The sequence below is a fragment of the Pecten maximus genome, chromosome 5 (genome assembly GCF_902652985.1).
Source record: "Pecten maximus chromosome 5, xPecMax1.1, whole genome shotgun sequence".
Taxonomy (NCBI): domain Eukaryota; kingdom Metazoa; phylum Mollusca; class Bivalvia; order Pectinida; family Pectinidae; genus Pecten; species Pecten maximus.
Genome location: NC_047019.1, coordinates 11557396 through 11701574, shown reverse-complemented (window position 1 = coordinate 11701574; position 144179 = coordinate 11557396). Strand labels below are relative to the sequence as shown.

General features: G+C 36.0%; 5 protein-coding genes across 6 annotated transcripts; 4 read left to right on the top strand and 1 right to left on the bottom strand.

Annotated features, from left to right (window-relative positions):
- Window positions 1-4069: 4069 nt before the first annotated feature.
- LOC117326809 lies at window positions 4070-21377 on the top strand. Its single transcript, XM_033883531.1, has 7 exons — window positions 4070-4691; window positions 5073-5135; window positions 6131-6298; window positions 8160-8213; window positions 9532-9561; window positions 10755-19128; window positions 19187-21377. Exons 1-6 carry the CDS (start codon window positions 4076-4078, stop codon window positions 17840-17842), a joined length of 8019 nt encoding a protein of 2672 aa, XP_033739422.1. The 5' UTR covers window positions 4070-4075; the 3' UTR covers window positions 17843-19128; window positions 19187-21377.
- Window positions 21378-58596: 37219 nt separating this feature from the next.
- On the top strand, window positions 58597-68372 carry LOC117327156 (interferon-induced helicase C domain-containing protein 1-like). Its single transcript, XM_033884009.1, has 8 exons — window positions 58597-58832; window positions 60056-60218; window positions 61158-61250; window positions 61807-61982; window positions 62781-62985; window positions 63096-63335; window positions 63982-64149; window positions 64534-68372. The coding sequence occupies exons 1-8, from the start codon at window positions 58674-58676 to the stop codon at window positions 65169-65171; spliced, it is 1842 nt and encodes a 613-aa protein (XP_033739900.1). The 5' UTR covers window positions 58597-58673; the 3' UTR covers window positions 65172-68372.
- Window positions 68373-68660: 288 nt separating this feature from the next.
- LOC117327155 lies at window positions 68661-74070 on the top strand. Its single transcript, XM_033884008.1, has 2 exons — window positions 68661-69628; window positions 69960-74070. Exon 2 carries the CDS (start codon window positions 70100-70102, stop codon window positions 71195-71197), a length of 1098 nt encoding a protein of 365 aa, XP_033739899.1. The 5' UTR covers window positions 68661-69628; window positions 69960-70099; the 3' UTR covers window positions 71198-74070.
- An 11532-nt stretch (window positions 74071-85602) lies between these two features.
- On the top strand, window positions 85603-94122 carry LOC117327154. The gene is made up of 3 exons (XM_033884007.1): window positions 85603-85644; window positions 87188-87217; window positions 89002-94122. Exons 2-3 carry the CDS (start codon window positions 87211-87213, stop codon window positions 90729-90731), a joined length of 1737 nt encoding a protein of 578 aa, XP_033739898.1. The 5' UTR covers window positions 85603-85644; window positions 87188-87210; the 3' UTR covers window positions 90732-94122.
- A 2267-nt stretch (window positions 94123-96389) lies between these two features.
- On the bottom strand, window positions 96390-121864 carry LOC117327153 (monocarboxylate transporter 12-like). 2 transcript variants are annotated; one of them, XM_033884006.1, is made up of 6 exons: window positions 121710-121864; window positions 113227-113486; window positions 102158-102301; window positions 98897-99688; window positions 98129-98176; window positions 96390-96656 (listed from the first exon to the last, which is right to left on the bottom strand). In XM_033884006.1, exons 2-6 carry the CDS (start codon window positions 113402-113404, stop codon window positions 96511-96513), a joined length of 1308 nt encoding a protein of 435 aa, XP_033739897.1. In that variant the 5' UTR covers window positions 113405-113486; window positions 121710-121864; the 3' UTR covers window positions 96390-96510. The 2 variants fall into 2 exon arrangements, with proteins under 2 accessions (XP_033739897.1, XP_033739896.1); XM_033884005.1 differs by lacking the exon at window positions 121710-121864 and adding an exon at window positions 113755-113865.
- Window positions 121865-144179: the final 22315 nt, after the last annotated feature.

The following is a 144179-nucleotide window of genomic DNA, read 5'->3' as shown; positions in this document are numbered from 1 at the left end:
CAGTGTGACTGTCGATCAACAGTGAATCCACTCTTCTTGTTCACTATCACTACAAGCTGAATTGCCTGTCGACGATTATTGTTATGTGGTACACATTAACCACCTAAATGTTTGCAAGCTGTTATCGCAACGTCTTTACTGGTTATGCTAGGTAACTTTCGATACAGGGTAACTTTATACAAATATTATATATTGATTTTATATCGGGAAGGTACGTATGTGTTTATGATGTACTCATGTAACAGAAAAAAAAACATTTTATTATCTGTCGCCTGTCATAAATATTGTTGGAGTAATACACCAGTAGAATTAGTAAACTGTTTTTTTATTGTCTTGAGGTTGTTTATAAATTGATTTAAACAGTACTGACTGTTATGAATATTGTTGATCTGTGTGAGTGTATAACGGAAACACTTCCTTGCAGTACAAGTATAATGTCGTTCCAAACATTATCATACAAATCTTGCGTATCAATTCTACGGTCAAGACCATTGGGGTCAAATGTGCTAAAATCGTTTTACGATTTGAATTTAATATGCGTAACTAAGATGACAAGATACCTGATATGGGGCCTCTAGCATGCTTGGATTAATGGCTACCAAGTTTGTTTAAATCAAATGACGCTGACAATTTTTTCAAGTCACAGGATTATATATCTGCTAAAATCTGTAACCAACTTCTCAACAACCAAGAAAGCTAGAACCTCTTCGAAATAATCCAGAAGGCCCAGTCAGCACGTGTGTCATAAAAGTGTCTTCCTTCGTCATTTGTGTTACTATATCGTATGCGCATTAAGTTTTGAATTTTCTGTCGGAATTTTGCTGTGTTGTTGTAATATATGTAATATATGTATCCATATATGTATTTACATTGTGACCCAGGTATTCATATCAGGGGCCGCGGTGGCCGAGTGGTTTGTTTACTGACACTTTATCACTAGCTCTCCACCTCTGGGTTGCGAGTTTGAAACCAACGTGGAGCAGTTGCCAGGTACTGACCGTAGGCCGGTGGTTTTTCTCCATGTACTCTAGCTTTCCTTCACCTCCAAAACCTGGCACGTCCTTAAATGACCCTAGCTGTTGATAGGACGTTAAGCAATACAAACCAAGGTATTCATATCATAATAGACGACTAGTCACTTTGATCATGTCTGGTTAGGCGATCACATGCAGGTCGAGGCCCAGTCACGGAGGAAGTGATATAAATTATCGGGCGATCTATTATCTGGAAAGGAGCCTATCATAAACATTATTTGAGTAGTATTCCCGTAGAAGTAGTAAGTAAACTGATTGATTGCCCATAGGTAGGTCGGTGGTTTTTCTCCAGGTACTCCGGCTTTCCTCCACCTCCAAAACCTGGCACGTCCTTAAATGACCATGGTTGTTAATAGGACGTTAAACAAAACAAACCAAATTGCTCATATAAAGTTTTTGAAAACAAATTAAAGGTTTTTTATTTAATCAGTATTTAACAGTAAAGTAAGACTGTCACGGCATTCCAAACGTGAACTATTTTGTTTGTGTGGTTAAGTTACGGAAATATTTCAGTGCTGTCCAGGTATACTATCGTCCAATACATTTCAACACAAATTCGAGTACTGTTCAAATAAATATATATTGAAGGTCACAGAGGTCAAATATGCATACACAGTTTTGACGACTTCTTCTCAGTAACCGAGATGAAAAGAGACCAGCTTTCCTGAGTTTTCCTTTAATCAATTATCGTTGCGTACTTACATGGGATCTTTAAAAGTTTTCTTTTCATGTCTTGCAGTACGCTTGGATGAAAAGCTACTGTTTTTAATGAATGGTCTTGACCTACTTTCAGTAAGACTTCTCTCAATGACCAAGTGCCCCATATACCCAATATTACGTCTTTAGTATATTGCTAAGGGCTATTGAATTTATTCAGATGAGTGACCTTCAGCATCATTCATAGTATCATAGGTCAAAGATGCTAATATATTTATACAACGATTTTTTCTATACACCAGAGTAATATAAAAGTTATATTCGGTCTGTACCATGTTGGGATGAAGGGCAGCTCTCTTGTTCATATGTACATACATCTACATCAATGGAAGCCACACTTAAGCGTCGTTGAACTCATAAAATCAGTCTTTTCCATAGCGGAATTTGATGCCACTCTGTATTTCATTTTCATCATGACCGGACTACATAATTTTAAAAATAATGACTGATTTTTTAGAATAGCTTATTATGTATCGTTTTTTAATTGGAAATGCCTAGTATGTAATTTTACAGATGAAAAGTAAGAGGGTATGTTTGTGATCCGACAACACTTGACCCATGTACTATGGTTTATAAATTCTTCAATTCAGTTTGAAATTTTCGCCTTCATCTTAAATTCGCCCTATCTTCAAAGGGCGAAAATGGTGACAATGATGCCAAAATGTCTTTATTTGTCTTTATTATATGACTTTTGTTTTCCATTTTATTAATTGATAAATCAACCCAAAATCAGCGCTCTATTTAAACGCATGTTATCACTTTTATTTGAGAAGTACTCGAAGGGCTTTATCATAAATAAGAATGTTAACATAAATATGAATGATCCAAATGAACAATACAGGTATACATTGGCCCCATTTGCATAGTACAGGAATGATAACGTCCATTCAAAAATATTTTTGTTGACGTTGTTATTTGATTTGTGCTTAGCTAGATAAGTTTCACATGTTAGAAGCAGACGTTTCACAATACCAGGGGATTATCATACAGACAATAATGTACTACCAGCTCTTTGTACACCAGTGGAGTTCATAATGGATTTTAGGTTTATGTATTTGTGACTTAACTATTGTAGATGTGTACATACAGGGTAAAATACAAGCCAATTATTCGTCGATTAATGTACTGATTGCCTTAAAGTCCAGAAACTCAAATTGAAAATTCCATACCATCAAAGCATATGTACATGTATTTAGTTATATTTACATTTACACTGCAGCCCCACTATATAACTTTACCAAGCTTACTTGGAAGTTATGAGTCCATAACTTCCAAATCTTTATTATGACGTCATTATTATAGTGACGTCATAATTGTCACGTCGGCGATAACGAAAGATGGCTGTTGAAAAGGCTGTTCCGTCTTTGACGATAATAATTTGTTCATTCATTATCAGAGTAAAATTCCTGGATATAGTCTTTCAAATTCGTTGTCAAATATAAATATAAGCATTGAACTGCTTTCATCTGGAAGTTATGGGCTGATGAATGCCAACTGGAAAAAGGCAAATTCAACATGAAGCGCTAGCGCGCTTCATTAAATTTGCCTTTGTCCAGTTGGCATTCATCAGCCCATAACTTCCAAATGAAAGCAGTTCAATGCTAAAATATAGGAATATAGATAGGAATGTATTTTACATGTTTTGTACATCATATGGTGAGAAATCTATCCTTATGAAGTCATGCGATCAATTCATTGTTAACCCACCGTCAACGCAGATTGTGGGCAGTTCAATTACCTTTTGTCTATTATCCGTCGTTTATTTTCACCAATCCTTCCATATTCAATCCTTGTAGTTGCTATTACTTGAGAAGTCTTGGTAGCATATTTTTCAAACTTGTTACGTAAGCTGTGTTCATTCAAGTTTGAGCACGATGATCAGGAAACAAATATTCCAACAGGCAACCATCATGGATTTTGTAAGTTTCTTAGATGTGATTTGTAATTTCCACTCGGTCCCATAAGCAATTGTTAGTCTGCTAAAAATAAATAAAATATTTGAAAATTTTGAGAGGAGCCGGAATCTCTGACAGGTTTCCGCTTTAAATTTTGACAGTCAAAATTTGTTAATTGTAGTATTTTAATGAACATATCTAGTTACGTGTAAATAATAAATATGTGACTGTTATATATGGCCTGATGAGTTCACAATTTACATTATTTATATTACCTAATCGAATGCCAAGTATCACTATGATTAAAAAAAACAACCCCCCCCCCCCCCCAAAAAAAAAAACAAAAAAACAAACAAAAAATTAATAAATGAATAAAATAACATATGTGTTGATGTTTTCTCTATATGTCAGATTGTCACACTTTCCAAGATGGCCAGCAAGTATTTCTCCAGCACTGAAACTACAAATTTCGCAAGACTGTCTCGACTAGTTGTTGATGTCTGCAGTGATGTCCTCAGAGCTGTGCTGAGGGCTAACATTCCACCACCTGGACTAAACGCCATTCTTCAAAGTCAAAGGGTTCACCTTTGCAGATATTTGGAGCACAGACAACAACAGTCTCTGTACCCACCAGGTGGAGTATATACTGGTACCCTGGAGGATTTGGACTTGACCCTTCTGTACAAACTGATTCGTAACCTCCAGGGTATCAACATTGTGCCTCATGTAAAGGGTTGGGGCAGGAGACCAGACAATATAGACCGGTCACTGGCAGCGAATATTGACCGGTTGAGGATTCAGCGGAATGAGGCCTATGGACACCTTAGGAGAGCATCACTGTCTGATACAGACTTCCATCGTATATGGGGCATCATCCGTCAGTGTATCTCCGAGATAGAACAAGGCTCTCTGACAGGAGACACCTACGTGACGGCAGTTGACAATCTGCTGACTGTGACCATGGACCCTGATACAGAGAATGAGTACATAGGGAAACTGAGGAAACAACAAGACAAGTTTGAGGCCATTGTTGAGGATGTGAAAAGTGAGTTACCTGACTATCACTGGACTTCTTACCGAGACTGATTCTCAGCTGTAATAGATTAATTTATTATGTGCAAAATGCAACACTGTACTTTTAAATATGGCCCCTGACAGTACCTCTGAAACAGTATATGGGAACTGTACATCACTTAATGAACCAAATGAACATCTGTCATATTCACAGAAAATGGTATTGCTAAATCGAATTTGATTTAGTGCTGTCTTGTTTGATTAGGAAGTTAATCTAAGCTAGGATATGTGTTACGTTTCTTATGAAGCCATCATAAACGAATCAACATAATCTGATAAAGCATCATTAAAATTTCACATAAAATGTATTGCTTATTTGAATAAGACCAACATATTGTTATGCTGTTTGTAGGAGCTGTTGTCAATGTTGAATCACATCAGAAATCGATGGCGTTTGACATTGGCTTGCTAAAAGGTAAGCGTTTCAATGTTACAGGGTGAAGTAGGTAAAAAAAAGAAAAAAAGAAAAAAAGAAAAATCATCAGTTCTAGGAGATCAAGGGTTACCATACGTTATATTACGTTATATTAAGTGGCAATCAGGTAAGCGAGTGCCACCTTGCATCTTCATATAAATCACTTTGACATATTTATGAGGTCATGGGGTTTAAATATGTTATTAAATATTGCAAGAATATTTTTTGTCTAGTTATTGTAAGACTTAGGGTTATGGTATTTGGCCAGAATGTACACGGGAAACAGTGCTGTCTTTTAGAAATGGCAATATATTTGCGTTGATGGTGAGTAAATTTTACTTTCTTACAACGCTGCCACTAAGTAACATAAATATCATTAAGAATCAGCAAGTCAAGAGTACTATATGGGAATATTTTGTCATTATTATGATGATTTATTCTTGTATTGTACCCCTGGCCTCTTATTGTTGTTTAAAGTTCTGAATTATACCGTAGGAAATTAATTGGTAAATTTATAAAAATTAACAATTAATTCTCTTATTGTTGTCTTTATCAAAAATATAAAAAACATTTACACTAAATCAACTCCATATATATGATATATTATATTTCTAAACGCAAAACGTAACGTGTACATTATTCCCGGAAGGAAAAGTATAGAAAAAAAATCATTCATCAGACTAATAAAAATCACTCTTTTGTGGACGCCATGCTACATCAGAAATATCTTATCACTGAAGTTTTGAAAAGTTGTTGACTTTTTATTCTGGTGATGGAAGTAATTTAAAAAGAAAAATGTTATAATGCTGCAGTTTTTAACACTGGTGTAAGAATATATAAATTAAAACCTGAGGAATCGCTATGGGGTTAACATTCTCACCAGATAAACCAGATGACATTCTAACCAGATAGATAATATTGCAATTTAAATATTACCATGCATCACAGATAATAAAGAAAATTGGCTGAAGGTAACCATTGTTTATATCGTACAGCCGGACAAGAAACCATGGAAACCGATATCAGTGATGTCACTGCTACACAGGAAACCATAACTACAAGCATCACTGAGGTCATTACCAGACAGGAAACCATGGCAACGGTCATCAATGATGTCTCTGTCAAACAGGAGGAAAATGCAAGGGACTTGCTTTCCATCAAAGGTATTATTTATCATATACGAGACTTAACTGTTTGAGGAGAAAAATTAAAATAAATAAATGATGATGTAATCATAACATGATTTATCATAGAATAAAGAAGATACGCATTGCAAATCAAACCTTTGAAGGTATCTGTCAATCCAGTGTAATAAAGATAGCATGCCACAATACACACCACTTATACAAAGACGTGTAACCTTTATCTGTGTAAAGGTAACATGTCACCATACACACCATATATACACAGACGTGTAACCTTTATCTGTGTAAAGGTAACATGTCACCATACACACCACATATACACATATGTATAACCTTTATCGGTGTAAAGGTAACCTGTCACCATACACACGATACGCATGTGGGTTAATGTTGCGTCCCATTTTTTGTTGCTCATTAGTGTATTCATGTAAAATATACATTGTTGTACATTGTTGCAACTTGTATATTCCGATGACGTCACGTTGTTTACAGATCCCGCGTTGTGTCTGCACTGCCTGACACGAAGGCTTCATTCTGTGTTTTTTAGTGTTTTTGTTAGTTTTCTTATAATTCAATTGATCAGGTATGATAAAACAACCCCAATCAATATGAGGTTTGAATGTAATTTTAAGAAAAAACGGCATGTTGGGCAAAATACTTCAACTTTCACTTTGTCAGTGCATTCGTGATCGCGGCTTCGATCGGCTGTCATGGCAACGACCAGGACGGTGGTTTTACCACAGTGTCGAATTTACAAACTTGCATGTACAGCCGAAAACTTCAAACTATACCTTATGTCTTTGGGAATCATCTGTAAATAATCAATTGAATTAATTACGATCCATTGCATTCGTCTATTAACTTTTGTTCGTTTCTATATGCTGATTCGATACTTAAAACACTGAAGAGTTCCAATATTGGAGAATGAACATTAACACTTGCTCTATAAATCGTCCTAGAGCACCCGACTACCCCAAATCAATACTTATGAAACAGGTAAGAGCGTGAAGGTAATTGTACGAGAACAACGAAAAGTGCTGTACATTCTTACGAATATGACAAACATCGTCAAAATTATTAAAAAAAGGAGTCAATTAATCGGCACTTCGTCAATTAATACCAGTTTATAACGCCGTTATGTAACGGTACGTGAATAAATAGAAGAACGTACAGCACTTTTTCTCGGTTTCTTAGTACGATGAATAAGTATATCATGTTTGTTTGTACGACAAAATACGTTAGTCGGGTGCTCTGGCCATATTTACCGACCAAGTGTTAATGTAGTCCTTCGTGCCGGTCACATGACCACGCGAGAACACGAGGACCGAGGAAAACATCCCGATAAGGACTTTGGACACCTAACATTAAAATCCGATCAAGAAAACAAACAGAACTAACAGGGAAATAATTAAATATTGAATTTATTTTAAAACATAACGATTTTTATTCTTTTTAATTATAAATGCAACATTAACCCACATGCGTATATACACAGACGTGTAACCTTTAGCTGTGTAAAGGTAACATGTCACCATACACACCATATATACACAGACGTGTATCCTTTATCTGTGTAAAGGTAACATGTCACCATACACCATATATACACAGACGTGTATCCTTTATCTGTGTAAAGGTAACATGTCACCATATACACCATATATACACAGACGTGTAACCTTTATCTGGTAATTCACGCAACACTTATGCAGGCAAGTAACATTCAGCTGTCAATTTGCCCTCTCCAAAACATACACACGCACATCCTCATCCTCCTTCCCCAACACATATTTTTCTCTATTGTTTTCCTCCCATCTTTTTGAAACTTTCGTTATTCATAGGCATCATTATCAAGAATAATGATTTTTTTTATATCCAGGTGAAGTCACTAACGTTAGAGATGCATTGAATACCACGACAGCAAGCACAAAAGGTAATATAAACAATGACCCCCTTGTCCCGATTTATAACTGGTGTATCCAGATGCTTTTTTTTTTATCAGAAACCTGATATTGGGTATCTAGCATGCTTGAGTGATCATGAAATGCCATCAAGATGATCTCGACTCTCATTCAAAGTCACAGAAGTTAAAATTAATATGCTTAAAGTTTTAAATACGTCTATTCATAAATGATTTACATTTTCGATTTTTCTTCTATAACAAAGAGGTCTACATACATAATATTGGAATGCTAGGTTAAAGGGTTATCCATAATTTTTATAAGATTCATCAGTTACGATATAGATATGAATTGCAAGGCTTATCTTTACACAAACAGTTAACGTAAAAATGCGTACGAGTGTCTTTACAGCGTAGCTCTGACTGAGTATGAGCGAAACTCATGTTTACCTGTACGTTTGTGTGACGAAATGGTAACTATTTATGTGTTATCGCTCGCCGATTAGATATTTCGTCTATCCGCATGGAGTGTTAAAGTGAATGACATTGACCTTCATTTAACATCATTGGGGTCAAATATGCTAAAATCTTTAAATGACTAAGTAAGAGGCCCAGACACCTATGTATTCACATGCTGAGGTGAAGAGCTATCAAGATTGTTCAAACTGGTGATCTTGAGGTTCATTCAAGGCCACAAGGCTCAAATATGTTACAATATTTTTAATGTTTTTCTCTCCAGAACCAACATACTTTTGAACCTGATATTTGGCCTGAAGCATGCTGGAGTGAACGACCTCAAATGGAAGGTCACATGAATAAAATCTGCAAAGAAATATCAGATGACTTCTGTCTCCTGAAAAGGGCACCTCAATGACACCTTAATTTACCCAATGGGCACTCTGAGATAATGACACCTTAATTTACTAAATGGTCACTCTGAGATCAGTATATCTGACTGTCTGTCAGTGTCTCCCTGATTGCCGTCAAGCATTTTAGATTTTTCACTGACCGGGTTACGATTTGTGGGTACCGTTTTCCTTGTTTGTGTTTCTGTCATGTTTGGCAGATAGGGATTGTTGTTGTTGAATCTTGAGCATATTCTATACTGGTCCGGATTTAACAAGAATGTGTTCCACAATGGACACACTCAGAAAACAACTGCTCGTTCTGTAATACGTAATAGATACTATGCTTCTACCATTATATAAACATGTTATGCATATCATAATTGATTCGGTCGCGAATATTTCCGTTATTGATCCATTCATTACACATGGAATTTTTTTTTTCTTTAAATCCCCCCAAAAAGTGAAACAGTGTTGTACATGTAATTTATTTTCTTGTTTAACAGATATCCATCCTGATCTAGTACCGATGATAGGTGAGTCAATTATATTAGACTTGATGTGGATAAATGCAAAGGATTTCTAAAATACAGGACCACAACAAGATGTATCGTTGATAGATATATAGAGGTTACACAGAGAGTTGTTGTTGTTGAATATGGTGTTTCTTTCACTCAAGTAAGTTATTTTCAAAAGTAAAAAAAAAAAAATAAATAAATAAATAGATAAAAAGTTTAAAAAAAACAACAACAAAAAAACAAACAATTAGCAAGAGTGAAAGAAATACCATATACAAAGCCAACAGTTTGTATGACCTATTTTTACCTTTTTACCACAATTTAAGAGCTATTGCGAGTATGAATTGACCACCGTGTGTTTTATGGCATCAAAGATCATCGTGTCAGCCTATGTTTATACAAAAGTTGCAATAATTTAGTAATAACATCTGAGTTGAATCATACCCACCTATTGTGGTAGAAATGTTTTTCGTTACCACCTCACTTCTTCATTTATCTAAAGATGCGTTATGATAACATGGATTGTCCATTTTACTCTTTTTACCTTTTATAAATCAGAAGATTTAAACTCAATAGTCAGATTTATTTCTGATGTAATTAAATAGAAGATACAAATAAGTTTCTTATCCTGTGATGACTGGAATCATAATAAACACATCAAACATTGTTTAGAATTTTTAGCTGTAGTAGGCGCAATTTTAAATTTAATTATATGAAACATACATTTATATTAGTATTATCATCAAAGTCCCTGATACATTTCACACGTAATAAACCCCAGTATTCTGGTACTATTTTGTAGCAGACTTTTTAAAATAATACTTGACTTTCGGGTCATTATTTCAGTTTTAAAAATTGTTAATAAAACAAAATGAAGGAAATACTGATATAATATATACATAGCTTACATAGAGATACCACAGTTGTATTTGAAATCCAAAGAAATTTGGCTGTTGTATTGGTTCGACATCCAGTCTTAAATTCAGCACCACTAGAGTTTCTGTCACAAATGTCCATTATCTCCCCTTCCTTATCCTTCTACGCAGGGGCGCTAAATTTAGACTCCCAAACACCCAACTAAAGATTTCATAATTAGAAATAACACATTTCTTTAATCTATTACAGTATAGAAATCCTTATATATTTGTTGTCAATCTATTCAGCACCTTTTTTTAGCATTAATAGTTTTCGTGTTTATTTATTTCATGAAGAAAGGGCTAAATGCAGAATAAAACAAGAAAAAGCGGAGAAAAAATTCTTCGAAACCCAAGCTTTTCGTGATGCTCAAGGCAAGCTTCAAAAGAACAGAGTTTTAGTAATCAAGGGGAACACGGGAGACGGCAAAACTTCTACCGCCATTCAACTCCTTCACTGGCTGATAGAGGAGCAGCCATGCAGACAACCCCTTCAGCTTCATAATATCAAGAAATTAGATTTATTGGCTCCAAACTCTCATCTGATTACTTTCATTGATGATATTTTTGGTGAAAAAGATGTAGGTAGAAATGATGTACAAGCGTGGAACAAAAGAATCGCAGACGTAAAAACACTTTTTGTTGATGAACATATCCACCCCAATTTTCTCCTCATTACAATTCGCAATGAAATATATAATGCTTTAGAGAAGTGTTCGTTCGGAGACGTTTTCTGCAAAGACAACATCATTGATCTGAGCTCAGACGAGTACAATATTGGAAAAGAAAAACGTGAACTTTTAGAGATGTATAAGCCAGAATATAGCTCTTTTTCATGGACAGAGGAAGAAAAGGACACAATTGTAACTTGTGCACCAAATATTGGATTCCCACAATGTTGTCAGCTTTTCTATAATTCTGTTGAATTGCAAAAAAGACGAGTTGATTTTTTTGAGAAACCGTTTCAGTTTTTGATTGAGACATTGTCAAAACTACCCGAATGTTCTGCCATTTTGTTTCTCTTTCTCAATAATGGGATGATAATGGCAAAAGACCTAGACCCAAATGGTGATAAAGTGAACAAAACACTGTTAGAGCAGGCATTTAAAATTGATTCAATTGGTGGTAAACAAAGAACAACAATTGATTATGAGGAAAAAGTAGAATTTGTAAAAGAAAGTTTAAACAAATTATCAGGATTTTTGGTAAGGAAAGGGAAAGACTGGTTTGGAGATGAAGTATACAAATTTGATCACGATTCTATATCTGTCACGGTAGCTCTGTTATATGGAGGCAAAACACCAATTGGCTACATAGAGAATTGTCCCAGAAAATTTCTTAGTTATTTAACAACCTCCAAAACATCATCAAACATGGTTGTCCTATCATCTGATAACTATACATTTTTGTGTGAACGTCTACTTCGAGAAATCGAGAGTGTGGAATGGAATTATGATACTGGTATTGCTAATCTGGATGTATGGAAAGATAGTGCATTTGTCGAAGAATTTGACAGATTAATGACTAAAAGAGAAGTCAACAAACTTGTTGTTTTAAATAGGGCATGTTTCATTGGTGCTAAAGAATGTGTTTTATATCTTCTGGGTGAAGGAGTCGAACCTGACGAGAATACGCCATGGTGGTCATTGATAGGAGGTGAGGAAGATGGTAGAGAAGATGTGGATGCACTAAAGAAAGTTATTAGATATTTGAATGATGATATAAAACTTGACCTATTGAACGAAGCTTGTGATTCTGGTTCAGTAGAATGTGCTTTATGTCTTCTGGACGAGGGAGTCAAACCAGACAAGGGAACAAATTGCTGGTCATTGATTACAAGAGGAGATGAGTATAGTCAGGTAGATGCCGATAGTACGGATGATTGGGATGTATTTAAAAACGTTGTTGAATACTTGAATGACGAGAGAAAACTTTACTTGTTAGATAAAGCATGTTGTTCTGGTTCGGTAGAACATGCTTTGTACCTTTTATGTGAGGGAGCCAAACCTGAGAAGGACACAGCATGGTGGTCACTGATTACAAGAGGAACTGCAGTTAGTAAAGGTGACACTGAAGTACTTAGGGAAGTTTTTATTTATTTAGATGATGCAATGAAACTTGATTTGTTTACTGCTGCATGTTGCACTGGTTCAGTAGAATGTGCTTTATATCTTCTGTGTGAGGGAGTCAAACCTGTAAACAACACATTATGGTGGTCATTGATTGCAAGAGGTTTCCAGCGCGGTACGGGTGATGTGACTATACTTCAGAAAGTTGTTACTCACTTGAACGATGAGATAAAACTTTACTTGTTTCATGAAGCATGTTATACTGGTTCACGAAAATGTGCTTTATATCTTCTGAGTGCGGGAGTCAGACCTGACAAGGACGCATTGTGGTCGTTGCTAAAAGAATGTAAATTCCGTGGTGAGAGAGATGTAGATGTACTTCAGAAAGTTTTTATATACCTGCATGTAGAGATAAAACGTGACTTGTTAAATGAAGCATGTCGTTCTGGTTTAGTAGAATGTGCATTATATCTCCTGTGTGAGGGAGTTAAACTTGAGATGGGTACAACGTCGTGGTCATTGATCACAATAGGGAATAAACATAAAAAGGGGAATGTGGATGTACTAAGGAAAGTTGTTAAATACTTGAATGATGAGATGAAACTTGATTTGTTTACTGCTGCATGTCGTTCTGGTTCAGTAGAATGTGCGATATACCTTCTGTGTGAAGGAGTCAAACCTGTGAACTACACACTGTGGTGGTCATTGATTACAAGTGGTAAATGGCGTAGTAAGGGAGATGTGAGTATACTAAAGGAAGTTATTATACACATGAACGATGAGATCAAACTTGACTTGTTTCATAAAACATGCTATAGTGGTTCAGAAGAATGTTCTTTATATCTTCTCAGTGCAGGAGTCAAACCTGACAAGTGCGCATTGTGGTCTTTGCTAACAAGATGTAAATGGCGAGGCAAGAGAGATGTTGATGTACTACAGAATGTTTTTATGTACTTGAATGATGAGATAAAACGTAGCTTTTTGAATAAAGCTTGTGAATCTGGTTCAGAAGAATGTGCTTTATATCTTCTATGTGAGGGAGTTAAACCTGACAAGGACACACCATGGTGGTCATTGATAACCAAAGGTGTTGAGGATGGTGAGGCAGATTTGGATGTACTTCAGAAAGTGGTTGTATATTTGAATGATGAGATAAAACTTGATCTATTTAATGTTGCATGTTGTGCTGGTTCAGTAGAATGCGCTTTATTCCTGCTGGTTAAGGGAGTCAAACCTGACAAGGACACAGATTGGTGGTCATTGGTTACAAGATTTGAATGGCGGTGTAAGGGAGATGTGGATGTTCTTAAGAAAGTTGTTATATACTTGAATGGTGAGATAAAACTTAATTTGTTTAATAGTGCATGTCGTACTGGTTCAGAAGAATGTGCTTTGTATCTTCTGTATGAGGGAGTCAAACCTGACAAGGACACACAGTGGTGGTCATTGATTACAAGTGGTGAACGGAGTAGTAAAGGAGATGTGAGTATACTTAAGAAAGTGATTACACACTTGAATGATGAGATGAAAATCGACTTGGTAAATATTGCATGTCGTTCTGGTTCAGAAGAATGTGCTTTATATCTTATGTGTGATGGATTCAAACCTGACATGGACACATTGTGGTCGTTGATTACAGCAAGTAGATGTCGTGGAAGAAAAGAAGTTGATGTACTTAAAACAGTTATTACACACTTGAATGATGCTATGAAACGCAACTTGTTGAATAAAGCATGTGATTCTGGTTCAGAAGAATGTGCTTTATATCTTCTATGTGAAGGTGTCAAGCCTACCATGGACACGCAATTATGGTGCTTGTTTGCAAAATGGCGTGGTAAGGGGGATGTGAGGATACTTCAGAAACTCGTTAGATACATGAATGATGAGATAAAACTTGACTTATTAGATAATGCATGTGAGTCTGGATCTGAAGACTGTGCTTTGTACCTTTTGTTTGAGGGAGTCAATCCTGATATGTACACACCTTTGTGGTCACTGATTACAGACGGTGATGTGAATAGTATAGGAAATGTCGATATCCTGAAGAAAGTTGTTGTATACTTAAATGATGAGATGAAACTTCTGTTGTACAATAAAGCATGTCGTTCTGGTTCAGTAGAATGTGCTTTATATCTTCTGCGTGAGGGAGTCACACCTGACGAGAACACAGATTGGTGGTCATTGATAACAAAAGGCGAAAGGAGTGGTAAAGGACATGTAGACGTACTAAAGAAAGTTGTGATACACTTGAGCGATGATATCAAACTTGATTTGATTAATAAGGCTTGTCATTCTGGTGCAGTAAACTGTGCTTTATATCTTCTGTGTCTGGTAGTCAAACCTGACCAAAACACAGATTGGTGGTCATTGATTACACGAGGTGTAAGTTGTGATAAGGGTGATGTAGATGTGCTCAAAGAGATTCATGTATACCTCAATGGTGAGATGGAACTTGACTTGTTAAATCAAGCATGTCGCTTGGGTTCAGAAGATTGTGCTTTATATCTTCTGTATAAGGGAGTCAAACCTGACCAAAACACAGATTGGTGGTCATTGATTACACGAGGTGTAAGTTGTGATCAGGGAGATGTAGATGTGCTCAAGGAGATACATGTATACCTCAATGGTGAGATGGAACTTGACTTGTTAAATCAAGCATGTCGATTTGGTTTAGAAGAGTGTGCTTTATATCTTCTGTGTAAGGGAGTCAAACCTGACAAGAATACTCCTTTGTGGTCATTGATAACAAAAGGTGATGAGAATGGTGAGGGAGATGTGGATGTACTTAAGGATATCATTATATACCTGAAAAATGAGATGAAAAATGACTTGTTTAATCAAGCATGTCGTTCTGGGTCAGAAGAATGTGCTTTATATCTTCTGAGTGAGGGAGTCAAACCTGACAATCATACACCATGGTGGTCATTGATTACAAGAGGTGAAAGGTATAGTAGAGGTGATGTGGATTTACTGAAGGAAATCAATTCATACCTTGACGAGGTGATGAAACGTAATTTGTTTAATGATGCATGTCGTTCCATTTCAACAGATTGCGCTTTATATCTTCTGAATGGGGGAGTCAAACCTGACAAGGACACACCATGGTGGTCATTGATTACAAGGGGTGATGAGGATGACGGTGTAGATGTTGGTGTACTTGAGAAAGTTGTTATATATCTAAGTGATGAGATCAAACTTGACTTGCTTCATAAAGCATGTTGGCACGGTTCAGATGAATGCGTTTTTTATCTACTTTGTGTAGGAGTTCAGCCTGATAAGTACACACCGTGGTGGTCATTGATTACAGGAGGTGGTATATATAGTGAAGGAGATGTGGATGTACTGAAGGAAATTATATTATACTTGGATGATGATATCAAACTTTACTTATTAGATAAAGCATGTCGTTCTGGTTCTGAAGAATGTGTATTATATCTCCTTTGTAAAGGAGTCCAACCCGACAAGGACACCCCATTGTGGTCATTGATTATAAGGGGTGATGAGGATTATGAGGGAGATGTTGGTGTACTTGAGGAAGTTGTCAAATATCTAAGTGATGAGATTAAACTTGAGTTGTTTAATAAAGCATGTTGGCATGGCTCTAAAGAATGTAGTTTGTATCTGCTTTCTGCTGGAGTTCAGCCTGATAAGTACACATCATGGTGGTCATTGATTACAGGAGGTGTAAGAGAAAGTGAGGGAGATGTGAATGTTCTTAAGGAAATTATCATATACCTCAAGGATAAGACAAAACTTTACTTATTAAATAAAGCATGTCGTTCGGGTTCAGTAGAATGTGCTTTATTTCTACTGCATGAAGGAGTTAATCCCGATAAGAACACCCCTTTGTGGCCATTTATTACAGGCGGTGAAGAGGATGGTGTGGCAGACATCGATGTACTTCAAGAAATTGTTACATACTTGAATGATGAGATGAAATTAGACTTGTTAAATGAAGCATGTTGGCATGGATCAAAAGAATGTGTTTTTTATCTTCTCGGTGTTGGAGTCCAACCTGATAAGTGTACACCATGGTGGTCATTGATGTCAGGAGATGTAAGCGATGGCGAGGGAGACGTCAATGTACTTAAGGAAATTATTTTATATCTGGATGATCAGATGAAACATGACTTGTTAAATGAAGCATGTGATTCTGGTTCAGAGGAATGTGCATTATATCTTTTGACTGAGGGAGTCAAACCTGACAAATACACATCATGGTGGTCGTTGGTTACAAGAGGTGAATGGAGTGGCAAGGGGGATGTTAATGTACTTAAGAAGGTTATTATATACCTAAATGATGGGATGAAACTTATCTTGTTGAATAAATCGTGTAACTCTGGTTCAGTTACATGTTCTTTATTTCTCCTGTTTGAGGGAGTCAAACCTGACAAGGACACTCCATGGTGGTCACTAATTACAAGAGGTAATGAGTTACGTGGTAAGGGAGATGTGGATGTACTAAAGGAAGTCATTATCTACTTGAATGACAAGGTAAAACGTCGCTTGTTGAATAAAGCATGCCACTCTGGTTCAGAAGAATGTGCTTTATATCTTCTGTGTGAGGCAGTCGAACCTGAAAAGGACACACCATGGTGGTCTTTGATTACAAGAGGTAATGCAATATGTGGTAAGGGGGATGTTGATGTACTTAATAAAGTTGTTATATACATGAATGATGAGATAAAACGTAGATTGTTAAACCAAGCATGTGCTTCTGGTTCAGAAAATTGTGCCTTATATCTTCTGTATGAGGGAGTCGAACCTGACGCGCATACATACTTTCATGCGGTAAGGAGAGGGAGCGTGAATGTGCTACGAAAACTTATACAGTGGGGCATCCCTCCTACAGCGAGATATGAGGACAATAACAATGCCTTACATGAGGCATGTGGGTGGAGGAGTGAGGAAATGGTGACTTTATTGTGTGACAACTATCCCAACTTGGTAAAAGATACCAATGACTTGGGACAAACCCCGCTTCATTTCGTGGCAGAGATAGGAAGTTTGTCTATGTTCCAGGTTGTAGAAAGAACCATACTTAAATCCTTGTGCAGAGTTGAGGACGAACAACATAAGTGTGAGACAGAAGATGGTCGTGTGGTACATAGGAGTTGTGTGTGCAGTCAGTACATGTCTCAGTTAGTGGATGTGAACGAGCATACAGTATTACATTGGAGTTTAAGATTAGGAAACAGGGATACTTTTATGTATGTATGTGAGTCCTACCCAGCACTAGCAACGGCTGTAGATAAGGATCAAGTAGACTGTGCTACATACGCGATGTATGAAAGAACACATGGATACAGTTTTTAATTGTATGATATTTTACCAGCTGTAGATGTGGACGGTAGCTAGGTATACATCATAATGTAGACACTGAGTGTGGAAACCATGTGAAACAACACAGGGAATCATTATAACTTAGGTATGACATCACACCAACACGAGACAGGGATGGGGATCTTTTTAAGACTTGGTAAGGAAAAGACAGCGGAAGAGACAAAGTGGCCCGTGTGGCTAAATGAGAATTTTAGCAACCCTACCATTTGTCGTAGTAAACATTCACAAATAATCAATAAAAATAATCTTAAACAATCATGTAAAATTCCAGGTGATCATAAATTGTTTTATTGAGGAAAACCCTATCAATGCTGTGAGTTTACTTAACCGATCTACTTCTAGCTTCGCGCCGACGGATGGCCTCTAGGATGTGATCGGAATATATGTGATCGGTTTCTATATCACTGACAAAATATGGTTAGGACTTGAAAAGAAATGTAGGGCCAGGTTTTAAACAAAGAAATATTTAGGTGATATTTATTGTTTATAAACTGTTTGGAAATATTCCAAACCATGTGGTTTATTGAATAACATTTTTAGGACATTTTTTGGTACATAATTACACCTTCTGCACCAGACTCAAACTAAACATATTGTTGTAATGTACAGTGATTTATTGTACAGTAAATTCCACATCAATCAAAATTGTTGAATTTTCTAGAAGCCACTTGTACCAAGATGTACCAAGTCATTCTTACCCGAGAATTAAATTACAATACTATATATTAGTGTCTGTTCCAACAGATTTTTTTTTTATTTCGCAATGAATCCTGTTGCAATCTTTTGACAAACAATGTCTTAAGATTTAATTCCATGAGAGGATGTCAAACGAACACGTTGATATTTCTATATTTCGGAAATGATCAAGTGCTTTGCTTCATAAAGGTAATGCCTGTAAATGATTTATACATTGGTCTACATTGTATTTTTGAACATGTCTCAAGGTCTAGGTCTTTTAAATACCGAGGATTTAATTTGCTCTTATATATATCTCATATTCTTTTGATATGGAACTGACAATGATATGACATATGAGATGTTTTGATCCTATGTATATGTCTATATATTACACTGGAACTAGGTCCATTAGATGTTGGAGATTTGTTGATTCTATGACCTATATATTACACTGGAACTAGGTCCATTAGATGTTGGAGATTTGTTGATTCTATGACCTATATATTACACTGTGACTAGGTCCATTAGATGTTGGAGAGTTGTTGCTCCTATGTATATGTCTATATATTACACTGGACTAGGTCCATTAGATGTTGGAGATTTGTTGATTCTATGACCTATATATTACACTGGAACTAGGTCCATTAGATGTTGGAGATTTGTTGATTCTATGACCTATATATTACACTGGGACTTGGTCCATTAGATGTTGGATATTTGTTGATTCTAAGACCTATATATTACACTGTGACTAGGTCCATTAGATGTTGGAGATTTGTTGATCCTATGACCTATATATTACACTGTGACTAGGTCCATTAGATGTTGGAGATTTGTTGATCCTATGTATATGACTATATATTACACTGTGACTATGTCCATTAGATGTTGGATATTTGTTGATTCTATGACCTATATATTACACTGTGACTAGGTCCATTAGATGTTTGAGATTTGTTGATCCTATGACCTATATATTACACTGTGACTAGGTCCATTAGATGTTGGAGATTTGTTGATCCTATGTATATGACCTATATATTACACTGTGACTTGGCCCATTAGATATTGGATATTTGTTGATCCTATGACCTATATATTACACTGGGAATAGGCCCATTAGATATTGGAGATTTGTTGACCCTATGTATATGACCTATATATTACACTGTGACTATGTCCATTAGATATTGGAGATTTGTTGACCCTATGTATATGACCTATATATTACACTGTCACTAGGTCCATTAGATGTTGGAGATTTGTTGATCCTATGTATATGTCTATATATTACACTTTGACTAGGTCCATTAGATGCTGGAGATTTGATGATCCTTGTATATGTCTATATATTACACTGGGACTAAGATCTGATATGAGTGGCTATGTCATATGAGATTTTTTATACGAGTTTGATTATTTTAGGCGAGTGGCATATCAAAATATTGAACGAATTTGATAAATTTCATAAGCCATTGTCACGAGTGTAAGATTCTTTCAATTTTCGTATATTTATCATGACGTCATATATTTATTTTGATGTACCATGACGTCACAATAGTATAGTTAAACATGCGTCGATATTTATGACAAGGTCGTATGACATGGTAAAACAGGCAAGTCATGTGATATTTGTTGTTTAAATATACATGTTGTTAAAAGAACATTACTTATGGACTTGTAGGTAATTCAGTCTGAAGACACCTTAGCATATAGGCAATTGTTATTTATATTTCCTAACAACATCATGATAAAAATTAGAAAATTCTTCTGCACTTTTGATGGTTAAACACCATAACTGACGTCCCAATTTTAAAGTAAATTTACCAAACATTATATAATTGACTGATGAAGAAACACGTAAAATGATTGATAAATTAGTTAGTGAATCAGGTTAAGGCCTGTTTGATCAGGAAAGATTATGTTACAATTTTTACAAATTATCCAAGTTTTTTGTATGTTTTCCAAAAGTACACAGCGTTCTATAACAAATGAGGCTATTAAAGTTAAAAAAAAAATGAAGATTATTTTGATTTTAGTTATACCATTTAACCTTCCTTCTAGATCGGTTACTATTGTAAGTGATAATAATAGGTTAGAGGAGCGGCTTTGTGATTTAGCTGTGTTTAAAAAAACAGCATTATCCTACTGAGCCAGGGAAAAGGGACTTTTAACATTCCATGTCGCAGGCCAAAGGAAAACAGAAAATTTTAACCTTTGTTTTTACATACAATCCAAACAATTTTAATATTTTTCCAGTCATTAAAAGTTGCAAGGATTCTGATTTGATTCTGAACAGCAAATTCCATTTATCTAAATGCAGTAAACCTAGATGTGGTACATGTAAAAGTATTGTAGAATGTTCAATTTGTTTAATCTTTTAAAAGGATTTAAATTTCAAATAAAAGTGCATATGAATTGTACATCTGGAAATGTTATCTATGCTGTGATATATGATTTTATGGTTTGTGTATAACGATTCACTGTAACTGACTTGTCTTATTATGTGAAAACGAGACATGTGTATCATTATAGAATGAGACATAATTAACATGTAATAAGGATTGTATCAGGTGTAGTTATAATACACGTGTCGGTGGTATCCATTGTTCCAGCTCTCCAGAATTATATATAATTAACATGTAATAAGGATTGTATTAGGTGTAGTTATAATACACCTGTAGGTGATATCCATTGTTTCAGCTCTCCGTTGCCTTACAGGAATGAAGCCCTGACCAGGTTTGTTTCTGCAGTACATGGGAAATTCATAATAAATTTGTTGAAAAGGGAATGAAGTACTGTCTGAGTTCTGTCTGAATGTGTCTCTCCAATACAAGGAATATTTATAATAAATATATATGAAAGTAATAAATATCATATCTGTCCCCGTTTATTTGTCTCCCCAGTTCTGGGTTATTTGTGATAAGTATATACCTATCTATTTGGAGAGGACCGTCCATTGTATACAAATTTTGGGTAAAGACAAAAGAAAACCGACAAAATATCGAAGCCATAACTCAAAAACAAAATCGATTAATCGAGGACAAAAAATGAACAAAAATACATTTAAGGATTGATTGTCAATTTTGTTGCTTGCATGGACTGATGAAGGGAAGTGAGCCTCGTGCAAATGAAGTGAACTGCGAAGCAGTTTCTGTACCATTTGCACGAGGTTCACTTCCCTTCATCAGTCCTTGCAAGCAACGAACTGGAAAATCCATATTTTTTACGTTAACCAAATTAAAAACTTCGCCGCTAGATTGCACTTTTTACATTGTTATACTTATCGTGCATGTGTGCACAGTAGTGGAACAGCAGACAGTCAGCTATTCTCGTGGCAAAGGCGACACAAAATATAGTCCCATACACGTTTAGATTATTACGATGCTGATACACATAAAGACGATATTTTCAAGGCAAAATATTCATTCATAACAAATATCTATAATATTGTATCATAAAAACATAGCAATACCCATATAAATACGAATTTAAAGTGCAGCGCTGAAAGTATAGTATGTGTGTGTGATTTGGTTCCTCGAGACACAGGGACTCGGTTAAAAAATGAGCACAAGGTTAAGGTGACGACAGTTCAGTGAAATATCGCAACATTAAAAAAAACAGTGTTTATATACTCTCTAAAGCCTTGAAAAAAATCGATTTTGTAAGGTTTTATAATTTGAATGAAGGTTAGATGTTTTGTCTTTCGATTATTTATAGATGTCATATGTTACTCAAAGTCTAACGCCGAACCCCTGTGACCGTACGTGATGCAGTCTAATAGACGGGATATTCAGAGCTCGAAAAAAGTGTAACAATGTGGATTTTAGTCGTAGGTTAGCTGATGATTTACATGGTTTTCTTGAAATATAGGATTTCATTGTCGCATTGGCGTTTTCGGATGTAAATTATGATAATAGTAAGTAAAGAAACATTGATTTGAAAATTGGCGGTATTCACGGCCGGAAACTAGTGTCCTCCATATGTTAAGATTGAGTCAAATTAAGACAATAATGTGTCCCTGTGCTCGATATAGCATACTGCTGCTACCAGTCTGTTTGTGTTGTTAAATAGTGTTAAAATTGAGGTTTATTTTCTGTGACCAATAAAATGGTATCAAGCATGTCATTCAAGATACAGCTAACGTTAGACCTACTGCGCTACGTAGGCCATGAGCTCGGTGTTATCGGGAGTGTCAGCGTTCTGTCAGATCCTGTTTTCTAAACTGTTTGCATTATATTTGCATTTTTATTAGCACATACAACGGCTATTCCGCTTGTGTTCATATACGTGTATAACAATGTTACACAATTTACAAAATGAAAGAAGAGCATTCAAGTCTGAGGCGGTATCGATCGCCATTGTAAACTCAGGGAATGTATTCACACGCCCGCAAGAAAGTGATTCGTCTCTCAGAACAGAAGCACGCGACCCAAAATCTTCAACGGGAAATGAAGTGATCTGAGTTCACTATGTTCATTGAGGCGGAGCGAAGTGAACATGTAAATATATCGGAATGGAGACCAATGAAAACGTATCAGGAAAATAAGAATAGGTGCTTCAGAAGAGTTAGCGTCTTCTGCTTCATCAACATACAAATCTAGGTCACGATGACACCCGCCATAGAGATCTAGGTCACGGCGACACCCGTTATATCAATCTAGGTCACGACAACACCCGTCATTCAAATCTAAGTGACGACGACACCCGTCATACAAATCTAGGTTACGACGACACCCGTCATACAAATCTAGGACACAACGACACGCGTCATACAAATCTAGGTCACGACGACACCCGCCATACAAATCTATGTCAAATCAAGTCACAATCTCTATTGAGACTTAGGTGGTAGTCAGTGGAATCACTAAGCATGGCAAACCCTTGAGAAACCGTTAACACATACCGATATACCATTTATGACGCAATTGTGTGATCAATGTGTTAAACAACATTTAGGTAAGCCCAAAATCATTGGTTCAATTTTTCAAAAAAAGGGTTGAACGCCTTAAAAATTAACTCTTGTACGTTAATTATTAACGCTGTTTATACAAGTATAGATAATTTATACAATATAAAACGTCACACTTATGAGACTTGCGATTCGTAATCTACAGCTAAATATAAACTGTTCAATTCAATCATAGATCAACAGTAACTTCATTCGTTTTATAATCAATATATTCCATAATAATTGGTTACCATATTATTGTACTACGAAAGGGTTCTAATTAATCTGATTGATTTTTCTACTAATTCAGAGCAGTATTTGTGCTGGAAATTCCAGTGTATAAAAATAAACACTATATATATAGAAATATGTGTGTGTGACGTAATACACCAAATACCCGATGTAAGGAAACGACGCAAAAGACGAGGAATGTTTGTTTGCTTCGATACAGTCATGGAGTTAAGGTAATTGTCATGGTTTTATCTGTTTTGATGTTGAATCCTGTGTATTTAAGGTTCAAACCTTAGTATAGTACATCAATGCATACCGACAAACCATCAATCCAACAATACAGGCTTACAACCCACCAATACGTACTGACAAAACATCAAAGCATACTGGCAAACCATAAATACATAATGACAAGCTTTTAATACATAATGACAAACCATAAATACATAATGACAAACCATACATACATAATGACAAGCAATAAATACAAAATGACAAACCATAAATACATAATGACAAGCCATAAATACATAATGACAAGCCATAAATACATAATGACAAGCCATAAATACACAATAAACAAGCCATAAATACATAATGACAAGCAATAAATACATAATGACAAGCCATAAATACACAATGACCAGCCAAAAATACATAATAACAAGCAATAAATACATAAACCATAAATGCTAATGACAAACCATAAATACATAATGACAAGCCATAAATACATAATGACAAATCATAAATGCTAATGACAAATCATAACTACATGAAAAACAATAATTACATAATGGCAAACCATACATACATAATGACAAACAATAATTACATAATGACAAGCCATAAATACATAATGACATACCATAAATACATATTAGTATACCTCATACGTGTATCCTGAATCCTGATTAGTCGAAATCGTGTCAGGTGACTAAACACATTTCTTATGTCAATCCGAAATTGTGGAATCATTTTTGATTTGATGGCTGCCGCTATTGAAATATCATGTCACCCTCTGAAATCGTAATGCCACTCTCTCGCCCCGGAACTCTCTTCCGATACGTATACAAAGAGGGTGAATCGGAGTATTCCGAATGCGAAAACAATAATGGCGGCCACAGAACGATATCGTCTGAGCAAGAAATGGCTGCTTTGCTAAAGGAAAACGATTCCAAGAATACTAAGCGTGTCATCAATGATGCCATTGAATTTTTCAGAAATTTCTTAAGCGAAACAGTGAATTTGAAAGCTTCGATGTCCCTACTTTGAAATCTCGACTGTCAGATTTTTATGTCGGTGTAACGTTGAAAAGTGACCCCCGTGGAAAATGGAACCCGGTTGAAAATGGACCCCATCAGGTCTCTCTTTTCCACGTGTAGCCTGTTGAAAACGGAACCCGTTGAAAAGTGAACCATATGTATATGTTGCTCTGAATAACAGCACTGTCATAAGATACGAATCTGTATACAATTTAACAAGCATAGAATATTGATCGATATTGATTAACAATTCGATCTTTGGTGACCCATATAATGACCATTGGTTTATCTTCAAATTGTAATGTGATATACATATATAATGTAAACGATATTGATCAACATTGATAAACAATTTGACCTTTGACCTTTGGTGACCCATATTATGACCTTTGGTACAACTTATCACTATGATAAGATATTGATATGACACGTACACGATATTGATCGACACTGATTAAAAGTTTGACCTGTGACCTTTGGTGACCCATATAATGACCTTTGGTATATCTTCAAACTGAAATATGATATACATGTAAAATGTATACGATATTGATCGACATTGATTGATAATTTGACCTGCGACCTTTGGTGACCCATATAATGACCTTTGGTATATCTTCAAACTGTAATATGATATACATGTAAAATTTTACGATATTAATCGACATTGATTGACAATTTGACCTTTGACCTTTGGTGAACCATATGATGACCTTTGGAATAACTTGTCACTGTTATCAGATAAACATATGTCATGTGCACGATATTGATCGACATTGGTTGATAATTTGATCTGTGACCCTTGGTGATCCATATAATGACCTTTGGTATATCTTCAAACTTAAATATGACATGCATATAAATCACATACGATATTGATCAACATTGATAAACAATATCCTTTGATCTTTGGTGACCTATATTATGACCTTTGGTATAACTTATCACTATGATAAGATATTGATATGACACGTACACGATATTGATCGACACTGACTAACAGTTTGACCTGTGACCTTTGGTGACCCATATGATGACCGTTGGTATATCTTCAAACTGTAATATGATATACATGTAAAATGTATACGATATTGATCGACATTGATTGATAATTTGACCTGTGACCTTTGGAGACCGATATAATGACCTTTGGTATATCTTCAAACTGTTATATGATGTACATGTAAAATTTATACGATGTTCATCGACATTGATTGACAATTTGACCTTTGACCTTTGGTGAACCATATGATGACCATTGGGATAAATTGTCACTGTTATCAGATAAACATATGTCATGTGCACGATATTGATCGACATTATTTGTTAATTTGACCTGTGACCCTTGGTGACCCATATAATGACCTTTGGTACATCTTCAAACTGAAATATGGCATGCATATAAAACACATACGATATTGATCGACATTGATAAACAATTTAACCTTTGACCTTTGGTGACACATATAATGACATTTGGTATAAATTTTAAATATTATAAGCTATTCATAAAACGTATACGATATTGATCGACATGATTTGTTCAACACTGTTTTCGGTAAATTATTTATAAACCGATATGTGAATATCTTATAGCCGTGGTAAGTTATACCAAAGTTTATTAAATGGGTTACCAAAGGTCAAAGTTCAAACTATTAATCAATGTCGACCAATATTTTATACATTTCATATGCATATCATATTACAGTTTGAATATATACCAAAGGTCATTATATGGGTCACCAAAGGTCACAGGTGAAATTCTTGATTAAAGTGGACCAATATTGTATACATTTCATATGCATATCTTATAACGGTGACAAGTTATACCAAAGGTCATTATCTGGGTCACCAAAGTTCAAAGGTTAAATTGTTTATCAATGTCGATCACTATCGTGTACATGTTATATGCATATCTGAAAACATTTATGAAATATAGCGAAGATCATTGTATGGGTAACAAGGGGTCAAAGGTCAATTTATTATTCAATGTCGATCAATATCGTATACATTTCATATGCATATCATTTTAACAGTTTGTATATATACCAAAGGTCATTATATGGGTCACCAAATGTCGTAGATCAAATTCTTAAATAATTTGGACCAATGTCATATACATTTCATATGCATATCTTATAACAGTGATAAGTAATACGAAAGATCATTATCTGGGTCAACAAAGGTTAAAGGTTAATTTTTTATCAATGTCGACAAATATCGTATACATGTCATATGAATATCTTATAACAGTGATGAGTTATAGCAAAGGTCATTATATGGGGCACTAAAGGTCAAAGGTAAAATTATTACTCAATGTCGATCAATATCGTATACATTTCATATGCATACCATATTACAGTTTGAATATATACCAATGGTCATTATAAGGGTCACCAAAGGTCACAGTTTAAATTGTTTATCAATGTTGATTAATATCGTGTACATGTCAAATGAATATCTTATAACAGTGATGAGTTATATCAAAGGTCATTATATGGGTAACCAAGGGTCAATGGTCAATTTGTTAATCAATGTCAATCAATTCGTGTACTTGTATAGGGACATCTTATTTATATTTATAAGTGATTCTAATGGTCATTAACTCGGGAATGTAAAGAAAATTTGATATTTTGTTCTGTTTTCCAAGGCATCCCGGTTCCATTTTCAACGTGGTTCCATTTGCCACAGGGGTCCATTTTCAACGTTACATCGGCATTCAAAAACATGACGGGACGCCCCTGAAACAGTCGTCCATAACAACCCATAAATACATACTGACAAGTCATCAATACATACTGACATACCATCAATACATACTGACAAACCATCAATACATACTGACATACCATCAATACATACTGACAAACCATCAATACATACTGACATACCATCAATTCATACTGACATACCATCAATACATACTGACATACCATAAATATATACTGACAAATGGTAATACATACTAACATACCATCAATACATACTTACAAACCATCAATACATACTGACATACCATCAATACATACTGACATACTATCAATACATACTGACAAATGGTAATACATACTAACATACCATCAATACATACTTACAAACCATCAAAACATACTGACATACCATCAATACATACTGACATACCATCAATACATACTGACATACCATCAATACATACTGACAACCGATAAATACATAATGACATACCATCAATTCATACTGACAAACCATCAATACATACTGACAAACTATCAATACATACTGACCTACAATCAATACATACTGACAAACTATCAATACATACTAACATACCATAAATACATACTGACAAATGGTAATACATACTGACATACCATCAATACATACTTACAAGCCATCAATACATACTGACATACCATCAATACATACTGACATACCATCAATACATACTTACAAACCATCAATACATACTGACATACCATCAATACATACTGACATACCATCAATACATACTGACAAATGGTAATACATACTAACATACCATCAATACATACTTACAAACCATCAAAACATACTGACATACCATCAATACATACTGACATACCATCAATACATACTGACATACCATCAATACATACTGACAACCGATAAATACATAATGACATACCATCAATTCATACTGACAAACCATCAATACATACTTACAAACTATCAATACATACTGACCTACAATCAATACATACTGACAAACCATCAATACATACTAACATACCATAAATACATACTGACAAATGGTAATACATACTGACATACCATCAATACATACTTACAAGCCATCAATACATACTGACATACCATCAATACATACTGACATACCATCAATACATACTGACATACCATCAATTCATACTGACATACCATCAATACATACTGACAAACCATCAATACATACTGACATACCATCAATACATACTGACAAACCATCAATACATACTGACATACCATCAATACATACTGACATACCATCAATACATACCGACCTACAATCAATACATACTGACAAACCATCAATACATACTGACAAACCATCAATACATACTGACATACCATCAATACATACTGACATACCATCAATACATACTGACATACCATCAATACATACTGACAAACCATCAATTCATACTGACATACCATCAATACATACTGACAAACCATCAATACATACTGACATTCCATCAATACATACTGACAAACCATCAATACATACTGACAAACCATCAATACATACTGACAAACCATCAATACATACTGACATACCATCAATACATACTGACATACAGTAAAACTTGGATAAGTCGAAGTCGACGGCACCAAGCAAAATATTCGACTTATCTTTGTCCGTGCTTATAGGGAGACAAACTGTTCGAGTATCATCGGATGTACACCCAACCACTGCAAACAAATGCATTTAACATGATAACAATTATTCGTTTATTCAATACACAAAAGTATTATGCATGGTTACAAAACAAAATAAAATGCATGTAAAATATGATCTTTACCATAGACACGTGATTTACACAGAAAGACGTACACATTAGTTACAAATGATATTCATGAAGTATGAGAATATATATTACTTACATTACTTCTCGTAAAATCCGCCAATTCTGTTCTACAATTACACAATATAAAACAATAAACAGTTCAAGAAAATTTGATTGACAGCGCTTATTTTGTATAAAAGATGAAGGTCGCGATCAGTGTTTATCGGCTGCATGATCGTGTATTACCACGAGCCCTTGCATATAATAAAAAAAATCCTGAATATTATTGTTAGTATTACATCGGTGTATTCAGAATTTACGCATATATAAATAAATCAATGGCAGACAAGTATTTTAAATGTGCATGTTTTGGGATGATACGTAATGTATCGGTTTCTTTTCTTTCGATTTATTTTGCGGCCATGCGTATTGAAGCAGTAAAGAGATTACTGCAGGTCATTATGTTATGGTTTGTAAACTAAAACGTGTAAATGTTAGTGTAAGTTACCTGTGCACCTGTATAAAACAATGGGATGATGTTCGATAGACAACCAGAAACTAACAATAGGCTTTGGTAACATCTATATCGTTACACTCGGTTGTTTAGGTCCAGGTCAGCAAATTTTACCTGAAACAGCATGGCGCTTCGATGTTCGACACGAATATTAAATACATACTGACAAATCGAAAATAAATACTGACAAACCATTAATACATTTTACCATGTGTTTGATAATTTTGATAATTTTGATAAGAATTTGTATTGATTATCTTGCTGTGTTATTCCTGTGACCTGAACTTTATATCATAGAACTTTGCTACATGTTTTGTTTTGTATGTTTGATTTAAAGTATCTAAACAATTTAAGTTATATCTATATATATGTAATATATTGCAATTTTGTTCTTTTGATTGCGTGGTAACAGAGTTTATCCAGTCCAAAAGCAGGATGCCGAAGGCCTCAAAGAAACGGAAGCATGTTGAGCAAGTCAATACAGAGGGACCCAATGAGGAGGTAGTTGGTGGCAGTGACGGAACAGAAGTACAGCAAGAACAAGGTCCAGCTGAAATTGGATCCATCATAATTCCAGGTACCTTAATCCACGAGATTGAGGAGGTGGATAGTATACCCCCAGTGCCCTTGCCAAGCATTAAGTCAACGTATAGATTTGGGGTTACTGAAATAAATATCAACTGTCCGTATTGGGGCAGCTAGGTCGGTCGGTCGGGGGTGGGGTGGGGTGGGGGGTGGGTGGGGGGGTGGTTTGGGGTGGGGGTGGGGGGGTGGGGGGGTGGGGGGAGAGAGAGAGAAATATGACGAGCAATTTCGTTTAAGGAAAGCTAAGGACCCTGTGATAGTAAATTGGCTTGTGTTGATATGGAGCTGTGGTTACTTTGCATGTGAGGTACATATAGTCAAACTCCTATTGTCCAGTCGAGAAATGACAGATGTTTGGATTTCAATTTCAAGGGGTCATGTTTCAAGTCTCCTTGTGGTTATGTACATTCTTGCACAAAATGTGGGGACAGTCATGCAATGATAGTTTATCGGTTCAGTGGGAGTCCAAGGCAGTACAAAGTCCCTCATAGATTTCCTGGCCAACATTTTTCCTGAACTCGTCCTGGTGGTAGTCAGCAATATGTTAATTATACCCGGCAGGGTAACACTCCACAGGGTAACATGTTACAAGGTATGACAACCCATGGCTATGCCTACCAGGCTAATTCACAGTTGGTTGGAAACCAAGGTTTTAGTACAGGGAGCTGGTAAGCCCACGGGACAGGGATTTCAACAGCCATTTCGGGGCAGGGGAAGAGGAGGACGATTTATGGGTGTAATTTGTTTTTAACAAACTTCCAAATATGACTTGGGATCAACATTGGAAACCTTCATATGCATAGAAAAGACATCTCGCAACTTCCCCACCCCAGGATGCTTTTTATTCCCCTGCATAAAATGTAACCCCCCCCCCCTCCTCCCGTATACTTTTTATTCCCCTGCATAAAACGTAACCCCACCAAGACTCTTGAATACATACTGACATACCATCAATATATGCTGATAAACCATGAATGTATACTGACATGCCATCAATATATGCTGATAAACCATGAATACATACTGACATACCATCAATATATGCTGATAAACCATGAATGCATACTGACATGCCATCAATATATGCAGATAAACCATTATTACATACGGACTAATCATTAATATATACTGACCAACCATTAACACATTTTTCTAAACTTTAATACATACTGATGAACAGTTAATACATACTGACTAACTATTAATACATATTGACAATCAATCAATAAATACTGACAAACCATAACTACATACTGACAATTTATTAATACACAAGATAAACCATTAATACACAAAGACAACCCATCAATATATACTGATATACCATCAATGACGTTATTGTATCAACAAGGGGTAAACAACATCTATGTAAGCCCAAAATCACTGGCTCAACTGTTAAGAATAGGGTAGAACGCTTCAATCATAACTATTGTACGTTAATTAATAAGAGGACTTACTATCAATCATTTGTCATCCACAGTTAGATATAAACTGTTCAATGCAATCAAAGATCGACAGTATTTAACTTCATCCGTTTTATACTCAATTTTAGTACTTATTTTCCCTGTAATATATGTTTTCCATAGTATTGATTACCATATTATTGTTCTACAGAAGGTTTGGTTTGGTTTGATTTGTTTAACGTCCTATTAACAGATAATGTCATTTAAGGACGGCATCCCGTGTTTGCGATACGCATGCGTGTGGTGAGTGCGTATGAGTGTTTTGGAAGGCTGCGGTATGTACGTGTCAAGTCTCCCTGTGATAGGCCAGAATTTTTGCCGATTGATAGTGCTACCTCATTGAAGCACACTGCCGAAGAAACCCAGCAGGACACCCCACCCGGTCACATTATACTGACAACGGGCCAATCAGCCGTCCCATTCCCAAAATACTGAGCGCTAAGCTAGAGTAGCAACTACCATTTTAATGACTCTGGTATGTCTCGGTCAGGGGACAGAACCCAAAGCCTTCCGGAGAAAATTGGTTCCAAAGTGCAATATGCTTAACAACAGACCAAGGTGTACCTACATATTAAAATGTTAGAAAGATACCTTCAGTACTTTCTATAAAATAGCGATAACAAACTTCAATTGTCAAAATCCAAGATGGCTACATGTCGGCCATGTTGTTTTCCGTTCGGGGTCCCAAAATGCAGTATCCATAACTACAGACCAAAGGGAAAATACATATGAATTTGAGAAAGATCCCTTCAGTACTTCCTGAGCAATAGCGATAACAAACTTCAATTGTCAAAATCCAAGATAGCTGCCTGTCGGCAATGTTGTTTTCCGTTCGGTCCCCAAAATTTAATATTCATAACCGCAGATCAATGGGAACATACATATGAAATTTTAGAAAGATCCCTTCTGTACTTTCTGAGAAATTGCGATCGCAAACTTCAATTGTCAAAATCCAAGACGGCTGCCTGTCAGTAATGTTGTTTTTCCGATCGGTCCCAAAATGAAATATGCATAACTACAGACCATGGCAATAACAAGAATTGTTTACGGACGGAGAGACGGACGACGGACCACGGACGCAAGGTGATTTGAATAGCCTACTATCTGATGATGGTGAGGTAAAAATAGAGTTTTTACACAATAAGAATCTTATATGAACCACATCTGGGTTTCATACTTTTGTACACCAATGACTACATTCGAGGTGTTCCTAGCTTGTCTTTTGCAATTGATAACTTTATTGTTTTCAAAAGTATGTTTCATTTTTTCACTATTTTTCATATCATTTTCATAAAGATTTATAACAGGTAGTATATTCCAATTATAATGATTATACGTAGTTACAAATGGTATGATATTGGTATCCTTGTTTGAAGCCTATCGGTGTTAACAGAAATTATACGTTTTTCCTTAGCTTGAATTGTTTGGTTTGGTTTGGCTAAAGTCCTATTAAAAGCCAAGGTCATTCAAGGACGGCCTCTCGTGCGTGCGATATGCATGGGTGTGGTGACATATCTTTACAGACTCTCTTTAAAACAACAGACTCTGATCCACAAGTCTGTTATTATTTCTTGCCCTAGCTCATTCCAGGTCTTTCTTGCTATTTTTTTCCCACAATTCTGATATCGATGGATGAATATTTATCTTGAAATCTGTGCGATTTTATTTTATATGTATATATGGGTCAAAGAAGTTATATTGACCTCAAAAGTCCGGGTAAAACTGCATCATTGCAAAAGTTTTTTCTGCAGGATACGAATTACTAGAAATGTTAATATGGGGCAAAAAAGTAATTCTAACAGTGTGGACATACATACTTGATGCATTATCGTCCTTGAAATGATGATGAATATAATTATTGCGTGTATCAAGTTTGGAGAACTCTCAAAATATCATATAAAGAGTCGAATTGGTCCATGTCCCTGACAGCAAAAAATCTCAAGTCTACAAACCAAAATTAACGAGTGCCGAAATATCACTTTGGGATACACTACAGACTGTCGAGTACTGTCGAGAAAAACAACGATGACAGGAGGCGAGATCAAGTAGAGAACAAGCATTTAACGTTCGATCAAAGCTCGAGGGTAGCGGGTTTGTAAGTTGGTAATAAAATATCTTTCCTTTGACCGACGGTTCGTTTCATCCCAGGTAGGGCAATGATCAATAGCAACCACCTGCATGTCCTTCCAACTATGACTAGGTAAATTGAAATGCCTTGCCACAGGGAAGTCGGGTTTGTTTTGCATCACTGAGCAACGGTAGTTGTTGATTCCGATTTTCTGTTTTGTGCTGGTTTCCCCAACATACTGCATTCTGCATTTGTTTTTGCAGGAAAGGAGATATACCATATTTGCTGATGTACATGTCTGTGTTTGTAAAATGTGGAAAACTTCGTTGTTAATTTCGCATTTAAACGTATCTGTAGACTCTGTGTATGGCCAAAGTTTGCACGTGTTTTTGCTGCATGTATTACAAGCGCCAGTTTCTACGACAGAGGCAGAAGGTAACTTGCTGCTTAACAGAAGATCTCGAGAAGGCTGGCTCTGTCCAGAACCCTGACTTTGTCTAATTCTTGATCTAACAAAGTATATTTATATCCTCCAGATTTGAGCTCAAAACATCGTCGTTCGAAGACTGTATCATTGGACACTATCCGTCGGATACGTTAAGCTTGGGAGTAAGGAATGCTTTTCGCTGTGTGTGAGGGATGACAGCTGGAAGGGCGGAAATACTGGTATGTGTCAGTTGGATAGGAGTACAGATCCGAACCGATTTCTCCCTCAACTAAGACAGAACTTGTTTTCTAGAAACGAGTTTGTTTTAGTGGATACCTCTTCCGGCCTACCACAAGGAGACTTAACACGAACATACAGCAGCCTCCCAAAACATGGCGCACGCACGGGAGGCCGTCCTTAATTGACATTAGCTGTTAAACAAAATAAACCAAATCAAGACTACAGGTAGACTCGGGGTGCACTCCAAGTTTATCTGGAGTCCAAACGGGGTGCACTCGGAGGGCAAATGGGTGTAATCTTTAGTCTACACTTAACCGTACTTAGTGCATAAAATTGGACGATATCCAATCTCCCCCAGGAAATTATGAAGTTGGCTGCCATGTCAGGTGTTAAGCATTGATTTATAAGTAGGTAAGTTTCAGCTGTGTAATGTGTAAGTTTCAGCTGTTCATGTGTAATATAGAGAAAATTACCGATTATTGAAAAGATATACAATTAGTCCCTGACCTTTGACTCAGTGACATTGGCCTTTGGAATGCGGATTTGATGTTTGATTTTAATTTTGTTTAAAAATAAAAATGTTCCACCAAGAAAATACACAACATTGACCTTGACCTTTGACCCAGTGGTCTTGACTTGTGGTCAGATTGTTTGGTTAAATTCCGACAAACTTTACTTCAGTATGTCATAACACAATATTGATCAATGAAAAGATATTGCATTGACCCAGACCATGACCTTAACATCGGTAAGTTAAGATGGTGTTTAATTCCTACCCAAGGTTTATAAAAAATGATTTAAATCCGTTCATTTTTTACAGAAAGAAAAAAAAAGATTTTCAAGAATTTGATGTATTTCCCCTATTATGTATATAAACTACATTGGACGTCTGTATTTTCATTTTTCCAATCAATATCTATTCAGGAATATTCTTTGTCTCCATCGATAAGAACAATTCAACAAGGAAGTCAGTGCAACAAATAATCATATTAATGATGACTGAAACAGCCGATAGATATATTCGTATATCACATTTAGCATTATATACCCAGGCACAAGGTATGGCATTTCTCCAACGAGAAACTACCAATACCATTATTTATGAAAAGCCTTTTAACTAACCTGGCATTCTTCCATTGTGCACCATATGATGACAGGTGACATGGAGACGCCTAGAGTAAGGAAGCTAAGTGCAGAATAACAAGGTGTTGTAATGGGGGCAAGTCGGGTACCGTTAAGTAACGTAATACTAACCGACTGATCAAAGCCACACCGCGGATAGCCGTAGGAACTTCATTCGAATTGCGTAGGCAGTAAGTACTGAATAATCCCACTAACTTTACCCCTAGCTGGGGAACCAGGCTCAAAAATGAACATTCTGTCTCCAATTTTCGAGCCTTTCAGAACTTATTAAGAGGTCGATCAGCCTGATATTCATTAAAATTCTCCGAGAGGGCAGGGATAACATCTTCAGTCCATACGTTTTGGTAGCAAAGCTTGTTTTGCCAATTCGTCATCAAGCAATACACTCCACAGTTATATCTCCCTTGGTTTCAAAGTTTCCTTTGGGCTTCCCATGATTTTTTTTCTTGGACATACTTCTACAGCTCAAACAAGAGAACCCCTTGGTTGGCTTCCTACCTTCGTTTTCCGACCACCGCTTCCTACTTAACAGCAGAAACGATACATTCCTCTAACGTATGTGGATGAATGAATGTACCATTTTGTTAAAGTAAAGCAATTGAAGTTATACATTGGTCGACTACCTATAAGCTAACAATCGTAACACACATAGACTGAAGCTATAATCTGATGCTGATTAATCTTTCCTCTGTCGCATGCTCCTAAACTCACATCTTTTAGCAACACTGCGTTTTTTAGGGTTAAATCGTTGATTTAGCACAATACTGTTAATTACCAAGATGATCCATAGTGAGGTAACCTAATAGTTTGAGCTACTCCTCTCAGACTCATGCTAAGCTACTGAGCTGTCTTTGTGTCATCCCGACCATTCTATGCTGCCACTTGATGCTGATCACGGTCAATTTCCACCCCATACCCTCCTCCTTCCACAGTGTACGATACACATTGCGACTAAGGGTAGGCAGTTAAGGCCCAAACCACTAATAAGTCGCTTGCAACTAAACTTCTATGAGCTAGGACTAGCATTACGGATCAAGTTGTATACTCTATACCACACAAATTTCGCAATGGATATGATACGTACAATATGTAGTAACATATTTCACATTTACATTTATCGTTGTCCATTACAGGTAGTTGTCACAAGTAGTTATGGACGAGGCACAGCGAAAATGTCTGAGGCAAAACCACATGCTCTTGTTGGATGAATTAAACCCCTGTGACATCATAGACAACCTTTATCAGGACGGAATTTTGGATAAGGACTATTGTGATGAAATTGAATCGTGCAAAACCAGGAAGGAAAAGTGTCGTTCACTTCTTCTTTTGCTTCCAAGATGTGGTCCATCCGCGTACGGTTTGTTCCTAAAATCATTAAAAAAGGGGAAATACAGCCATTTGGCAAATGCGCTGCGCCTTTCCCTACAAACCAGTGCTGAACCTGTCAAAGCATGTAGACATTTTATTCCAGAATTTGCTGTACAGAAATTAGGGAAACTATTTAAACAGAATTGTTGCTGTATTTTTAAAAATGTGGAGGCGAACGATTTATTAGACTTACATTACCAAGAGCGGGTGTTGGGAGTTGAGGAATATGAACGAATCAAGCGCGGGAAGTCACAGTTGGAAAGATGGGAAAGGTTCATCTCAGAACTTTCGAAGTGCACTTGTAGTCAGGTCACGTCTGTATTCGAAAGATCGTTAGAGAAGAAATATGGATTTATTGCCAATGAATTAAACAAAGCTACACTGCACATGCCACTGGTTCCAAGCCCACCCAGGTCAAGAAATCTAGAGAAGTTATTCAATCACATAAGTACAATGCTCACTCAAGGAAATTTTCAAAATTTTAAAATCTTTGCAACGAATCTCGAGCTAAAGCACAGCGAAGACATGATGTGCATTCTGGATTATTTTTATGCCACTTGTGATCTGAATGTGACTCGGGACATAGAGTCTGCAGAGAGACATGTAAACACAGGCATGCAACGAGTTGCAAGGACAAGTTATCCTAACTACTTTATTATTGAACTGTCCTCAGCACAAATCAGAGTGAACCTCGCTCAACGAAAACCAGTTGAAAATATACTTGACAACGCCATGATGATTATCTCGAGTGATCCTATTCACGGTTCTGGAGCGGCAGCTGGTTGGTTGCTAATGAATTACGTTAAGCATATTTTCAACCAGTTAGCGGCACTGAGCGTACATCATCAAGACTACGCTACTGTATTCAAGTCACTGCAAGACAAAGCCATCAAGATTTGTAAAAAGGCTCTAGATATTTTCCATAGTGACGGTGGAGACGACGGACGTTTTGGACAAGGATTTGCACTTTGTCGTTTAGCAACGCTGCTGTTAAGATGTGGCGAAAACGGCTCAACGATGGACATACAATACCCAGACTCTGAGGATATAGAGTTAGCGGGTAAGCACTTGGAACAGTTAGAAAACTCGAATGTTCCCATACCTAAAATGCCTAAGGTGCACTTTCTTCTCGCCAAGAGTGATCTTCAGTATCGCAAGGATAACCATGCCGGGGCTCTAGTGTACGCAAATGCGGCGCATAAACTCGCAATTGAGATAAACATTAAAGAGTTTATCGCGTATGCTCACAACAGAGTGATTTTCCTTGAAACGTTGCATCGAAGCTCTGGATGCACAGGAGGTGTCACTGAAAGCTGTTGACGAGTCTGCTGTTAGCTACTAGTGAACATCCCTACATGTGGTTGATTGCACGATATGTCCTACGCACATTAATCTTTTTTTGCCATGCGATACAAATCAATAGTGAGTTTGATCACATTGTGTGTTTTGATATTTCATGAAACTAAAAAAAGCTGATTTTACGATAATCGATTAAGCATAATGTAAAACTGACTGACCACCGCGTTCCACAATCATTCAGGATAGCAATATATTATGTTGATTCTAACAAAATTCGTTTGCAACGCGTGTTTTGATTGGATACGGACCATGTTCTAATCGGCGATAGAACCATGGTCAATCGCGTTAAGCCCCGCCCATTGCGATTAAGCCACGCCCCATTTCTAATCGAAACAATATGGCGTCAAGTCGCCTCTTAGCGAACTCCGCAACATTTAGGATTAAATTAAAACATACGCTCAGCAATATTATTAAAGCCGTTTCCAGTGCCGCATCCCTAAATTACACCTACACCAACCATTGTTTTAGGGCTACATCAATAACTGTTTTGTTGCACGCGGGAGTAGAGTCAAGGCCTATTATGAGAATTTCAGGTCACTGTAACGAGTCGTCACTGAAGCATTTTAATACTGACAGTTCGGAGTCGCAAAAAATGGAAATACTCTGACATTCTCCAAGCTAGAGCTGGTGTTAATCAGAAACCATCATCCCCGATTCAACGTCCTGAACAAACGTTCACCAACAACCCCATTCACAATCAGCTGGTTCTTCAGACCCAAGAACAAAATAAACAACCTTGCCCTCAGCCGTCTGACGTCACTCAACAAAGTCAACTTACCTTTCATCAGATTCAGAACTCTCAAAAATTCACAGGACAATTTGCAAATCATAATTCAACTGTCAATATCTATCATTATTATAGTTGAAATGTATCTGTTAAGAAATAATGCTCTATATTCACCAAAAGTTACTGTTCTAACAATTTTTGTATTTCTAGGTCCGTTATTTGTTAAAAATGTCAGAGGTACGGTAGGGCTACGCTTATAACCACGTAGCAAACACATGAACAGAAAGTATTGTACAGTACCAAATGGAATGTATTTTGTTGAATTAATTGAACAAATATAGTAAATATTGTTTTTACCGTCATTTATAATTTTGATTGAAACGTTTGTTGTGAAACAGCATTGTATTTTACGTACGGTTCCGAGGATTCCGGGTAATTATCCTCCGGAAGGCCCCCTGACTTTATATTACCTATGTTTTAGCCCTCAGTTATCGGTTAGACCTCAAAGCAAAACGGACGTTTATTCTTGTCGTTGCTGTGCTGTCTGGTATTATCGTCACTCATACAGATACGATAACTCACTCCTGCCATGTTACACCACTCGATTTCACAACACGTTCATTCCGTCCGTTTGTAGGCATCTAACGTTAGATCTTACCAAGTAAAATCCGAAATGAAATGGAACAAATGCACTAACCTTCACGTAACGGTTTGGCCTATAGAAACACATCAACACTGATTTTGTCGAAACGCACATATCGCTACGCATACAGAGTAAATCCAAATATGTCGTTAAATCTTCGGTAACAGGACTTTCACAACAATCCTAATACACCGCTTCGTCAACATACAGATCGAACTCTCGCGATTATGGGCGTGGCCAAATGACCGACTTTGAAAGCTTCTTTCCGATTGGTCAGTCCGGTATAGTATGACACGTTACTAGCGGAGGTCACATAGTACTTTACAGCGTATTTGTGGCAATGTAAAACAATGTTTGTATGTATATTTGACAGTAAACGTGTTAGAATGGGGATAATACGTTGTTTCTATCGGTCTCGAGTTCAAACCAAATTCCATGTTCTAATCGCCAGTATAGCCACTCAAAACAACGTACTGTCCCCTTATTAAATACAAAACTTATGTGGAATGGATGTACTAATGGATATTCCTTAGTTTGTATAGGTAAGTTGAGTATTTGGTTCAGTGTTAAAACTATATTACTTTTGAAAAAAATCAGTGCTGTATGTTTGTGATTTGTCTTTCTTAACTATTTGTTATATAGTAATATGTATGATGCGTGGGCAACGATTTCGGACTATAAAATAAAATAATAGTCCGGATTAGTTTTCGCACTGGATATTTCTATTTAGAGTCCCCTACTTCATGTTGATCTTCGCCGTGCATTCTCCTCCTGCTGACAAGGGCCCAGATTCTAATAAAATATATACTTTGCAATGTGCTAATCTTGTGAAACAAGTTAGAATGGAACGTTTTCTTTCTGTTACCAAATGCCAATTAATCCAGAATTAAGCAAAGCTATAGATTAAATCACTGCTGCAGTAATATCTAATTGCGAATGGATTTATGAAAGGTAAGGGTCTTTGGAAACCTTTTCTGTGTGATTTCGCATATCTTGAAAAAAGAAAGTAAGGGTAAAATAACGTAATTACAGTACTGTTTACCTCATCATAATCATGATACTCTTGGGGTTATTATTGATAGTGATATACAATTTGTGTTAAACGACCAACTGTTCCTAGAAAATTAATGTAAATCATAGACATGCCTGAAATGATGCTGAGACGATCCTGACTAACTGTTGTTATTCTCTGATCAGTCCATTAGCGCATTTTGAACTTCTGCTCCAGTTCGACTGGTGTCATTGAGATAAAAAATGGTACTGTGTTCAGAAGGGAGAGCCATTTTGTATCATGACTTCACAAACATGATACGACATGTACGAATCATCTCCCCTCTTTCATCTCCTTTGTTAACACGTGATATCTCCGATGAAGGTCTTATTGGACACTTGAAAAAACATAACAATTGAATGGATATGGATGCCTAAAAGATATTATACACTAGTTTTTATGTTTGGACTTATTAAGCCTTGCAATTTTCGGGATCAATATGTCACAATTAATAACCTTTATAAAAACACCACTAATTTATAATTAGGGCTCAAGTCGGCAACTTTGTTCTCTCATTCATGACCATTTTAACACTGGGTTTGCTGGATTAGCTTGATGTTTCCACTCAGTTTATATATTTATATAATATGAAATCGTGTCTCTCTTCATTTTTTCTCAAATGTGCATATAATATGTACATATAAGCACGATGCGTGTGTGTTTGTTTGTGAGTGTTTTCCTTTTTAATATGAGTGTCAGATATTAAAATTATGGATGTGCTTAATCTTAAAATGAAATTAAGATTATTATATATACATAATTATCAGAAGACGATTTTTATTGTGTGAAACATTATTAATGATTATAATAATGTCTTGTGTGTAATATTTAGATATGCTGGTTATAATGATTGTCTATATATTGATACAATGATGATGGTGATGATGGTGTTGATGATGATCATGGTGATCGTCATTTTAGTGGATTTCAAATGCAAATACAACCTTATTACACATGCGGAGTTACGTTAGTATTCATACATGTTTTTACAAGCCAAACTAATATTCAATGTAAAATTTATCAATCGACTGATTCACATTTAGCGCTCAAACTTATCCAACTAATGTATCTTGGCACTCCATTGGGATGGTAGACGTGTTATCATTTCATTATCATCATATTATCTTTATCATCAATTATTGCTTATATGATATTAGTTATATGACACAACCAATATTATATTTAAGAGCATGACCTTTCGATGACCATCCTGTCACCTTCTTCAGGCTAATGGCCAACGTGAAGCGCCCTCGCACTTTTTTTATCCGAGATGACAAAAGATTCAATCTACTCTGAAGGATGTTTCGTCTTATCATGATCTTATTTTCACCAAGTTCGGACACTACATAAGACAGTGATTGTACTTTTCACATTGGTCATAAGTCTAATGGAGGTGACAGTGTAGTTATTGAAACGTCACGCTCTTAAATATCGTATTGGTTTTGTCATATAACTTCTATCATATTTACTTTACTAACCTAAATACAATGCTCCAGAATAAATTATTGCCCATCATAAAAATAAAATGTCAAGGTCAAATGACCAAATTCTGAATCTCGGTGATGGTGGAGCTATATTATTCTAACATCAGAGGTTATGTGTTACAATTCAGGTTTCTGTAACTCATGCGCAAGCTTGATGCTACTTTAATGTCACTTGTATAATTTGAATTGGTTCAAATACACTATTGTTTACATTCAGCAATATACTAATGAGGGTCACATAATGTATGTACTATACACTCGAGTCTAAATGGTTCGCTATACAGACCATTCTTACTCTTTCCTTATATTTAAAGCCTAAGAATATTCGTACCATGACCTAAATCGTTTATATCTTTTTTGTTGGTTATTTTATTTCTCTGGTTTTTTTTAAACATTTGGACGTTTTCACTTATAAAAATACCACCATGAACAATATACAATGGTAGTGATATTTTAACTGTCAAATGTTATTGTTCATTCCTCGATATTAACGGCATTTTTTAAGTGTGTAAGAACGTTATATATGTGCGATCAGCTACAGAGTGACATAGATAGAGTGTATGAATGGTGTAAGTTGTGGCAAATGGAAGTCAATGTGAAGAAGTGCTGCCAGGTCGTTTTTTGCAAATAAAAAGAAGTCTATAGATTTTAATTACAGTATCAATGGGGAGATCCTAGAAAATGAAACGTATGTGAAAGATCTTGGTATATGGTTGACCTCTACGATGTGTGAAAGATCTTGGTATATGGTTGACCTCTACGATGTGTGAAAGATCTTGGTATATGGTTGACCTCTACGATGTGTTTTATCACACACATTAGATATACTGTTACCAAGTCCATGCGAATGCTCGGTTTTATGAAACGTACATGTAAACATTTTCCTCAGTATCTTTTCTTATCCACCGGATCAAAGCTGTTCAGCGCACGTTTTTGAAATCATTATGTTTAAGGCACATGTCGATTTTAGTTCAATGTCTTATGCTAAAAATTGTCAGTATTTTAATCTTCCAAGCCTGGAAAGTAGGCGAGCATTTTTAGACTGTTTTTCTTTTAAAATGTGTAAATAGTGTATTTGACAGTCCTTATTTAGTGGAGCAAATATGTCATTTAGGCTAGGACATGGTCGTAATCTACGATCATCTCGTTCCGTTCAGTTTTACTGTCAGAGAAGTCGCATAAATGTTAGAAAGTATAGTATTTTAGACAGGGTCCAATGTAATTTTAACTCTTTTGAGCTTGTTCCAGACTGTGATATGTTTTATTTGCTATGTTCAAAGAACGACTAAAGAATACTGTTTTCCACTAGCTAAATATCTTGTATATATAAGTGTGTGTTACACCAATAACTGACTGTGATATTTTATACTCATGTGTATTTGTTATCCATTTTGAAAGTGGGCCCCCGGCTGTGTAGAATCGGAAAAAGATAAATATTTAAATAAATAAATAAATAAATAATTATCATCAAATAATAAACAACACTTAATAAGTATTGAATAGAATTATCAGAACTTTCAAAATGAATGTCTTTTGTTATGAGATTTATATGTTTTAAATTTAGATTTTGTTCTGTTGTTTCGTTTATTAATGTCAACATTTTGAAGGGAAAAAAGGTGATTTTTTGTCAAACACATTTACCATAATCCATAAAGTATTGCAAAGGTGTACAGTAAAGGACGGATTATATCTCAGATTAAAGCAAAATGAATATAACTTATATCAAAAATATATCAGAATGAACATCATACCATGACATTGACCTTAAGAATTTTGTAATTCATTCTTTGATATCAACTGTGCATGATTTCCTCCACTTTTCTTCTAAACCGAACCGCAGTGATAAACAAATGCTACAAATTACTTTATAAATACATGTGTAGCTTTTACCTTTCAGCATAAATACATTTTGTATGAAATTATACTTTATTTTATGTTTTTATTTCTCTTTTGTTTTGCTTTTATTAAAATAAACATTTCAGTTTTGAAGGCTACAAAGATAGATAATTAATTGAGTCAACCACTGTAAACGTATTTATTTTGCACACTCAAATTTTAGTGCAAATCCAGATCTGAAAAGAAAATATTCAGGGCTAAATTGACTAATAGCTCTTGAATGCATGGCAGCGAAAAAACATTGTAGAGAACCTGAAAATAGCAAAATCAGAAATTAGCGAAATGCTTCAAACACGGAAACCGCTGGAATTATACGTTTGTAGTTCTTTAATAAAATGTTTAATATGAGCACGTTTGCTTTGGTTATTGTTTAACAGAACTGGTCATGAAAAAAGTCATACATATCAGTAATACATACTGACAAACCATTAATACATACTGACGAACCATAAACACATACTGACAAACCATAAAAAACATACAGACAAATATCAATACATACTGACAAACCATCAATACATACTGACAAACCATCAATACATACTGACATTCCATCAATACATACTGACAAATATCAATACATACAGACAAATATCAATACATACTGACAAATGGTAATTCATACTGATAGACAATCATTACAATCTGACAAACATTAATACATACTTACAAACCATTGATGCATTGTACGTATTGAAAAAAACATTAATACATACTGACATACCATCAATACATACTGACATACCATCAATACATACTGACGTACCATCAATACATACTGACAACCCATAAATACATACTGACAAACCATCAATACATACTGACATACCATCAATACATACTGACAAACCATCAATACATACTGACAACCCATAAATACATACTGACATATCATCAATACATACTGACATACCATCAATACATACTGACATACCATCAATACATACTGACATACCATCAATACATACTGACAAACCATCAATACATAATGACATACCATCAATACATACTGACAACCCATAAATACATACTGACATACCATCAGTACATACTGACAACCGATAAATACATACTGACAAACCATTAATACATACTGACATACCATCAATACATACTGACAAACCATCAATACATACTGACATATCATCAATACATACTGACAACCGATAAATACATACTGACAAACCATCAATATATACTGACATACCATCAATACATACTGACAAACCATCAATACATACTGACATATCATCAATACATACTGACATACCATCAATACATACTGACAACCCATAAATACATACTGACAAACCATCAATACATACTGACAAACCCATAAATACATACTGACAAACCATCAATACATACTGACAACCCATAAATACATACTGAAAACCGATAAATACATACTGACAACCCATAAATACATACTGACAAACCATCAATACATAATGACAAACCATCAATACATACTGACAACCCATAAATACATACTGACAAACCATCAATACATAATGACAAACCATCAATACATACTGACATATCATCAATACATACTGACAACCGATAAATACATACTGACATACCATCAATACATACTGACATACCATCAATACATACTGACAACCGATAAATACATACTGACAACCGATAAATACATACTGACAAACCATTAACATAAACTGACAATTCATTTATACATACTTACAAATCTTCAATACATACTGACAAACAATTAATACAAACTGACAAACCATTAATACATAATGAAAAAAACATTAATGCATACTGACAAACCATTGATACATACCATATTGGGAAAAAACATTAATACATACTGATAAACTACCCTGGAGAAAATTTGAGCTGAAGGACCCAACTTTGTTTTTGATCTGGTGTTATATCAGACCCTAAAGTTTTGTTATAAACCATAATTGTCAAATTAAATTAAGGAATTTGAATGAAATACTCCAAAACGTTAACACTAAAGTCTATGGGAAAACAATTGGTTGGTTGGTCTCGGGCGAAAGCCGTCCGTCCATCAATCTTAAACATATAGCAACTTATAGCAAGCTATTTACCCAAAAGCACACTGTATCTATCAATCAGATGGACAATGTGTTAGTGATCAGAAGATAACAGATTAAATACAGCGATTGCCTCGAAAATTTGACCAGTTTTCATTATCCACACTGTAAGAATGATTTCTTTGCCCCATATTCACATTTCAAGTAATTCGTATCCTGCAGACATACCTTTGCAATGATTTGCCGTGAGTCAACATTGGCATAACTGGGTGACAGTGGTGTCCTTATGGAAATGTCGATTAATCTGGAGTTTGAGAAATTTGATGATGGTAAAATAGATTCTCAATAGCGATTAATGAATCATCAAAGCAATAAACAAATGTACGACAAAATGGTTCAATTGCTGTCCCTACTCGTAGTCATTTGAATAAAACGGTCGCGCCATCTACCTTAGGCTTAGCCTTCAATAAGCTCCCCTTTCCTTGCTACAGTAACCTAATAGCTAGTAGGTCGGTGTCATTCGATACGGAAATTGTACCAACAAAAAATAAACAAATAAACACTTTCTTATTATTCCATTTACTTTTTTTTACGAATATATAACTCAGACATAACAATTTAAAAAAAAAAATTTTGGAACATTTCTCTAGTGTCCGTAAACTGATCAGAGATTTCGTGTAAACACATTGACAAACGTGAAATATACATATTGCTCAGGACTCTAGCTCGGTTTTTGAGATATTTGTCTTGAATAAAAAAAAATCTCAGGATGAACATTTAACATCACAGTAACCAGTAATAACATAGCTATGAAATCAAGAAAAGGACCGATAAGTAAATCTAACAAAGATTAGTTTGATATTCAGCACTGACGTCCGACTTCGTGATGGCGGTGCCATCTTAGGATATTTTTGAGAGAAGTCATTTAAACAAGTGACCTATTAATAAAACACAAACACAATTATTATCATTTATGATTGATCATTTATACCTTAAAGTATTTTCCTGCAAAATATTAGCCTTGTAACTGATTGGCAACTGAAAGGCCAAAATTGGAATCCCCTTTTTGGTCAAGTAGTGTAACTAATTAATTCCTATTATTTAAGAAAGATGATTCCAGAGCCGTTACTATGGAAACATTATAGAGGCGTCTTATTCGTCGAACTTGAGATATTGTCTCATTTAAATGAGTATTACTACATTATTGTATGTAAGTGTTTTTAGTATTAGCAATTTTTCCCAAATAGTAGATGTACAATAAGTAAGTCAGATTCGAATTGAAATGTTAATTAATCTTTTTCCCTTAATAGGATATTCACCCCACCTCACTAAACAGTTGTAAAAGCGTATTTGTAAAACAATCGCTAGTATAGCCACATAAAACAACGTACTATATACGCAACGTACGCATATCTTAAGCAACATTGTTTTACATCGCTACAAATACGCTGTTAAGTACTCTGTGACCTCCGCTAGTTACATGTCATACTATGGCGGATTGACCAATAAGAAAGAAGCAGTCCAGGACCGAGTTTCACTAAAGGTCGTAAGTAGTTTCATTGTTACCGAAGATTTAACGACATATTTGGATTTACGCAGTATGCATGGGCGTTTTGACAAAGTCAGAATTGATGTGTTTCTACCGGTTAACCGTTATGTGAAAGTTGTGTGCACTTGTTTCATTTCATTTCGGAATTTACTTGGCTACTGTAGGCCTAGATGCCTTCACACGGACGAAATGAACGTTTCAATCAATAAATGACGGCAAGAATGATGTTAACGATTTTTGTTAAATGTACTCAGTTAATTCATTCTTTTCGATTTCTTCTATTTCGATTCCAATCTTACGGGTCATCAATCATAAATGATGCAGAGTGTTGAATTTCGCTACGAGTTGAACTGGACGCCATATTGTTTGGATTAGAAATGGGGTGTGGCTTAACACGACAGATCATGGTTCTATCGCAGATTAGAACATGGTCCGTAACCAATCAAAACACGCGTTGCAAACGAATCGTGTTAGAATTTTGATTATTTATCAATATCAATAAATCTGTTCATTCTCCTCTATTATAGATGTGACTTTCAAAATTGATTAAGGTAATCGATGTTGATACAAAAGTTGTTGTTTTTATTTTATCTTTTTTTTTTCATACAAATGTAAAACAAAGATACAAACAGTTTGTATTTCAACCAAGATAGAGCTGCAATGTCTTACGATTATATTCGTTATGAAAATAACAAATTCTAGTGACATGAAGAAAAACCTTAAATGAGTTTCAAAAAATTTCATCTGAAAGGCCAGTTTATGAATCAACATTCCTCCATTGAACACTTTTTGCTTTCATATTGCAGTTTTGTCTCCATATGGAAACTATTTAGAACTAGGATAATGGAGTGCTGTTGAGTGATTCTGGCTGTATCTGCATAACATAACATAACGTAGATATGTTATCATGCAATTTTCATATCTGTAATAAAACCCTTTGTTTGAAGCCTAAACGAGAAGTTAACCTGGGCATGGGATGTGCAGATATCCATAACGTTGTCATCGTCATGCAAGAGCCAGTTGTATATTAAGTGGAAGACAATGCTGTCAATCATCCGTGCTTACTTAACCAAATAGTCTTCCAAAGGGAGATATGAACTGTTTAGGGTGCGAGGAGTGGCCAACACCATAGAGGTAAGAACTGTTGGGGCGCGTGGAGTATTCCACCCCATAGGGGCACGACATGTGCCTCACCCCATAGAGGTATAAACTGTTGGGGCGCAAGGAGTGCACCACTCCATATAAAGATGTGCTCTGTTTTGGGAGCGAGGAGTTCCCCCACTCTATAGGAATGTGCACGGTCGAGGGCACGATGAGTGCCCCACTCTATAGAGGTATGGACTGTTGGGGATGAGAGGAGTGTCCCACTCCAAAGAAATGTTTCTTTTATAAAATGCATCTTGAAGTTGGAAAGATTGGTTCGCCACATTTTATTCATATAGCTTCAATATAATGCATTTTCTAGAAATTCTGGCTAAATGAGTACGGCAAGACCCTGACGATAGGCACTGGACCATTGCATATGTTAAACATGAAACTTTGGTCAAGATAACATACAATAATTATCTTTAAATAATTCGTTATAACACGGAAGCACCATTTACGCATTATATACATGTGTATGGATTGGTATAGCCAGCCCAAGCGTCTCGATAGGGCAGAAATGGGTTGTACAACGATGAATGGTTGGGCGCAACAAGGTCCCAAAGCCTCTGCATGGTTGCTAAAACGAGCCGCCTTCATTTGAAACATTCTGTAGCCCAATGCTGACGAACACGGAGGGCGTTTGATTCATCAACATTTCATTCTCCCCATGCACCTCTTTACCCACATACATTTTCGTATCCGTGTCTTAAACTGAAGCAATTACAGAAAATGTCTAATAACAGAAACGCCTCTCCGTATAGGTCCTAGTTAAACATTGGACATTAGGGACAGTAGCGGTTTCCCTCCTCACAACTGCCTAACTGAATGGTGAAAGGAATCTCAGCCTCACCAGCTGTATGTTGAATTACATCACCACAAAGGCAAACATATGGGTTCTATGCTGTGGAGAGTTCCGAAAAGGAACATAATCATTATCATTGATGAAGAGGAGGTACCAAGTGAGGATCTCCCGCACTTCACCAACATCATAAGATAGTCGATTTCAGTAATAATATCTGCCTTCGTATCTCCCGTGTGTTGATACACGTCAACGTTACTAATCATACTGTCACCGGATTTGGAAACACAACAGACGTGTTAAAATCGAATGGGTTCGTGATCACTGCTTAGTACTGAGCAATAGCACTGACCGTGCACAACCCTGCTACGTGTAGTAGCTATAAATAGCTACCACTTCATATATGTGCACAGTCACTGCTTAACTAATGACACCAATGTTGTGAAAGATGACCGACTATAATACACAACAGGGTATTATATACCGACAATGGCAATTGTAGTGTACGATCACGCTAGCAGGTACGTAAATACGTCTTTATACAAGCTTGATTACACCGATTGTTGTAAGCTGTCCTACACGGCATCAACTATCCGTTCCTCAGCAGCTGGGGAGAGCATTATCAAGTCTTCTGTCGCTTCAGCCGATGATGAATAAATTTGTCCTTCGCACTGCGAGACATACTCGGCAGCAGTTCCTCGCCTCTTCCTTTTACCTGCACGCTTCCTCAAAGGCTTCTGGGTATTAGTGAGTTCATTTGAGTACCTTCCTTTTGATGGTATACATCATCTCTGTAGCCCTACTACTTAATATATTGTTATCACTGCCGTTGAAGTTTGGTTTTCTTTCCCTCTTCTTTGTAGCCATTTTGGTCCAGATCAGCAGCACCAGAATGCGCGTGAATTGAAGGGAAAGTCAAAACTAGCTGTTGCTTATCTTGTTTAGTGATTAACATTTTGTGTTAGCTAACAAAAGCGTTAAATGTGTTTGAACAGCAACATTTAACGTGAGTCGTTAACTAACGCAGGCCCTGGTGTTGTTTAACAGTATTTTATACACGTGATTTACGTTTCACAACTCAAACCAACATTGAAACACACACATGACCCAGTAAAAGTAATTCGTGTATATTTTCCCAAAACGCATTCCGTAAATGAAACATACGTACATCTGACCTCATTCTCAGATGCAGATTTTAATCAGACGCCGAAAACCTTGTGACATCATCAGAACGCACAAATGTCATCAATTCACCTGTTATGTAAGTACAGTAAAGACTAACGTTTGTGCAAAAATACCTTGATCAATGCCCATTGTTGCAGGAGTCAATTTTGCTTAAACGTCTTTTGATTAACTTATTAATTATAGCAGTGAATAGCAGTTGAGTGATATATGGCTGTTTGGCCTCTTGTTAATGTCTGCTGTAGAAATTGTCTAGATTATTCCCTATATAGTTACGCATTTAAACCCATTCATTGTGTAATTGCCTCCTTGAACAGGCGCTTTAAATCTATGCTTATGAAAGACTACGTTTTCCATTAAATTACAGATTGATCGATTACTGTTCTCGGTAAACGGCGGATATCAAAAGTGAAAGTAGTTCAGTAGCGCTTATTGAGTACCCGGCAGTAGTCCATAGTTACAATATGTCGACGGAGAAAGAGAAGGAGAAGAAACCATGTGAGTATGACGATAATATCTATGTGTACTACACGTATTACATGTGTGTAAAACCACACACTGATAATTTATAAGTACACATATATACAATTGGAACTGGTTTTTGGAGGAAGTGTATACCAATTAAACAAACACATCGGGTGTAATGATTGGTACACAATGTTACTGAAGTCATGGGTAAAACTACAAAGCAGAACGCTATACATTTAACTTGTTGCTCTACCATGAATTTAAAAGACGCAGATATAACATATCGGCACATACAAAATATATTATTCTATCTATCGCGTAGAAATCGTTTAGCATTGTATGTTTTCTATGTTGCCTATTTATAGCTTTACATTAAGCCATAAGACGAGTTAATTCGCTTACAAGTATGCTGTATCATCATATCATCGGCCGTGTTTCTAGATATAGGATTTCATTGTTATGATGCTATAAAAGTGTCCGTCAGTGGAACTGTTTGTATACAGTATGCTTCGTTCATTTCATTTCGTTTTGCTTTCGTTTCGCACCTTACAAGTACCCATGTAAGTTTGTAGTTGACCATGTGATTGTCTGTGTAGTAAATGAGCTATGTAAACCTATAGCTGGCCATATGCTAATCCGTGTAGTGAATGCACTATGTAAGTCTGTAGTAAATCTTATGATTGTCTGTGACGTGAATGAGCTGTGTAAATCTGTACTTGACCATGTGATTGTCTGTTTGATGATTGAGCTATGCAAGTCTTTAATTGATCATGTGATTATCTGTTTAGTAAATGAATTATGCATGTCTGTAAATGACCTTGTGGGCGTTTGTTCAATTTCATGATTGATGCCAGTTTTTAATTAACACATTGTTAAATTTGTTTCATGGTTGGATAACGTTAATACGTTATTTAACATGGCTTTTATATTTACTGATCTATTTACGAGATAGTGATTGACTGGTTTCGTGGTGAAGCTATGTAAGTCTGAAGTAAAACGTACAATCGTCTGTCGTACTGAATAGCTACGCTTTTCCGTAATTTACCTAGTGATTGCATGTTTATTGACTGATTTCAAAAGTCTGTACTTAACATTGACTGTTTAAATGACTGCTAAAAATATGTTAATTAATATATGTAATTTACCTACCTTGTGTCTGATTGCTTAACTAACCGAATTATCAAGCTAATTATTTAGTTTGAGATTTACTTTGCTAGTGACTGGTCTATGTAATATAGTAATTTACCTCGTGGTTGACTTTTTTTTAACTGAGCTGTATTAGATATGTTTGTTGTTAATTAACCTGGTGATGTACTGTTATTTAGACTGAAGTATACTATTTTGCAATTGATCCGGTGATTGACTTTTATTTGGATTGAAGTATATTATTTTGCATTTGACCTAGTGATTCATTGTTATCTAGACTGAAGAGTGTTTCTTTGTAGTTGACCTGGTGATATACTGTTATTTGTACTGGAATATACTATTTTGCAATTGGGCTGATGATTGACTTCTATTTGGACTGGGATATACTATTTTGATATTGACCTGGTGATTGACTGTTATTTGGACTGAAATACACTATTTTGTAGTTGACCTAGTGATTGAGTGTTATTTGGACTGAATTATATTAATTTGTAGTTGTCCTATTGATTGACTGTTATTTGGACTGAAATATATTATTTTGTAGTTAACCTAGTGATTGACTGTTATTTGAACTGAAGTATATTATTTTATAGTTGACCTAGTGATTGACTGTTATTTTGACTGAAGTATATTATTTTGTAGTTGACCTATTGATTGACTGTTATTTGGACTGAAATATATTATTTTGTAGTTAACCTAGTGATTGACTGTTATTTGAACTGAAGTATATTACTTTATAGTTGACCTAGTGATTGACTGTTATTTTGACTGAAGTATATTATTTTGTAGTTGACCTAGTGATTGACTGTTATTTGGACTGAAATATATTATTTTGTAGTTAACCTAGTGATTGACTGTTATTTGAACTGAAGTATATTATTTTATAGTTGACCTAGTGATTGACTGTTATTTTGACTGAAGTATATTATTTTGTAGTTGACCTAGTGATTGACTGTTATTTGGACTGAAATATATTATTTTGTAGTTAACCTAGTGATTGACTGTTATTTGAACTGAAGTATATTATTTTATAGTTGACCTAGTGATTGACTGTTATTTTGACTGAAGTATATTAATTTGTAGTTGACCTAGTGATTGACTGTTATTTGGACTGAAATATATTATTTTGTAGTTAACCTAGTGATTGACTGTTATTTGAACTGAAGTATATTATTTTATAGTTGACCTAGTGATTGACTGTTATTTTGACTGAAGTATATTAATTTGTAGTTGACCTATTTATTGACTGTTATTTGGACTGAAATATATTATTTTGTAGTTGACATAGTGATTGGCTGTTATTTGGGCTGAAGTATATTATTTTGTAGTTGACCTAGTGATTGATAGCAATAGTAACTGAACTATGCCATTGTACCATCTTTATGTTATAGGCCGAGCTATGCTATTTTGCAATTGATGTCTTGTTTGAATGTTTTTGTGTCTTAGCTATATCAGGATGTAATTGAACTCATTGTTAACTTTTGTAGTGGCTGAATTATTCAACTCATTTCACGATGATTTATCAGAGAAGTTAGGAGAGGGGTGGGAGGCTGTATTGATGCATTTAGGCCTGAGTGATGCCAATATATACCATATCAAATGTGATGAGCCAAGCACGGTGAAAAGAATAAAGAAAGGCTTGGTGAAATGGTACGGAGGAACAGGACGGAAGTCCATGCTCGAAAATGCAAAGGAACTGATCGGAGCTCTAAAGAGTTCTAATTTTAAAATTCAAGCACATGACATAGAGGATGAGTACTGTTTATCAGGTAAGTGTGGGATCATTGTGGAGGAGTAGATGTTATCATCATTAGCTATGTATGTGCAACAATTTTGACAAGAGATGTTCATAAGCGATGCAAGATTCTTGAGATGTTTTTTTTATCCTGAACTAAAAAAAACAAAGTATTGAAATATTATATTAAAGGTAAAATAATAATAATGGTGATAATGAATGATGTTATCTTTTATTTATCCATGGCTACATATTTAGGTAAACCTAACCTAAAATATGATCCTGCGTCAATGTATAAACAGCTATCACAGATATTTGAAATACCTGTAATGTATTTTGAGACACATAAGCATGTAGTTCATAAGTTTCAAAAACGTACATGGATAAAGTTCACCCATACGAAGTAGAAATCCAAAGTTATGATAGTACTTAAATATCTCTGTTAAAAACTCAACACTACTGGCATTTCTGATATTTTCATTTAACCTGTTTCTTAAATTTGAACACATGGGCGTTAACATGTTCTTGCATTTGGAATATAAAACTTATTGAAAACTGAAATTCTTGTACAGCTTAAACTATCATACCGGACGCAGGTAAACATATCAGTTTAGATGAAATCCTCGTGTAAAATTCTGTAGGCAAGAACAGCCTTCTTGATATTAAGATAATCTTCAATTGAAAGCAATTTAGATGGTGTTAAAACATTTCCTGCATTAAGCAAAATACCTGCTGCTCTTTGTTTTTGAATTATTTGAATAATTCATGGACAGGGGAATGGTAACTGGACTCACTCAGACTACAGAGCAATAGATACAATCTGGAAAAACTATACTTTGATACAGAATTTCGTTAGACATAAACGGCCTTTTCAGAACACCAATCTTTTTTGGGATAGTGATTCATATTTAAATTAAACGTCAGAGGCCCGAGTATTGTGCATAGGTATACAATCCGATAGTATAGCATTGCAACTTAATGCCTGTGATCTGGTTGACAGAGAAGATTTAAGATTAATTTTAGATAATCATAATTTAATAAATGAGGTGAAACAGCCTGGTTAACAGTATCAAATGCTTTACGAAGGTCAATAAATACAGCACCAGTTAAAACATTCGTTCATATGTTTAGCCATTTATCTACAGCACTGACTAAATCTGTATCGGTGGAATGATTTTGACGAAATCCAAATTGACAATCGCTCAACAGCTTGTTTTTAGAAAGAAAACCATACAATGATTTAGCATCCTGCTTCTCTAAGATCATACTGAGAAAACCTGATACAGACACAAGTTTATAGTGTATTCTACCACAATACCCTGTGTTATTCAACTCTCAGACCATCAGTTAATCATTACAGCTGTTGATTAACAATCTGTTTATACCACACGTGGTATAAACTCTGTACGCATTTCGATTGGCTAACACGGTGAACTTTGACCCAAGCTGCAATTGTTATTGACGTCATCAATAATCTAATGACGTCACATCACTGGGTCCCGGACGTCACCGGTACACTTTATTTGCATACGCGAACTTATACTTGGCCACGTTTCCCTTTGATTCAAGCCGATATGATTGTGGTAGAAACAGGTCACACGACTCGAAATTGTTGAATATGGAATTTATTTCACACTCGAAAGTTATTTTTTTAAAGTTGCAAAAAACACTCGCTAAAGCTCGTGTCCTTTGTAACTTTTAAAAAATAAGTCATATCCAACAACCTCTCGCTGTGTAACCTCTATTTAACCAAGGCGGAATCATCTGTTTCATGAGTAGAAGTGACATTGACATTTTCCAATCAGAACGAAAAAATCATTTAGAAATGGACATATTAAACACAAATGTTAGGGGTGACAAAATAGAATCACAGTCAGTTTTCAGTAACTTCAAAGAAATACCATCTAAACCAGTATCCTTAAAATGTTCCTGTGTGATACACAGTCTGAATGTACGGCATGTGTTATGCTAGCGATACAAACATGTAGTTAAATAGAATAAGAATTGCAAGTTCCTTAGACCAGTTACGCTGAAAACAATGTGTTGTAAGCCTAAGATAGGGTATTTTTCTTTGTCTGATATAGGTCAAATACAAAAACGGTTCTTACAATATAATATGTTCTCCATCCAGAACCCCAGCAAGATGAGATTACACCAGGCATCACAAAGGACACGACTGAACCGCCGGTTGACACAAAGGAAACGAATGGTAATGAATTTACATCCGGCGAATGGTGAAGCTTACAATTCCGGTATAAGATATGATCATTACATTATATGGACATTACATCAGTAGGAAGAAGTCTATCATACTATTTTGATTTAAATCAAAATGAAAGAGCAGAGGACTATAGTTTTAAGGCATTTGGTAAGCTTTCGATATTACTTAAAATTCACCGCATCATAGACTAAATAACGGAAATAATCCGTATTTCTACGCAAGGCTAATACTGTTTCGGTTTAATTCGTACCATTTTAGTTGATGGTTATAATTTGTTTATATATTTATTTATGTTTTTTTTTGGTTATTCTCAAAATCCGATGAAGAGTAAAAATCATAGACTCATTTCTTCTCATCTGTTTACAACTGGTGAATATCTAAATAGAAAAACTAATTAATTCAGCAATAAATGTGATACACAAGGAAGATATGTCCGTCTGACCTGGCCAATTTGTGTTTCCACAGAACGTACGGACACTGGACTCGACAGTAATGGAGACATCATCCTGCGTGATTACCAACGAGAAATAGCACAAGACGGTCTAAGGGGGGATAATTCTATCATTTGGGCTGGGACAGGCTCGGGAAAGACAAGGGTGGCCGTATATATAATGAAGAACCATCTGTACAACAACCCTAGCGGTATACACTGCTTCATATTCTGAATAGATACAGATTGAAAGTGATACTTCTCGTTAATGCTCGCAATACGTAAGAGCGTACTGTTAAAGTTAGGCATGTCGATACTTTTGTCCGAGATGTGAGTCTTTGTTTTCCTTTTAATTATTACAATTGACATGCTCATTGTTAACCTTAAGTGTTCAGAACGTTGCTATTGTATTTCAAATACCATCACAGGTCAGCGACGGACACTATTTTCTATAGCTTTGCGTGCGATGTATACGCATGCCACCTAAAAAAGGTGAATGTGATTTCATAACTTTCATTTTAGTTAAAGTACACATTTCTACAGGTTGGTTTTGGCGAAAAAAACCTCGCTATTTTTAAGGGTAATGTTAGCTGCAATTCTCTCCCTGTTGTTAGTATTGTGATCATTTGTAGTTACAATTTGACCGTGATACGATTGTTTCTCGATCTCCAATAAGCATTTAAAACCGCAGTTCGATACTGTATAACATGTAACAAATGTTTCATGTTCATAACAATTTCCGATAGGGAGTGTAAGGGAATGTTAAAGTGATATTTACAGAAAAAAATCTTAAAGCGACGATCCTTTGACTGCGAAAAGTCATTCGTTCATCGTGATTCTTGCTTTTAACTTTAAAAATATGCAAATGTAAAGAACGTATCATCATCTTTATTGAAATATATGAAAATTTACATTTTACCATACTGTAATTTCACCTTCTATGTATATTTTTCAGGGAAGATTGCCTTTTTTACCACAACATCGACATTATTGTACCAACAGTATGAAGCCATATATAAACTTTTACCTAAATACAAGGTAGGGAACTTCTAGTTCACTCACAAGGCGTACGTCGTTTAATTTCGTTATGATCACAATATCATATGCAATTCTAAGATGCAGATAGATACTTTTATCTGACACTGTTAAATGGTAATTTTAGCTGATTTTTAAGCTTTAATAGCAAAATATATGATGTCGGGCTACATTATTCGGTTTGTTAGCACGTATTGCCACACTATAACCTTACTTTGAAAAAAAAGTTATCGTTTTAAATTTACTTTTGAAAAAAATTCATATCGAAAAGCTGAAAATAAATCAAATGCATTTAAAATTGACCGACGCAGATAATAAGCTGAATCAACATGGTAATAATACTACGTTTTTTTTCTATGTCGGTAGCAGCACATTAGAAAGTTCAGCGGACGGAATCAAGAAAACTTTTCTGAGATTTTAAGTAATTGTCGAGTTTGTGTCATCACTCCAATGTCCCTCGATAACTACCTGAGAGATTACGCTTTGTCCCTGGATGTATTTTCAATGCTTGTGTTTGACGAGTGTCATCACACACGCAGAAATGAACCTTACAACCAAATTATGGCACGCTACCGAAAATTATACAAAGAGGGCGGTAGATCACCACAGGTATGTGAATACGTCAGGCTGGATGAAATATATAAATATTTGGGAAGTGTTAAATCCCGTAGTAAAACAAAATAAACGTGCTTTATTACATTTTTGCCTTGAAATATAGAACATTATCAAACTGATCAAATCTATATTTTCAATGCAGTGATAAACAGCGAAATAAATAAAATTTTGCAGTGATAGTATAAGGAATTGCCGAAACTACTTTCCTCGTACTACATCGGTGGCTTCGGCATGGGCGCAGTAATACAAGACAAACTACCTTAAAGTAATTGAATTTCAATATCCAATTAGACTGATAACACAAATAGTGGATGAAATATTGTTATTTTTTAGGAATTGATTAACACGAACTGGAGTTAATAATTGTCATTTATTATTTTAACTTGTTTTTAGATTGGGAACTATATCATGTAGCGTATCAATATTTTGAAATTTGCAAACAAATCTACCGTACTCGTGAACTGTTTTTATATTTAAGAAATAATTAACGATGATTCGTGTATTGTTTCAGGATATACAACGAGGACGAGGATATTTTGCAATTAAATTAATAACGAAGGCCGCAGGCCTGAGTTATTAATTAAAATTGCAAAATATCCGAGTCCGAGTTGTATATCCTGCAACAATACACGAGTCAAAGTTGATTATTTATATTCTACCATGTACGGTTAAGTTCTGCGATCGACCTCTTTCTAATAGAAAAACAGCAAAGAACCCCCGAGAAAACCTTGTAATTTATTTCTTGAGTAATGCATTATTTGTTGATGAAATATACAGGCAATACAGTACTTCGATCAAGAGCATCTATCATATGGCATTGATTTTGAAAAAGAAAAAAAGAAAGAAAAAAAAAATAAATAAAAGGGGCATCCGTACGATTCGAACTCGCGTCGTGATAAAAAAATATTGAAAGACTAACCCATTAGCCCACTCGGCTTTAGTACCCTTTTATAAAATGGGTGAATATTAGATATATAAAATTGTAACAGACGTGTCTCACGACTGTGCATTATTGACACGAGCGTGTATTATTGGCACGAGCGTGGGTTATTGGAAAATAATACATAGTTTTAAACCAATCAAAACTGGCGTTGCATAGCAAACATTGTAGAATAAACAGCAAACCATGATTACGTGGCCAGATATTGTATCTGTTAGATGTATTATCACTTTTTACGCATACATTTGGAGATAACGTATTTGTTTAATCTTGTTAGATTATTGGCCTGACAGCGTCTATTGGGACTGAGAGGGCACAGAGCGTGGCTGATGCAGAGGAGAGTATCATCCAACTTATGGCGCGAATGAATGTTACTAAGATCGCTACTCCAAAGGTCTACGAAAAGGAGTACAAGAAATATGTTCCAGATCCTTTTAAATGTACGATGACACATGAAAGCACACGTTTAAGTCAGAAAAAACTACATTGTGTAGATTATTGGCCAAATTTGAAAAGAAACAAATAATAATTATTTATACACTTCTCACATATATAACCGTATAAGACGACATGTCCCCTCGACCTGAACTTTCAGATCACACATCGCTAGCATGACCTAGTGTTACCCGAAATCTGCAGGTGTCATACCATGGTCGTTTACCAATTGGCGACCATACCTGTCCCGAACGAGACTATTGCTCGAAGTTTTCCATTTTCGATTGTCATTCCACCAATTCCTCCGATTTTCTTATCATTGGGTGTATTGACACTTTTCTATTTCCGATAATTCAGCTCTCCTACAAGCAGATAAGTTGGGACAGCAGGTCAGAATGGGTCATCATTGGCATAAATGTTAGCATGTTTCGAATAATTGTTTATATATGAAATATCCGTTTCATTCCGATACCTGCAAAATCACCATAGTGTCTATCAGAACAATATTTATTGATATTGTTTTGTGTGACAGAGAAAATATATATAATATAGTTCGACTACATAACACTAGACATATGTGTTTGGATATACGTCCGTTAACATACAAAATTATTGATAATGTTGCAACTTGATGCTTTCAGAGTTGATAAAAGCGGCTTCAGCCATTGTCATCTCTCGGTATTGCTATTTTATATGTAGTTTTTTGCCTATTCCCGCCATCATAGCTCTTGGCGACATACATTTCGACGGCGCATAGTTTGGTATAAAGATGATAGTTAAGAGGCAATTTTTGATGAATTTGAACGATCAAGCGAACAAATTCACAATTAAAATTTTAAAGATTTCCCAGCATCTACTTTAAGGTCATTTCTAATCTCCTATGTCTGGTATCACAGTGGATTTATTATGAAAACAAATTAGGAAATACGTCGGTTAAATTTCAGGTACAGAGGTGATGAGAGACCGAAAGGTTGATCCGATCAGAGATACCATACAGCGCGCTATGGAACGGCTTGAAAAATGGCTCTTCGGTAAATGTAAGTGCAGAACTTGATACACTTGATCTACAATTGATTGCTGTAGTGACCTCTGTGCATAAATATCACTAATCTGAATAGTTTTGGAATGTTTATATCATTTGGTCATGGTTTCATTGATGGAACATCCCGTTGATATGCCCCTTGGCCAATATCCACTGTATATAGGGTCGTGTAAGGACACCTGTATAGGTGCATTGCTACCCAACACGGTATTGTCAGTAATATACCAGCTTTTGACACGTAGCACAATTACGACGCATCTATGTATAGTAACAGTCAAAACATTCAAATTGAACTTAGCATCGTATTTTTGGATGCAATTAAAAAGAATGAAATAAATAAAAAAAAGTCGTTGACGAAAGGAAGACTCGCCACGCAATTATATGACATGGTTATACCTCCCTGTTCAAAGTAAGGAAACATTGGTTTCCAATATTTTATAATTTCATTATTATACCTTTTTTATTTTTCTGATATGCGGAACCATTGTGATAGGTCATCTCACTTCCATTATACATTATTGCAGTGTGTGTTGTTTATATGTTACCGGTAGTACTTGATGTGGACACCGGGGATGTGCACAAGGTGTTGAGAGAGATACCTGAAACGCAGCGAACGGAGCAACAATATCAAACCTGGTTGTCTTCCTTACAGAATGTTCTCCCCCTCAGTAAACAACTAACCTGCAACCTGATACAACAGGCCATTGTAATAACAGACCATTTGACTGTAAGTTTGAAATAACGTAGTGTGTATTGGCTAGGTATCGTATTGTTTATACGCTATTTAAGGACCATGCTGCATAATAGGAGAAATGTATTAAAGCATTTACAATCGATTGGTTGGTCTAACGATTATCTTCTGCTGCCACGTCGTTTTGCTTACATATATATTATTGTCCATAAAATTGTCTCCTTCTGAATTAGCAAAGAAAGCAGAGACCCAAAGTATCAGCTGACAGTAAACATCAGGCGTTTAATTGTTCTGGATAGGATACTTTCAGTTATCCTCACATATCTGTATAGGGACCACGGAACCAAATGATTTCCCATAGACGGTAATGTTAACGTTTATCACTGTACTGCTTAAATGGAGTTTTCAACACTGGTCCAGTAGCCATAATTTTGAAATATGTCATCTCGGAAACCTCTAAATAGAATGATAAAAAATTCTACCAATTTGAACTTTTTTTTATATGGGGGCCACCATCTTGTATTGAATTCAGCACCAAAAAATCATCTAAATTTACAACAAAATACACACTTACTTAACTCCCCCTGACAAAAACAGGCTAGCAAAAAATAACTTTTTTTCTATATATTTTACATCTACATGTATTGCCCAGCCCACATATTAAAACTTTGGAAACTTCTCTCACCTAAATATCCAATCAGTAGGCCCCGATGCATTCACCTTCCTATTAAATCTTCTGCCCAAACGGGAAAAACCCACAATCTATTTTTGATTTGGTTCTGTGGTCCCTATACGGGACGCACTGCCATGTAACCGTGACTTCAATCATTCCAGATGTACCAGAACGCCCTCAGTTGTAACTATATTCTCTGTATGAGGGACGTATTGACGCAACTGTACCTCTCGTCACTGAAGTATGGAATATTAGAAAGAGAGAAACACAATGCTGTAGTCCTATGTAGCGCACGCGAAGGCAGTCCAAAAGAAGTCAGTATGGAAAAAGACAACACAGATTTGACGGTTGTCAGTCTGTACAAAGGTATGATGACAGCAGGGTAATGATATGCTACTCAAAACTGGTCCACATAATTTACCTCTTTTATGATACAGGGTAATAATCCTGGTTTAATAGATAACTTTCACTTATAGATGTCATAAATGAATTGGAATGCCTCTCAACGAACCCGATTTACGAGAATCCAAACATCATTCGTCTTCAGGAGATGGTGGATGAAAACTTTAGAGAGAATGGAAAGGATTCAATATTCATGGTGTTTGTAGAAACAAAAGCATCTGCAATAGCCGTTTCAAAATACCTTACAGAAAAATCATCCTTTGCGAAATGTGAGCACCTAATAAGTTCCAGGTCAACATCGGAATACAAGGAAAGTGAGTGTCAATTATGTTTAACTTTGAATAAGAATTGACGTAGCGTTTGTACCAAAACGAGCAAATAGAAATGTTTCTTAATCAAAACGGGCAATATGTGGGTGAATAGGACTGTGTATTTATCTTTGTTTAAGGGTTAGAGTTTAGGATTTCTAAAGAAAAGTGCTATCTCTCGGAAGAGGTTACATCAGTGAGTGTTTTTGATATGTCAGATAACATGTTTCAGGTAACGAAGTATCAAAATCAAGTTTGCTAAGTAGGAATGAAATTCGTATGGGTTCCTTATCGTACCTCCATCAGTTCTCTAATTTAGAATCTGAAATCTTCTGCGATCTACTGATAGATAGCAATTTTTTTTTAATTTACTGCATGCGATATTTGTGTCGGCGATTCGCATGATTTGTTTCTGTGCTGCCATTGAAGATACTAGAATCGATATGCTACCCCGTTCGTAACACTTGGAAGCTTAACAATTTTCTTTCGTGTCTAATGTTTTATTTTGGTTATATCCTAGAAGTTATCGTGTAGGCCGTTATGAATACCTGTTCTTAGTTCCTTAACTTATTATAGTTTCACTGTAGATGAATTTGTTGTTTTACTAAGTCTGCTTTCTATGAGAATCTTTGCGCGACCTTGTTACTTCTAGAACAATCCCAAGCCGAGCAAAGCCGAGTGCTCAAGCGACTCTCAGATAAAAAGCTCAATGGTATCGTAGCGACCCAGGTGGCCGAGGAGCGATTAGACATACCTGCCTGTAACTTCGTCATTCGTTACAACAATACCAGGAACGAGATATCCACTGTACAGATTGCAGGTTCGTATGCGACCCACGTAGGTCACAGAATGATATCATATTAAGGTACTACGTTATCGTATAATATGTGATTGTCAACCTACTGCGTCTTGGTTGGTTGAAGTACATCTTTGCCCAAGAAATTTCATTTAATGACTTTTTTGATATAAAAAAAACAAACGATTGATTCTCGCAGGATGCATGTGTTAATAATACATATTTCATATCGGTGCGATGTGAGAAAGTCCCGAAGTACCCCTGTGGTTTTTGTACAGTCAATGGAGTAGTCTTACTATTTACATAATTGGACATCGTGTGATATAACAGCATGCTGAAGTTTACATATAAAGCCATGGAGAAAAATGTGATGAACGGTCAGAGAGCGTATTAACTATTATGTTACAGGAAGGAGTAGAGCAAAACAGGGGAAAATCACAGACTTTGCAAATACAGTGAAGCAGAGACAAGAGGAGATGAACGTAATTAGATTGACACTGATGAACGACGGCTTAAGGAAAATTATGGCTAAGTCAGACGAAGATCTAGAGGCTGCGGTCAGACAGCGCATGCGCACTATCACTGAAAAAGAGGCTGAAAACGAGCGAGCGAAAGAGCTCCATAAAAAGAGTAAGAAGGAAGGCAACTTTACACTGCGATGTGGGGAATGTCAGGAGACTGCAGTGTCTAGCTGTGGCATACGATGTTACATGGGATCCCAATATGTAGTCATAGATAAAGAGTTCTACAAAAAGATAATACGTCGGCCTTCCGATAAAGTGGCTAGGTATGACAATCTGGAATTAAGGGATAAAATAAGCTGTAAAAAATGTAAACGTAACTGGGGGGATTGGGCCTGCTTTAAAAGTAACGTCTTCTGTGTAATATTGACGATTAAGAACTTCATTGTCAGGGATAACAACAAGAAAGAGGACCATCATAGAAAACCTTGGTCAAAACTTCCCTTCAAGGTACAACCCATGAGCGAGGATGAGTTTTCTGCTCTTGAAGGGTTTGAGGAACTTACAGAATATACCCATGATTGATGATAGGGTACGTTATTATATGACATTACGGCACATGCTGTACGAAAAGTAGTCATGATTCCTTACTTTTATCCTAACTTTAGTGGTTCTATGACAATGGATACAAGAACAATAGCTTAACGGATCAGTGAAACATATGCAAGTCAGTAGTATGTACGAATTTCAGTAACTTCATATCATAGCAACTGTATTTGACTTTTATGATGTGCATCAAATCTATTGCTATTACTATCATTCCATTATGATTATGAATATGATTCTGAATTGTTAATGAGATGCCAAAATTAGAATGTAATCATCACCTGAATTGTGGATTTCAGCGTGTGTTAACAAATAACTGAATCTCGTGTAGAGTGGAAGCCAGTGAACAATATTCCATCATAACAGTTTGGAACTTAAGGCCAAAACATATGTTCAGTTATATTACAACTTGGACGTGAAATATAAATATATATCCCGAACCAGGTTAACTAAAGCACCAAAAGAGATACATATATTCGAAATATTAATCCAACTCGCAAGGTCACATAGTTGAAATTATATTACTACCGTAAACGTAGAGTCTATAATAATGCTTATAAAGCAAATAAAACAGAGGATACAATGGTAGATTAATACAAGACCAAAACACAAATTAAATAAACTAGTAATTTTATGCATTTCATTCTGAGGGCAAATTTAAATATATCATTATAGTCAATGAGAAAATATTCCTCATTGTCAAAAATAGGTCCGATAACATGTCTAGGTGAGAGGTGAGAAACAGAGACATTACCTTAAAATATCAAAATTTGTAATCCGTGCTGGACTATCTTATTTACCCTTCCCCAGACAGGTTTTATAAGTGACGGATCAATTAGAAAAGAATATCCGTCTCTTTTGCGTTATTTAATACAATACTAAAGAGAAAACATGCCAGGTGTTTTGGTTCTAACCATTTTTAAAAAGACATTTGATTCAGTGTCTTTGTCTTTTATTCAATAGGTGGTGTATGTCTAACTTAATGATAATATAGGTAGTCAAATTTGTTTGGCTGTTACTGTAAGATATTTTCCTTTCCGTAGAGGCTATTATAGCAACTCAGTCTCCCCTTATCTATTATCATTTGCGCCCATGACCATCATGTTAAAAGTAAGAATAAGAATTGTATACAATGCATGAAAAATGTTAAGTCTCATTATTCTTGATATGCTAGATTTTCTATGATTTCTTTAGATTTTCATGTCAAGCACAATAAAACGGAGGAAAACAGTTTTTTTAACGTCCTATTAACAGTCTGTACAACATCCTGTCTAGTGAAACTGACCATGTCTAATATCATTTCTGTATAGTAATAATTAATCATTTGTTGCAATGTGTGTACCATAAACTTTATCTCTCACACACATACATGCTCACATTTGTACATATGGTTGAATACAACACAGTTCTTTATAACAGAATATTCTTTTTCATCTTTATGTAAATTACTCTTTACCATGTTATTCTAGTTGCATAACATTTTGTTTTACCACAAGTTCTTAGTAATTTTTATGAAAAAAAAAATATTAAAAGATTAGAAGAACAGCACAGGCTAGCGTCATGATAACAGCCTTCATAGGCTCAACACGTAGTCCAAGTGATAGACAAGGAAATATCCTTTTCAGTATTCCGAATGTCTGCTCAATCTTAACTCTGGTCTTACACAAAGCATCGTTATATTTAATTTCTGATTGGGTAAATGGATGGTTATATGGTGTCATCAGAAAAGTAGTGCATGGATATCCAGAGTCACCTAGCAACATTCAGTTATAGCTACCTGTAATATAAATATGCATAATTGTTTCAGGTCAGAATGAATTTATACTTATTTGTGTAATGATTTCACACAGGAAATCATTATTATAATTAGCAGTTTATCAATTACTAGTTATAATATAAAACAAATGGTTGAGTAGTGCAATTACATAATTAATATAGCTTATCAAAATAATGACAAGAGTGTAAATTGTGGAATGAAAGAAAAAATGATAATTATATCAGTCACATGCACTAAGAAATTACCTACAATGCAGTTCATAAGAATTGGTTTTACTCGTTCATACATATATGATGTCATATTGTATGATAGGAATGTACTCCTGTAGACAGGAATGTACAAGAATGTAATCTGTACAAGAATGTAATAATACAGTTTTATTATAGGGCATTTCAAAACTTCCATGTTATTTGCCATTTTCAAATTTGAATCCTAAAATGTATGACAATTGAATTTATAAAGTAAAATGTTTAAATAGTTAAAGAATTGGCATCACAGTATTTATAGTATACACATGTACATGCACAATTCTTGTATCATAGATCATCATTGATGTGCATTTTGTATTATGTGTATGGACTACATAACCATAATTGAAAAGTATATATGTTTACGTATGTACTTCTATGGAACATAATAATTCATGTGCATATCATGATTATAATGCTTTACTGTGAACATACCAAGTATACTTGTAATTCTTTATGAGTTTGTTATGTTTTTGTTGACACTTTTTGTGTATACTATCTGTGTACATTTTTTTTTATCAAGTATAGATATATGCATAAACTGAAATCATAAATTATCCTTTGTCCACTTTCATGTAATCTTAATTAGCTGTCATGACCTAGCCAAAATATATCTGCAGGCCAATATCACATTTTAACTTGCCTATTTGAATCAATTTGTCACTAAATTATTTTGAGCATATATTTAAGCATGTTTTGTGAATAGGTAGACTATATATTTTTTTTTTCGCATGAGTAATATGAATTGACGCATATTTCAAGGAACAGAGGCCTAGGTCAAACACGAGACAAAAATATTGATTTCAAATTATTTTCAATATAACTGGAGTTGTAATATCCATGCTCTTATATATGTAATTGACTGTAGTCTACAATAGTGGGATTTATACCAGACTTATATTTGCAAATCATAAACTTGATTATGTATTTTATTCAAATGAAATTAAAATGTTAAGTTCTAAGTTCAAATTCCAAAATAATATGTCTTTTCTTATTTTAACTTGTTGATAATTTATTTAACTTATTTGAATGATTTATAGATAAATTCAGAGGCAAATATATGTAAATCAAAATAATGACTTCTGTTGAATTTGAATACTGTTAACATGCTATGCTTAATAAAAACATATTTTTTTTGTTATGAATTTAATATGATACAGTATTTGTTTTTCTTTTCTTTGATTGTGACATTTATTCTTTTCTGAGCAAACACAAGATTGAAGGGAAATGTTTATTAGAATAAAATGCGTTTGCACTTCAAATCTAAGTGTATTTAGAAACCATTAACTTTTCGTGTAATGAACAGTTTCATGAAATTACTTTGTCCATGCATATTAGCAAATGGGCAGTGCAGAACTTGATATAATATCATACACTTTAAACAATCTTTACTGTACATTTCCTGTTTTGTGCCATACCGGACTTTGAGGCTAATGGGGAACATTAGTCAGTTACCGCCCCTGAATGGTATAATAGGTGGCGCTCTAGTTGTTGCGGTCCCAGTGTATTTCCGGTAAGTACACTTGAGATTGGTAAGAGAGTGGACGTAAAACCCGTTAAATGATCTAGCGGAGAGGATATGCCGAAAACGTGTTGCTGTGTCCCGTATTGTAGTGAAAGAGGGGGGCATGCATTCCCGAAGGATGAAAGACTCAAGTTATTATGGTTGTCGGCTATCAAACGAAACTCGTCGGAGAAAAGATTCCAGCGGTGGACCCCAACAAAGTCGAGCGTCGTTTGTTGCGGTCACTTCAGTGATGCCGACTACAAAACAGAGACCTCATACGGTAAGTCATCGGCTTTGATGTTTCGATTATTGTTAATTTTCAAATTCATCATGTTTCTGTAATGTTAAAGCTAGATGGTTTTGAAAACGCATACCCGTGTTTTCCCACCTAGGGTCTGGGTCGTTATCAATATCGGTACTGTGGCTATTATTAAACCCGTACATATGTATACAATGCAAGTCGAGTAACAAGCAATAGCAAAAGCAGTCATCGGTATTCTTATAAGCGTGTCCGCTTCTTGACCACCTGTTTTTTAATTATTCTATTTACAGTACGCATGCCCAAATCATGTATCAAGTATAGTAGATTCCTCACCCATTCATAATGACCCAGCAAAAAAAATCTTTCACTTGTTTAATTTCAACATATATGCTGTTTACTGTTGTTGTTGTTTTATTTTCTTTTGTTTAATTTACTTTTGTTTTGTTTCATGTCATGGCCGAGTCTAATGCAGCAACTACTAATGATCAAATCAAAATGAACTATATACTAGCCAAGCGTTCTGATAATATTGTTTGGATATATGTATAGTCATTTTGTTTGATTGATCTTACAACATTCAAGCTGCCGAAGGATGGATAGTATCATCTGATGGTGAATCTATTTGTAAACAATGATTAAAGGGTAAGTTTTAACAGTTTGACCTAGAAACTATATCACGACAGCAACACTATAATCTTTGGCCTTTGTGAGGCATCATATCTGCATTATAATGCTTGAATTATTGATATTACTCATGCATAAGCACACAATTTGATTTTGAAAAAAAAAATATTGGCTATGTTTATATTGTGTTGGATTTGATAAAAACAAACATTTCTTAAAAAATCATTTTAATCAGTGGATGTATTACATGATTATAGCAAAAACTCAATCTTAGATGCCTTACTTTTAACTCATTTGATTAGCAATGAATGGATATCAAATATTACAAAGACAATATCTTTTATACCAGGTACTTTACCATTGCGCAAGCAACTGAGGGATGGAGCTGTCCCAAGCATTTTTGCATGGAAACCAACAGAAAATTCCGGTCCCAGAGCAAAACGTCTGTGTGTACGAAATGCAGAAAAAGAATCTAATGGTAGATTTGTAATGAATGATTTTTTATATGATAGTCGCTGTCCTTCTTCAGATGATCAAGAGGTGGAAATTGATCCTTCTAGTGACTTGAATGTTGCTTATGAGGAGTGTGTTACTGACTCATCTCTATCGATCTACATTGAAGAAGAATGTATTGATATTGCAGAGTCACCGTTGCTGACAAATGCATGTACACAAACACCACATCTACCTGTACTTTCCATTGAATATTTTGTAAGTGATGATGCTGGAACCATGTTTTACACAGGATTGTCTTCGTACAAGGATTTTAAGTTTGTGTTGGCATGTCTCGGAGATGGTGTGAATCATCTGAATTATCTGTACAATCAGGTAGAAAATGTTTCTATTGAAAATCAACTCTTTTTAACTTTAATTAAGTTAAGACAGAACAAAACAAATTTTGAACTCAGTCGTCTTTTCAATATTTCTGAGACATCTGTTGCTAACATTTGGATCACATGGCTTAATTTTATGTATCGACAATGGCAAGAGATACAATGGTGGCCTGAACGAGATCTTGTAAGATATTTTTGTCCAACTGATTTTTTGTCCAAGTTTCCTACTACCAGAGTAATTGTTGATGGAACAGAGTGCCCTGTGAAAAAACCTAGGCCTCCTGTTGCTCAACAGTCAACCTATTCAACATACAAAAATAGGAATACGATTAAAGTGTTAGTAGGGACAACTCCAGGTGGATTAGTCTCCTATTTATCTCCTGCTTATGGAGGGTCAGTCAGTGATCGTCAGATTGTTGAAAGGAGTAATTTGGCCAGTATTTGTGACCCAGGAGATTCTATAATGGCAGACAAGGGATTTAATGTTCAGGATTTGTTTGCTGTTAGAGATGTAGCTATTAATATACCTACTTTCTTTAGAAAGAAAAATAGGATGACAGGCAAAGTTGTGCTCAGAGACAGGAAAATATCAAGTAAGCGTGTTCATGTTGAACGTTTAATTGGCCTAGCAAAGACTTATAAAATACTAGCAATGCCAATGAACAATATGCAGACAAAGCTTTCGAGTGAAATCACATTTGTTTGTTTTATGCTTTGCAACTTCAGAAAATGTATTGTTCCAAGACATGCATGAAAAGATTGACATCAAAAGTCAGATTACCGGGTATATAAAAAGATATTATGTCATAAAGATTTTACTTACAGTTGTAGATTTTATGTATAACTTCATTGGCAGTTCTATCACTATCAAACTTTGATATTCCATATCTGAACTACTTATCTCCTATCTTCACACAGTATGATTAATATCAATGGGTCATTTATACAAAATATGTTAAATAAAAAAACATCATTTAATTTTGGTAGGCAAATAACTTTATGATCAGGAAGTAGTGTTGATTAATTTAAACAAGGCTTTTTGAAATATATTTTTGTATTTCAAAATCAAATTCCAACATTACAAGTAAAATGAAGATAATACAAGTCCAACTTTTAACTGGCGGTCATTATCACAAATGTTACACACCTATATATGTACTGGTAGGTTTGGTTTATAATATTTTACATCCTATTAGTATAATTACTATAGCAGCCATGGTTATTAAAGGAATTGCCGGGCTAAGGTGGATGAGAAAGCCAGTGTACCCGGAGAAAAACCATGTTTATATGCCCTGCATTTGTTTTCAAACTGGTAACCTAAAGGTAGATAGTGATAGCATTCAGCCACCAATATCTATACATATAATGTACACATTTATCATCTTTGTCAAATATAGAGTACATACCAAACACAATTGTTGATCTAATTCAAAGAAAGAAGACCAAAAAGAAGTAACTGATATCAAAAGTTCCATCTTATTTCATTTTTTTCTGTTGTGTGTTTACATTCAAGATCTTATACTTTTTAAGAAAATCTTCTATCCATATATGGTACCCGTGTAATTATTTTCATGAACCCCAACTTAATGTATTCAATTTCCTTACAGTTTGAGAAGGTTGAACAATAGTATAGTTTATCATCACTATTTGTCTTTGTAGTCATGGATTTGAGATGACTACTAGTAGGTAATCAATGTAACACATAATTGAGAAACTCTAACTACGGACTTTTTGAGTAAAATATCTTTCCCATCTCTGGACTCGGTATGAAATATGGGTACTATGGATATATATCCATATTAAGTATACTTACATAGAAGGGAAATCAACCCTTTGATATAAAGTGATTTAGCTTCGAGTCTATGGTAAGATATTTCGATTGAATAGTCCTTAGTTTAAGTTATGATGTCTCTAGTTTTGAAATGAATATCTGTTGTAATCTTTGAAGTAGAACCTTTCCAGAACAGCTGCTTTAAAGTTAAGGTTGAAAAAAATCTCAAGTTCTGTAATCATGTCCTCTATAAATGTGTCATCACGAGGGACACTAATGATCTTTGTGTCTTTGAAGGTGTACACAACTAGTTTGCACAGATTACGTCCTGTACAGAACAGCTGACCCTGAATTTGGTAGTAGTAGTTGTGAGTTTGGTCAAGTACCAGTTCTCCACTAACAAAGTCTAGGTAAGGAACAGTTTCAGGAGTGATCTCGCTGTCTTTTGCACTGTATGGACATTTTATTTCAACTAGTTCAGACTCACCTAGCAGTGCATCAGGAGAAGATGCTAAGAAAGGATAAGATTTACTAACAAATAAACCACATTTCTGTGTTTGCACACCAGTCATATCCTCAAATTTACTGAGGGCAAGTGATTCATATGTCTGTCCATGATGAATAGGTGCAGGGGATGTTGATGTTTCTTGGTCATTGTGTACATGTGAAGTGTTGCTATGTTGTGTCAATGTCCTTGCCAGTTTTACCATGTTGGTCTTGTTTGTTGCTTTACTGATTCTGCCAAAATTCGATGAGGTAATCCGTATGCATCTTTCTTGAAACCAACTCTTACTTGAAGCTTGATCGCGAGTGTTTTTTTCAATTTGTGTTATCTCGTCAACAGTTATTTTTGTAATTTTCATTTTCTGCAACCAAATGTCGGAGGATGTTAATTCAAAATAGTCATGATCTTTATCAAGGGCATATGGGTTTGCTGGTTTGAAAAGTTGTGATACAGGATAGTCATTAACTTGATTGTGGTTCATCCAAATTGACCTAAAGTGATCATTGTATCCTGGAATATTTCGGTATTGCTGTGGACGTGGATCAAAATTTACACATTTAACAGACTCTTTTGCAAGTGGAAGTTCACTGGCCTTGATTGGGCTTCCATGGTAGGGCTTTGTTTTGTGAAATGATTGTAGTTTTTGAGTACAAGTTTCCTCTGTAAATACTTCCTTAGTAACTGAAAATCTATGGCATGCAAAAAGAACAGCACAAACATGTTTACAGTGGGCTTTCGGACCCATACCAGCTGCACATTCACACTGTCCCTCAACCACACAACCCTTCTTGTCAATACATACATCTACAACATATGATACACTTTTCTTCATTTGCGCACGGCATTCAGATCTTATGTAAAAGCTGTCAGCCTCTGATGCCAAACGTAAATATTTGAGAAATCGATTTGAGTACAAATCTTTAGCGTCACTGTCTATAGTCTTTTGTAGTGGAAGGAGATATGACTCTACTGCCTCTAATGTCAAGTTTGTGAAATCTGTGTCTTGGTTAATATCTCTATAACTCTCGAAACCTGGCACACTCATACTAAATTCAGGCTCTAACTCTTCACGACCAAAATCTTTGTTTCTATCATACGCCTCAAGCCTGAAACATGCAAATTAGAATATATATTATACATGTAACTATGTATAGATTTTTATGGCTCACAAGCTAAAAGTTGACCCTCACATGTCTAATGCTATTTTCATTTGAGCTGATACATGATCCTATTTGAAGTATAAAAATAATCTAAATGTAATTTAACAATGTAATTAAATTATCTTCACTTTACTGGAGTTGGTCATCAGTGTTTACAAGTGTTGAAGTAATAAAACAATATCAAACACAAATATATTGTTTATTTATATTGTACAGTTATCAGTATCCTGCAGTGAAATAGGAAAAGGAAAAGGGCCACGCCACTATCGTATCGTTTTGTAAACACGTAATATGTCTACCCTACGATAGATTATAAACATATAATTTTTTACAAAACGAATTATATTGACGTGGCCCTGTGAATCGACGAACGAGAATCCGTTATTTGTTTACATTACAATAGGAATAACGGACTTTACAGGATGACGGACGGACACTGGACTTTCATTATATAATTGTACATTTATATTTGAAACCATTAAACGATGACCGATCACAAAAGATTTAGACCAGTGCGGTATAACAAACCGGGGCTTCACGGTAACGTAACGTTCACGTAATGGACTAGCCGATCCGACAGTTTACAATGCAACGTAAAATAAAACGAACCTCTCAATCAATTCATTCTTTCGACCAGATACACGAGCTCCACGGGTTCGCAACTCCTTCCTTAGCTTTGGAAGGTCCCACGATCCATAGGATAAGGGTTTACTCAAAGACATAATTATCGATAGATATATATGATCACCCTAGAGGTCGTTGACATTCAGATTTCGCGGAATGTCAGGACCGCAACGTACTGTGCGCCACCTATAATCAGGGGAGTTAACTCTAAATGAATTCCTACCGATGTTCCCCATTGTATACACTCCCGGATCAGAGACATCGTCACCATTATTGCATTCATTGAAATGCACGTCAAATAGTTTCTGTGTAAACCAATGTTTCAAAGGAATTTTATTACCTTGGTGGCATTGTTTTGGACGTGATAGTATGTGATTTTGCTTGCTTTTCATTGCACGCCGCATAATGATAACCGGTCTTCGGGTTCACTTTTACATTAAATATAAGCCGGATGTTAACGTCACCAAAATTGCGAATGAAAGTTTACCTGCTATCCTGGAGAAATCTGCCTTCACTCTTGATGCTTCGGCCCCGGATGGCATACTTATGTATATTCTTGCCAAACTTGCGATTGCTAAGCACATAGAATATACTGTTCTGGAAACTTGGCTTTCGGATATACCAACTGAATCACCGATCAATTTAAAGAAAGCTCCCGTAGCGAGAAATCGGAGGATAAGAACTTAAGAAGCACTTGCTGCAGCTGTGATAGGGACTGAATCCCTCCTTGTTGGCCTTGCAATAGCTGTGTCTATCAGACTAGTGATATATACCAATGTATCTAGCGAAAATCTGAAGCGACTAAAAGTTTCTTCACTTGACAGACCTCCGAGACTCACTCTGGGTAAAAACACACGATTTCTCCTTCTTTGTCCTCTTCTGCGTCTCAGTCGACCTAAATTAGCCGTATTTGAGGTTGCTCTGCAGCTACCTCAAATATTTGAGGAAAATCTCAAATTCATTTGAGGAAAACTGCATATTTCACTTTTGAACAAGTGAATTTGAGGAAAATCTCAGGATTTGAGGAAAAACTCAAAATTTGAGATAAGTTGAGGTTGAGGAAGGGTTTTACAAGCCATTTTGAGGAATCTAATGTAATTTGAGGAAATCCTCAGATTTGAGAAAATCTCAACACTTAAGAAGTTTTATACAAGCGGGGCATGGTCATTTAAGAACGTGCCATGTTTTGGAGGTGGAGGAAAGTCGGAGTACCCGGGGAAATACCACCGGCCTACGGTCAGTACCAGGCAACTGCCCCACGTAGGTTTCAAACTCGTAACCCAGAAGTAGAGGGCTAGTGGTAAAGTGTTGGGACACCTTAACCACTCGGCAACCGTAGCCCCGAGTAAAACAGTTATAAGTGACTAAATGTGAGATCCTCCAACAGTCAAACAATGGCCAAGAATATATTTAAATGTGATCGATATAATAAGAGTATATTATTTCTAAGATGAACCATCTATTCTTGACGCTACCAAACCCAAATGATACAATAGCAACATTACTAACATCTGGAAACATTTCTTCACTTCAGGGACAGAATTAAGTATTAATCAATGAATGTGAAAATGGTGCCTTAAGCGTGGTTGATCTGACAAAGTTTATTGCAGATCTCAAGTTATCTTGGATTAGTAGGCTGATAAGCAATTATAATCAAAACTTGATAAAGTTATTCAAAGTCTTGTTCGGAGAAGAAAGCATAAACTATATGGTTCCAAGATCAGAATATAACACAATTCTGGGCAAAACACCAAAGGCTTTTGGAAGGATTTTTTTAACTCTTAGAAAGTGTTCGCCGAAGCTGCACTAGGGACAAATGTAGTTGCGTACAAAACAAAATTATAATTAATAAATACTAATATTTAGTATATCAGGAAAGCACACTATACTGGTAATGTCTGTACTGTTATCAATAAGTTGCACATAAACATATCGTGCAGCTCCTTTATATTATCCTTTGTATTAGGACCAGCGAGGTACCGCCTGATATCTATTAACTACACAAGGGTTACACTATGACCCTGGTGTCATGTCTATGGTGATGGGAACCGCGTGAATGTATTTAGAGCAATACTGTACACATTAAAACAAATTAAAACTCCAGAGCTAGCGTTAACAGCCTCCGAGTTGTCTATAATATAATGATGTCGTTGATATAATGATTTCACGTATTATATTGCAACAAATACAAACACCGGTAAGTACAGTAAATGGTTCAAGTGTCAGCCTGTTGGAGTTGAAAAACTCGGGAGTTTCATGAATACGATGGCAGGAATTGCAGGTATTTGATAATGATATCAATGCAGACTTAAAACAGTTCATTTTTTTTATTACATTTGCTTATCTGCTTAATGTGACTTATAATACTGTCTATAGTCATTGTCTTCACCATCCCAACAGATGATTATATCAAAGCAAATACAAGAGTAAGGGTCATCTATATAGCAGAAAAATGTTGAATTTCAACCACGAATAGTCATTTTGCATTAAACTAGTCATGTAATATACCAAAATATTTGTCTGAACATGTAGTTTCTTAATATTACCTTTAATGCCATGTTTAGTTTAGTTTAAACATATTTTATTGACATAAAATGACAAAGGGATTGGTCGGTAAGTTTTGCCAACTTATTGATGACCTTTCCCGCATAAATGACATATGATAATATACAGTGGTCACATGATGATATGTACAAATATTCAACAATATGATAAACAAAAGATGATTTATGAATTGTCTTTCTTAAAAAAATAAAAAAAAAAAGGTTATATTTTATTAGGGATGGAAAAAGAGAGAGAGAATGCCATGCAGATCCTAACAGCTTCTTCTATAGCGTAACTTTGGTACAATCTAGCATGGAATAATTCTAAGTCACACAATTATTCAAACCTGAAAAATAGCCAAACTATTATTCTCACAACTATTTATAGCATTGGGTAGGAACATCTGTTTGACTGGATTTGACTTAATTTGCATATAAACACTTATTTTATTTTAACCTTGAAATGCAAATTACGGCTGTGAATAATATTACACAAATATGGGCAAACCAAAATGGCTATTTTCTGCAATGTATGCGTTACAAATATGTTAATATTGCTCCCTGAAATATGCACTTTTCGCATGTTTTGTTAAAATTTACAAATAACTTAACAAATTACATGCTGACAGCAAGTCCCGCGGTTTGCTATCATACATACTTAAAGTTCATCAAGTTACTTCTGTTTAATTGCACCGTAATAGGAATTTATAGGCTTGTCTGCATTTGAATAGATTTGCTGTTTAAATGCCCCTTAAGCCTCTAACCGTTTTTGAGCTAATCTACCGTCTGCAGCTTTGTCACATACAATGTATTAACATCTTGTGCTATGACATATATGTAAACAAAAAAGGTCAAGGTCAGTCCGTTTTTTTCTCTTTGTTTGATAATGGGTAATTCATACATATGTTCAAAGGTCTACGGTAAATATGTGATTCATATTTATATCCTTTAATTTCAAAATGCTTTTGCGGCTGATTGATCGTGGTCGTTTGCATCTTTCGTTCATAGATCGATTTAATATATTAATATCTTCATGTTTTCAAATTCTTGAACTTTACGTTGTTTTAATACTACAAGTGTACTTCTATTGCAGAATATGGACATAGATTTCAATCCTGGCTCGAGACTTGACGAACTTTCAATTTTCCGCCTTAACCTTCGTAGTATAAGGAATACATTGAGTTGTAGAGAAGACATAGCTGGTGAATATGATAATATAGTATATGTTTAACAGAAACTCATCTAGATGATCAAGTTTCTACTGATGATTTACTTAACCTTGATTTGATGAACCTATTCAACTCGATTTGCTGGTGGAGGTTTCTAGTCTATGTTAACAATCTTTTGCTACTAAACCGCTTTCCGGATTTATATTTTCCTGTAATTTGGATTAATGTTATTCTAACAAATTCCTCTTATATTATTGGCACTGCTTATAGATCTGAACACTCATCATTCTGGAGAAATATACGTACATCTCTTAACATTGCTTTGGATATCACACCAAATATAATAGTTACTGGTGATTTTAATGTCGACTTATTAACTACATCTACAAACCATGTTCATTTGATATCATAAGCTTTTTTGGTTTAGCTAATGTCAGAAATGAACCCACTCGTATTTGACCGACACGATCGAGTCTATTTGACCCGATACTCTTAACCCAATCACTATCAACTATCGATTCATCTATGATTTTATTTGATAGGTCTGTCGGCGACCATGATAGTTGTACTGCTTGCATTAACATTCCTTGTGCTTTTAAACCTACATATAAACGTGACATTTGGCTGTATAAGAAGGCTGACTATCAAAATATTAATAGTTTTTTTTATTATAACTAGAACGACCGTTCTTTGGTTGTAGCTCGGTTGATATTACTTCTAACTGCTAAACATGGGAGTAAATATGATATATAAAACTAACCATAGTGTAAATATGATATATACAACTAGCCATAGGGTAAATATGATATATACAACTAACCGTGGGGTAAATATGATATATACAACTAGCCATGGGGTTAATATGATATATACAACTAACCATGGGGTAAATATGATATATACAACTAACCATGGGGTTAATAAGATATATACAACTAACCATGGGGTAAATATGATGTACATAACTATTCGTGGGGGTAAATATGATATATACAACTAACCATGGGGTAAATATGATTTATACAACTAACCATGGGGGAAATATGATATATACAACTAACCATGGGGTAAATATGATATATACAACTAACCATGGGGTAAATATGATATATACAACTAACCATGGGGTAAATATGATATATACAACTAACCATGGGGTAAATATGATATATACAACTAACCATGGGGTAAATATGATATATACAACTAACCATGGGGTTAATAAGATATATACAACTAACCATGGGGTAAATATGATATACACAACTATTCGTGGAGGTAAATATGATATATACAACTAACCATGGGGTAAATATGATATATGCAACTAACCATGGGGGTAAATATGATATATACAACAAACCATCAGGTAACTATGATATATACAACTAACCATGGGGTAAATATGATATATACAACTATTCGTGGGGGTAAATATGATATATACAACTAACCTTGGGGTAAATATGATATATGCAACTAACCATGGGGGTAAATATACTGAAACGAAAAAGAAACGCAACTTCAAATTGTAGGTTTAATAAAATAATACTTGTGAGCATTATGTTTAAATTTCATATGTAATAGTTAATATTGAATATTGATGTAACATCCTTTAAATGTTTAGAGATTTTTAAGAACAGGTCACTTTGCTAGAAGGTCATGATTGGTAGTACCCTACGTGAATCCAAGTTGAAATGGCAGCAGTTTTGAAACCGTGCCCTAATATCGTGTGTGTCCTCCTCGAACAGTTATCACATCTCTAATTCTTTGTTGCATTGAGTTCATCAGGGCATTGACTTTCCGTATTGGAATGTTATTCCATTCTTGGACGAGTGCATTTGCTAACTGAGGGAGGGTATTTGGGGGGTTACGGCGATTTCGAATTCTTCTGTCTAATTCATCCCACAAATGCTCGATTGGGGACAGGTCGGGGCTATATGGAGGCCAATCTATAGGAACAATGTTCTGTGTCGCAAGAAAGTCTCTACAGACTCTTGCAACGTGTGGTCTCGCGTTATCTTGCTGAAAGGTTAGATGATGCTGCCTAACAAACGGCACAACATGGGGCCTAAGGATCTCATCCCGATAGCGTACGGCCGTTAAATTCCCATTGACTATCACCAAAGGCGTCTTCAAACCATGGGAGATTCCCGCCCAAACCATAACTGATCCACCCCCAAATCGGTCGTGTTCCAAAACACAGGCGTCAGCAAAACGTTCGCCTCGACGCCGGTACACACGTTGACGGCCATCTGCTCGAAATAACGTGAATCGAGATTCATCGGTGAAGAGCATAGACCTCCAACGTCTCATAGGAAAACGTCTGGGCATATGTGCCGTTGCCCATTGCATACGACGTGCTCGACGTTGCGGTGTTAGTGGTAAACCAACGTACTGTCGCCTTGCACGCAAATTAGCCTCACGCAGTCTGTTGATCACTGTTTGGGGATGAATTCGACGGTTATGATTACCAATCGTATTCCTTGCCGTTTCAGCGGCCGTTAATCTCCTGTTACGCAGGTGTGCCAACCTAAGAACCCGGTCTTGACGTCGCGACGTTACGCGTGGACGTCCTGATCTCGGCTGGTCATCGACTCTTCCTGTTGCGTTAAGACGTGAAACTAATCGACTAATAGTCGATTTGTGAACTCTGAATTGTCGAGCGACGTGAAGTTGCGTGTTCCCTGCCAGAAGCATCGCTATAGCACGTCCTCTATCAACCTTTGATAACCGTGGCATAATTGTAAAAGGAATTATTGTTTGCAAAAGTATTGGCGATGATGTGGCTCAATGTTAGTGATGAATTGATACTGGTTTGAATGAAAAAAGAACGCATATGTTTGTACAGGCACGGTTTTTGATGTTTTTACCGCGCCGGAAGTGCATAGGTCTCTAGTCACACTTGGGTGATTTTGAAGATTGGTATGGGTGTTAGGCAGGGTGCATGTTTATTTCCGCGATTTTTATACAGATATGTATATTTAATACAAAATTAATCACAATTTTCCATGTTGCGTTTCTTTTTCGTTTCAGTATATGATATATACAACAAACCATCAGGTAAATATGATATATACAACAAACCATCAGGTAAATATGATATATACAACTAACCAAGGGGAAAATATGATACATATACAACTAACCATGGGGTAAATATGATATATACAACTAACCGTGGGGTAAATATGATATATGTACAACTAACCATAGGGTAAATATGATTTATACAACTAACCATGGGGTAAATATGATATATACAACTAACCATGGGGTAAATATGATTTATACAACTAACCATCGGGTAAATATGATATATACAACTAACCATGGGAGTAAATATGATATATACAATTAACATCAGGTAAATATGATATATACAACTAACCATGGGTAAAAATGATATATACAACTAACCATGGGGGTAAATATGATATATAAAACTAACCATGGGGTAAATATGATATATACAACTGACCGTGGGGTAAAAATGATAAATACAACTAACCATGGGAGTAAATATGATATATACAATTAACATCAGGGTAAATATGATTTATACAACTAACCATCGGGTAAATATGATATATACAACTAACCATGGGAGTAAATATGATATATACAATTAACATCAGGTAAATATGATATATACAACTAACCATGGGTAAAAATGATATATACAACTAACCATGGGGGTAAATATGATATATAAAACTAACCATGGGGTAAATATGATATATACAACTAACCATGGGGGTAAATACGATATATACAACTAACCATGGGGTAAATATGATATATAAAACTAAGCGTGGGTAAATATGATATATACAACTAACCATGGGGTAAATATGATATATACAGCTAACCATAGTTAATTTCAAATACCACTGACTCGATGATAAATTTATATTAATCATAAATTTGAGAACACCGGCGAGCACTCTTGAGATGACATCTTTTTTGTATAAGAAAGAGAAATTGTATCTGAATCGGTATACTTTTCGTTATATTGAGAGAGTTGTGTGACGTAATCAGTAATATTACATTGATGTCCATCATCAAACCGGACTTGTTCTTAAATCACTAAAATGCTTGTTGATAAGCAATTTAACAATATAAAAGAAGGGATGTAAAATATGGCTCCATTTTATCTTTGTGTAAGCCCATCCGGAACTCCTCGGTTTTTCTATAAAAAAACCCCAAAAAAACGAGAAGTTCCGGATATTGTAAGCCATGATAAAAATCACATTACGTCAGACACACACACACACATATATATATATATCTATATATAGCGTAGTCATTAAGTGCAGCAGTTAAGGGACGTATCCATTTACAGCTCTGCAAACTGCACATACCGAGAAACGCATCCATGTGTGCATACGTGTCAGTTTAAAGTCCAGAAAGCTTTCTTTGTTCGCGATATAGAGTTTACTTACATTTATCCCTCTTATTACCTGACGGAAAACAGACGCAGTCCACAGGAAATTCCAAGGCATATCTAGTTTATCTACATCGGACTCACCAGGTAAGGACTCCATTTCAATAGTTCACAAATCGTACTAGGAATTCTTTGTAAACTTTTCTTACATGTTTCAGATCTAGAGGCGTTCGGGAGGTAAACAGAACACATACATAAATAATATAGTAAAACATGGGCATGTAGTACTTTATTAAGTTATGAAACATCATTGTGCTAGACAACGCCTAGACCGGTTGAACCAGATTTGGTTGTTTTAAACATATTCCTATGATTCATAGCCAACAACCATCAGATGGCGGGATGTTCAAATCGCAAATCCTTTGTGGTTGATCCTGAGTCCGTTCATAATAATTCTTGTTATCACTATTTCCTGAGAAGTTCCAGGTCACTATTTCCTGAGAAGTTCCAGGTAGATTCTATTTCATCATACCATCTAAGTTCCCTTTTGTCCCTAGTTGTACATAATCTATTTTGAGACTTATTAGAATACAAAATGGCTAACAGGCGGGAATTTTGAAAGTTGAAACTGGTTATCATTATTTCTCAAAAACGTTCTTCGGGGTTCTTTTTTCCAAATGCTTATGTAGGTTGGTCCATAGTTGTGCAAGTTTCATGATAAGACACACTCGAAAACAAGATCTGTCAGGAAGTTCCTTAATGGATTTTTCTTAAATTTTATAACGAAGTTCCCCTTGGACCGTATTTTGAGAGACATTGAAAAACAAAATAATGAGAGAGCCAGGTAGTCAGGTTTGTCACCTTCACGGATCTTTATTATATCTCAAATTCATAACCCTGCTGTCACGTAGGTGTTCGTTATCCTTTTTACACAGATTTCACACAGGAATTTCTTCATGAATTTTTCTCAATATTTCTCAATAATTTGGGTTTCTCTTATAGACGTTTTTATTGTAATTTTTCAGAGACTTATTTTGTTGAAACCTACTCATATTTCATTATGTTGGCTTCCCTTGATATCAATTGAGATAAAAAAAAAATGAATTTAAGAAAGGAAAAAAAACACAGTCTGGTATTGATGCAGCCTCATCAGATGGTGGAAAGTTTAAACCGTCTCTCATCGGTTATTCGTTTGTTGTCCGTCCGTTCGTAAATACTTAGCTACTAAACATAGCTTCTTCTCAATAGGTGCCAAAACTATGTTTCTCAAATGTCTCGTTTGGTTCCCAATGGTCCCTAATTTTGCATATTCAATTTTGAAACTGGTTAATTATGTCTTGCACATATTTTGTATATTTGATTTCATGTGTTACATTACTTTGTCAAACTTTGACTATACATTGTAATGCATATTACCTGTTTGTAGACAACTTAAACCATACCACTGTTTAACACAACATTATACACATTACAAAACCCATTCAGGCAATTATAATTATTTAAAGTTGTAAAATGCCCCCAAACAGTTTGAACTTTTACCTGTATGTGCGCTATAAGCAGAGCTTTATATAGAACAAAGGTAGATAAACTGTGGGTATCAAGATGCTACTGGGATCTCCTACATTGTTTGTTTTTGAAGGTAACCCATCGGCCTAATGGGGAAATATACAGTCAATTCTTTGAAATATTTGCCAGTTTCTTCGACGGTAGCATAAAGTGTTTAGCCATCATCACTGCGACACCCACGTGAACGATTCAGGCCTCCTTGCTTTCTACATTTTACGTCTTTGTGGATATGGTATGTCTCTTTTCAGATTTGAAAGAGACAATTGAAAATGACAACAAAACGAGGTATTCCAGAAAATGAAGAGGAAGCCATTGAAGCCCATAATATGTTGGCTTTGTATCTGGATAAAGGACTTAAGGAGGAAGAGTTCGTTGATTTGAAGAATCTGTTTAGGAGGTGTCCAATTCCTCCAAGACAACTTCAGAATATTAAAACTATGGCAGATCTATTTCAACAACTTGAGAACGATAAGAAGATATCTGTTGGAAACTACAAGTTGTTTACAGTAAAATTGGAAAAAATCCATCCTGAGCTGGCTACTGAAGTGCAAGGAAGGGAGAAACGGATTCAAGATATCCTGAACGGAGGTAAGGACTTTCCACGGGCATATTAGTTAAGATATCAGACTTAAAATTGAAAATCAATATTTTATTTCTTTTGCATTTAAAATGTAAGTTTTAGTGCTAATGTCTGTCACACTTTAGTATTAATTGACAACGAGTATCGTAATGAGGTACGTTTGTAATTGTTTTTTGGATTTTGTTTTGTTTTGGTGTTTTTTTTAAGAAAAAAAGCAAAAAAACCAAACAAGATTCCCGTTTGCTTTTATATTTACAGCATCAAATCAATATAATATATTGTAATGCCCCTTTAACGTTTACTGGTATAGATATAACCTATATAGTTCTGATTCAGAATCTTTACACAGGATTCATTACTGAATTCAATATATTTCGTAAATTCTCTTAAAACTTAAAAGATGCATCACATCATGGTTCAATATAGTCGTGATCTCCAGACACTTTACACAAGATTCATCACTTACTGGTATCAATATAGTCGTGATCTCCAGACACTTTACACAATATTCATCACTTACTGATATCAATATAGTCGTGATCTCCAGACACTTTACACAATATTCATCACTTACTGATATCTATATAGTTGTAATCTCAAAAAACTTTGTACAGGATTCATCACCTTCTTAGATATATTGGATATTCATCATCTTCAAAAACCTTTAATAATTTTACATTTTCATCGACAGAATAGTAAAATGGAAGTGTATCTGTCGATTGCCCAGACTTATTTTGATGTCTTGCTTTTAAAATTATACATTGTCATAAACAATAACAATCAATTTTAAGTATCGAAACTATTCATCCATTTTTTTTTTATCTGTGATTGAATTGAAGGTCCACGACCAGCCAAACAACAGAGGACGGGGAATGAAATCAGGCAACTATCTGCAGGTTTGTAATGCTAGCAATAGGCTGTAAAAATGGATGGCATAATACCAGTACATATTCAGGCTATACGAGGCCCGGAGTTTTGAACGGGAGCCAGTATCTATGACTGGATTGTCCTGTATTGGTAATGGGACAAGATAATGTATCCAGTAATGTGACTGAACAGTCCTGTATCAGTAATGTGACTGGATAGTCCTGTACCAGTGATGTGACTGGATAGTCCTGTACCAGTAATGTGACTAGATAATCCTGCACCAGTTATGTGACTGGATAGTCCTGTACCTGTAACGTGACTGGATAGTCCTGAACCAGTAATTAACTGGATAGTCCTGTACCAGTAATGTGACTGGATAGTCGTGTACCAGTAATATGACTGGATAGTCCCTGTACCAGTAATGTGACTGGATAGTCCTGTACCAGTAATGTGACTGGATATCCTGTACCAGTAATGTGACTGGATATTCCTGTACCAGTAATGTGACTGGATATCCCTGTACCAGTAATGTGACTGGATAGTCCTGTACCAGTAATGTGACTGGATATCCCTGTACCAGTAATGTGACTGGATAGTCCCTGTACCAGTAATGTTACTGGATAGTCCTGTACCAGTGATGTGACTGGATAGTCCTGTACCAGTAATGTGACTAGATATTCCTGTACCACTGATGTGACTGGATAGTCCTGTATCAGTAATATGACTGATAGTCCTGTACCAGTAATGTGACTCTATAGGCCTGTACCAGTAATGTGACTGGATAGTCCTGTACCAGTAATGTGACTGGATATCCCTGTACCAGTAATGTGACTGGATAGTCCTGTACCAGTAATGTGACTGGATATTCCTGTACCAGTAATGTGACTGGATATCCCTGTACCAGTAATGTGACTGGATAGTCATGTACCAGTGATGTGACTGGATAGTCCTGTACCAGTCATGTGACTAGATAATCCTGTACCTGTAATGTGACTGGATAGTCCTGTACCTGTAATGTGACTGGATAGTCCTGTACCAGTGATGTGACTGGATAGTCCTGTACCTGTAATGTGACTGGATAGTCCTGTACCAGTCATGTGACTGGATAGTCCTGTATCAGTAATGTGACTGGATAGTCCTGTACCAGTAATGTGACTAGATAGTCCTGTACCAGTGATGTGACTGGTTAGTTCTGTACAAGTTATGTGACTGGATAGTCCTGTAACGGTAAACGACTCGATTGTCGTGTATCTTTGATATAACAAGATTGTCCTGTAATGACAATATGATTGAATTGTAGCTGGTTTAATGAATATTTGGAGATTAATTGCTTCTCCTGCAATCAGTAATACGTTTTGGTAGATCACTAGTGAAGGACATTTTGATAAGTCAGAAAACAGGTGCACACTATTATAAATGTTCTACTAGTTTTTGATCGATGACACCCCACCCCTAGTACAGATGTACTCATTAGATGTTAAACTTCGTTAGATTCAAATTATACAAAAAATATCTGCCATGACCTCTGCCATCTTTGCTGCATCCATTTAATATGAATCTGTTATTTTACAGATATCCACCCTGACCTAGTACCAATGATAGGTGAGTGGATTGGACTTGATGTGAAATATATGCAGCAGACTTCTCAAATTAAGGGACTAGTCAAATACACGCTAAATCTATAGATATATACGTAATGTAGGAAAATACACATTTGATCAATAATAGAACGTACCTCATTAATATGAAAACAGAGCCTGATGCATCATTTATAGATATATATACATTCGCGATTTTGATCAAAACGAATCTTTTGTATTCATTTTGATGACGACAAGCACATAATGTGCCAAGGTATTGTAAGATAATATTTCTCCGTCATATCTTACTCTGTACAATAACTTACTTTTGAAGTACACAATGTATACAGAAATAATATCAACATTTAATTGATAGTAAAACATAAACTTGAACTGCGATCGAGGTCAAAGCGGTCAAATGTGCTAACAACCTCTCAATAACCATTGATCTTACTTCGGGACTGGAGCATTTTTGGATGAAGGCTGCAAGTTTATCTAAATAATTGACCTTGACTAACATTTAAGGTAACATGAGTCCACTTTGCTAAATGAAACAGGACCCCTGATTCCTGTCAAATATGATAAACGCTTTATACAACTTCTCAATAACAAAAAAAAAAATACTTCTTTTTCAAAATTGACGATCTTAGTCTACTTTCAAGGTCACGTGATTAAAATGTATTATGATCTTTTAAGAGCATCCACATAATTAACTTTTATTTGAATAAGTGACAACCCGCTTAGCATTTGCATTGATGACATAGATCAATGTTAATTTTGCATTAGAAACAAGTAAGTTATCAAAGTCTCATGTTTGATTATTAGCTTTCAGCTTATCTGGTCCAAAGGTCCAATGAGCTTATCCATGTTACTGAGAACTAAAACAGGGCCTTAAAATGACCCTGGGCGATAAACTAGGCAAACACAGAACACCTGTATGGATTTTGATGAAATTTTGTCCATAATTGGGCAAAGAAGGTCCCTGTTTGTACATAGGTAGCTAGATGGGTGGGCCAATAGGGGAAATAAATGTGAATTCTTTATTTCACTACTTGTCCTGAAGGACTGGATGGAGTTTGATAAAATTTGCATTATTGGACATATTGTATCAAATGTGAAAATGAAGAGTGGTCTTTTCTGAGGCTTGAATGCACTGGCTCAGTGGGGGAAATATACCAAATTCGTCTTCTTTAAGAATGACAGGATTTGGTCAATATTTGATTGATTCCATTCATGGAAGAAGCAGCTTAAAAAGTAGGGACTACTTTTGATGCAACTTTCACGAATGATTATTACAGAAATATCCATCTGAGTGTTACAAAGGATGTTTTCATAGATGACCGGTAACATCCCTTGAATGTAGGGATTCAAAATGGTACAAATAATGGGACTGGCCACTCCAGGGGACTGAGGGGCGGTGTTTAACCCAACAGGGGAAAGTTTGGGACATTCTTAAAATCCAACTCTTTTTGTTTGAATAATTGGATTTTGTCCAAATGTTGTTAATCTGTATACATTTGGGAGCTTAAGGACGAGCCCGATTGGGGATTATAGCAAATCATTATAGAAATGTAGTATTTTGCAATAATCACCGAAATGTTTAAGTGATCGACAAAGCGCATTTGAGTGACCCTGGTTAACGCTAGTAGGGGTAAATACTGGCAATCCTTGGAGTCTCTTATTACAAACATATATGAATGATATTTTAGTGTAATACGTAACAAACAAACCTTTGGCTTATAGAAGTCTACATCTGGTTATCAGTTTATACAATTCTAACGCTTCCTTTATCTTATTTTTATACAGAAAAAACAAAGACCATGGTCAAAGAAGAAACGAATGGGAAGAGGTTTTTTCCGACCAAAGCTTTCCACGACGCGCAAGACCACCTCCAAACGAACAGGGTTTTAGTCATCAAGGGAAACACGGGGGATGGCAAAACTTCTACCGCCATTCAACTCCTACACTGGCTGATAGAGGAGCAGCCATCCAGACAACCCCTTCAGCTTCATGACATTAAGGATTTAAAATTAATGACTCCAAATTCTAATCTTGTTACTTTTATTGATGATATTTTTGGAGAGAAAGATGTAGGTAGAATGGATGTACAAGAGTGGAACAAAAGAATCACAGATTTAAAAACACTTTTTGTTAATGAACAAATCCATGGCAATTGTCTACTCATTACAATTCGTAATGAAATATTTAATGCTTTGGCAAAGTGTTCCTTGGGAGCAGTTTTCACCAAAGCTAACATCATTGATCTGAGCTTAGACAAATACAAAACGAAAAACGAAAAACAGAAACTTTTAGAGATGTATGAACCTGATAAGTTTTCATGGGAAGATGATGAAAAGAGAAAAATTCTAGCTTGTTCACCAGATATTGGATTTCCACAATGTTGTCAACTTTTCTGTAATTCTGTGGAATTGCAGAAAAGGCGAGTTGATTTTTTTGAGAACCCTTTCCAATTTTTCGTTGAAGCGTTGTCAAAATTACCAGAATGTCCTGCCATTTTGTTTCTCTTCCTCAATGATGGGGTGATAAAGGTAACAGATCTAGACCCAAATGGTGATAAAGTAAACAAAGCATTGTTAGATGAAGCATTTGCTATCAATTTGGTTGGTTTTGAAGATGACAGAACTACAATGACGTATAAGAAAAAAGTAGGATTTGTGAAAGATAGTTTGGAAAAGTTATCAGGATATTTGGTGAGGAAGAGTAAAAATATTTTTTGTCGTGATGAAGTGTACAGATTTGATCATCATTCTATTTTTGTCACAGTAGCTCTTTTGTATGGAGACAAAACACGAGTTGGCTTTATACAAAATTGTCCAACGGATTTCCTAAGTTATCTCACAACTTCAAAAACATCTTCAAAATCGGTTGCCATATCATCTGATCACTATACCTATTTGTGTGAACGTCTACTCCGAGAGTTTGAGCGTGAAATGTGGGATTATGATGATTCTTGTATTGACGATTTAGATGTATGGAAAGATCGTGAATTTGTTGTAACATTGATCAGGTTGTTCGATGAGAGAAAAGTTGATAGACTTACCGTGTTAAGTAATGCATGCTATTCTGGTTCAAAGGAATGCGTTGTACAGCTTTTGCGTGAGGGAGTCAAACCTGACAAGGACACACCATTGTGGCTCATGATTATTAGAGGTGATGTATATATCGAAGGGGATGTAGATATACTAAAGGCGGTCGTTACATACTTGAATGAAGAGATAAAACTTGACTTGTTCAACAAAGCGTGTGAATCTGGTTCAGTAGAATGTGCTTTATATCTCCTACATGAGGGTGTCAAACCTGACAGGGACACACCATGGTGGTCCTTGATTACAGGCGGTCATCATGGTAGAGGAGATGTGGATGTGCTAAAGAATGTAATGATATATCTCAATGATCAGATAAAACTTCACTTGTTGAACGAAGCATGTGGTTCTGAGTCAGAAGACTGTGTCTCATGTCTGCTGTGTGAGGGAGTCACACCTACTAAGGAAACACTGTTTCCCGTTTTGGAGTAATGGGCTTATGAATGTGTTACGTAAACTGCTAATTTTATGACGTCACTCCAATAGCGCGGGATAGTTTCAATAACAGTGTCCTACATGAAGCCTGTCGGTATGGGGAAGAGGACCTGGTGAACACGTTGTGTAACACTTATCCATACATGGTACATGACACAAATGAATGGGGAGAGACCCCACTTCAGGTTGCGAAGACGCGAGGAAACATTTCTATTATCCATAAAGTAGAGAGAACAGAATCCTTCATGAGATCAAGTGCATGAATATCTAGGTATATCAGGTATTAAACACTGATTCTAAGATTCATGTTTAATTATATTTAAGAAACAAAAGACATTTTTTCTCACTTTCTCAATCGAAAATGAAAACAAAGTAATGCAAATATTGCTGGATTCAGATTATCTCAGTTGACTATACACATCTAGGTAAAAAAGGAAACCTACATAATACGAAATTCGGGAAAGATCTGTAAGACAGTTTGGGAAATAGTTATAACAGAATTGAACTGTCCAAATTCAAAATAGCAACCTGTAGGCCAGATTCAGATCTCTACAATTAGTCCTAAAATGACTATGTACGACTAGGAACAAGGGAAATCTACATAAACTTTCTGAGAAATGTGTATCAAGACAGAACATGCAAAACTACGACCAAAGGGAAGCAACTATAAACTTTGAGAAAGATCCGTTATGTACTTAACGTGGACTGATGAATATAGGCGATTTCAATAGCCCATTATCTGACGACTGTGGACTTGCTTTGTAAATGAATATTATTTTCTTTCAAAATTATACTTGTAAAAACTTACTTTGCTTGAAGAAAACAAAAATATATCAGAGCCTAAACTTTTTAGCTCATGATCACGATAGTGTGTTATCAATATCAATCTATGAAAGTGATCTTCTATAAACAGTCCTTTGAATACCATGCATGTAAAGCACTTAAAAGACATCATGTGCAGTTGGTTCCTCTTGGTCCCTTGTTGTACCAAATTAATTTTGAACTTGATCAAAAGAAACTGACCGATGGTTCTTACCATAAGTAAGTTTGTTAACGCTAATTCCTGATGATCTTGGAGGATATTTCTCATACTTGGTGTGTAGGTTTCCTTTGCTACATTATTATGCATGATTAATCTTGAGACTGGTTTGGCCACCTTGGATATATAAGAAACATTTAATATCACTATTTCTTATTAATACTTAATTCATCTTTTCAGATTGCTTTAATTTGTTCCATTGTTTCCAAATGGTTTAGAAGAGAGAAACGATAAGATCCGTTCCATGCTTGCATATCCTATAATGATTATTCAATTCAGGATTCCATGATCCCTCAAAGACATGGACTGCTCTTTGTTTATTTCTGTGCCTGAGCCTTGTCCGAACTACTCCACACAAATTTGTAACGGATCTTTAAAACTTATCAGGCTAACACGTCATAAGTTATTCTTGTGTTTTCCAGAGGAGTATTTTTGAATTACTTCCATACTGTAATATGTTTGTTCATTAATGTCTTCATATGCGTGTATGTTTCTCCAAGAATGTCTATATAAACTTAGGCATTGACCCTGGTAAAATGTAATACTGTAATATGTTTCTTCAGTAATGTCTACACAAACTCAGACATTAAACCTGGCAGAATGTGTTGTACGTCCATACTGTAATATGTTTCTCCAGAAATGTCTACATCAACTCAGACATTAACCCTGACAAAATGTGTTGTACTTCCATACTGTAATATGTTTCTCCAGAAATGTCTACATAAACTCTGACATTAACCCTGAAAGAATGTGTTGTACTTCCATATTGTAATATGTTTCTCACGGAATGTCTACATAAACTCTGACATTAGCCCTGACAGTATGTGTTGTACTCCAATTCCATACTGTAATATGTTTCTCCAGGAATGTCTACATAAACTCAGACATTAACCATGACAGAATGTGTTGTACTTCCATACTGTAATATGTTTCTCCAGAAATGTCTACATAAACTCTGACATTAACCCTGATAGAATGTGTTGTACTTCCATACAGTAATATGTTTCTCCAGGAATGTCTACATAAACTCTGACATTAGCCCTGACAGAATGTGTTGTACTTCCATACTGTAATATGTTTCTCCAGGAATGTCTACATAAACTCTGACATTAACCCTGACAGAATGTGTTGTACTCCGATTCCATACTGTAATATGTTTCTCCAGGAATGTCTACATAAACTCAAACATTAACCCTGACAGAATGTGTTGTACTTCCATATTGTAATATGTTTTTCACGGAATGTCTACATAAACTCAGACATTAAACCCTGACAGAATGTGTTGTACTCCCATACTGTAACCTGTTGCAGAAGAAATGTCTACCTTAATTCCAAGACATTATTATAATGTATAGGTAATGTTTCGAGCTGATATATTGCTGTTCTTACCAGCCCAAATGACAAATGAGCTTTAGTTTTGATACATCATCCGTTGTCTGCCCATCCATATGTTGTATTCCAGGCGTTATTTATTTTTTTATCCAACCAAGCTCTCAACCAAACAACACAATATATTTTTATGGTACGCAGGTCACTGGGGAGAAATTTGTTAAAAATATGTAAATGACCAAATCTAAATAACGAAGACATCATTTCTATGGTATTGGCCAATAACATACTAGTATTAAGTGATACAAATTTGTTAATGTACTGACCTAACTAAGGTAACGCGAGTCTACATTTGTATTTTTTCAGACTCAAATAACCTAGAATCAAATATGCTCCCTAATGTAGATAAGAAACGCCAATAGATGCTTTATTATATACAGGAAATAGCCGTGATAATGGAATGTGAGAAACCATTTTAGATGACACAAACCTATCATCTAGGAACTTGACTCATATAATACAGAAAAAGAAGTTATAAATGTATGCCGTAAGTTAAGTGGAAATAAAAACTGTGACGAGAACAAAATCCCTACTTAACGTTTTATTGGTTACAAGAATATATTGATAAAATATCTATTCACTTTTTTATTCGTTTTCAATCGGGAATTTTCCATATGTCTTGATCAACTGGGCATTTCACCACGGTGTATAAAAAGGTGATAGAGACAATGCAAATAATTACAGGGAGGTTACTCTTGCCAGTTATATGGGGGAGTTATTCACCTCTATAATGAATGAACCTCTTGTGAATTAGGTTGCTAAACATATTATATTAACAGATGCCCAATTTGGTTTTAGAACTGAAACTCAACTCTTGATTTTATCTATCTATTTATTTATTTATTTATGGGTATTACGTCCGCTATTACGGCCTTACGGCCTTTCAGCTGACGAAACTCTTGATGCAATATTTGTTCTTTAAATTTTAATTAAATGGAGTAAATAAAGGTGGTAGATATATACTGTTGTTTTGTTTACTAAACCAAAAACTTTGACAGATCTCATATGAGGCGCAAATTGATGAAGCAAGGTGTCAGACGGTTTAATATTACTCAAAAACATTGTTCAGGTTAATGTAAAAATGCATAATATACAATTTGTAGCGTTTTCAGCTGCGGTACAGACGTATGGAGCTTCACATTTTTTCACAAGTTTGTTTTTTTTTTTTTTAATCTTCCGTAAAGTAAAAATTATTAGACATTAGATGAAATTAAAATATTCGAAAAATTATATTTTAGAATCAAGTTTCAAGGAAATAACTTTTCTGTATGATAGCTGGATTTAAGATATTCGTACTGGACTTAATTCACTTTTACTTACATTTGGAACACTGGTATAGATGATATTTTAAGCTAATCCTGAGGGTTTCTTTTGCCAACATCTGATAACTTATATAAGAAAACGATAGCTCGTTTAAGACTTAGTCGACATAACTAGAATATAGAAAAGAGAAGACATAGAGACATTCAGAGGGACCAAAGAATCTGTAATTTATTTAACTCAAATGACATTGAAGACTATTTTCTATTTATTTTAAAGTGAAACTTTCATCGTGAACTAAGATGGCAGTATATTAAACCATGGAATTATAAATAACCAAGTCCATGACAAAAAGGACAGACACAAAAGTGACATATTAAATATGAGGTTTAAAGCTTAAGTCATATTTTTTCTTAATAATTCATTTCGATGATGTTTTCAGTAGTAAAGAGCTTAATCAACTTGAAAACATCATCGAAATGAATTATTTAGAAAAAAATTACTCTTAAGTTTTAAATCTCATATTTAATATGTCACTTTCATGTCTGTCCTTTTTTCGTGCTGCAAGGTTAATGGGTAATAATTGTGTAATATTGTATTAATTCACATACCGTATGCCGAATTATATGTAACATGTGTTGACTGTGAGCGCATGCGTCATATTAAATTCATATTATATTGTATGTATGTCAACTCTCTGAAGTGTTTTACACGAGGAATAAAATAAGTTGAAACTGATGCGCGTGTATGTTTCTGTTCACGTCCCTATGTATCAGTGGTACATGTATCACCATATCGCTGTTATACTGCATTCCCTGCACACATATCCCCTTACTACGTAGTTGTCATCGTATCATTGTATCCTTTAGTTTTACATTTATTCCTATATCGCCCGATACCTCGAAGCTTGTTAACGTATCCTTATAATTGCGTGTATCCGCGTGCCCTTTATTTTTACATGTGCCCCTGTAGTTAAACGATAATCCCTGTATCGCGAAGGTGTATATGAATCCCTGTGTCATATTACACGTACATTTGTGACATGTTTTTTATTTGTATCCAAATATATTAACACATTTTCTATATAATTTAATTTTCCGGATGGATTTGATCAGTGTTTAATATGACTGTAAATACAAAGTTGGCCCCTTTTCTCTAATTAATTTAAACCAACCAATAGGTTGGTTTTATTTTTGTTTTATGACTTGTAAAATCAGATCATTAGTTCAAGGTCAAGGTAAAGGTGACTGTCAAGATCGAGTTCAAACCACTCCTCAAGGTCATAGAGTATGTCAACGTCACGGTCACCTGACATGTAGAGTCTCTCAACTTTGACAGGATGACAAGCCAAAGTGCACATATCTTCAAAAAATCCTACATGTCACAGATCAACATATCTGCAGATCGCTCTAGTTTTGTTAGGTCAAGATCAAGATCAAGAATTAGCTCGTGGTCAAGGTCATACAGCAGGTCAAAGTTACGGTCACCTGCCAAATTGAGTTCATGCCTTTTCAGTTCACAAATCGGGTATGTCACAGATCAGTAGATTTTCACATCGTCTAAATTCACATGTCACGTCAGGATCAAGATCAATATCAAGATCAAGTAATAGGTATTGACCAATGTCATTGTCGGTCAGTAGATCAAGGTCAAGGCCAAACAGTAACTCACAAAGTAGATACCATGCTACCTCAGCACTTAGACCAGATGGTACCAGCATAAAAAAAGCACTGGCATGTCCAATGTCAGGAGCAAGTTATTTCTTCCAAAATCCTAGGCACTAGTTAAAAAACATGAAATATTGAAAAAGTAAGGTCTTAATTTCATATTACAGGTATCATATTCCTACTCAATATACTAATTTTACACAGTAGCTCGTACAACAAATCAAGTTAAAAAGAAATTATCATCTAAATACGCTAAACTGATGTTTAATGTTCTAAAAAAGTAAAATAAAAAATACAAAGTTTGATTTTTGTGTGTGTTTTATTCGAGATTTTAAAGGAAAACAAACAGAAACAATAAATGTATAATGATAAAAAACAAGCTGCATCAGTACGAGTTTGGCGTATCAAAGGACTTAGATTTCTATACTGGATCAACAATGAATGACTTTTCTTCAGGATTCACCCCTGTGTCTTCTGACACCAAAGTTCTCTTTACGTTCTGTATATTCTTCGGTATAAATAGAATCGTAAGCGCGCCTAGAGCGGACGCCATGACAAACAGACAACCTGAAGAGGAAAATTCAGATAACGTCATAATGATATAGGCATATAGCTTACATACTACATGCACTGTTAAGGTAAAGGTTAGGGTTATGCTCTCGTTGTGGAAAATGGGATTTTGCCCCCTCATGACTCGTTAGTTAAACGAGGGACCATAGCTGTGTGGAAATCCAGAGGAGAAACTAGGAAATTAACAATTGTTGTAAATATATCTATTAATAAATATGTAATATTTGATAAATGTTTAATAGATGTTTAAAAATATCTATCTATTTTTAAACATCCACTAAATAAGATCATTTTGTACATGTGTAGCTTGTATGAACATGGTAGACAACATACTGCAAAAATTACGATTGTCAAAATAGTTTGCTGGTTACAAGAATATAATCAAATCGCGAAAAGTCTTGTGAAGCGAGATCAGGTGAATAAGGCTGATGCTCAATCAATATAAATCCACAATCGTGAATAACACATGGCAATATCAGACTTGTGAACAGTAGTATTGTCCTGATGGAATAACACAATGAGTGAGCTTTCTGCGGCGCTTAAGTTTATCATTTTCCGTAACTGCCTCAGAAGTGAAGCATAACATGTGCCATTGATTGTTTGTCCTTTTTGGAGAATACGACCTGCATCTAAGAAAACTGAGGCCATAACCTTCCAAGCTGATGGAACATGTTTTGTCTTCTTTGGCGGGGGAGAGCCATGGTGTTTCCATTTTTTCAATTGTTGTTTGGCCTCTGGGGTAAAATGATGAACCCATGTGTCATCCATAGTGACCAATCTCGGAAGGAAGTTGGCAGGATCTTCCTCAAAAAGGTTAATGTGCGCCTGGTGTGCTTCTGATCAACTGTCAGATGTCTTGGTACCAATCGGCCGAAAAATTTCGCCACCCACCTTTCCACTGCAGTATATGAAGAGGCTTCTTTCCCTGGTGTTGCTACCATATCATTATGGATATCCTTAGGTGTTTAACTTTTTTATGCCAATATTGGATCACTCCTCTTTAAACAATTTTGTCCATTCTGTAAAAGCCGCTTGTCGATATAAACAAACTAAATGAGACCAGTCTTTGCGTACACGGCCCTACATAATCAGAGAATATTAGGACTTAAAAGAACATAATTGAATACCTCCTTCAATATGCGCCTCACAACATATCAATCATCCCTCGTATGTCTGTTTCACTGTTGAATAAATTCTTATCATTGTGTCATTGTACCTTGGTAATAATGTTGATTTCATAAACCACGTCCTATATAATATTTAGCACAGTGACTGAGATCATTCTTGTGCATGTCAGATATCCAAATATGGAATAGTAAAAAATGTCAATCAATCTGCTCCACCAAGGCAACAAAACCTGTTTCTGGACCAATTATCTTATTTGCAAACACCAAAAATCATACAGTTTCTTCTACATACCTACTACTTAAGTATAGGTAACAAAACACGTTATTATAGAGAATACTTACCGAGGAATAGGAATACTTGAATATATCCTCCCACGCTTACGATTTTACCTGTAAAATATGTTCAAGTATCAGTATGAATAGTCGTGTTTTCAAATATGGATTATTTCCATTGTTTACGTGATTTATTTTGCTGAAGACAACAAATCTCGTGATTGTCTGTCAATACACCTAATATACAAACAAAGTAAGGAACTCCATCGGCCTAGTGAAACGTTATTTTGAGAAAATTACACTTGTTGAAAAACCGTTTAAGATATGTCGAGGCGAATTGCTTTAATCTACAGACAGAATAATTCTCTCTTTTTTTAATCTTGTATCAGATTCAATATACATCATGACGTAGGGAATTGTCGCTAGTCGTCATGAAACATTTGAAGAAGGTTAGAGTCAGTTAGTCGAACACCGTGGCGTCAGGGGAATAACATGAAAAGTCTCTAGTAGGTGTTATCTTACAATGTCTATTAATACAAAATTGGACACTAAAAATCTTCCTCGCTAAAAAGGTATTTAGACTTGACAAATGCTAAACTTAAACACGGTAATTTACCCCTTGAACTGTGAGGTTAAATGACTAAATTATACACTCGCTAAAATCAGCCGATATAGCTATACGGTATTAAGTTTAATTAGCGCAATTGTAACTCATTGGAATGTTGCTGGAGAAAAAAAAGCGCTAAGATAAAATTTCCGCTAAAATATGTACGTGAAGTATTATCATTCTACTTTCGTCTCAAAATAAACCGAGAGAATGCATATGGTGGTACATACTTGCAATGACTGGACCAACAAGGAATCCCACACCGGACACGAACAGTTCCATACCCACTGCACTTGCAAACCGGTCGAGTCCGACGATATCTACTGCTATCTGACTGAGGAGTACGAATGTCCCTGCAGAGTACAACCCCAACAGGACAGCGTATAACACCTTTCCTGAAAATGCCTTCCCAATGGCGGGAAAGGACAGTGTCAAAACCCCGACAATGCCCCACGATCCGAAATATATCAACTTTCCGTCAATTCCTCCATCGACCGCCGCCATTCCAGTTAATAGTCTTGACAATGTGCTTCCGATACCAAATACAGACATGAGGTAAGCGGCCTCGGTCGGGGATGAACCAGTCGATGCGTAAAAATCCGGAAGTAGTAATGTACAACTGTTTATACCTGAACTCCAACATAAAATGCTTAGGCACATGAAAATAAATCCATTATTGTTGAATAAACTAAGATAATCTATCAGAGAGGAACATATATGAGTTAGCTTGAAACATTCACGGATACCAAAATGTGTTGACAATGTCTGGTGTCGCTTTATCTCCAGTTTGTGTGGCCGAAGTAACGCACCAAATACGCAAGTCTGAAACGATATCCCTCCAAGCATAAGAAATGCACCGTCAAGTCCATACAGATCGATAAAGATCCGGATTAGTGGCGGGAATATGACAATTCCAAATCCGGTCCCGACCAAAATGGCACCGGTCGCTAGTGTGCGCTGTCTCTGGAAGTAATAGCCGATGGACACGACTGCACCAATGTTGGAAAAAGACTGACCCAGTCCTGTAATGAAAAATGGAAACACAATTAACATGTTGCTAATTTCACGAGATTAAAGAATTCGACTGACCTTCTTCCAAGTGAAACCACGTAAAAAGACGAATATATTTGGAACATTGTTGATACTGTCTCACTTATTAATGTTTTTTTGTTAATGATTGTTGCAGTATAAAGCCCCAGTAACACTGTGCCGTTAATAACCACGGTGTATCACGGCTATTCACGGTTCTTTATTCCGGGTTAAACCGGACTCAGTTTTGGCGAGAAAACAGTAGTTCATGGTGTTACAGCGGTACTGGTGTCACTGTGATCTTCGATTTCAATACGGCTGTACTACGGCTAATGCCGGTAACACCGTAGAGAAAACTCACGTAGGGTATCACCAGCCTTCTTTAAGGATGGCCTCCCCTGAGTGTAAGACTGTCAACATCTAATGCGGTGAGTACTCACTTTTCATGGCCTATATGCATCAAGGATCAGAATCATAGAGGGTACTCTCCGTCACCTCGCGGGATTCGCGGGGCGCACCTCCAGCTCGTGCAGAGAGAGAGAGAGAGAGAGAGAGAGAGAGAGAGAGAGAGAGAGAGAGAGAGAGAGAGAGTTCCATCCAGGGGGATAACTCTCCCTGAATTTTCACTACGGTAACCACTACGATTCACTACGGATCAGTACAAGGTCACGCACGGTACATCCCGATAGCAGTACGGTGTCACTATAGGATTACGACAGTGACAGTTTGTACCTGTTCCAGTACGGCAATACTAGATCTAATGTCGTGTACGGCGGTACTGCCGTGCTTCATCGTAAAGCTTCCGTGCGTTTCCATAACACCAGAACAATTAAAGGGTTTGGTTTGGTTTATTTTGTTTAACGTCCTATTAACATCTAAGGTCATTCAAGGACGGCCTCCCGTGCGTGCGACATGTATGAGTGTGGTGAGTGCGTATGTGTGTTTTGGGAGGCTGCGATATGTTTGTGTTAAGTCTCCTTGTGAAAGGCCGGAACTTTTGCCGATTTAAAGTGCTATCTCACTGAAGCATACTGCCGAAGACACCCAGCAGCACACCCCACCCGGTCACATTATACTGACAACGGGCCAACCAGTCGTCCCACTCCAAATATACTGAGCGCTAAGCAGGAGTAGCAACTACCATTTTTAAAGACTCTGGTATGTCTCGGCTAGGGGACAGAACCCAAAACCTTCCTCACAGCGGCGAACGCTCAACTAAAGGCCAAAAGTGAGGCATTGTCAAGAGAGAAAGAAGAAAGGAAGAAGAAAGTTATCAAGAAAGAAGAGAAAAGGTAAGATCCCAAGTTTAGTCGCCTCTTACGATCATGCAATGGGGCAGCAGGTACAATTCGTATGCCCTACCTGCAGGGCAGACAATTAAAGGGTAATCCAAGGGTAATCCCCAGCAGGCCACATATCCGTTTACGGTAGTCCCACGGTGCCACTACGGTGTCAGTACGGCGTTATAAAACCATGATTCCACTACGGTTTGCCACGGAAGTTTAATGCAGAAAGAAACTACTGTAGCGAACTACGCTCGTAACGGGTTAACATGGTTTCCCCTGGTTTGCATCACCGTAAAATGTAGCTCAACGTGACATAAACCGGCACAGTGTGACTGAGGCTGAACTAGAATACATTTGTACGTGGTCAGTTAGACTGGCGACCAGACCCTAGATTCTTTAATAATTGCCAAGCTAAATTCTGATACTAGATCATCTGCCCCTAGTTTGAAACTCTAGAATCAGACATATCCTAGGGACCAAAATCATTAAGTTCTTTTTTATTTATAATTTTGATATTCTAGAGACAGGGTGCCAGTCTAAATGTCAGTGTACGCTGTGTTTTTGGCTTAGGACAGAAAGAAAAGCCGCCGTTCTTCAATTTCGACTTTTTTTTTACCCTTGTCGAAAAACAGCTTATAATTTAAGACACTGGCCATGCATTCTCTATCTCTATCTCTATATACATATTTATCCTGCAACTGCCACCGCATTGTCGGAATTCACCCACCGTATATATTTTTGCTGTATACGGCAGTGACGGAAAACAGCTGTATTTTGGAATCTTAGCACGTGCGTCAATTCGACTGACCTACTTCAAAGTGAAACAATGTTTAAAAGGCGAACATATTTCTGTCATTTTTGACACCGTTTCACTTCACAATGATTATTTTTGATGATTATTTTGATGATTGTTGCAGGATAAATAGAATACATGGTCAGTGTCTTAAAATATAAGCTGTATTTTTGGCTCGGGACAGAAAAACCAAAGTGACTCGTCAAGGCTCGCCACTTTTGACTTTCTTTACCCTCGCCATGTACATGTATTAACTATGTATATCTAAGTCCGAGCTACAATGTAGGAATGAATAGTGGAAACCTTTTTATTTAATAGGACCTGGGTTGTATTGAACTCATTTTGGTCTATTTGCGATTTAGAAGTATATGGATTATCTTTACCTGCAATTGTTCCATACGAAATAAATAAAAATTCAAACTTTGGAACGAAGCATGACAAGGCAAATCCAACCATGTTTAGAATCCCGCCGATGATAACGCATGCGCGACAGCTGAAAGTGTTCACCAGTGCACTGCCGAGAGGAGCTGAAACAGAAGAGAATGTATAGGAGATTTAAATGGAATACAAATCAATGTAATCGGATCCTGGAACAAATGATAAAATTCAATATGGTAATTTTAAATATTGCTCCCCTAATCGGATATGAAAGTCAGCAGGATGTATTTGAGGGTCATCTCAAAATGTTTGTGCCATCTAAAAAATGTCTTGGTGATGTATTGTAGTAAGACGGGTAACTATGATTACAGCCTATCAAATGGTTTAGTGAACAGTTGAAACTGAAATTTACCTTTAGTTGTTTGGTCGGTTTGGTATTGGTATTGATTAACGTCCTATCAACAGCTTAAATATGTATCTGCACTTAAAAAGCAATTGCAAGAAAGCAACATATCCGTTTGTCATGCATTATGATGCAACTCTTGTTTCAGCAGGAAACGGAATTGGTGAGCTGTGAAGCACCAAAACTAGTAGTACAAGAAAAACGCAAAGACCCGACTTTAGCCCGAGTCCGACGGCAATGGACCGGAACATATTCCTTCCTATGAACGACGTATGGATTACCGGGGCCATTAAGGGAATCAATTGGTGACAACCGGAAGTACCTACGAATGCTTACGAGCATTTCCGGTCAATTCGACCCTCGGCCATGCCATGGCGGATACAAGATATTCAAATAAAGAACCAGGAGGATCATGGGAAGATTGAATCCCCCTATGTAAACCTGAGGAACCCGCCAAATCAGGGACCATCGGGACAGTGTCAGAGAAGGTACAGGTAGACTCCACAAAGCTGGCAGACAAGCCCTTACAATAGTTTTAGCCCCATTTACTTGCAGGAATGGACAAGTTCTTCATAGGACCAACGTAAGAGCGTTTTAAGACAATTCGGAGAAGCTGAGTTCACATGCTTGCTCCCCAGAACATGGCGTACACTTTACCCAAAAATCATGATGGTTGAACTCGACGAAAACGTGAAAACAGCCAACCGTACTTAGTAACATACTGCCCTGACTACCCCAACCGTTATAGGTAACATCCTATCTACTTACCTGACAACCTTTAACGTATTAGGTAACTTCCGATCTACTACCCTGACAACCTCCAACCGTCCTAGATAAAATTTCATCTTCTGTCCTGACAATCCCCACCGTCCTAGATAAAATTTCATGTCCTGTCCTGACAACCCCCACCGTCCTAGATAAAATTTCATCTCCTGTCCTGACAACCCCCACCGTCCTAGATAAAATTTCATGTCCTGTCCTGACAATCCCCACCGTCCTAGATAAAATTTCATGTCCTGTCCTGACAATCCCCATCGTCCTAGATAAAATTTCATCTCCTGTCCTGACAACCCCCACCGTCCTAGATAAAATTTCATGTCCTGTCCTGACAATCCCCACCGTCCTAGATAACATTTCATCTCCTGTCCTGACAATCCCCACCGTCCTAGATAAAATTTCATCTCCTGTCCTGACAACCCCCACCGTCCTAGATAAAATTTCATGTCCTGTCCTGACAATCCCCACCGTCCTAGATAAAATTTCATCTCCTGTCCTGACAATCCCCACCGTCCTAGATAAAATTTCATCTCCTGTCCTGACAATCCCCACCGTCCTAGATAAAATTTCATGTCCTGTCCTGACAATCCCCACCGTCCTAGATAAAATTTCATCTCCTGTCCTGACAATCCCCACCGTCCTAGATAAAATTTCATCTCCTGTCCTGACAATCCCCACCGTCCTAGATAAAATTGCATCTCATGTCCTGACAACCCCCACCGTCCTAGATAAAAATTTCATCTACTGTCCTGACAACCCCCACCGTCCTAGATAAAATTTCATGTCCTGTCCTGACAATCCCCACCGTCCTAGATAAAATTTCATCTCCTGTCCTGACAATCCCCACCGTCCTAGATAAAATTGCATCTCATGTCCTGACAACCCCCACCGTCCTAGATAAAAATTTCATCTCCTGTCCTGACAACCCCCACCGTCCTAGATAAAATTTCATGTCCTGTCCTGACAATCCCCACCGTCCTAGATAAAATTTCATCTCCTGTCCTGACAATCCCCACCGTCCTAGATAAAATTTCATCTCCTGTCCTGACAATCCCCACCGTCCTAGATAAAATTTCATGTCCTGTCCTGACAATCCCCACCGTCCTAGATAAAATTTCATCTCCTGTCCTGACAATCCCCACCGTCCTAGATAAAATTTCATCTCCTGTCCTGACAATCCCCACCGTCCTAGATAAAATTGCATCTCATGTCCTGACAACCCCCACCGTCCTAGATAAAAATTTCATCTACTGTCCTGACAACCCCAACCGTCCTAGATAAACATTTCATCTCCTGTCCTGACAATCCCCACCGTCCTAGATAAAATTTCATCTCCTGTCCTGACAATCCCCACCGTCCTAGGTAAAATTTCATCTCCTGTCCTGACAATCCCCACCGTCCTAGATAAAATTTCATGTCCTGTCCTGACAATCCCCACCGTCCTAGATAAAATTTCATCTCCTGTCCTGACAATCCCCACCGTCCTAGATAAAATTTCATCTCCTGTCCTGACAACCCCCACCGTCCTAGATAAAAATTTCATCTCCTGTCCTGACAATCCCCACCGTCCTAGATAAAAATTTCATCTACTGTCCTGACAACCCCAACCGTCCTAGATAAAAATTTCATCTCCTGTCCTGACAATCCCCACCGTCCTAGATAAAATTTCATCTCCTGTCCTGACAATCCCCACCGTCCTAGGTAAAATTTCATCTCCTGTCCTGACAATCCCCACCGTCCTAGATAAAATTTCATCTCATGTCCTGACAATCCCCACCGTCCTAGATAAAATTTCATCTCCTGTCCTGACAACCTCCAACCGTATTAAGTAACATTCAATCTACTTCCCTGACAACTCCAACCCTAGGTAACTTCCTGGTCTGCAACAGCTGCCCTCGATATAATTATAATATGTGAGCTATCAAACTATCAATCTGCATAAATGTACAATTTATTCAAATAAAATCCTGGTTATTAACTTCAAACTTGATTTTTTGGTGTTGGGCAGATGGTTATGCATCAGCATTTTGTTCAATAGCTTGTACAATATTTGTCAAATAGTGTATTCATGTCATAATATATTACACAGATATATAAATGGGGGATGTTGTCACTTTCATTTTGTTTAGGGACAAACATGTTCATTTAAAAAACAAAAGGTTACAAATGATACAATATGTTTACTATTTTATGAGGATGTAAACCAAGAAATAGGCTTTAAAACGCTATGAAAGGTTTAAGTTATTCAAAATTTGAATTATAAAAATTACAACAAGTTGGACATGGTTCACGATACGCCCTGCTCCATCTGGTACTAATGGGTAACTGCATCAAATATTCACGGCAAGTGTCATATTGACATCTAGAATAGCTGGAGTAATGTACTCAGTGGTGCTTAATATAACACAAACATCATTGCATCTACCTGATATAATGTACATTTTGTATTCTCAATGTAAACACACAAGTGAAAATTTATCTTCTAAATACAACCGCTGGTAACACCACCCTCCAATAGTAAGAATTATAACAATGAGTGTCTCGGACAACCAGTGAGTCGGACAAACGGGACAAAACACCAAAACCTCAACCAAAGCGGGGTGTTTCATTTCACTCCCATATTTTTCAAATTTGGCTCGAACTGCCTTTTTTTTCTCGTGTGCTTTGTGAAACGATATCTGTCGCATATAATGTTTTTGCATAACTACTTAAAGGCCATATTACAATTAACATTATTAACACGTTCGTCTCGCTCACAGGAACGTCACTGAGCGATTCAAGGGTCCGCATTGTCACATTATACTGACACGACACAGTGAAGTGTCTGGACACGTTATAGTGACACTCCACCCTGTCACATTATACTGACACGTCACAGTGAAGTGTCTGGTCACGTTATAGTGACACTCCTCCCTGTCACATTATACTGACAGGACACAGTGAAGTGTCTGGACACGGTATCGTGACACTCCTCCCTGTCACATTATACTGACACGTCACAGTGAAGTGTCTGGTCACGTTATAGTGACACTCCTCCATGTCACATTATACTGACACGTCACAGTGAAGTGTCTGAACACGGTATCGTGACACTCCTCCCTGTCACATTATACTGACACGTCACAGTGAAGTGTCTGGACACGGTATAGTGACACTCCACCCTGTCACATTATACTGACACGTCACAGTGAAGTGTCTGGACACGGTATCGTGACACTCCTCCCTGTCACATTATACTGACACGTCACAGTGAAGTGTCTGGACACGGTATCGTGACACTCCTTCCTGTCACATTATACTGACACGTCACAGTGAAGTGTCTGGACACGGTATAGTGACACTCCTCCATGTCACATTATACTGACACGTCACAGTGAAGTGTCTGGACACGTTATAGTGACACTCCTCCCTGTCACATTATACTGACACGTCACAGTGAAGTGTCTGGACACGGTATCGTGACACTCCTCCCTGTCACATTATACTGACACGTCACAGTGAAGTGTCTGGACACGTTATAGTGACACTCCTCCATGTCACATTATACTGACACGTCACAGTGAAGTGTCTGGTCACGTTATAGTGACACTCCTCCCTGTCACATTATACTGACACGTCACAGTGAAGTGTCTGGACACGGTATCGTGACACTCCTCCCTGTCACATTATACTGACACGTCACAGTGAAGTGTCTGTACACGGTATCGTGACACTCCTCCCTGACGCATTATACTGACACGTCACATTGAAGTATCTAGACACGGTATCGTGACACTCCTCTCTGTCACATTATACTGACACGTCACAGTGAAGTGTCTGCACACGTCATAGTGACACTCCTCCCTGTCACATTATACTGACACGTCACAGTGAAGTGTCTGGTCACGGTATCTTGACACTCCTCCCTGTCCCATTATACTGACACGTCACAGTGAAGTGTCTGGTCACGGTATCATGACACTCCTCCCTGTCACATTATACTGACACGTCACAGTGAAGTGTCTGGTCACGGTATCTTGACACTCCTCCCTGTCCCATTATACTGACACGTCACAGTGAAGTGTCTGTACACGGTATCGTGACACTCCTCCCTGTCACATTATACTGACACGTCACAGTGAAGTGTCTGGACACGGTATCGTGACACTCCTCCCTGTCACATTATACTGACACGTCACAGTGAAGTGTCTGCACACGTCATAGTGACACTCCTCACTGTCACATTATACTGACACGTCACAGTGAAGTGTCTGGACACGGTATCGTGACACTCCTCCCTGTCACATTATACTGACACGTCACAGTGAAGTGTCTGGACACGTCATAGTGACACTCCTCACTGTCACATTATACTGACACGACACAATGAAGTGTCTGGACACGGTATAGTGACACTCCTCCCTGACACATTATACTGACACGTCACAGTGAAGTGTCTAGACACGGTATCGTGACACTCCTCCCTGACACATTATACTGACACGTCACAGTGAAGTGTCTGGACACGGTATCGTGACACTCCTCCCTGACACATTATACTGACACGTCACAGTGAAGTGTCTGGACACGTTATCGTGACACTCCTACCTGTCACATTATACTGACACGTCACAGTGAAGTGTCTGGACACGGTATCGTGACACTCCTCTCTGACACATTATACTGACACGTCACAGTGAAGTGTCTGGACACGGTATCGTGACACTCCTCACTGTCACATTATACTGACACGTCACAGTGAAGTGTCTGGTCACGTTATAGTGACACTTCTCCCTGTCACATTATACTGACACGTCACAGTGAAGTGTCTGGACACGGTATCGTGACACTCCTCCCTGTCACATTATACAGACACGTCACAGTGAAGTGGCTGGACACGATAGTGTGACACTCTTCCCTGTCACATTATACTGACACGTCACAGTGAAGTGTCTGGTCACGTTATAGTGACACTTCTCCCTGTCACATTATACTGACACGTCACAGTGAAGTGTCTGGACACGTTATAGTGACAATCATCCCTGTCACATTATACTGACACGTCACAGTGAAGTGTCTAGACACGGTATAGTGACACTCCACCCTGTCACATTATACTGATACGTCACAGTGAAGTGTCTGGACACGGTATCGTGACACCCCTCCCTGTCACATGATACTGACACGTCACAGTGAAGTGTCTGGACACGTTATAGTGACACTCCTCCCTGTCACATTATACTGACACGTCACAGTGAAGTGTCTGGACACGGTATAGTGACACTCCTCTCTGTCACATTATACTGACACGTCACAGTGAAGTGTCTGGACACGGTATAGTGACACCCCTCCCTGTCACATTATACTGACACGTCACAGTGAAGTGTCTGGACACGATATCGTGACACTCCTCCCTGTCACATTATACTGACACGTCACAGTGAAGTGTCTGGACACGATATCGTGACACTCCTCTCTGTCACATTATACTGACACGTCACAGTGAAGTGTCTGGACACGATATCGTGACACTCCTCCCTGTCACATTATACTGACACGTCACAGTGAAGTGTCTGGTCACGTTATAGTGACACTCATCCATGTCACATTATACTGACACGTCACAGTGAAGTGTCTGGTCACGGTATCGTGACACTCCTTCCTGTCACATTATACTGACACGACACAGTGAAGTGTCTGGTCACGTTATAGTGACACTCCTCCCTGTCACATTATACTGACACGTCACAGTGAAGTGTCTGGACACGATATCGTGACACTTCTCACTATCACATTATACTGACACGTCACACTGAAGTGTCTGGACACGGTATCGTGACACTCCACCCTGTCACATTATACTGACACGTCACAGTGAAGTGTCTGGACACGGTATCGTGACACTCCTCCATGTCACATTATACTGACACGTCATAGTGAAGTGTCTGGTCACGTTATAGTGACACTTCTCCCTGTCACATTATACTGACACGTCACAGTGAAGTATCTGGTCACGTTATAGTGACACTTCTCCCTGTCACATTATACTGACACGTCACAGTGAAGTGTCTGGACACGTTATAGTGACAATCATCCCTGTCACATTATACTGACACGTCACAGTGAAGTGTCTGGACACGGTATAGTGACACTCCTCCCTGTCACATGATACTGACACGTCACAGTGAAGTGTCTGGACACGGTATCGTGACACTCCTCCCTGTCACATTATACTGACACGTCACAGTGAAGTGTCTGGACACGGTATCGTGACACTCCTCCATGTCACATTATACTGACACGTCACAGTGAAGTGTCTGGACACGTTATAGTGACACTCCTCCGTGTCACATTATACTGACGCGTCACAGTGAAGTGTCTGGACACGGTATCGTGACACTCCTCCCTGTCACATTATACTGACACGTCACAGTGAAGTGTCTGGACACTCCTCACTGTCAAATAATGACAACCGGCGAAATACCACAATACCCACATATCAAAATATTAATATTACAGCTATCAAAACTATTTTCAATGTAAATAAGTGACAACATAATCAGATTAACAGCAGGGTTTTATTTACTTATTTTTGTTTTTGCGAACGGCTGACATTAAATGCTATATAAAGATGTTCGTCAAATGAAATCAACAAGTATCTATATCAAATAATAGTTCTTTTCACCAGTCGACTAGCATTATGTCTAGTGGATTTGAACGCTCCTCTCACAACGGCATGTTCATTGCTATTTTCCAGCTGGTGTTTGTTTTACAATAGCTGTTACAGTTTCAGATGCTTTAGTGATGTCGGGGTAATATTAAACATTTTAAAGACCAGATAATGGGTCTTGCTGCATAAAACATTGTTCATGTATAATGTTTTAAACCTTTAATGGGTCGTGCATAAAACATGGTACGTGAATAATGTGTTAAACCTTTAATGGGTCTGCTACAGTACATACAGTATATACGAAGTACTTACTGAGGCTGAGTACATATCTTTAGATGTGTTGTACGTGAGAGTGTATGTGAGGATGTGTGTGTGTCATATAGGATGTAGGTATGCAAGTCTGTATAAGCTCTTGTAGATGTTTACAGATTTGATTATATAATATTGTGCATTACATGAAGTTATCATTCTACTCTCTGAATGTTTGTGTAATAATACCTCCAATGCTTACATTCCTAAATATGTTTCTCTTTATTTACATACTTTACTATCTCGGATATTTATTATTGACTTTATTTACATTGGTTTATATATATGTGGTACCTTTTTGAGAAGACTTATATAGACTTGCCTGTTTTTCAATTCATTTCTTTCTAACAATAATTTTTTTTGAAAAGAAATAATCTTATACACTATTCCCGTTATTGAATCCTTCCCCATACACTACTTCCGTTATCAAATCCTTCAACAAACACCACTTCCGTTATTGAATCCTGCCACAAACACTACTTCCGTTATCATATCCTTCCCCATACCCTACTTCCGTTATTACAGTGTATATCCTTCCCCATACACTTCTTCCGTTATCAAATCCTCCCACATACATTACTTCAGTTATTCAATCCTTCAACAAACAATACTTCCGTTATTGAATCCTTCCCCATTCACTTCTTCCGTTATCAAATCCTCCCACATACATTACTTCAGTTATTCAATCCTTCAACAAACAATACTTCCGTTACTTAATCGTTCCACATTCACTTCTTCCGTTATTAAATCCTTCCCGTAACACCACTTCCGTCATTTAAACAAAGTCCTTTCTGTTTGTAGATGTTGTTTATGCATAAAATATCAAACACTTCGTCATATATTAAATCCACGCATACATGTACTATTATCTATAAGGCAAATTGCTGCCAATCATCTGCACGTGATGAGCTCAGATTATTTTTCTTTGCGCACATCCGAAAATCTAATATGAAAGGGTCGAATGACATTTTCTATTTTTTCAAATGACTCATTGTAGATATTTTTGTCGCGTTCAAAGGAGTACATGTTCTGTTTTCGGCAGCCCGTGTGTGCTGAATGTATTCAGGTTGATTCTCTTTCATTATGTGTATTTTTTAAATGGATTGTATTTTATAATTTAAAGTTTTTGAAATAGAATACGGTTCACACTAACCCGAGATTTAATCTTTCCTGTGCGTGTAATCTGCAATAAAGCGATACTAATCGTTCTGACACTATCAGTTATACGATTGACTTGGTTCGGCTGGGTGGGAGAGCTATGGCTCTTTGATGGCCGCTTTCCATCACTCACCATGTAGTATGGTATAGCGAACAATCCAGAATTTCACATTGGAATATATACATTAACAATTTTCTTATCGTAGATTTTATTATATATACAAAACCCGGGGGACGGATACGAGACCGGTGTTATATTCATCTTAAATACATATGTATTTTATTATTATTATCAACTATCAATCCGTAATTTTCTACGCAAAATTGTTTACCTCCATGTGAAATTTTGGGAAAATAAAAATTAAAACAATCACAGAAACACGTGTTTGACTCGACTATACTCCCTCACAAAACCAATCCCTAACATGGTGGAGAATCCGGACCGTCCCTGATGAAACCGTTGATGATGTGAGTTTATTCGGCCGTCGGCTTTTGCTGATGCAGCCATATTTTTGTGCGTATTTGTAAATTTGTGCTACTCGGTCATGGAACACAGGATTCCCGATCATCTGTTACTGAAAGTGTCGTCTTGCCTTTGTGATTTTCGGAGACTTTTTTGAAATATGGTTATGGTGACATTACATTCCACGACGATTCCTACGAAAATAATTGATCTTCTGAAAACCTGTGAATTGGAATTTAATAAAATTGCCCCATTAACGTGATCAAGGAAAAAGACTAAAAACTTAAATGGATAAAATTGCTACCCATTCATAAAGCAGAACGATGGAATGTAAACAACGTTTGGCAGAGTTTATCCAACGAACTGGCCCAACGCAAAAGTCACTGTCGAAGCTTAAATGTAACCGTAAACGGCGTCAGGAAGTGATTTAGAGAGGACAGTCAGGCGAGCCTTGTGATATTGCCAGGCCTGGTTATGACAGTATATCGTCCAAAGATAAACATGCAATGCCTATTGTTGTAACTGTTGTTTCTGATACAAACTGGCATTCCATCCATACGTAAGACACCTGTCTCAAACAATACATATTTATTGCAGTATTTTGCCCAAAGAGATGTTATTTATGCTTGTTTACAAAGGGCCGTTGCGACCAGCTGACATTCGGTCAAAAACGTCCAACGCAAAATACATCAAGAAAGGGAATTTCCGAAACCAACAGTACAACTAAGTACGTCTACAGTTGGCGATGTCGGATGCGATCTAAACCCGTGTTAGATTAATTCTTCCCTCAAATATCTTTTGGAGAAGATGACCAGTAAGTCATCACGTAAATCGTAAGACTTTTCTTGGGGCTTTTGGGGACCATTAATGGTCCCAATTCCCAATTGAAATGATTTCAAATCTAAGCGAAATTCCTAAAATTTGCAGTTTAATCCTGAAAAAAATCTCAATTCATCAATTGTCTCCCCAAACTGTAACAAAAAGTCCCAATCCCAAGCCCGTGAGAAAACAAGACCCGAAATCTTACAACTCTCTATCCTCTGATTAGTTCAAATTTTCCCTGTATACCTGCTCAACTCGAATCTGTACTAGACTCATACTGAGGTTTAAGATATGTTTGTGATTGGTGACGATAATATATTGGAAAGTGTACATTTCAAACTTATATTATTTTAAGTTATTAGAAAATATAGAAGTCAATCATGAACTTTTCTTAAGTCTGACATAGACTGTTTTTCACATGGATATTGGTGTCCAGAGATGCACATAGACACAATTACTAAAGGACAGCGAAATACACTATAGTCATACTCACCCCCGAGACAGAACATGCTGCTAAAGAGAGAACCAATCCAGGCTGTCAGTAGGTTCGACCGGTTGTATTTCTCCAGCAGGGCTACGTGGATTACCCCAGAAGAATATCCCAGACTCGTGCCAAGGAAAATAGTTAAGAATCCGGATACCAGGACCATCCATTTTTCCGCACTAGACATTAGTTTATGTTCTATATATACACACGCTATTGTCCTGCTTCCGTTACCCGTGCCTGTTGTATAACATCTAATACGAGGCCGTCTGAAGCGGAATAAACAAATGATATATATATACATACGTACCAGACACAGGCGCATGTTAACGAATCAAATCAACATAAATGACAAACTTTAAAAGGAATAAATTTACATTATTGAAACTCGTAAACGAAAACTGACTATTGATCTCAATAATGTAACATACATGTGGTCACCGGTATGCTCTGGATTATATATTATTATACAATACAGAATAATCAAATACATACTGTATGTAATTCGTTAACAATAATAACTCAATGTTGACTGACCTGTTTAGGTTCACGCATTCATTATTATATATCACACTCTCGTGTTTTACAAAACACTATCCGTCCAACGCTGTGTTTCACGTGTATGATATTGAACAGATTTATGTGTACAGCGTGTACAATCTGTAAGTAATGATCGAGTAGTCCTTAACATGTGTATACATTTAAATATAGCACAACTGAAACCAGTTTACGAGTTGACCTTAATATGCAATACAATCTACAATAGTAATTAGGTCAGTGCTATCGTAATATACAGAACTTTAGAATTAAAGGTTGAAATAAATGATTGATGATAGGGGGACATTTCGAGATGATCAATGGAGAAGTTATTGATTCATTTGATTCATACACTCGTATTATACCTTATATTCCCTTTGACCTTCTAGGACAAGGTATGATATTTAACGAATAAATAGACAAATGACTTACGTAAACACTGACCGCAGTTTAAAAACAAATAACAGGGAAGTATATTCAACTACCTGAGGGCGTCCTCACTTAATAAACATTATATAAACAGGGTGGCTCAATGTGATGTGAAATATCAACATTATCTGTATCTGTAATTATAACATTATCTGTATCTGTAATTATAAGTTTAATTGAAGTATAGCAATTAAATTTTACACAAATAAACCAGGTCGATGCATAAGCGTGGGGTCTCAGGGGGTATTCGTGGACCTACGTCACAAAAAATAATTGTCAGAAGAAAAAATGCCCCTTCTGAGTATAATCCGTCTCACGTCTGCATATCTGAAATGTTAAAACCGACAAACTTTCTGTCAGAGTTCATTTTCATGCATGGCTCGTTTTTGACTTGAAACATTTATCTATCTGTCTAAACCAAATACATATGATACTGAAAGACAACAATTGTGCATCAGGATACATAGAATGTCAATGTAGCCATGCGAATAAAGCTGTGGCTATTGAACGAGTAAATGTCTATACCTAGCATTGTTCAGGCAGAACCTTTTGGAATCGACGGATAGATAAATGTTCTTTGTAACAAGCCATGCATGATTAAAATATAATTGTATTTAGTGGAGACAAAAAATGAACTCTGGCAGAAAATAGGTCGGGTTTCACGTTCTGGTGAGCTCATACTCTTGTGAAAAAAAATAACAATGTCTTGGGACGGATCATACTCGGAAGAGGCTAACTTTTTTTATCTCACAATAAATTTTTCTATGACATAGGTTCACGCCTTCCCTCTGGGGACGGGGTGGCCGACATGTCTCATCAACATGATACTTATCCCTGCTTAAGAATGACTTTAATGAATACGGTCGATATAGTCCGAATCACTTCCCCTGTAAGGCCGCAGATCACTTGCCTAAACGAAATATTACGTTTGGATATTAACTATGGATGTACCTATTGTGGGTTTGGGTTTTATACCATGTAACGTCCGATCAACCGCTAGGGTCATTTAGGACGGACTTCCTTTGTACGAGCTGCATGCTTGTGGATATTGTCTGTGTTAAGGAAGGCTGTTGTCTGAGCGGGACTGATGTAGATTTTATAGGCTACCACACTGAAGAATACTTCCAACGGCCACCATCAAAGATAGTGTGACAAGCATATTTTCACCTATCCAGCTGTTTGTTTATTTGTACAAATGTTATACAGTTCATAATGTTACAATACCTGTTTACTTCCGTGTTTTGATACAACCTCGGTGTCAATAATAAGCTTGTAGCATGGCGTGATTAGAGCGCGTAACATTCAAACATTTTAAAGACAAAGATATAGTATAGGAAAGTTCCGGCGGGAACATAGACGGCGCTACCTTCGGGTTTGAGAGGGTATATAAAGCCGTCTGCTAGCTTGTCAGTTAGACCAGACTTCGATGACTGACCAGGCAGCATCACTAAAAAGGTACGGTAATAAACTACGAGTTGAAGTGAGTGAGCAGACTGTAGACGTAGCTGAAATAGTGCTTTCCCTCAGTCTTGCTCTCTTCACATGCATCCCGTAGGTTAGAGCGGTCGTATAGTAAATAATATACGGGCCCTGCTGTAGTGAGCAGACGCTGTAACGCGTGCTCTGGAGTGTTCTGAGCACTGGTACCTGAGGCTGGCTGTGACTGTGAGCAGCGGTGCATTGTAGCTGTTGTGTGTGTGTGCGTGCTGATCGGTGTTATAGGAGTTATGTCCCTTTGAGCGTACCGGCGTAGTAGTCTGGTGGGAGTACTCGGGGATCGAGTACTGGGGTCTGACATAGCCGTAACATTACTTGCTCTCTCTTATAATTTACCTTGTATTAATAGTTGATATTTAGTGTTGTTTAAGTAGTGAGCAGATATAGGTAGAGACGTTTTGCCCTTTGCTCTACATATAGTTAATATCTGTAATTATTGTTAGTTAGTTCTGCTCAGTAAGGGTGTATATATTTTATTATTGCTACCATTCTTGCGCAAGGCATGCTCAGGATATATTTTTGTATATATCGGCACTTTTTGAGCACCCGGTAAGAGCACATATAAGGGATCCCAAGAAGTAACTTGGGTACGGACCCCCGACACGTTACAATAGTGTTTTTTTTGTGATGATATCAGGATTTCTGTTTGTAATGAACAATATCCAAGTGTGTTTTACCACATTTAAAAGGAAAATGCTAATTGATAATGGTTAAGTTCAAGCTTCTTCTGTCACCGGTGTACGAGGGAATATACACATTCCATAGCCAGTGTTGATTCACTAGAGTATAGTTACATTCCTTCACCGGCGTACCAGAGTATATGTACATTCTTTTTCACCGGTGTACCAGAGTAAAGGTACATTGTTTCACCGGCGTACCAAAGTATATATACATTCTTTCGCTGGTGTACCAGAGTATATGTACATTCTTTTTCACCGGTGTACCACAGTACAGGTACATTGTTTCACTGGTGTACCAGAGTACATGTGCATTGTTTCACTGGTGTAGAGTACATGTACATTGTTTCACCAGTGTACCAGAGGTCATGTACATTGTTTCACCAGTGTACCAAAGGACAGGTACATTGTTTCAATGGTGTACCAAAGTACAGGTACATTGATTTCACCAGTGTACCAAAGGACATGTACATTGTTTCACCAGTGTACCAGAGTGCAGATACATTATGTCACTGGTTTACCAAAGGACAGGTACATTGTGTCACCAGTGTACCAGAGTGCAGGTGCATTATTTTACTGGTGTACCATAGTACAGGTACATTGTTTCACTGGTGAACCAAAGTACAGGTTCATTGTTTCACCAGTGTACCAGCGTACATGTACACATTGCTTACATAACAAAGGTCATGTACATGCTTTCACTGGTGTAATAGACTGAGTACGGTTACATTTTTTTTCAACTAGAGTACAGGTACATTCCGTCACAGGTATAGAAGACCAAAAGTACGAATGATTGTTGTATATGGTATCTCTCTCTTTAGTTACTTTTGAAAAATAATAATGAGAATGAAAGAAATACCATATACAACAGTCACGAGTTTTGTGACATGTTTCTACCACAATAGAATATCTATTTTGAGGATTCACCTGTTTTGTGTCACCGTGTTTTCTTTACACAATATCAGTGGGAGAGTAAGGATATGTCCTAAAGTAAAATGCCGCTTATCAATATGCAAAGCTTACAATTGAAACTGAAATTGAAATTTGTGGAAATATTACAATTTATTACAAATCATAACAAATAATGAACACGTTTATTATTTTCAAAGCAATAAATTAACAAAAATCTATATAATCTTTTTGAAATATGACAAAAACAACTGCGAACTATTTCTTATGCGTTATAATTTCCGGGACCTCCTAAAGCGGCTTTCGAGCGTAAGCCAATCAAATCGCATTGAACAACGTGATTAAAAATAGTCCTGGTCAAAAGTCACTGTGTCAACCAATCGAAATGCATTTAGAGGTTATTCCACGGTTTGGGAGCTGAATAACACCCACCTATTTTAGCAGAAATTGTATTTGTTAATATAAAATAAAATAAATTTACTATTGTGTGTTTTTTAAACAAGTTTGGGGAGGGAGGGGGACTGCATTGCGAACTGGTATACCTTGGTACCATTAAATATTAGATTAGATTCAACATCTGAAACATGAGATATGTTTACAGTGGATTTCTAATGTATAGCTATACAGTTGACACTGACTGCTTCATAGTGTGGTATTACTGTATACGCCCCTCTTTTCAATGTATGGTGTGGTTGCAGTAATTGACAAAAATTGCATAAAGAAACGCACAGTTCAAAAGAGGTGAACATAGTCTTTTTAAAGAAACATTTCCATTTACTGTTTAATTCTTAAAGTGCTGTCAACTTGTTTATACTGTAATTTTATGTTTTTCTACCGTGGTTAGTGTTATCTAACCATACTTTCAAGTCGTGACTTTTCATATAACGACTTAGTAAAATATCTTTTAGACGGCGGATGGTGTAATAACTCAGTCATGTGTAATCATATTTGTGACAATATTTAAAAAATGTTACGAAATGTACATGTTAGAGCATGCTACGAAATTAATTATTAGGGGAAACTTCTAAAAACATGGATCAAATTATATGCTATGTACAACAGACATAGAGTTTGTTTGGTCTAACCAATCACCTGCTCTCTATTCTGTATCCTGTGGTTTACATTTTGGCTTCATCAGTTTCAAATCATTGACATATATATTTTATACTTGTACTTAATTTTGCCTTATTTATTTACTTCAGTCAGAGAGCTTAGTAGATAGGGGCTACCAAACCACCTGCTCCCTGGTATGTCTCCTGTGATATTACTTATTATCGAACTATATGAATGTAAAGCACATTACAGTTAGAATTAATATCATGAAGAGATGTATTATATTTTAAATCATAAATATGCTAATAAATCACAGACGGAAATCTTGTTAGGTAGGGGCTACCAAATCACCTGCTTTCTCGTCTGTATTCTAGCTTTGGTATTACTTTTTAAATGATATTTATGTTATTGATATATTTATTCTTAATTCTTAAGAAGATATATTATAATGCACCAACCATCTTATTTATAGACAGGTTCTTTATATATCTTATTTTTATGCAAGTGTTGTCTTGTAAACCCTTAAAGTGTTTTTTTTTTATCAATGACAAATGCAATTATTTAGAAAAATTCATGACATCCGTTCAAAAAATAACAGGACATATACCAAAACTGTATGGTTTTTGCTGTCCTGAGTGCAGGAAGTATATATACCTGCTGACCCCATCATATGACTCGTATGAGGCGACTTAATTTTCGGGGATCATTTTGTTTCTCATTTTTCTTTTCTTTCTTCCCCTGAGTGTATGCCTGGGCAGTGCTTCACATTGTGATTCGTCCCTGGCTGAGACATTTCTGTCTATCATCGGTGTAGTACTGCAGTGCTACCTATATAAAGTCGGACATGAATAAACCACGAAAAATACACCCAGCGCATTCATCTCTCATACAAGGAAGGTCGTCCTTAAGTGACCACATAATGTTTATAGAGACAGTGACACGAGGACGGGTGGCAGGTGTCATAAGACACCTATAGAAGAAAAGAAAGCCCTAAAGACAGAGTCGAGAAGAAAGAAGAGAATATTTAATATCCTAGTAAAGTTTTGCATTTGAGGCAGACGACCTTCTTTGGAATTTTGAAATTTATTATTGCTCTGAAAACAAGCTTTATTTTTGGAATTTCGTAGGAACCACTTGCCAATCTGTTATATTTTGTCATATTATCACCTTACCTAACAGAGTGGGGAACATTTCATATTGTTCATTTATTGGTGTTTCTAAATATGTGGTAAATCTACATTTGGGATAACAATACCCTATTATATAGATATCTATTTTTATTCGTTTACCACCTTACTTAGGTCTTTATGTAAGCACTTGTATAAATATAAACATAAAGCGGCAGTCATGTTATTACTTAGGATAACTCACGTATGCATGCTGATGATCAAATGTATATGGCCATGGTGGCAATAACTCCATTTTTACATACCAAGCTCGCACACAGGAGAGGTCGTCCTTTGTTTGTTACAACTTTTGATAGGCCGTTAAACAAAGCAAGATCAAATTAAACTTTGCAAACATCTACATACACAAGTCTATATGCTTCTGTAAAAAACAATGCTACATCATCAAATTATGTGTACACTAACGGTTTCGCAAAACGTCATCAAAGTAGATAAAAATCAACAAATATCGTCACGTCATCAAATGTGTACATGCAAGTCAACAAATATCGTCACGTCATTAAATGTGCACATATGGTCGACAAGTACCGCCACGACATCAAATGTTTACATATACCTGGTAGTCACCAAATTTATGCACGTCATGTAATCTATACATATATCAGCTAGCACATATCTAAATATGTTTGTAACCGTATGGTTTTAATGGTTTATTTCCTTTAACGTCCTGTTAACAGTCACGGCAATTTATGGCCGTGCCAGGTTTTCTAGGATGAGAAAAACCACTGCCCTACGGTCAGTACCTGGCAACTGCCTGACTTGGGTTTCGAAATCGTGACCCAGAATGGAGGGCTAGTAATTAGGTGTCGGGAGACCTTATTATCTGTAATCAAATTTATCAAATATCGTGTACACATGACGTTCAATACCACATACTTGTGTATTAAAGGTTTATACATATCAATAAATATCTATACATGTACGTACCTAAAAAAAACTATTGTCAGATAAAGTAGTGCTTTATCCGTCAACGCGATTCACGTGCATTTTTCAGCATAGCCGTCTAATTTTCTTTTGGCGCCGGATATGACGCGCCAGGTGGCGTTACTGGTCAAGATGAAGAATGTGATTGGTCAATGTAGCGGTAAATGCAAAATGCAGATATGCAGTTAAAGACGAAACAAAATTAAGATTGAATGCAAGCTGAATAAGTGGATGTATCTATTCAAATGACACATTATTAAAAAATTACAGTCCTGATTCAAATGCAGTCTTATTATCACCAAAAAGTATTCAAACTGATATAATGTTGTTATCCGTGCTGAAACGCATTTATTAATTCGTTCGTTAATTTATTTTATCAGCAGTTTTACATTATAACCACCAGCATTAAAACTATGCCGTTTATCTTTTTTTAAAGATATTTCTTGTTTTCGATTCTGATGGACTACTTGAAATTGACCTGACCATGCATGAGCTTTGATCTTGATCGTCAGATATTATTGTCTGCTACGACAAAAATGTCACAATATACTACATCAGAAATGGGCGACAATGTTACACAACAAAGAAGGCATTTCAATATATAAGCCACTCACCGTAAAACCAATCTAGCAAAAAATAATGTCACACATATTCCATCTGTGCATAGCACAAGCAGCACTGTTACACAATCAAATTCGCAATTTAACTCCATTTTTATGATGCATCATGCAATCATAAACAACATGAATATCTTCACACGTAATCCTATATAAAGCCGTATATCACATCATGTATATCACATTACAACTAGTTGTGATACACGTACATGTGTGTTGTTACTGTAGACAAGCAGACGTTTTTTCTTTTGTGCGAAACGTAAAATTTTTACTTGATTGACTAACGGAATTATTCTGGTAATAAACTGTTTATATCGGAACGGTAAGGCGAGATATCTCCCCAAAGGCTCGCCATCGCGTCTTTTCTAATCCTCGCCAAAAATAAACCTTGTGGTGTAAGATACTAACCATGCATTCTCTATATATGTCCACCAACACTATGCTATTTCTTGTCGTTTTACATTTAACAAATACAGGGATATCACAAACAATATAGACAATAGACAATAGAAAATCATCTATCTATATATATATATGTACAGTGTAAGTATTGCAGTGATGGTCATATATAATTACTGGATTACCGTGTACACAGCTCCTTATTGGTGTCTTCTCACGACTTTGCCGGCGTCTTGCAGAGTAAACATTGAATACATACATACCTATGCTAGGATCTGGTAAGCTCTTGTTTGTTCTCCCGCAGTGTGTTTTGTTATCAAAGACTGCACTTCAATGTATTATATCACCGCTGCATCAAATTATCTATTTAAAGGTCTCACGAAGACCGAACACACTACATATTCCTATTAAGATCAGGTATATTTGTCGAGGCGTTACTATTTAAAAAAAAAAAAAAAAAATATGGCATAATGAATCCAGAACCAGTAAGCGAGCAACCAATCAAAGCAAGTGATGAATGATTGAGGCGCCGAGAGGAGCAGACGTAAGTAAATCAATAAGCGCAAGTGATGAATGATTGAGGCACCGGAAGGAGCATACGTAAGCCAATAAATACCCGAGAATGGAAGAGTATTAAAAAATCTATTGTGAAAGGAAAGTGAGACATCGACATGAAATTGATATTATATAATTTCCAATCGGACTCAAAGTCTTCGTTTTAATAAATTCCTCTCTGATGTCCGTGTGGATATTGCATATTAGAAGTGTTTTATGTGCAAAGTGTTTATGCAAAGTGTTAGTTTTGATTTTTTTTCCCGATATATATGTCGGTACTGTACATATGGTGTGTTTTGTATGAAACCTGCCGTATATTTAGTAAAACACGCTATTAACTATAGTAGGAATAAAAATAAAAAGACAATTTGGACCCACCAGTTCATCACAACATACATTGTATCTAAAAGAGGGGCTATATGGACCAATCAGTGAGTTTGAAGAGGCAGTGTGTTTCAATGTATATACATTAAAACTATATAGAACAGAGAAACTAATTGTGAAATTGCCGTGTGTAGATATCAAAAACATACACAATATATATCTGATACCAAAACAATAGTTTCACAAATAACAACCGACTGATATCGCTGGTGTGAACAATTACCCTGTGTCTAACAACAACAATAACAATTGATATATATTTTGAATATACTAAACAATGAATGCAAAGCGATTTCATCCTCATTAGTAATGCTAAAGTCCGAAAATGGAGACGGGAAGACAAAAGGGACCTAAAACTAATATTAAAACAAAAACAACCAATTTTCAATTAATTTAATATTATTTGGATATATAATAACATCAAAAGAACGTGCCATATGTGTATAGTCTCGCAAACGATGTAGTGAGATACATAGAGGTTACACAACGAGAGGTTGTTGGATATGGAATTTATTTCACACGAGTAAGTTATTTTTTAAAAGTTACAAAAGACACGAGCTTTAGCGAGTGTTTTTTTGCAACTTTTAAAAAATAACTTACGAGTGTGAAATACATTCCATATCCAACAATTTCGAGTCGTGTGACCTGTTTCTACCACAATAATATCGGCTTGAATCAAAGGGAAACGTGGCCAAACATAATTTCGCGTATGCAAATAAAGTGTACCGGTGACGTCCGGGACCCGGTGATGTGACGTCATTAGATTATTGATGACGTCAATAACAATTGCAGCTTGGGTCAAAGTTCACCGTGTTAGCCAATCGAAATGCGTACAGAGTTTATACCACGTGTGGTATAAACAGATTGTTAATCAACAGCTGTAATGATTAACTGATGGTCTGAGAGTTGAATAACGCAGGGTATTGTGGTAGAAATTTGATTAAGAGATATCCCGGTGATTTCAATGCACTTTGTACACATCTTTAACCGGTAAAACACTCCCAAACTCTTACATGAAATTATGATATCAGATTTCGCCGACACTGAATTTTTATAAACTATACATATGTAGCTGTTCCGTGTTCTATGTCGATAATTGACTTATGAGTTGCTTGTGCCATGATAAAGGGACAGATTGCCTCGATAGTTCAATAATTTACTTGTCTGTACGGTCGTTATTACTACATGACTAATTATTTGTTCTAGTAATACGTATCCGTCGAACATCTGTTAGGATCCAGTACCTATATTTGACCATCCCGTCGTTATTACTTATACTAATAACGACGGTATAGTCAAATATATGTACTGGATAGTAACAAACAGATGTTCGCTGTATGTGTATTACTGGAAATAGATAATTGTTCATGTAGTAAAAAACGACAGTGCAGACGACACAGGTAAATTACAAACGATTATATATAGACATAGAACATGAAACAGTTACACAACAACGAACAATATCGTTATCTGCTGATATTTAATTCACCGGATATATATAAATATACACAGTATCATCAGCAGATATTGGCAGACTTAGACAAAAGGCCATGCTCATACGTATGTACCTCGTATATACATTTTTGTACACGTGTATAGCTCAGGTCACAGCGTCTAACAATTGTTACAATTAATGATAACAACATATGTAGACTGTATTTACAATGTCAAAATAATTACATGTAAAAGTTAGTCAACATGCCAAACTAGAATATTCTTTATCTAATTTTGAAGCATACTGCATTAGAATGAGGCAAACTAGTTTGCTTTTCTTATTCTGATAGTCAGTGCTCTGGGAGAGGCTTCATAGCAGAGATAGTCAGACGATTTTTGACAGATTCTGCGCGTAATACAATGTAGATATTTGCATTCAACATGATCACTTTTCGCACTTTCATTTCTTTATCATGATTGGAATGATAAGTTTTACCAGGTCCCAGTTTGATTAATATCCCTTAATTCAACGAAATTACTTAACCTAAGATTTCCCATTGGAAGTGCAAGATATTTATTCACAGAAATATGGTCCAATTAAATCTATATTAATATACAATATATAATGCGAACACGCAGGGAACATAACTTAACTTCGAATTTCGTCTGTTATGAATATGTAGGTAATTATCATAAGTTCGAGAAGAAGCCTACTGAAACTCCGCCCTCATCATGGCAAGATGGCGACGAAGTACCACGAGGCTGAGGTCATAGCAGACGATAACAGACCAATTCGACAATTTCGTTCTTGACACAGCTTCATATGCCTGTACGATTTTTCGTCTTGATAGAATTGACACTAACAAAGCAATAAATAAATGAATAACTAATAAATGTAGAAATAAAAATCGCAATATCCGGAACAAGTACATTAAAGAACATTTGTTCAATTGAAACTTATCTGAGAGCCCAATATGTACGTGGGGATATATTGAAGACAGCTTTCATTTCCTCTTCAAGTGTGAAAGATATCAAAGACAACAGTTCATTTTTAGTCTAGATGTGGACTTAATCACCTATGTACTGCTATCAGGACACCAGGGCTTATCTGCCAAAGAAAATAAAATAATTATTGCTGCGGTGCAAAATGTTGTTCTTTATTCTTTAAGGTTTGAGTAAAAGGAATCTGAATAGATATCATAGTTAACCCGAGTAACAAATCAAATTGAAACTATGTATGTGACAGTTATGTTTCAATATATAGTATCCCAACAACTCGCAACTTATTTTCGTTACATATGTTCCACCACTGTTCTTTAATTCACATTTCATTCCTTGAATATACATCTATGTTTTAATACATTCATATTACTACCTATATAAATTGTAAAAGTATTAAACAGTGTTGTAACATGACCACTATGCTAGATTAAATTATGCTGAACTTCTGTCTGGGAGACATGGATTGTTATAAATTTTTAAGCTTATTTCCATATCCTTTTGCAAATTATTAACTGATAATTTTGTATTTTTGTATGTAAAATCTTTGGATTAAAGAAAATACTGTTTATACCAATTTTGGTATCTCTTTCATTCAGAAATGGGAAAAACAGTAACATTGATATAATTATTTTACTTAATTGATTAATACATCTTCAATCTTTTTATTTTATATATGTTGTCAATTTGATCCATTCCTCCTTTAAGACCTTTCTTTCTTAATGTATTTTGTTTTATCTCATGGTCAGCACATAAGATGCTATTCATAACATCAGACTTTTCTGTTGGCTAATGGACATACTTTTTGCAAATATTTTGACATTTTTTAATTTTTAAGACCTGATATTTTCTAAGCAAATACTTCAAAAATGATCTTTATACAAATATAGAAAAAAAAATAAGCTTTAACGATTAATCGATTACTTTACCCCCACGTTTTTTTCCCGTGGTGTAATCTTTATAGCTAAGCGTCTGTTAGTGTGTTTCATGATACTTACTAGATATCAAACGAACAAAATGAAGACAATAATAGTGATATACCTCGTTTTGATCGTCTCTGTCACAGGTAAGTTTCAATGAATATGTTGTTTCTTTTCCGTAATCCGTAAACTTAACATAATCAGTGTTAAACAATGGTAGAAAACTGTCAAGCTTCTATTGCCAAACTCTAGTAAATTTTGTATACCACCATTGCTTCATACTGATAGCGTTATCTCAGATGACTTTGAGAAAGCTTGCTTATTTAATAATTTCTTTCGTGCCCAGTCTACAGTTGATGACTCAAATGCAAATATATCTAGCATTGATGACGAATATAACAATAAACATCACTGCTAATGATGTCACAGATGCTATTCTTACCAAAGACTGTTCTAAGGCTACTGGTCCTGACGGGGTAAATCGTCTTTTCAAAGAATCGGTAAATATCGTTTGTGTCCCCTTAAGTAATCTCTTCAACAAGTCAATTAGTACTGGGTTATTCCCAGGCATATGGAAATCTGCTTACATTACCCCTGTGCACAAAAAAGAGAACAAGAAATGGTATTAGTTATTATGTATTTTTTCTTGTTAAACTCATGGAATATGATATCCAACTTAATGATGATATCTTAATGATACCCTTTAACGTAATAATATGATATATCTGTGACAATGGTATTGTCATTCAGAAACTAAAAAAAGAGAGTTTTCAGTTACAGCATTATCAGACAGTATACCATGTGGTATACAACGAACCTACACGGTATACTTGAGTGAGAATTAGAGGGAATTGATTTTAATAATGCATTCTCAATTTATTATAAAATGACCAAAGACTCTACAACTGACCAAGGAACTCCGATGACCGAACCAACGTGATCAACACCAACACCTGACGAAATAAGTTCTCAACGACAGAAAGGAGGTTTACTTACATGTATGTAGGGTCTATCTGTATGTCATATTATATGTACGTACATATCTATAGTTCATAAGCTCGGAACATGACTTGGTAGGGATCTTATCAAATTCATAGATTTTTGTTTTCACATATATTAAGAATATATTTCTTTGATTGTGAAACATGATTCTTTTCTATTGCGATGCATATTATGGTTTTTATTTGGGTAAAATTTTGCAAGTGAACATATCATTTTAAATGCTAACATTTCCATATTGATTGGCTATATTTCATACTGAAGTACAATGTAATTGGTAGGCAAATGGAAACATAGAGGATATCTAACAGTGTCTTCAGTAATACCAACTATATTTTTTGAAAAGTATCATAATTTTAGACACACAAGTGAAATGTTTTTGGTATTACTGAAGATACTGTTAGATATTCTGTTAATCAAATTGTATAGCAATTATACCGACAGTTCAATTCCACCCATAATTCATTGCGGTCCCCTATCAATAACTCACAAATGCATGCCAAATCGTGACGTAACGTATTCTTTCTTGCATTATGACGTTATATAACATGACTGAGGTCTATATGCTGATATTGATTTTTCCCTATTGTCATTTGTAAGCAACGTTCTGGTTGGTCAAAAAGAAAAGGGATATATTTCATTAGAAAAGTGATATTCTTCCATAGTGATTTATAGAATGTATGTAACAAAACAAGTGAATTACGGTCTGAAATGTGTACACATTGTGAAATATATTTATTGATATTACATGAAATCTGATAATTTGATAACTGCTTGTCTGACCTTAGACTTGACGGCCAATGTTTAGTTTATGGTACACTAAAACATACCATTGGACTCCTTTTGTCCAGTAATCATCGTATTTCCTACAGTCGCCGGAGGACTTGCTCTCATCGTCGTCTTTGTTGTATGCTGCAGGATGATTCATCGGATGTCAAAGATAATGAACCCAATCCATTGTCTTACGTCTACCCGGACACAGATGATAGTTAAGATAACCTGTCGTTTACCTTTTCTGTAGAATTACATACAACACTACACGAACGAGTTGTTTAATCAACAACTAAAAATCAGTTGAAGTCGAAGCCTATTATCTTTTTCTACAATAGATAGAGACACAACACGACTCGTGTTTATTTGGTTGTAGATACTGCGCTTTTCAGTAAGAACATTTCTGTTAAGACAAATCCCTCATCTCACCCTGTATATTTCCGGTATTACTTTTCCTTCGCTCTCCATTAACGTTCTTTTCCAATTTCTCAATATCATGTATAATTATGCTTTCTTCCCCTTTTTTCTGTTATGCCCGTGAATGGCACGTACGACTCAAAAGTCGCTCGCCGTTGATCTACCCAGGTATTGTTCCTGATCATGTAGACAGTAATACCTCCTGGGTTTGTCAGGAACACCTTGCTGTTCCATCTGTCAAGTAATCCATCAACAGTCATCTCACGCTTATATGCTGTCCGCCACCGGATTAGGATTTTCCCAATTTACAAATCTCAAACATCAACCTGTACTTCAACGGTTATTAGTTTTACACGAGTTGAATTTTGACCTCAATACTTCTTTGTCTTATACAAACTGTAGTACAGCTATTGTTATCATTCCAAATAACTAATCAAACTGTATCAAACATGAACAGTTGTGCGTAGGAAGCTAGTTTTAGATATCATTGTAGTTAAAAGGCAAAACAGTTAACTAATGACTGATATATATATATGTTAAAATAAATGTTTGCATTATTTTACTTGTTAATGGATTTGCTTACGTTGCAATGAAAGTTTTTCCTAACCATCTCATGCAATTTTCAGAAATGTGAAAAGAAACTCTTAACAATATACATTATTTCAACATTTTTTTTCAGAAAATGTCCTGACAATGGAAACATTACTTTTGATGGAACGATGTCTGTAGATTTTCTATCGAATGAAATTCAGACGGGACTACAAATGTTATCACACCGCCTGATTCTACACCGAACGATCCAAGGGTTATAACATCCCCTTATGTAACGCCTACTACACCATACGTATCGAAAGACATTTTAGATGCGACTACAGATGTTAAAAAAACACCTTATCTAATAACGTCTACTTCACCATACGTACAGAATGCAAATTTTGAAACATCCTCTTATGGAACGACTACTACACCGTACGTACAGAGAACAAATTTTGAAACATACTCTTATGGAACGCCTACTACACCGTACGTACAGAGAACAAATTTTGAAACATCCCCTTATGGAACGCCTACTACACCGTACGTACAGAATAAAAATTTTGAAACATCTCCTTATGGAACGCCTACTACACCGTATGTACAGAGTACACATTTTGAAACATCTCCTTATGGAACGCCTACTACACCGTATGTACAGAGTATAAATTTTGAAACATCTCCTTATAGAACGCCTACTACACCGTACGTACAGAGAACAAATTTTGAAACATCTCCTTATGGAACGCCTACTACACCGTACGTACAGAATACAAATTTTGAAACTTCCTCCTATGGAACGCCTACTACACCGTATGTACAGAATAAAAAATTTGAAACATCTCCTTATGGAACGCCTACTACACCGTATGTACAGAATACACATTTTGAAACATCTCCTATGGAACGCCTACTACACTGTATGTACAGAATACAAATTTTGAAACTTCCTCCTATGGAACGCCTACTACACCGTATGTACAGAGTACAAATTTTGAAACATCCTCTTATGGAACGCCTACTACACCGTACGTACAGAATACAAATTTTGAAACATCCCCTTATGGAACGCCTACTACACTGTACGTACAGAATACAAAATTTGAAACATCCTCTTATGGAACGCCTACTACACCGTATGTACAGAATACACATTTTGAACCATCTCCTTATGGAACGCCTACTACACCGTACGTACAGAATAAAAATTTTGAAACATTTCCTTATGGAACGCCTACTACACCGTATGTACAGAGTACAAATTTTGAAACATCTCCTTATGGAACGCCTACTACATCGTATGTACAGAGTACAAATTTTGAAACATATCCTTATGGAACGCCTACTACACCGTACGTACAGAGAACAAATTTTGAAACATCTCTTTATGGAACGCCTACTACACCACACCGTACGTACAGAGTAGAAATTTTGAACCATCCTCTTATGGAACGCCTACTACACCGTACGTACAGAATACAAATTTTGAAACTTCCTCCTATGGAACGCCTACTACACCGTACGTGCCGACTACAGATGTTACAGGATCATCTTATGGAACGCCTAATGCACCATACGTATCGATGACAGATGTTATAACATCATCTGGTGTTAATTCAATAGATCAGACTTCCCTTTCAAATTCTCTTGGCGTTGAATATGTGAAGGTGAGGAGGAATACAAAGAAAACAAAAGAAGATTATCTGATTAAAATTGCGTTTGGCAACTTTACTGGGAAAGTAGTTGATCTGTATGCTGTCGGTAATAAATATACGAGAACACTCTCTGATAAATTGCCAAAGATACCATACAAAATCGTTAAATATCTGGTAGGTTATTATGTAGAATCGACAGTAGAAAATAAATCCGCAAAATATTGGGGAAATCCAAATAATGTTCCTGTAGATTCGACAGTATCGAATATATCCGTATATTTGGCAAAATCATATGAAGATTCTACACCTGTTACCGGATCAGTTAAATATACGGGAAATCAATATGTAGATTCTACATATGCAGATTCTACAAGTAAACTGTGGGGTTATACTCAGTTAAACAGTCATCTGTTAGGACCATCGAATAGAATTAGTATCCATTTTCATGGTATTTTTCCGGTGATTGCGATTCGATAACTTAAACAGCAAGTAGTCATTTAAAAATATCTTTGATTTTCATGTCGGTTACATCACATGCAGATATGTAATTATGCGCGGAAAAACTGACACTTATGGATGAAATTGTTAACAAAACAGTCAACCAGTAACAGTTACTCTATCCTGACAATCTTGACATGTGTATGGATTCCCTGGTAATTAGGTCATCCAGATACACGTCTTCAGAGATGTTTAATTTATTTAAATTCGAAAAGGAAGGTTGCATATCAAGCAAGAATGCGCCATTTAAGAAGTTTCCCAATCCCACTCTTACAGTATCGTATCAGGTTTCGTTTGATACAGTCTTATTATTGTGACTACCTTTGTGTGAACTAGGCCATCTGCGTTATGTTTTTGTGTCATCATGAAGAGTATGTGTGACATTGAGGTGTAAACTGTGCGAGATTGTAATCACATTCTCACAGACGGCTTTGTACAAGGATGTATGAGGCAGTCTGTATGTCAGTTATTAATAGCATCTGGGGTTTTCCATCGTTACAGGTAAGTGTCTATATGTTTGGGTGTTTCAATATTCCTGATATCAAATCAACCAAATGGAGACAAAAATGATGATGTACCTCGTTCTGCTCCTCCTAATTATCCAAGGTAAGTTTTAATTGATTGAGAGGCTAAATTTAAACTCATTATTTTGGTTACGAATAGCTGTTCAATGAAGAGGTAGCTTATATAAATATATATAGAAAGCTTAAGAAGCGAGGAGAAAATTAACATTGATTAGGCTGGTCGGTGGGTTAAGAGATAATACATGTACACTTGCCTTTCATCTAAGCGAATCGGGTTGATTCCCTGATTAATAGTAAAAAGTCCCAAATTCATGAATTTCTTCCCGGCTCCTCCTACAACAAGATCCTTCTCCATCGTCCTTTCCTACCAACAAGCATAGTAGATGGAAGTTAATATTACATGTTTCGCAATAATATCTATGAAATAAATAAAGGTCGTATCTAAAAAATTCAATCTTGTTGGTAAATAGCATTTTCATTGGCTTAAAAAATTATGTTATCAGTCCATAACGTTGAACATGACGTCACCGTTTATAACGTAACTTTTGATTGGCGGAAGGAGCAGCGTAATGATTTGTAAAAGAGTCCATGAATAAAGTGATTTTTTGTAGGATATAGATAAGATTATAAGGATTACAACACAAAACACCAGAGTGTACTCACATCATTAACCACTTCCCGGTTTATTCAGACTACACCTCGTTTATTTTTTGTTGTTGGCTTTTTTTGTGCTTTTCCTCCATAACATAAAAATATATTCAAGTTAAACTTTAATTATATCAAACTGAGTATCAGCAGCAATATATAACATAAGTGGGCTGAAGTGAGGATCTAAGCTACCGGAAGTTACGCAATAGTTATTTCATTGCTTTCTATTTTAAGGCATAACATAGAAACCTGTTTCGATGTTGATCAAGATACTGAGTCATTTCATAGGAACACCTGAGAAAACATTAATCAGTAACCCATACTCTTGGTGTGCAGAGGGTCTGTGGAAATATAGAGGCCATAATCAAACATAAATGGCTTCTGCAATAGAATCTTTCTTGTCTCAGATAAAATCAGAATGGCCATGATTTTTAGAATGTTATTTCAATATACTTGCAGCAATATAATCTATATTTGGCGGAAATGACGACATACAGTAAGCCACAGGAATTCGCGCAATAAAGATTTCATTGGTACAAATATAAAGACCATGGGGACTGGTACCAATGTAAAAACGACCTTCGTTGGCAAACAAACTTCATCGGTCCATATACATTATGTAGAATATAATGTATATAAGACATCGTTGTGTATACATAGTGCGTCTCGCTCGAATGACTACAGTAGTGTAGCGCAACGTTTTAGCTATATATAAGTTTGAAAACTCAAATGTACAATACTTGATATATCATTTTCTGAAATTAATAGTTTAAACCATTTCCCTCAATATTCGTGTCGTGAAACATTCTTATACACCATCCACCAGTCAGATGCTCACGTTTGTTCCGTTATAAGTTGCGTTGAGCTATAACAAGTGAAATGTATGATACACGTTCTCATTATTTACAATATGACATCGTTGTTCCCTAGATGGTATTTTTGTTTCACTTCATCTTACATATCTGTTTTGGCATGTTTTGTTTTGTACCAATCTATATTGCTTATGTGATTTGTCATAATCTGCAATATACCAGTTGATGCATATTCTAGATGATTACATAATGATGTGTTTGTTTTGTAGATAACAAGGTTTTACCAGTTTTAGAAATAATTAAGTTGTTCTAGGTCAAAGGGAAGATAACTGTAATAATGAAACATGTAGTATTACCGTTTCTCATCATCATCTTTGGTTGTGTCATCAAGTATGTGTACATTCCAAGTGATAGTACCCTTATCAAACATCTATTGTTTTTATTAAATTACTGCCTAACAATTTAATAAACATCGGTTTAAACTACCTCAAACTAAATTAATTCAATTTAATGATTATCAGTCCATGAAAGAATCGTTATCAACCATTTTTAATGATGACCAACATTATCTTGGTAGATGCATCTTCCCATTGCTTACAATATGGCCAATTTATCTGGCATATGTTGTTAGCATGTTCATATTGTACCAGTTATAATTTTCAAACATTCCAGTTGATACATATTCTAGATAGTTTCGTAATATGGATTAGTTTTATAGATAGCTCAATATTTTACCCGTTTCTTTAATATTTAATGTTTTCTATGTAGCATGGTCAAAGGAGGGGGGGGGGGGGGGGGGGGGGGGGGGGTATTGATAGGAGATTTATATTAGATAATGATCTGTTTTACATTTGTAGTATATGTACCTGTTATGTAAACAAAAACCGAAAGCTAGCATCCAGCTTTTAGTGACTGGTTAATATACATTTCGTGCCTGTGTAACTGGCTATGAAAGCGTTAATGTTAACAGAATAATATTAGTGCCAGGGGAGTAACTCACCATTAATCAGTATTTTTTCAAAGATCAAATTTCAGACCCATTACAATCATCTCATAGTATTCCACAACATAGGAATGATTTTTGTTTTCGGTCTTTGTATCGATGATTAGAAACTGTGGCGATCATCTATGGCTGTTGTTGTGGTAAAGTTATCATCATTAGTAAGGGGCTGCGGTGGCCGAGTGTTAAAGTGTTCTTACACTTTATCACAAACCCTCTACCTGTAGGTTTCGAGTTCGAAACCAACGTGGGGTTGTTGCCTAATACTGACCGTAGGTACAAAATGTAGGTAGTTGTTCTCCGGGTACCGATTGGTAGGAAAAAAGTAAAAGCACTGAACCAAATATGTTATTTTTCTGTTTTCTATTTCAGATATCAAAGCAAGCGATTGCTCCGGTGCAGCAGTATCAAATAATGTCCCATGTGAGTTATTCGTCTTATTTAGATAGACTCTATCTATGTTTTGATGAATAAGCAGCGTGTTTATAAAGTGATAAGATATTTATATACTCTTATCCTAGTTATATGTTGTTGAGACTTTAATTTCTCTTTCGATCAATTGTATTTGTAGTAAATATTTCAAATTGTGTAATTTGATAGTAAACATTACTGTGTAAATATTGTAGTCTTATTTTGAATCATTTATCATCCGCCAACTAGTTACGGTTTTGAATTCGTCATGCATCAAGTTGCATTATCCGCTGTATTGATCGAGTGTTATTTTAATCCATAGTCAAAAGATATTATCTTGATATCGCATCCTAAAATGTGACAACATGTCTTAGATGTTTCGGTTTGCAATATGTGATTTCAAGTACTATGATAATTGCAGACATCCGAATGTGTGAGGAAGGCCGCGTGACGTCAGACAGAGTGATATTGGACACACACGCGGCCGAGCAAACAGGGGAGACAACTTGTTCGTGTAGTGTTAACTCGTCTGAAACAGTTAGCATACACCTAGAACATTATGGTTTGGGATTGAACCTTAATGAATCCAGATGTGGTAGCGAAGTTTTAATTATCGAGTCAGGATCTTTAGTTGGAGAAAATCAATACAATTGCAACATGTCCCAAGGAACAAATGCTCATTTATTACCGTTGACTATAACATGGAATCGGGACCCTGACAGGGATTCAAAGTTCTGCCTTAATATTACAGGTACGTAAATATGATCTATGTATTAGTCTTCAGTCATAGTAATTGTAGAAATTAACGATAACGCATAAACGTTTCGTTATATGATATCTTATAAAAGATATAAGATATCTCATAATTTGTTTGAGATGTCTTCTAAAGTTCTAAGATATCTTATATATGTCATATATATGATTAAAAAGATATCTTATAAGAAATGATGAGATATTTGATATCGTGTATGAGATGTATTATACATTGTAAAAATGTCTTAAATTTTCTAAGATATCTTAATCACATATCTTAAAAATCGCATGAGATATGTTATCTCATCTTTAAGGTATCTTATATAATAAATAAAATAACTTAAGGAAAGCGTTATTTCAGTTCGAATATCCATAGTCAAAATGTTTGCAATTATGATATACATAGTATCAATGAAAAAAATCCATTTTTATGTATAAGACTCTAATCAGACAGTTAAGAATATTTTGTTAAAAAATTAATATAAACAAAAAACAAAAAACGATTAATTGATGAATAGATCGACTCTGTTTCCATTGTTTTAATTGTAGGAGGCGTCAAAAGTACGAGTTCTACGTTTACAATATATTGTTATAAACCAAAGACATTTACGACGGCATCAGCGATGCAACGAATGTCAAGCCAATCAACTAATTCTACCACAACCGGTACACTGACTACGCCGGATACGACCAAATTGTCTACAACTTCCAAAGGAACAGACAATGTAACAGAGACTGCAATCACTAGAGTGACAACACTGGAAATGACCAATGGGTCAACAAATGGCAAAGGGACAGAAAATGTAACAGAGACTACACTCATTGAAGTGACCACAACTGAGGTAGCTAATGTTTCTTCCGCTGACCAAGGAGCAGCAATTACGGATATACCATCACCACCGACATCTAGTATCCCAGGCGATACAAGTACACAACGACCGGAGGAAGGTTTACGCTGTAGGTATATTCTATCTACCTGTCATGTTGTAGTTCAAAATAACACAGATCATGAATTTGAAAGAGTTTGAATAATGTTACATTTCCATTGAGGAGTTTACAATCAACGTCTGCTGTTGCTATATCTATTACTGTGATGATATTTTCGCTACCCGATCACTGGGCACATGCTTAGTGAATAATAGGTCTATCTTTATTGCTTTGAATTGACATTATCAGTTTATGTTGCAATACATGATATAGCCAGTGTGTATGTGTGTAGTATCTTGCCTCTCAATTCATCTAACATTTCAATGTATTCATACTTATAAAGGCTAAATGAATGTGATAAGAGAATTACGGATTGTTAACAAGAAAACAAGATAGATTTGTTTGGTAAATAAGATGTCACAGAAAATAAGGTTTTGTATTGATCAATGCATTTTTGTTGCCCGACATTAGGTTAATTAGAGAATGATGTTAATAGTATGGACATGGCCAAACGATTTGTTGATGGAACTAATAAATATCATTACTTTTTTCTGTCTAGTAATTATAGTGATTCCGACTGCCGCTGGAGGATTTGTCATTTTCGTCATCGTAATATGTATCGTTGTATTATGCCGAAGGTAGGTATTATGTTTATTTACTAACTTAACATCTTTAAAATGCAGTGTTAATCACCATTTGATTAACTGTTGAAAAAAAAAATATTACCATTTTACAGTCGATAGAGATATAAAACAACTGTATCCAGTACATTGTATCTTAGTAGTAAGCTCGGAACTCCATTGCATAACAATGCAGTTAAGTAGTCTAGATACGGCTGGTACTCATTTGGATTAATGAGATATCCATGTTTGGTTTACAGAGAAATGTGTTTAAAACACTGGAGTTATCTCTGTTGGATAACACTGTCGACAAAACATTACTTCAGGATTGGTTTTATTTTTCAGAAAACGTCAAGCCGAACCACCAAAGTGTCACCAACGCTCTGGAATTGCGGAATATAGTGATTCCCCCCTTGATATATTTGTAGGCAGTCGCTATCATATGAAAGATGAGGTATTTGTCAATAGTGATTCCCCCCTTGATATATTTGTAGGCAGTCGCTATCATATGAAAGATGAGGTATATGACTACAACGACGAAGACAATGAATGTGCAATATATAGTAATAACTCCATGGATATATATGACTACATCGACAACGACGATGTTTTAACAACCGCTTATATTGATGGAGGGCAACGTTCGAAAAAGAATATCGAATATGATCGTTCCTATTCTATTCCAAATATGAACGATTCAGTTATTCATAATCTATTTTCAGAATCAATTTCTGTTGATAATGATAAATTGAAAAATCATACAACCAATCACACAGAAGAACATACCAAAATCGTATTCGGCAATTTAAATGGGAGCGGAAATGATCGGTACAAGTCTGACGTAAGTGATAACGGAATTAACAAAATAGCTGATGAATCACTAATATCATCGAACACAACCGTTGTGGATTTGGAAAATTCTAATTTAAATAGGATAGTATTAGACAAGTACAAGGCCTATACGACAGACAAAAGTTTGGTGTCGAACTTGAATATGTGAGAAGAAAACAGAGAAGATTAGGGTAGTAAGGCGACGAATAAAACCAACACTGCATCGCCAGAGAGATACAACTATTGAAAATGTAATTTGTAGAAACAGAGACAAAAATGAACATTTTTCTTGCATATTTATGAAGTTTAACTAAAATGGTATGACTCAATCAAATCAGAATAATTACATTCATCTTGAATATAACTTAAAAACAGAAGTGAAGTTGAAAGGACAATAAATGATATCCAATGTGAACTCATTATGACGTAATTATTGTAGAATTAGGGACGTCGTCAATCCATCGTCACGGTGTCTGCTTGATCTGAAGACTTCGGTAATAGATAACATATTTGAGTTTAAATCACATCAGAATGAAAACAAGACAACAAAGGGTTTTGGAACGTAGGGAACATTGCTATGACCGCCTGCAAATATATGTCATTTATATTGACAATAAATGCTATATCAAGGCAATTAACGTGCATAAATGGATATAGTGACAAGAATGTGAAGAAATCCAAACGTCACGAATGAAAAGGTATTTTCCGGGGGTTCATCCCGAGGCGTCCTACACCTGGCCGTAACACTAAAGATAAAAACTAAGCACTTTCAACACACTAATAATTTGCCGCACTCATTATAGACTCATTGTGCTTCCCCAACTATATCATAAGTCTGTACTCAGGAAGGAACAAAGTAAATAAAATTAATTTGGTGACATGTGCCTATCATATATAGATAATAAATATACCAGTGTACAGTTCATGTACATAAGTGTTACGATATCCAATAGAATGTTTTGTATGCAAATAACGAAAGACTTTTGTTAATACACGAGATACATTGAGAAAATATCAAATAGGTTTATGTTACCAATGAGATGAATTTAAATGGATATACTAGATGCATGAATGTAGTTCTAGTATTCAATTGAAATGAAGCTAGTGCATATGCATATACTCACTGTATATTGTAAATCCAGTATCCATACATATTTGTATATTAGGTAACGACCCAAGTGTTATTATTATTATTATTTTTTTTTTTTTTTTTTTTTCTGTGTTTTGTCTTTTTTTAAATGATTGTAAATTAATGTAAGGTATCTAGGACACAAACACATATATGTTATTATTGAATGCTGGATACATTTATGCACCACAGATGTTATTTCACGTTATGGTTCAAAGAAAGGATATGACTAAAACCTAATACAATGTGTACCCATAGCTAATAAATGAAATATTGAAAACAAAAATTAATGAGGTGTACAAGTACTGTATTTATAATGAGATCATGCTTGAGTCCAATATGAAAAAGTCAATTCAGCTGTTGAATCACCTGTGTATAGTCTGAAATGTTATCACTTGAAACACACAACCGTTTTTAATTTTCCCACATCTTATATTACATATACTTGCCTGATATACTTTCCATATTCTGTTTGTTGTCAATATCAATTCCACAACATAATTTTGAAACTCCGATCAAAAATGTCAACAATAAACACACGTTTTACTTTTAATGTGTGTCATTATATGGCTGTACCTACATAATTGTATTAATCTGATTTAAACGGCTGTCTTAGATTCTAAGTCCAAGGTGTCCTAATAAAATAAGCTCGACTGGTCAGCTTATGAAAACGCACAACATCATGTTTTACTCGTCAAATATTGAAAATGAAACCTTCGAATCGTGTCTAATTGTATTACAGAACCTTCTGCAATCTGTTCAAATATATTCGATATGAATACAATTTGGGTGACAAATAAATATAATGTCGTCCGTAAGAGCGACATGAAATATTTGTCTTTCACCAAAATTGTATAAGTATCAAAGGCTTATGACTCGTTGTTGCCACTTACCATATCACTGACGTCATCAAGTTCAAATACCGGAACAGCCGAAATTCCCAGAAGGAATAATATAGTCCCTCATGTCGTCATTAATAACAAACATTTTTTTAGCAAAACTTTTGCTTTATTATATATTTAATATACATGTGTATATATGATTAAATTGCTCACAATTGCATAATTTCTTACTTTAAAATCGAGGCTGTTCTGCCTAATGATTAACCGTTATCAATTAGAAGTGATGCGGGTGTAACGGATATTGCATCGGATAGACTCGATTATTTCCTTGAAAACGCTTATGTTTCTATTGACTGGATTTATGTTATTTTCAGAATATCAGCTCTTAAATTCTAAATGAAAGTCATCTTAACAGTAGGTTAAAACGATTCAATGGTATTTCGTTCGAAACAGATTACATGTCTAACCAATCAGATCAGAGACGCTAACTGAGCAGACAATGTTCAATTTCCGGGCTTCGGATTTTGTAGTAAGGTAGGCCTTTGAGATCAGTGAATAACCACGACACTAAAATCCAGTATGTATACATTTCCGGAAACTGTCGATACTCCCGATTGTTGTTGGTTTTTTTTTTTATATAAATGCAGGAATTTCAATATTGTCATGTCTTGCAAAGATTCGGAATCGGAAACGAGCCCGTTTGAGTGTGACGACTTTGTGAAAGTAACTTCATATCGAGAATAACGATAACTACTTTTACAATAATAAAATTGTATTGTCATAACTTGAGAAGTTGTTGTGTTTTTGTGGTTGACTTTATGATGAAATGTTAACATTCGAAAGTTCTCTTTGCCGAAAGTAACTGGCAGCCATTTTGTTTTACCTACAACACCTGGAGCTGTATTTCTACTCTGACCGAATCACTGAAATTGTAGTATACAGTTTCTTATCTACAATTCGGTTTACGACATATAGGCAAATGCAACACAGAATGTAAATATTAAAGACACAAAGCGGGTTTTTTATATTAAATAATATTATGTGAAAAAAGTTCTGGACCATCTTATGTTTAAAATGCCATTATGTTATTTATAAACATTGCCAACGACTTGCTACTTAGATTAGTTCAAAGATTAGTTGATTTATGTATGTCTAGATTTTTAATAAATATACTTTTGTATTAATTTCTACATAAACATATCCACTTCTGAACTAGGAATATGCCGCTTGTCGGCCATATCATTTTTCTGATCAAACATATAAAATATAATGGTACAACTGGGAACAAAGGGAAAACTATACATAAAGTTCGAGGAATATTCCTTCGGTACTTTTCAAGAAACGGCGATAACAAGGGCAAGGATTGTTTAAGGACGGACCTTAGTTCTACCTGACTTAGATGTTTTCTTGTTCAAAGTGGAAACTAGCCCCTCATTATCAGTGTACAATAAAATATTTTTGTTTTGCAGCTTGGAATCCCAAATGAAAGATGTCAAGGCAATAGGAACCAATTCGAGGAATGTTGTCTCGAATAACACTCTCAACCTTAGTCTCAGACCACGGAAAGTGAAGTCCATTGAATTTGTTGTTTGCCCCCAATTTAGCCTGGTGAGGGCCCTGTTTGCTGCTTGAACAATTGCTTGCCCTAAAAGAGTCATTTGCAGTTGAGTTATCTGAATGTGAGATTTGATTCGGGCAGTTTAACTTTTTATGACTACCTAAACTGCGAAACAAAAAAGGCAAACATGTCTATACAAACAAAGAGATCCGTCGCATTTGTTGACATTATGACCTACTTTACTCAATTTTGCTGAACTCACAGAAGTAGAACCCCCTAAATGCATATAAATGCGCCACAGTTCTTGTCCACTATATTCCAAGGTATAGAATGGTTTTGGGCCTTCTAAGGTCTGACTGCTCATCATAGCTTTTCCAACCAAGACCATCAACACGTCTGGCACCTAGGCGTACAGTATGCATGTATTTTAACAAGCCAGATATATCTCCTGAATTGACAGATGTGTAAATTGAATTGTATACTATGAATGCATCAGTCCATATGTTTGTCGACTATTTTGGGAGACTTTTTTTTTTTGTTTTTTTTGTTTTTTTTTACAACAAGTTTAACATTGATCGCTGAAAAATGTTAATCATCATTTACCAACATATGACTTAAATCAACAAATTGCTTACCCACTATTACCTACTATTTTGTTTGATTTGTTGAGAGGTGTTGCAGCCTAAATCTGAAGTAATACTTGTAACCTGAAACTGGCAGGTGTCAGATTGAGCCGCATTCTTATCAGATCCAACCAACTGTGAATGACAATTCATGGTTGGGGGAGAATCACTAAAAGGCTCAGCACACTACCTTCTGGTTCAGTGGCTGTAACTAGAACTATGCCCTGATGCACAGCCTCCACAATGCCTGGAGTAACCCTAGGTGCCCATTTCGTCACGACATCCTCCAATTGCGAGGCCGACAGTCCCTGATTGGTCCCTCGATTCCCATTACGGTTACAGTGTGTCTGATGAGTTTCTGGTACTGCATATGGACTAGTGGAATCCCTCTTGGAACGCTCCACCCCCTCCCTCTCATCGAACATTTACACACTACAACTTAAAAAAATATCATTAAAACAACATCAACAAAATAAAAAATAAACATTCTACGTTTCAACATTTATCTTGTATTGTTTTGCGTCAGTTTCTATTTACACCAATGCGAAATTACTTATTATAAATCCCCATTGTAAAGGACAAAATGGAGTTCAAGGCTGAATAGCTTATTTGGATGTATAAATTAACTTGATTTGTGTACTAATGAATTAAATTAAACGCGACCCAATAAATGTGACTTAGACATATCAAATACTAGTACTCAATAGTATCGTCTACAAAATATGTGAGATTGGGGAATCCCCCCAACCCCTCATTTGAATGCTAAACACCTTAATTGGGTCTACTTATGTGTAATTAAGTAAATTGAACCGCAACACAATAAATATGACTGAACATGGCATCGACTCGCTACTACTACTACAAAATGTTTTTATGTGTGCGAGATAGGGAATGGAGCCCCTGGTATCTAGACATCTTCTATACTCGATTGGACAGCGAAAGGTACGTGTATCTGGACACCTGCTGTACTCGCTTGGAAATTTAGAGATACATGTATATAGACAACTACTGTACCCGATTGGACACTTAGGGATAAATGTACAATATTTATCTAGACAACTACTGTTACTCGATTGGACACCAACAGGTACATGTATCTGAACTAGTTTACTCGATTGGACGCCGACAGGTACATGTATCTGAACTAGTTTACTCGATTGGACACCGACAGGTACATGTATCTGAACTAGTTTACTCGATTGGACACCGACAGGTACATGTATCTGAACTAGTTTACTCGATTTGACACCGAGAGTTACATGTGGGTTTATGTCTGGATAGTCGCACTGTAACGCCCTTCTGCGATAAATCGCTTCCATGGCAGAAGTAAGTTCATGCAGATATAACTGGTTTACTTATCATCAAGATCATACTAACAATTAAAATTTGATAAATGTATTATTTTCAACTACAAATCTTATATATTATTGTTAAGTGAACAATGAATCGGTGTCTTAAAAGGATTGTAATACTACCTGGTGTCATTTCAAGAAATATATTACCTACATTATGTATATCTAGCAAATGAATAATAATATTAGTAGTTTCCTAAAAACATATCTAAATATGAATAATCTGGACTACGGCAGCAATAGCAGTTATCATATAAGTTTTCAATCGTTAAAAAACTTTTATAAAATATTCATACATGTACAGGAATATTACAACTTGACGCTGAAATATTATCTTTGTCACAAACAGAAGCATAATGTCAACAAATTCACTGTATATATAAACAAACGTAACAACAATTAGATACAACATTGTTTTGAACAGTAAAGTGTGAAATGTAATAAGTCTTTGTAAATCAGATAACTTAAAAAGGGATTGTCACTTAACACAATTGTTAGCTTTTTAAAAACATATTTTGCAAAATGTCGGGAGAATTTTAATTGTAAAATATTAATATAATAAAGGTTTAGATCTACATGTGAAAAGGTTCATTAATAAATCCTGTATAAAAATGCAGTGTTGGCTCTTGAAATTTTTTTGGTTTATCATCGTTGTGCCTGACGTCAAAATTGGACGAGATAGAAACGTTTTTCATTTCTTATTCTAACAATGACGGTTAGAAACATGTCTGCAGAGACAAAAACCTCCTTTCTTTTGCAATGGTCTATCGTTCGTAATCCATCGTCCATCTGTATATTCAAACCTGTTAGCGATAATTAGGGAGGGAAAACCGCCTTGTGTCATCGTGGATTTTGAACATGAAATGATAGAATTAATAACATGTAAGACTTTTGCTTTAAGCTTCATATAAGCGCCCGAATATTTGATAGAATTGTTGTAAAGTACTGAAATTGATAAAAACACAATGGCATTGAATCATGAGGCGGACTAATTAAATAAAGAAATCATGAAACAATGTACTATAAATCTCTTTATACGGTCAGCATGTTCTTGTAGGCGCTGAACGAGTATGTATAGAAGATCAAAACTCCCACAAAGTACATATATAGCACTTTGTGGGAGCCAAACTATTTACCTTTACTTACAACGAAGCCTTCTTCATCACCTCAGAAACGGAAACCCTGGACACGAAATGTGGGACCATTTTATATCAGGTCATTTGGTATAGTATATCAGAATTAATGCTTTTAATACCCAAGTCATTTTCATGTATATCAGCCTATATATAACAAAATTGGCGGGTAAGTTGAATGAAAGTGTTGGTTATGTACGTATACAACAGGAGAAGACATAGCACCATAGGTGTATTTTACACGGGTACTTCATGGCTATTGACAATGACATTGAGACGTTTTGCACGCTTGAAATGAAACCCTATCTCTATCAGACTACATTTTACATGTATTTAGGTACGATTTCTCTGTTCCCATCTCATCATCAGCGTCAAGACCGAGATGGCTACTTATAAAGTATATA

What these genes read in the sequence shown, in the direction of transcription:
- LOC117327155 (XM_033884008.1), top strand. Translation starts at nt 70,100, where the DNA reads ATGAATGATTTTTTATATGATAGTCGCTGTCCTTCTTCAGATGATCAA.
- LOC117326809 (XM_033883531.1), top strand. Translation starts at nt 4,076, where the DNA reads ATGGCCAGCAAGTATTTCTCCAGCACTGAAACTACAAATTTCGCAAGA. An exon ending in TGACATTGGCTTGCTAAAAG is followed by an intron (nt 5,136 to 6,130) that starts GTAAGCGTTTCA and finishes TATATCGTACAG; the next exon opens with CCGGACAAGAAACCATGGAA. An exon ending in CACGACAGCAAGCACAAAAG is followed by an intron (nt 8,214 to 9,531) that starts GTAATATAAACA and finishes CTTGTTTAACAG; the next exon opens with ATATCCATCCTGATCTAGTA.
- LOC117327153 (XM_033884006.1), bottom strand. Translation starts at nt 113,404, where the DNA reads ATGTCTAGTGCGGAAAAATGGATGGTCCTGGTATCCGGATTCTTAACT. An exon ending in CAGCATGTTCTGTCTCGGGG is followed by an intron (nt 102,302 to 113,226) that starts GTGAGTATGACT and finishes CTTCTGTTTCAG; the next exon opens with CTCCTCTCGGCAGTGCACTG. An exon ending in TTCGTATGGAACAATTGCAG is followed by an intron (nt 99,689 to 102,157) that starts GTAAAGATAATC and finishes TTTTCATTACAG; the next exon opens with GACTGGGTCAGTCTTTTTCC.
- LOC117327156 (XM_033884009.1), top strand. Translation starts at nt 58,674, where the DNA reads ATGTCCCTCGATAACTACCTGAGAGATTACGCTTTGTCCCTGGATGTA. An exon ending in AGGGCGGTAGATCACCACAG is followed by an intron (nt 58,833 to 60,055) that starts GTATGTGAATAC and finishes TAATCTTGTTAG; the next exon opens with ATTATTGGCCTGACAGCGTC. An exon ending in ATCCACTGTACAGATTGCAG is followed by an intron (nt 64,150 to 64,533) that starts GTTCGTATGCGA and finishes ATTATGTTACAG; the next exon opens with GAAGGAGTAGAGCAAAACAG.